Source organism: Triturus cristatus, chromosome 4_2 (assembly GCF_964204655.1).
Source record: "Triturus cristatus chromosome 4_2, aTriCri1.1, whole genome shotgun sequence".
Taxonomy (NCBI): Eukaryota; Metazoa; Chordata; class Amphibia; order Caudata; family Salamandridae; genus Triturus; species Triturus cristatus.
The window spans coordinates 252,771,651-252,915,829 of NC_140586.1; positions in this window are offsets into that span (position 1 = coordinate 252,771,651).

Consider the following 144,179-nt stretch of genomic DNA (forward strand, 5'->3'; position numbering starts at 1 on the left):
ACAGACACACACACCTACGCTTGATGAGCCTCCAGGCCTGAAGATATTTATTTCAAGCTGCTGCTTCAGGCCCGGAGGCTCACAGTCGCAGGCAGCGATTAAAGTGAAGCGTTACTTACTCTCCGCTTAATACTGTGAGCGTGCGTGCAACTGTGATCCTCCGGGCCTAAATTGACAACCAAATCCATTAAAAAACATAAAAATCCTCATTTGTGACGTCTCAACTTGTCATCCAAAATCTTGAAGAATGTGGCTGCCCGCGGCCTACGAAGGGGACTATCCTAAGTGGGCGGCCCCTTTAGTGCTACTTGGGCACCAAACCACCTCCTCTGAGAATGGGACTCGGGGAGGAGTCCCCCCCTTTGCCTGTGGTGCACTATGCGCGTCACTTCCTGGCAACACAGGGACCGGGGGGAGGGTATATATGCCTCCCCCAGCCATCCTGGCATCCTCTGTTGCGCCAGGCACGCTGTCTTGTCGCGTCTTTCGTTGGACTCGTCGTCGGTCGGGAGATCTGCTATTGCGAGGTGAGACGTCCCCCCTCCACCTCCAATCCCAATCGCTGGCCACCCAGTGACAATCTGTCCCAGCGTCAGTTACCCCCCACCCCTGGTGATCTCAGTGCGGCACCGCTGGGTGGCTAGGGCCTGTGGCCGGGGTGCAGCGGTGGAACGGCTGGGGGTTTGGGTGAGGGGGCCTAGTCACGGCTCTCGATTAGTGGGCCTGCCCTTACCGAGCTGCTGGCTCAGTTAAGTGATACTGTGGTGCCCAGAACCCAAATGCATGGGTTCGATTTTACATATGCCACGTTAGTTGTTAATTTTAAATTCTCCTGTGGCCAGCCTCACTTCTTGCCTATTTTTAGGTCTCGCTGAGCCAAAGGCTCGAAGAGACATTTTATATGTGGGAGTTTCAAAGTGCTACCCACAGTTTTGGCTGGCCTAAACCTTGAGTGCACGATCACATGCACGTGCACAGCTGCTCCCACTCCCCCCTCCCTTCTCTATAGCTTTGGCTCCTTTGTTTTTTATTACACCCTCCCTTCTCTCCCCGCTGTTTTCACACTACCCCCTCCCTTCTAATCAGTTTCCTTTCTGCTCCCTTGATCGCGTCTCCGATCACTTTAACTACTTCAAATGCAGCGCGCACCCCTGTTTTCACTTTTGCCGTGTCTCGGCGCTTTTATGTCTTATGTTTCTACAGTCACCTCACCTCTCGATCTGGGATTGAGGTACTATTTTTCCTTTTTTGGCATTTTTTTTATAGCGCTAATTCAAGCCGACCCGAAAGTATCAGTGCTTTACATGAGCACCAGTTACATTACACAAGTTCACATTTGTTGTTTTTCTTCTTTAAAGAGGAGAATAAGTGATTTGCCCAGGATCATAATGTGAAACCGACCTTGCTCGCCAGTTCCATAGTCGTCAGCTTTGTTGGCACTCTATGTGTTGTATATAAGCATAATATGCACCCGCTTTCATATTTAAAACACGGGCAACACGCTTTATTTTTGATCATGGCACCCGCGTTCCTGTATTTGCTTTTTAAATGCCTGCACATACCTATTTTAATGCACGGGCGCCATGCTTTGTTGGAGCACGGCACCCTCTTTTTTATATTTATAAAAGTGTGGGTTACACATTAAGCAATTGCTCTTAGGTTTCGTTTTGCTTGTCAGCAGGTTGGGGAGTGGGTGAGTACCATGCAGACAGAGGGTTAATGCTCGCAGCTGTAGGTAATCCGGGGCTCTCAGCCCACCTTAATCATACAATTAAACTTCCTTCCATCGCCGCGCAGCTAGCTCTCCTCAGGGACACAAGTCCAAGGTTTAAAGCCGGCATTTCTTTCCCATAGATCACAATCGCACTAGCTGTGATTTATTGGGATTCTACAAATATATTTAATTCCTATGAAAATATATGAGTGCTACAAAAGGGCTGTGGTAATATAATGGTGCCGCTGATGTGATTCCTGAATGATACCAGCCTCTTCTGCACGCAGCATGTCCATAGCGCTACCAGCCTCTTCTGCACGCAGCATGTGCATAGCGCTACCAGCCTCTTCTGCGCGCTAAAAGTGCTTGAAGTAGTCCGCACTGTTCTAGGATCACAATAGGCATCACTGTTATGTGCATGTTAGCGGAATCCCCAATACGCTAGGCCTCACTTGCTTTTCTTTGTGCGGTGAACACCCCAAGTACGGATTAATTCATCTTAACCAGTCACCCCGCCTCTCGATCTGGGATTGAGGTACTATTTTCCCTTTTTTGGCATTTTTTTAATAGCGCTAATTCAAGCCGACCCGAAAGTATATGTGCTTTACATGAGCACCAGTTACATTACACAAGTTCACATTCGTTGTTTTTCTTCTTTAAAGAGGAGAATAAGTGATTTGCCCAGGATCATAATGTTAAACCGACCTTGCTCGCCAGTTCCATAGTCGTCAGCTTTGTCGGCACTCTATGTGTTGTATATAAGCATAATTTGCACCCGCTTTCATATTTAAAACACGGGCAACACGCTTTATTTTTGATCATGGCACCCGCGTTCCTGTATTTGCTTTTTAAATGCCTGCACATAACTATTTTAATGCACGGGTGCCATGCTTTGTTGGAGCACGGCACCCGCTTTTTAATATTTATAAAAGTGTGGGTTACACATTAAGCAATTGCTCTTAGGTTTCGTTTTGCTTGTCAGCAGGTTGGGGAGTGGGTGAGTACCATGCAGACAGAGGGTTAATGCTCGCAGCTGTGGGTAGTCGGGGGCTCTCAGCCCACCTTAATCATACAACTTCCTTCCATCGCCGCGCAGCTAGCTCTCTTTAGGGACACGAGTCCAAGGTTTAAAGCCGGCATTTCTTTCCCATAGATCACAATCGCACTAGCTGTGATTTATTGGGATTCTACAAATATATTTAATTCCCTATGAAAATATATGAGTGCTACAAAAGGGCTGTGGTAATATAATGGTGCCGCTGATGTGATTCCTGAATGATTGGTGTGTGCGTTTGCCTATCTGCCGTTTGGTATTCCAGTCATAAATTTCCACTAATCTTTCACTGCATGCAGCAAATGCGAGCATGGAAGTTGCATTTCTTCGTTTTATATAAAACTAAAAGAATGTCAGATAAAACACATTTGTTAACAAGCATTTGCAATGCAATAGGTCTCGCATTTACGCGAGTTTAAGCTATTGGCATTGTAAATGACAATGCCTTTTATTTATGTTTTATAAACCAAAATATAAATAAAAGGCATTGTCATTTACAATGCCAAAGGCTCAAACTCGCGTAAATGCGAGACCTATTGCATTGCAAATGCTTGTTTATCTCTTGCTGTAACTAGGCAGGCCTTCAGCCTCCCGCCCCGATGGCGTGCTGTCAGCACTAATGTCCCTCTGCCGTTCAGCCTGGCGCGACATTTCCAGGGAGTGGGCCGAGCCTCGTGGTTAGAGCACCGAGCCTCGGCACCCTTGACATGCTCACTTTCTGGGTGCATCACACCATTCACGTTCCCTGACTGTCCCAAGGGGTGAGACTCAACCCCCCCCAGGGGTTTCCGGTCATAGGGGCGCACAGATTAGCAGCGCAGTCTGGGCGATGCAGTTCAATCCCCGGCGCTCCTGGGGGCGGGCGCGATTACAATGGTGCTCGTTTCCACGAACAATGACGCGCCACGTTATGCATACCACCACGCGACCCGGATTGAGAGTGGGGATTGCAAAATTGTGGATACCATGCCGCGTCAAGACTGCCAACCCCCCCACCACCTCTGTTTGCGCAATGCTACTCATGGCCCATGTAGCTCAAGGGTTTAAAGCAATGCGCGGGTAAACCAGGGGGTCGGTTGTCCAAATCTCGCCGGGGCTTCCTGGCAGCTAGACGGGGCTTAGAACTCGGCGTGAGGCCCCGGGTTCACCCCCCACCTGTATTTCAAATGTTGCCTCTGGCAGGGAGATTAGCTCTCCGCGCTGGCCTGCAGTGCTGTAATGCTTATGTGTTTGTGTCCAGTTGCACGTAGCAGGGTGTTTGCGAGGGCAATGGGGTAGGGAGAGCCCGCCGCCCGATTGGCCCGGGCTGGGGGGCCATGGTGATGACGGCCTGCTTGCTTGCGCCCCCCTCTCCCCCCGGTACCGGATGGGTGCCGGTGCGTCACTGACAGGGGTGCAAGGGGAGGTTTTACCGCCCACAACAGGCAGTGCAGCTGCACCGGAAGTGCGGTGTGCGATCACCGGGCTGTGGGGGGGCATGACGCTTGGTGTTGACGGATGGCTTGCGCTCCAACATAGAAATAAGCAACATTTAACATTTCCCGTGTTCCCTGCCTGAGTGCGTGAGGGGAGACCGACCTACCAGCTAGCCCACCGCGATGCTAGGGCAATGTGGCTAGGGCGCGTTTCGGAGCCTGGGGCCCACATGGGCCTATTGCTTTTGTGGGATCAACAGTACGATCCTGCAGGGGCCATGGCAGCGCAAGCTGGGGCAATGGTGGGTGTCACGGACCCTCGGGCTGGGCGGGACGCAGTGGGTGGTGATCAGTAAGCGGTCTCTTTCATTTTACCGCTTCATTGATGGGCTGTGCATATTAGGATGTTTCAATGGTCGTGGTTCCTGAACCAGAACGTGTTAATAGTATCTCTGGCCTAGGGGTTAAGGTCCTTGAATATTTCCCTGAAGATTGGGTGTTCCATCCCTGGTCTTCCTTGGGCTCCACTGCCTGCGTGGGTGTACAGGCCATTAGAGGGCATGACTACAAGGTTTCTCAAGGATACACTGTTCACAACATGTGTTTCCCAGGGTGTATGGGGGGGGACACGAAGAGTGGCGCGAATTGTGCATTAATGCCTGTTTTGCTTAACAGAGGTGTGTGCCTTTGTTTCATTTTCAGGGTAGCTTAACGGTTTACTTTTAGACAAGGGGTGCCCAACCACCTTTGTGAGTGAGCTGGTGACTTGTATATGTGTATGATGGTCTTTGTGTATTGCAGGGTTTTCTGCGCAGGTCGACTGGGCATCGTGACTGCTGCTGCGGTGGTACGGATCTTCCAGGCGGAAGGGCATCCTAGGGTCAGTCCCTGTAGGCGTGGGCACTTCGGATCATCCTGGACGGTCGTGGACGAATAGACACTGGTGAGGCAGGAGTAGTCAGACGTGGGCGCCCTTGGCACCTCTTTGGAGCTTACGGCAAGGGGCCTCAACATGAGGCAGTAGGTGAGGGAAGGGGGCCAGGTGCAGGGGGTGAGAAGCGCAGGGAGGTAGGTTGGCGCGCCGACGTAGTCTCTGGTGATGTGCACGCTGTTACTGCGAGGTGTCTTAATGTGCAATTTTGTATTACAGCAAATAATAGGCTCCGGAACGGCAGTTGAGGACTCCTCGCTCCCATAAGTGCACCCACCTCCCACGCGCAGGGACGGCTCAGCAGGTTAGGTTGTCAGGAATAAAGAAGTGAAATAAGTACCGGGGCACACGTGGGTTGGACACTCGCCGGGGATGGGGACTCAGGGCCCCTGCAGCACTGTGTGTGGCGGCACCCCCAGGAATTGGCGGGGCAAGTTTTTACATTTCTCTATTCCCTTGGGATCCGGTTATGACCGTCGGCGCAACAGGCCGGAGACATGAACAGCCAGGGAACCCCCGCACTCTTGTTTTCCCAAATCAGCTCCGTGGACGAGTCCCAGCCCAGCACGTCGCAGGAGGCAGTCTGTGCGAACTTTATGGACGTAGCAAAGGCCAAGGGAGTGGAATGGGCCGAAACATTCCTCAACTCCCAAGGGCAGGTGGACTCCAGGGTGGTGGCGAACCCCTCCCCACCGGCCGCAGGTAGGACAGGCGAAATCAGGATCTGCCAAGCTCAAACGGGTGCGCAGGCCCACTAACAAGGAATTCCCGGCGGACCCCCCCGGCACCAAAGGTCAGGGCAATGACCAGTTGGAAAGAAGCAGGGCCTGTGCCGGCACCGGCGAGCACACAGGACACTCCCGCTGTCGGCGGTGAGAACATTGATAAATGGGGTAAGGTTATGGACACCATGTTGAACCTAATGGCAAACTACCAAGCCTGTTTAGATAACCAGACAGCAGACCCCGGAAGTGCTTCCTGGGATGGTGCAAGCTGGGCCGCCATCCATTGCCCAGGTCTGGGGAGATCAGGCATGCAGCGTGAGTGTGTTAAGTGCTCCGGGGACAGCCTTCGTTGCAGGGAGCTTGGGGCCTCGACAGGGGCCTGGGGTGGGGGCAACAGCAGCACTGGTTCACAGCGGTGCAGCACCAAGTAGCACCACCCCTGTTTTCAGGGGAGAGCAGCTGGCGTTGCCAGCGTCTCAGTCAACACCCGCGCCCAGTCCCTTGGTTCCACCCACAGTTGAGTCCCTGCCGGCAGCCCCTCAGGTGGCCAGCACCCCAACCCCCCATCGAGCCGGTTAAACCAGCCACAGCAGTGACTCTGGCGTCCCTGCCACTTATTACAGGGGCACCCCTGGTGTCTGGGCAGGGCTTTCTGGCTTGGCAGGTGCCGTTGGCAGCTAAGGAGCTGATTTGGAGAAGGGAGTTCATAGATATATTCACCCTTTGATGCATGGGGTGGACGGGGTCCATACCAGGAAGATGGGGGGTAAGGAGGATGACAAACAGAGGAAATACAAGTCATGGCCAGAAAAAACTATTGGTAATTGGGGGGATGCATTCGCCATCTTATCAGCTGTAATAATGGAGAAATACCCGGAGCAGGGGTCGGCCTCCTCCAGTACTCTTGCACCATAACCAATGAGGCGGAGAAGACCGGGGGGATGGGTTAGTACAATTACGACCGGGATTTTCATAAGAGGATGGCTAACTGTCCGAAGCTTATATGGGACCAGAAGGAAATTCAGCTCTGGGTTGAGCACATGGGGAAGTTCACCCCTGAGCAAAAGGAAAGGGTGAGCAAGAGCGAGAAGGGGAGGGACAATTCCAAGGGACAGAAGCAGGCAGGGAAAACTACTTTCAAGCAACCCTTTCGAAGAGGTCAGGGAGGCGGACAAAAGCAAGGGGGAAGAGATTCAACTCAGGCATTTGTAGGTTGTACAATGCTGGGTCCTGTTCCTGGGGCAAAGCTTGCAAGTTTGTCCATAGCTGAAGCAAGTGTGGGGCCAATCACCCAGCTGTATCCTGCAACAACAAGCGGGAAGGTCCTCCACCAATGACCAGTCGGCAGGGCAGTTAGTCCGCTGGTAGCAACTAGTCCTTCCCTGATTATATCCCCCCTGGAATCACCCCCTACAGCACACAGCCTTCACAGGTGATGTCAGCCGCCAAGGAGCTCGTGGTCAAGGGTCCTTCCCCCATTGTCATTTCTAACCTCCTCCCCCTGCTCCGAGACTACCTGAACCCCAAGGACATACAACTCATAGCAGAAGGCTTTGTGGAGGGCTTTAAAATACCATACCCAGGCCCCTTAGTGGACAGGGATGCAGAGAACCTCAAGTCAGCCAGAGATTTACCAGAAGTGGTTAGGGAGAAGGTTTGGAGGGAATCAACACTGGGCAGGGTGGCAGGCCCCTTTGATCAGCCCCCTTTAAAGAATTTCTTGATCTCCCCGCTGGGGGTGGTCCCCAAGAAAGACCCTGGTTCCTTTTGGTTGATCCATCACTGCTCTTATCCGGAGGGTAACTCAGTTAATCATTGGTTGGAGGAGGGGACGTGTTTGGTCTCCTACTGCTCATTAGACATGGCAGTCGACATGGTTAGGAGAGCAGGCAGAGGGGCATGGCTGGCAAAAGCAGACATTGAGTCAGCATTCCGCCTGCTGCCCGTCCATCCGGAGAGCCAACACCTCCTGGGGTTCAGATGGGATGGGAAATTCTTCTTTGACAGATGCATGCCCATGGGTTGCGCTGTGTCCTGCGCCTACTTTGAAGCTTTTAGTTCTTTCCTCCAGTGGGCGCTCAGCTGGACATTTGATGTGCAGGCAGTGACTCACTACCTAGACGACTTTCTGTTTCTTGGGGGCAAAGGTTCACAGGAGTGCAGCAGAGGGTTTCAGAGTTTTCAAGAACTGGCAGGACACCTGGGGGTCCGCTTGGTGCCTGGTAAGATGGAAGGTCCAGGGCAGGTTCTCACATTTTTGGCATTGAGCTGGACATGATTAAGGGCGAGTCCAGGCTCCTGGCTGAGAAGGTGCAGGATTTGTGTCAGGACATTCAGGCCTTGCTAGGTAAGGACAAGGCAACCCTGGGTGCCATCCAGTGCCTATTGGGAAAACTGAACTTCACAGCGAGAGTGATCCCTGTGGGCAGGGTGTTCATCAGAAGGCTAGCAAGGGCAATGGCAATGGCAATGGCAAAGGTAAGCAAAAAGCATCACCGAGTCCGGCTTGGGAAAGGTTTGAAAGAGGATTTGGCAATGTGGCATGAGTTCCTCGTGCTATTCAATGGCTCTGTCATCTGGAGGGCACCTTGGGCAGACGCATCGGGCAGAGAGTGCTTTAGCGCAATAATGGATACCGAATAGTGTGCACAGAAGTGGCCCAACGCCTGGTGCAAGCGAAACATCACAGCAAACATCACTGTCTTAAAACATTTCTCCATCGTAATTGCCTTGCATTTATGGCCTGAAGCGCTATCAGCCAGAAAGGTCCTATTCTGGTCTGATAACATGGCGGTAGTGCACGCAATCAATGGGCAGACAGCCAGGTGCCCATTGGTGCTGTGCTTGCTAAGCGGGTTGGTCAGGGCCTGCTTGCGCTGCAATGTCGAGTTTAGGGAAAGGCATATTGAGGGGGTCAAGAATGTGGCAGCTGACGCTCGCTCTCGTTTTAAGTGGCTCCGATTCCGGGAGGCCGGCTGCGAGCGAGAGTGGAGATGACCCCCTTCCCGGAACACCTGTGGCGCATTCTACAGTAGAGCAGCATTTGAGAGCACTGGGAGAACGTTCCCTGGCACCAGGAACCTTGAAGAAATACAGAGCCCACTTGACCACTTTTTTGAAAGTTTCAAAGTGTCAGGACCATGGCACACTTCCCTTGGAACACAAAGTGCAGGCATTTGTAGTATGGGCAAAGGAACAGGGGAGGAGCTATTCCTGGATATGCGGTCATTTGGCGGCAATAAGCCTTGATGCCAAACTGAAGGGAGGTCAGGACCCTACCAAGTCCTTTCTCATCAGGGTGGCCCTCAAAGGTTGGGCCAGGGAGGAGGTCAGGGTTCCAGACAGCAGGGCGCCCATCGACTTCCCCACACTGCAGGGCATGCTAGATGTAATGGAGCAGGTCACCTACTCACAGTTTGAGGCCAGACTCTTTTCGGCAGCATTCTGTCTGGTGTTCTTTGAGCTTTCCAAATCAGTGAGCTGGTGGCCAGGTCCAAGACAGATAGGTCCGGCGACGCCTTAAGCAGACAGGACGTCACCTTGGATGGTACTTTGTCTATTCACATCAGAAAGTCAAAAATGGATCAGGCAGGGCGTGGGGCCAATGTGGTATTGAGGCCGTTAGGGGATCAGAGATACTGCCCAGTCACACAGGTAAAGGAGTATATGGCGCTGCGGCCCAACGTTCCTTGCTACTTCTTGATTCACGCTGACCAGGGGCCCTTGACCAAATTTCAGATAGAACGCATAATGAAGGATTGTTTGTCACGAGCGGGTCTTGCACATCCTGACAAAAAATACTCTAGCCACTCCTTTAGGATTGGGGCGGCCACAGCTGCGTTTAAGGCAGGCATGGAACCAGAAGGTATAAAAAGGTGGGACGTTGGGAGTCTCGATGCTACAACCGTTACATCCGCCCTTGAAGGCAATTTTGTAAATAGTAATTATGGTGTGCAGTGACTTGAGTTATTAATGATAAATCATGTGTGAATTTAATGAACATTAAAAAGCAGAGTGTAAGAATGGTGTCCTTTATTGTACCAGGATTCCAGGTATGGGTGATCGGGCACTCATTCGTCGCCAGGGTGGCTCAGTGGGCTGCGTGCCGGAATTGGATGCGGGGATTTTCACAAACGCAGTTTGTCTGGATGGGTTTCTGTGGAATGAGATGGAGCAGCCTCGTGAACAGTTTGGAACAGAGATTGGCCCAAGGGGGGGTCCCCCCCAATTTCTTAGTAATACACCTAGGGGATAACAACCTCATTGCATTGGGGAGGAGGTCTCTTTTACAAGCCATGAAAACTGACTTAGGGGAGATCAGTAAATTCATGGGGCAATGTGAGCTTTGGTGGTCTGAGATTATCCCCCGCAGAGTGTGGCACGGGGCTAAATCGGAGGAGGCTGTTGAACATTCCCGGAAAAGAGTTAATAGTTCTATGTGTAAGTTCACAGACCAGAGGGGTCTTGGTTTCATCAGACATGAGATGATTCAAGCTAATATGAAAGGGTACTTTGACAAAGATGGGGTTCATTTGTCACCAGTAGGGATGGATCTCTTACTTTTAAATTTACAGGAGGCCCTGGAGATGAGAGGTTGCAGGTAGAGTATAGCTGTTTTGGTGGGGGGGGGGGGGCTCTGGCAGCAACCAGGGGTCACCTCCAGAGCTGTGGCGGAGTTACAGGGGGATCTGGAAGCAGATGGGTACAGAGGGGTACCTCTGCGCGGCACAATAGGGGTGCCAGAACCAAATGCCAGGAGCCTCATGGCAGGTTCCTGGGCAACCGCGTCGGCGCCCCCCTTAGTCCTTCGGGCGGTTGTGGGTCGGAACAACCGGGGGCTTGCCTTGCTACGCTCTGCCCTGCCCTGAAAGGGGCGTGAGTGATAGGGACCAATGTGTCATGTGATCCGGAAAGAGTATCACCCCCATAAGGTGTAGCACTGACTGGGTTCTCCACAGTGCTTGGCTCATCAGGCGGGCATGGCAGCATAGGCTGGTCACAGCTGCCTGCCCTTGGATCACCCGTAAAATAATCCACCAGATTGCATACTTTTGTATTGAATAAACCTGCAGCAATAATGTTCCAAACAGAAGTTGTTTTGTGTTTTTATTTATTCAGCATGCATGCTCTGTTATTGTGTGGGTGGGGTGTGCTGCCAATATTGGCACTATGCCATCCGCCGTAATCCTGGACAGCACTTCAGATGCGCAGTCTGGCTCAAAGCGTGTTTTATTCCCCATGGCCCCGCTTGACCTGCAAATCCAGCAGCCCACCTTTTTTAGCCCGATTCATCCTTCACCCACATTTTTTCTGTTCAGCAAGGAAACTTTGTGAATTAAATTCTATGGACTGACAAAGCTTGAAGCACTCAAACACTAATCGACTTGATTTGAATGATCTCTCATGGCCGGGGCTCAGTTGTTCTTATGCAAAGAACACCGCTGATGCGTGTGGCCCAGAGATCATGAATTTGATACGTGGCAATCAATTATAATCTCAAATATTTACATCATTACCCCTTAAATCAATTCAGGTATGTTATTAAAATATTATAGTAGTGCTATGTTCTTACCAAGGCAGGTCACACCATTGCTAGAAGTAGGAAGAATGGGATTTCAAGGTTTAATGAAACCAAAAAGGAGAGAAGCAATAGTGATAATAGCCATTCACACCTACCTACTTATTTTTTTTATACAGGACTGGATCGACTCCAGTCACTCAACACTGCAGACGACGAGTTCTGATGACGAGTCAACTACTGTACTACTGCACGTGCACGAGGCCAGCCCAGGTGTCTCTGCTGTCTGCTCCGGACCGTCACGCCCTGAGGGGAGGGGCAGAGAGCAGGGCTGGCTGAACAGCCCATGCAGCAACTGTGTGTCTTTTGCAACAGTAGAAATGGCAGGCCAATCACTGCATGCCTTCGCAATAAGTCATCACAGTGATTGGCCGTACTATTTTAGAGCCTCTTACAACCCCCCATACCACATGTGCGCTCCGGACAGTGAGAGGCCACTGGCGCAGTGTTGCAACCACTCTCAGCCAATACAGATGCTGCTCCAGCAGCGCCAGGATTGGCTTAGCAGGGATACTTGCTGCTCATTAGGAGACCGAGAGCTGCGGCGTTGATCAACCCTCGCTCTCCCAATGTGCAGCCGCCAGCCAGAACATGTTTGGTTTAGGTCGGAGAAACTCTCCGGCCCAAACCCAACATGCTCACTTGTGCTGCTGTGCGCTCGGCTCGACCACCACACCCCCTGCTGACAATGACATGTCAGTCAGCATGACGCTGGCTGCCCTGCCCCAACCAAGACAGAGCCGCTGAGCTGAAGTCGGGCACGGTCCGGCCGGGATTAAATAAATTAAAAGCCAGGTAAAAGAACTAAACTAAAAGAAGGTAATAAATTAATGGGGCCAGAAATTACTAGTAGGTCAATGCCCCAGCACCCTAATGGATGCACCGCCACTGCTTATTGCACACAAACAATCCTGCCTACAACACAAGCACCCTTACACCATGCTGCAGAATCGGCGCCATCCCAGGGGGAAAGAATAGGAATGCACCGTATTGGATAAATATGGGTCATTCCTGTCCTTTCCCTGTGATGCAGGGCAGCGAAGCAAGGTAACTTGCTGCCCTGCGTCACAATTCCCATAAGTGTGCCCATAAGTGTCTTTCGATGGTTTCTGATGGCCAATAGTTGGCCCCAGAGAACTGCCTGAGGGCTATCCGAGGGTGTCTCAAGAGTGACAAAGTGTCTCTAAGATAGGCTGAGGACTGGCTTATCGCTGGCCTGAGTTTAGCATAGGATTCCTAGAAGTGGATGAAGGGAATAGGACATGTTACAACGCAAACTTTTACAACGCATGCCTTTACAACACGGTTTTTACATCGCAACATCCATTGCAATGCATGATTTTACAACGCATGCTATAACAATGCATTTGTAGAAACCTCACTTACAACGCATTCCATTACAACGCATACCATTACAACGCATAATACTTTTAGGGCAACAGTAGTGTAAGTGTTGGATAGTGTAGGGGTAAAAATTACTATTCCCACTCCAGTGAGTACACCAGTAGGGTAAGTGCTGGAAAGTGTAGGGTTAAAAATTACTGTTTCCCATTACTTACCTTATAATGTGTTGTAATTGCATGTATTTTAGTGGCATGCGTTGCAATGGCATGCGTTGTAGTGACATGTGTTGTAATGGCTGCGTTGTAATGGCGGCGTTGTAATTGCATGCGATGTAAAGGATGTTGCGTTGTAATAACTGCGTTGTAAAGGTAGTGCATTGTAATGACTGAATTTTAATGGTTGTTTCCCATGCCACACAAAGGGGCAATATGTACAAGGGGGTTGCCCACCAGAATGTCACTTTTCTTGACATTCCAGTGGCCAATGCCTTGGGTCATTATTTACAAAGCAGCATTAAGCCACTTTGCATGGCTTAATGCCACTTTGTAAACATGGTACCCTTTCACACTGCGTGAAAGGGGCATTCAGTGGGTGTTGCTGTGGGCATTCCACTACAACACCCATTGCTTTTTAATGCTGTCCTAGATTTACAAGGAGGTGTAAATCTGAGGCAGCGCTAAAAACTAACGCCATGCAAAAGCAGGCGTTCCATTGGTACAATGAGGAGAAATACTTTTATTTCTCCTTGTTTTTGCTCTTTCTATGTGTGCTGCATTCTGCAACACACATAGAAAGGGAAAAATTCCATTATTGATTGTTTTTTGTGCAGGACGGGAAAACTTACTGCACATAAACAATCATCCCTGCAACGCAGGCACCCTTGCACTATGGCACAAGGGTGTCTGTGTTGATGCTAAGCAGCTATTTTTAGCGTCAGTGCAAGGGAAAATACAAGGGTGCACTGTATTCTTGTAAATAAAGTGCATCCCTGTGTTTTTAAATGTCACAGCACGGCTCTGCAAAATTTGCCGCAGCACTGTGCTGCACCATTTCCTTGTACATATGTCCTAAAGTTTGTGTGGGTTCTTTTTAAACATGAAGCAATTGTCTGATGAGCAGATCAGTGCAAGTAGGGAACAGATTAGGTTGAGTGTTTGTTCTCCATTAGAATGGTTTGACTGCTGTTTGGGGAAAACGAGACAACTGTCCTTCAGGTACACTTCCCTCTCCTTCTGTTTTAGATTAAATTGGGGAAAGTTAGGGCCAACTAAGGGCCCCCAAGAGTCAGCAGAGCATCTATAATAGCTAGTACAGGTTGATCATAAAAGCCAGCTGAAGGTAGCCGAGTGATGGCTGAGGGGCTACAAGGGATGAAAGAAGCAGTTGATGGGGCTGGATGCCCTGTGGACAAACTAGGATGAATGACAGAGTTCTTCTTGGGCATCACAATGGCCCCACTGCTCAGGGATGTGTCTTAACTCCTGAGCAGGATCCTGCCCCGCCCTCACAACTTCATAAACCCATGGGACTAGGAGGACCCTAGGAAAAACCTCTGTGCCTGCAAACACTGGCAGGGACGTTCAGGCCCTCTATGTGTCCTAACAGCCAGAGCTGCTGACTTTGGAGCTGGTGAACCAGGTTCGAGTCTCAGCGTCGGCTCAACATCCTGTGATTCAGGACAAATCACATAGGGCCAGATGTAGGTAAATTCAATTTTGCGAGTCCTTAATAGCTATTTTTACTGAATCGCTATTAAGGACTCACAAAATTGAATGTAGGTAGGAATCGCAAAAATATTTGCGATTCCTTATTATTCCTTAATTGGGAATCACAAATTGAGATTCGCAATCAAGGAATCCCATCTCATTCATTCCTATGGGCCAAGAGGCCCATAGGAATGAATTGGATTTGCGACCGCAATTTGCGAGTCACCAAGAGGCACTCTCAAATTGCGGGCGCAATTTCAAGTGTGCAAGGGTTCCAAAAGGACACCCTGTTGCACCCCTGAAATGTGCATGTGTGCACATGTGGTGCACATACATGTCCTAAGGGCAGAAGTGGAGAAGTGTGGCTCAATGATTAGAGCGGCGGACCCTGATGCAGAGGTCTAGCCCGGGACAAGGGTTCAATTCCCCGCCTCGGCGGGTCTTGGGCTCAAAATTCCACGGACCTGAAAATTCTCGCCTCGGTGCCATTCCAATCATGGAGTCCCACTCTGCAACTCTGGGCAATAGCTTGCTTAATCTCCACAACGGCCCCCACAACGCTAAGGATGCCTGGCCTCCACCTTGGGGGTGCCCAGGAGTGGACGCCTCACAGGGAAAGCCAGGATGGGTTCCACAGCGGTATTCGTACAAGCGCCTTGAGACCCTTGCGGGTGAGTAGTGCGCTATACAAGTATCAATTTACATTTAAGGGCATGTATGTGTGCCACATGGCACTGTGTAAAAAGCCAAAAAGTGCTCTTTGAAATGAAATCGCAAATTCCCCCCAACTTGAAGTTGGTGGTATTTTGCGATTCCTTAAGGCAAAATCGCAATTTGCGATGCCTACCAGCATAGCATTTAGGGAATCGCAAATTGTGATTCTCTAAATGCTTGCGCAAAATAATGAATTGCAATTTTGCGATTCCTTATTTTGCGAGTAGGTTTAAACTTACCTACATTGCAAGCAGCCAAATAGCGAACGCAAATGATGAAATTCTGCGAATTTCAGCGTTTGTGCTCGCTATTTGGCTTCCTACATCTGGCCCTTCATCTCCCCATGCCTACCAAAAAATGAACGTGTCCTTGTGTAATGTAACTGGTGCTCATGTAAAGCGCTCCAGTACCTTCGGTTCGAGTTTACGCCATATGAAACCGCAAAATAATATATATCACTGCAGGGGTCAGGGTGTCCGCACCGCAGGCTCCTAACCTCACAACTGGGGTTCTGCTCCCCATGCCATGCCTTGGTCAGTCAGTGAGGTAAGCTTGCAGTGCTGCTGGCAGTGCTGTGCCTGTTTCTTGCTTGAGGGAAAGCTTGAAGTTCTCCCGACCGTGCTGTGTGCATCTTCAATGTGCCAGTGAAGCTTGCACAGCGGTTGCTGCCTTTGCTGCATGCACTGTTGGGCACGTTTTAGACTTTTATTTTTATTGAGGACGCATTTACATTTTAGGTTTGAGAGCAGAGGCTTGAGGCAGTAAAATCATGCCTGTCCTGCACAATCTTTCAGTTTAATCTCAAACAAACACAACAACACTTATCTTCTACAATGCTACGCTGGCAGAAAACATTGGGGGATTCCGATGTGTTTTTTCTGTGAAGGGGGATAAGAAATAGAAATGTTTAAAGACCATGGGGCATATTATCAAGCACGGCATTAAAATTATCGCAGCTTTAGCGGCAGAAAACTGCCGCTAAAGCGGCGATAATGGGCTTGATAATATGCCGCAGAGAATTCCAATAGAAGCCCATGTTGACACCAGAACATGGGCTTCTATTGGAATTCTCAAGAGCATATTATCAAGCCCATTATCGCCGCTTTAACGGCAGTTTTCTGCTGCTAAAGCGGCGATAATTTTAACGCCGTTTCTTGATAATATGTCCCCACTTTCTTCGGATTGAAAATGAGCGATTTCTAGGCGTAGAATTAACGGATAACACTCTCTGTCTTTTCCAAATAGCCCACCACGTATTTTTCCTGCATATCACAGGGTCTACTGCTGTAAACATGGTGTAGGGATCTTCCATATGGACGTCAATGCTTCCTTGTTTTGGAACCTAAACCCCTGCCCCCATAATCCGCGTCCTGTTTTGGCTGTGCCGAGTGACTAAGGTGAGGCCTGGCAGTGCCTGGGACTCCTTGCTGTCCTGCCTCCCATGGTTCCTCCCCAGGGCCAATTTATCACAAATATCCTTTTGACCTTGGGCTCCACACAATTGCCAAATGCCTCTCCTGCACTGATAAACCTAGATGGCAGACAAAAACCTAGGCCGTCCCACCTCTTAAGGCAAGGTTTCAGTTATTCCATTAGACATATTAACTATGTGTCTGGCGTGGAGGTCTATTGAAAGAATGATAAAATGATAATATGTTGTGTGTGCTCTCTATATCTATTAACAAGTGCAATCTTTAGACCATTGGATGCAATCTAGCACTCTCTTGTGGTCATTTGTGGTGGTGTCATAAGGCAGCTTTCTGCAGTGGCCTCAAAGCAGCACCTTCCCTGCAAGCATCTGCTACCATCTTACTGTGGTCCATCATGTGTTTAGCATGGTCCCTAGAGCGCAGATGCACTGTCTCAAATGGTGGTCAGCATTATGTAGAAATCCAGAAGGTCTTGTTTGTGTTTTTTACATCAAAGTTGGAAAAGACAAAAAACAGAAGAAAGTGGAGCTTGCAGAATGTTAAGCTTTTCCAGCACATGGGTGAGTTATGGTCCATAGCATCAGCTCTTTAGCCATGGCTATGAGTGTGGGGACCAAAAGACACACAGATGATGGACGGAATGCAGAGCAAATAAAACATCCAACCCCAGTCAAGAGATCTGGGGTAAATCAGTCGTTCTGCTCACCATGCCACCCCAGTTTAGACCAAGCTATAATCAAATCAGTCTTGACCCTGTTCCTCATGGGAACAGTCCCGCCCGAACTGCCAAGCCAGGTCCTCCCTGGACAATTAACGAGCATCCTGGGACCGGTTTCAGGGCATCACCCCTCATCAGCCAGGCTAGCTTGAATCCAGTGGCACAGTGAACCCAGGACTCACGTCTGGGCATACCCGGCGCACTTAGGGCGAGAAAGCAAAAGACACACAGATGATGGACAGAATGCAGAGCAAATCAAACAATCACCCCCAGTCAAGAGATCTGTATTAAATCCATCATTCATTTGCACACCATGCCACCCCAGTTTAGACATAGCTATATGCCTATCAGTCTTGACCCTGTTCCTTATGGGAAAATTCCAGTCCGAACTGCCAAGCCAGGTCCTCCCTGGGTCCTGTGCACTCCATGCCGCTGAAGTCAAGCTAACATGGCTGATGTGGGGTGAAACCCCGAAGCAGGTCCTAGGATGCTTGTTTCCAGTCCAGGGAGGACCTGGCCTGGCAGTTCGGGCTGGACTGTTCTGATAGGGAGCAGGGTCAAGACAGATTTGCATATGGCTGGTTTCAAACTGGGATGACATGGGGAACAAAAAAACAATGGATTTAATCCCAGATCTCTGTACTGACATTGTTCAATATTCTGTCCATCAATTTTTCTTTTTAAATTTGAGTGTGGAGAGACCGGCTCTTTATGTTTTTTCCACTGGGTCACTTATGACGAACAGCAATTCAGAACAGATGTCAGAGATGGATGGAGGAGCAGGACCAATGGAAGCAGTTTCTACACAAACTCTAGGAATTGCGTCCATGCATTATGATTTGGAAGTTTACATTCAAAGTAAATTTATATGATTTTAAAGGCCTGATTACACTACGATATGGAGGGCAGCAAATTCAGGAGTAGAATTACAAATTCTGCTTGTGCAGGAAGTGTGTGAGAGTTGGGGGCCGTGGAAGGATGGGGGTATAGGGTCAATTGGCTGACAGGGTCTGCCCAGGCCTGGGAGACGGTGGTGGAGCTAACGATCCTCCACCACAGTGTTGCTGGCTTATACATACCTGTGAAATATTTACATTTGAATTGTAAAGGCATGTGTGGTAAAGGTATATGCGTGGTAACATTTTGCATGGTAAAGTAATGCGTTGTAAAGGCTAATGCATTGTTAAGGATGCATGATAAAGCATCTGCATCTGCTTTCAATGCCATTGTCTGCCTGTGGCAGAACGAGTCAAGTTTAAAGCCCTCACCCGAGCCCATCGCGCTCTGCATGCATGCGGCCTAACCTATTTACGGAAGCGGTTCCTGTTCTACACTCCCGCCAGATATCTCCGTTCATCATCCCAGCTTCTGGTCCACATCCCTCGCTTCCGGCTTACGAGAATGGGGGGCAGTCTCTTGCAGTTATGGCTGCCACAGCTTGAACCTCGCTTCTTTTGGCTCCTTGCAGCATTCAAGACCGCCGTCTTTAAAAAAAATTGAAGAGTCATCACTTTGTTTAACTCTGGCACTCTTCCCCTCTCTAGGCTCGCGCCGGGACACTCCTTGGAGTAGCTGTGCGTGCTATAAGTTGAAATAACATAACATAACATATTGCGTAGTAACGGCCATGTTGTAAAGGCTGTTTCCTGTTTATAACATCCGGGGCAGGAATTTGTCCTGATTAAAGCTCAAGGACCCTTAGTGGCCACTCTATATGGGCTGAAATATGTTGACAGGTGAATAGGTTAATAGGGCCATTATCCCCATTCTGTACCCACCCTTTAGTTTTTAACCGTAACTGAGCCATCGCTAACAAAGTGGAAATCTGGGTTGCTTAAGATATTTTTATTCTCTATGACCCTGGCTGCTACTAATAATTAAATTACCCCTTTGAATATGACCGAGCCCATCCTCGTTTTGAAACATGCCACTACCAGAGTGGGTGAGAGTCCTATGAAAGAAATCATCATATTTCTTGAGCAGACGGTAACTAACTAGCTATGCCCGATTAATAAACTGTGGGTGAGGATGCCTTTTGTGTATATGCTTGATAGTGTTGGGAGAACGTGTCCTTTCCCTGTTAAAAATGATCTTCCCCCTCCAATGGGAGACTGATTGTTAACCTCCCTTTGTTTTTTTGATTGCCCTATAGGCCAGTCTGACCCTTGGTGTGAAGGATTTCGTTGGGATGTATACAGATGGGTTGGCTGGTGCAGAGTGACTATGGGAGCTGAGGAAAGCTTTGCGCAGTTTGATCGACGATACATGGCCTGGTTGTGATGATACCGTGTGTGTCTTTTTCAAAATTTGCATTTGAAGTTGCACAACTCTTTGACTTCCTCCTTCAAGGAGCCCAACAATCCTGATGATGCTGAGGGAGTAATGTTATTTGATGCCAGGTACGGCCCTGTAGGTACCCACGCGGCTAAGAGTGGCTTACACTGATTTGAATTAGGTTTTATACTTTCGATGCAAAAACAACTGCTCCCATGAGGCCCAGGGTCAAGACTGATTTGCATATGGCTGGGTTCAAACTGGAATGGCATGGTGAGCAAAAAAACGATGGATTTAGGCCCAAATCTCTGTACTGGGGTGAATGTATGACATTGTTCTGCATCCTGTCCATCAACTGTTGTTTTTGTATTTGTCACCCCGAGTGGGAAGGGTATGCTCAGACGTGAGTCCCCTGTGCTCTCCATGCTACTGGAATCAAGCTATCCTGGCTGAAGAGGGGTGAAACCCCGAAACCTGTCCTAGGATGCTTGTTTCTAGTCCAGGGAGGACTGTTCCCATGAGGCACAGGGTCAAGACTGATTTGCATATGGCTGGGTTCAAACTGGAATGGCATGGTGAGCAAAAAAACGATGGATTTAGGCCCAGATCTCTGTACTGGGGTGAATGTATGACATTGTTCTGCATTCTGTCCATCAACTGTTGTTTTTGCATTTATACTTTCTATGTCCATCGGTTTACACTGGGTATTTTAGTCTTGTGATGACGCATTTTCTGTTTTTGTCGTATTATTCACGTTATCATTGTTTAAAATATTGATTCTGGTATTTGTTTTGTATTTTATGTTTTTTTATAGCTGCATATTTTATTTATGAACAAAATGTTTTTCTGTATTTGGACTGATTTGTGTAAACTATTCAATGTTTATGTTCTTTTGAACAAAAAATGTAATAAAGAACTGTGATAAAAAATGGAACCCACGGGGGACTCGACCCTCGTGTTGATGCGACCCTGAGGCAGGAAGCCTCTGAGATGTTCGGCTGACAGGAAGCTGGATACAGATGTTAAACCATTGACTAGACGTGCAGAGAGGCTCCTGGGGGAGTGTAGGTCACAGGAAGGACTGCACGTGACAGTGCTTCCCTTTAGCCGCACTTCCTGGACTAAATCACCGAAAAGAATTTCACAGGTGCCCCGATGCCTAGTTGACACTCGGCCCCACAGAGCATGTGGCAGTTGTGTGGAGGGGGGTCTGGCTTGACAAACTGTCGCTGGGCTCAGGGAGTTAACAGAAAGGCCTCTGAGTCTTTTCCACTTCCATAGTTGTAGATTGGCACTTTCTAATAGTGTGTAATGGTGAATGATGGTTTCAGTTGGTATTTTTAAATTTTACTATTAGAATTTGTACTGCATATATAATCAGCCACTCTCCAAAAGCGAAATGTGGACTGTATCTGGATCAATCACGAACCAAATGCAACTGGCCAAATTGAATTTCCAGAAGGGCTTTAAGTGGGAGAAAATAGGTTGGGTCTTTTAAAGGGGGTAGCAAAAGAAACATAAATATGCATTCTTCCAAACAGACCTATGTAAGTAAAAGTGTGGCTTAAATATGAACACTAAGGGCCTCATTTGCAATATTTTGACGCACGGCAGCGCAGCAAACCTCCCTGCTGCGCTGCCGTATGTCTAAAAGAAAAGAGCAGGAATGCCAAGCCATGACTTCCCTGGACCGGAAACAAGCTTCCTAGGACCGGTTTCTGGCATTTCAGCCGTCTTCAGCCAGGCTTGCTTGAATCCAGTGGCAAAGTGAGCAAGGGACTCACGTCTGAGCATACCCTGCCAACTTATGGCGAACAAAGCGGTACTCTGCCGAAGCTTGTTTCCGGTCCAGGGAAGGCATGGCTTGGCAGTTCGGGCTGGACTGTTCCTATGAGGCACAGGGTCAGACTGATTTGCATATGGCCATGTCTGAACTGGGGTGGCAGAGTGGGCTAAAGAACGGTGATGGATCAAACCCAGATCTGTTGACTGGGTGTGAGTGTTTGATTGGTACTGATGCTCCGTCCATCACCACCCCCTTTTGTGCCGCTTTGTTCGCCATAAGTTGGCAGGGTATGCTCAGACGTGAGTCCCTTGCTCACTTTGCCACTGGATTCAAGCAAGCCTGGCTGAAGACGGCTGAAATGCCAGAAACCGGTCCTAGGAAGCTTTTTTCCGGTCCAGGCAAGTCATGGCTTTGCAGTTCGGGCTGGACTGTTCCGATGAGGCACAGGGTCAGACTGATTTGCATATGGCCATGTCTGAACTGGGGTGGCAGAGTGGGCTAAAGAACGGTGATGGATCAAACCCAGATCTGTTGACTGGGTGTAGGTGTTTGATTGGTTCTGATGCTCCGTCCATCACCACCCCCTTTTGTACCGCTTTGTTCGCCATAAGTTGGCAGGGTATGCTCAGACGTGAGTCCCTTGCTCACTTTGCCACTGGATTCAAGCAAGCCTGGCTGAAGACGGCTAAAATGCCAGAAACCGGTCCTAGGAAGCTTGTTTCCGGTCCAGGGAAGTCATGGCTTGGCAGTTCGGGCTGGACTGTTCTCATGAGGCACAGGGTCAGACTGATTTGCATATGGCCATGTCTGAACTGGGGTGGCAGAGTGGGCTAAAGAACGGTGATGGATCAAACCCAGATCTGTTGACTGGGTGTGAGTGATTGATTGGTTCTGATGCTCCGTCCATCACCACCCCCTTTTGTACCGCATATTTTAAATTTGGCATGTAGTGAAGCTCAGCATAAATGTTTACACTACACAAAAGACAAAATGATTTGCATTGAAAGCGCTTGTTTTAACCCCTTCGGTGCTCATGACGGAACGGTTCCGTCATGAGCCACGGTTGAGCTGTGCTCATGACGGAACCGTTCCGTCATGACCACGCCCGCGCAAGAAACCGTCAGCACAGCGGCGGAATTCGCGCAGCATGGAAGGGGTTAAGGCAAGATGTGAATGAAAGTGGGAACCCTTCCAAAATACGTGAGCAGAGTTTCACATATAAAACTTTTGACTTTACATGTGAAACAAACAGTTTTAAACTGGCTAGAATAAGTTTGTACAATTTTTAAATATAGCTGACAGGACACTCCATGACATATATAACACCTTCAGCCAGTTCTGACATTTCAGCCAACATCGCTTTGACATATGGGGCTTTGGATACATAAGGAAAGTGTTAAAAGCAAACCTATAAGGCCCACAATGCAACATGCTGCTGACTAAAACACCAGGGATGACTGATCATGCCAGATGTCACAGTGCCACTTGGTGAAATGCAAAATAAAATAAGTTTCTGACTTTCTACGATTTCATGTCTCGCCTATGATAGCGCACGCACTGTCTCTTGCAAAACATATTGTTAGCTTACAGTGGACTTTGAGCCCAGTGCTTGCCATGGGTGGGCTTCAAGGTCACTCTCATTTGCTTGCTTCTTATTCGTCAGCTTGTGTTGGCTTTCCTTCCTCCTATTGTGTTTGTGCATCCACTGGAGCATGGATGCCTTACTTGTGCCCTTATGCTACTCATTTTTCATGTGCTAGTTTTCTCCCTTCCATGTTCCTCTTTGTTGCAGTCCCTCATTTGCCGTTCTTGTTTCCTCCCCCACCCACCTTCCATTGCCGTTCTTGTTTCTCCCCACTCACATTCCATTGCCATCCTTGCTTCCCCACCACCCATTGTCCAATTGCTCCCCCAGCATCGCCTGCTCACCCTCTGTTGTCAACTTGCTTCCTCTGTGACTCTTGCCCACCCCCGGTGTCAGCTCGCAACTTGACCCACTCCCACCAACCCTACCATGTCAGCCCCTGCTACCAGGCCATTACGCCCAACCTCCATTGTCAGCGTGCTTCGCCAGCCACTCCTGCCCACCTCCTGTCCACCCCAGCCAAGATTCCCAGGTCCATGCATAATGTGCTGCTTCAGTTCAGATTTTTCCTTTGAAGTCTTGTAATTGTTGCCTTGTATATCCCATTATAAAACAAGACTGCAAGTCCAAGAACACAAAGTAAAAACCTTGACTGGGCCAACATTCACGCATATAACTGGGAAACGTGGCAGCTATACCTGTTGTCCATATGGTCTTACAGCCCCTGTGTCAGCTTGGCGCCCCAGCTCTTCCTCTTCACTCTCCATTGTCAGCTTTCTTCCTTAGCCCCATCTGCCCACCCTCCACTGTTAGCTTGCTTCCCCATCACGCCTGCCCACGTTACATTGTCAGCTTGCTGCCCCACCCCCCCACCCATACTTCATTGTGCGTTTGCTTCCCTAGTCGATCTGCCAACTGTCCGTTGTCTATTTGCCTCTCCAGCCCCTTTTGACCAGCCTCCATTGTCTGTGTACTTCCCCACTGTTCCTTGCATGACCGCTGCACAACCCACATCCTTCTCTACAGCCCTCCTCCCCTTCGTGTTGCCTTGTCCCTCAACCAACTTCCTGTTTGCTTATTTTTAATAAAAAAGTCTATTAGAGATGGCCGCGTTATAGAGCTTTTTCATTTTTATCATTTTTAGGTTGCAACAGTGCATGCGCTCTCGCTTGTGGGAGGTATTGCTTACAATAAAGGGCTTGGAGCCCGCCCATTTCTCACCATTTATTGGCTTCGATGTCACTTTTCTTTAGTGCATCCTAATTTGCCAGTGCAGCCCAAACATTACTGGCGTTCTTCTGTTTGGAACATGGACCAAGCACTGATTGATTCCACTTAATCTCACTGTGATTGAAGCACTATTTCGCAACATGTCCCCCCCAAACTTTTTTTTACAAAGGGAGACTTCCTCGAATGACAAATGTTTTTTGCAGTGAAACAGGCAACATTTTCACCAAAGGCACGCAAAGCAGTGGCGGCTGGCATGGCTCGGCGGTGGTAGGGTGGGGTGGTCGCGGGTGCGGGGATGTGGTGGTCGCGGAGGAGTGGGTCACACGAGGATGCGCAAAACAAAAAACAAATTTTTAAAAATTAACTTACCTTCCAGCCCAGGTCCTGCACCTCTGCTCCCGTATCCGTAAGAATCAGAAAGCATAGCCTGGCCCCACTGCTACCTGCAGCGTTGTGATTGGTAGGCACCCAGGCTCCCCTGACCAATCACTACGCTGTGATTGGATTTGAGCGTCCTGGTTTGACGCTGAACCAAGGAATGGGGGCCTGGGCATGTTCTTCATGCAGGCTGTAATGCAGCCTGCATGGAGAACAAGGAAAGTGCGCATGACTGGATTGGGGGCCCGAGAGGGCCGGTCAAACAGTCATTGCGCACTTAGGAGTGGGCAAACTACTCCTCCTCTGCCCTGCTCTTAGAGCAGAGCAGTCCCGCCCGCAAAGGAAACATAAAATGATAATAACTAAAAGGTATTATGTTATGTTTACTCATCTCGCACTGCTTGAAAGCAGTGGAGCGATGCTCCTCCCCCATGGCGGAGGAGGCCCGACTGACGCAAAGGCATATTACCGACCACACATTGTTTTTCAATTTAGATTTACAAACTTACTTTCTGTGTGTAGACCAACCTTGCCCAGTCTTTTTATTTCGCCCTGATGGAACATTGCAAGGCTGTTTGAAAATGCTTGGGCGCAGTGTGTCAAAAGATAAAAAGATATCATATATCGAGCTGGGAGAGTGACTGAAACCTTGCTTGGCTGGGAATCATAAGAATGCATGCCCCCTGACCGAGGCGCTGTGGTTGAGTGCTTGGTTTAGTCGCCCAGCTCTCTCTCTGCAGCTTCAGACAGTCTGCCTGTTGCGCTCTCCCTGGTAGTCCCCCTCTCTGCCCATTTCCTCTCCCAGCAGCTTGAGCTGCACCAACTAATTGCCATTCAAGCAGTAAGGGCTGGGAGCATTCCTTCCCCTTCGCATTTTCAGGGGATAACTAGTTTCAGAGCCAACCTTGAGTAGTTAATAACAAGCATTTGCAATGCAATAGGTCTCGCATTAGGAAAGTTTGAGCTTTTTGTATTGTAAATTGACTAATTTTTTATTTATGTGTTGGTATTGAAAATATTGAAATTACTAGCTTTCTCATGTACAATGTCAACAGTTTTAACTGTTGCAAATGTGACACCTATAGCATTTGTAATGCAATATGTGTTGTATTTACGTGACTTAGATGTATTGATATTACAAATAACAATGGCTTTTAATTTTTGCAAATAATTAATACTTAAATAAAAGTTAATGTAAATTATAATGGCAATCGTTTAAACTTTTGGTAATAACTCTTGTGAAGATTATGTTTAGTGTATTTAATTGCGCCTAAAATCCAAGAACAGAAGTTAAATATTATCATTTTTTTTGTGCCATTTGTAATAAAGCCTAAATATTGAGAGAACATATTAGAGCCAGTTGTTGTTGAATGGTTGTATAGATTGATACTGTGGTGGCGGTGAGTGATGTTGTGGTGGTGTCGAGTGATGCTGTGGCGTTAATTGATGCTTTGGTAGCGCATAGTGATGTAGTGGTGCCCTTGAGTGATGCTGTGGTGGTGCTAAGTGATGCAGTGGTGATGCGATAGATAGATAGATAGAGTGCAATAGTCCGATAGATAGATAGATAGATAGATAGATAGATAGATAGATAGATAGATAGATAGATAGATAGATAGATAGATAGATAGATAGATAGATAGATAGATAGATAGATAGATAGATAGATAGATAGAGTGTAATTATGTAGAATATAATTATGTGGCACTGAGTGGTTTTGTGTGGAGTGTATGTTGATTTTAGTGGCTTGTAATTATGTGGCATTGAGTGTTATTTTGAGTGTATCTTGCATTGTTTGCATTGTAATTAATTGGCACTGAGTGTTATTTGGAGTGCATGTGGCATTGAGTGTAGTGTAATTATGTGGTGTGTAATTATGTGGCGCTGAGTGGTATTTGAAGTGTATGTGGCATTGAGCGCTGTGTAATTATTTGGTGTGTAACTATGTGGCACTGATTGGTTTTTGGAGTGTCTGTTGTATTGAGTGCATTGTAGTTATGTGGCATGGAATTATGTGGCTCTGAGTGGCATTCGGAGTGTATGTTGCCTTGCCTTGTATTTCTATGGTTCCTTAAACCCTTAGAGGCAATACTTTTATTTTAACTAAAAGGATGGTAGTTAAATGGTGTTTACGACAGGATGGTCGTTAAATGGTGGCTACGGAGAAGCTGTGTGCTGAAAGGCAAAGAGAACACGGGCATGAAAGTGAAAGCGAGGATGAAAATGGAATGAGTGTGGCAGGATGGTCATTAAATGGTGGCTACGGAGAAGCTGTGTGCTGAAAGGCAAAGAGAACACGGGCATGAAAGTGAAAGCGAGGATGAAAATGGAATGAGTGTGGCAGGATGTTAGTTAAATGGTGGTTACGGGGAAGCTGAGTGCTGAAAGGCAAAGAGAACACGGGCCAAAGCTGGAAGAAAACACGAGATGCGAGAGGCATGTGTGTGTGGCAAACACTGGTGGGGCTCAGAGCATTCTGTTGCTGCCTTGATGCCTGTGTGTGTGAGCAGTGGGGCTGTGTGTGTGAAGTGCCTAAAGTTGCAAGAAAACATATGGTTATTTAATTCCTTAGACGCAGAATTAATGGAGCTAATGTTATCAACCTTAGAAGGATGAAAAGGGAATGAGCGTGGCATATGTTAACTTTGTAAGCCCTGAAAGCGTGCAGGGCAAACTTATTATTTTGGTTGTTTGAGACTCAGATCTGGGCAAAGCTGCAAGAAAACACAGAGGGGGAGGGCGGGGAGAGATAGGCGAGAGGCATGTGTGTGTGACAAAAACTGGTGGGGCTCAGAGCGTTCTGTTGCTGCCTTGCCTTGTATTTTTATGGTTCCTTAAACCCTTAGAGGCAATTCTTTTATTTTAACTAAAAGGATGGTAGTTAAATGGTGTTTACGGCAGGATGGTCGTTAAATGGTGGCTACGGAGAAGCTGTGTGCTGAAAGGCAAAGAGAACACGGGCATGAAAGTGAAAGCGAGGATGAAAATGGAATGAGTGTGGCAGGATGTTCGTTAAATGGTGGCTACGGAGAAGCTGTGTGCTGAAAGGCAAAGAGAACACGGGCATGAAAGTGAAAGCGAGGATGAAAATGGAATGAGTGTGGCAGGATGTTAGTTAAATGGTGGTTACCGGGAAGCTGAGTGCTGAAAGGCAAAGAGAACACGGGCCAAAGCTGGAAGAAAACACGAGATGCGAGAGGCATGTGTGTGTGGCAAACACTGGTGGGGCTCAGAGCATTCTGTTGCTGCCTTGATGCCTGTGTGTGTGAGCAGTGGGGCTGTGTGTGTGAAGTGCCTAAAGTTGCAAGAAAACATATGGTTATTTTAATCCTTAGACGCAGAATTAATGGAGCTAATGTTATCGACCTTAGAAGGATGAAAAGGGAATGAGCGTGGCATATGTTAACTTTGTAAGCGCAGAAAGCGTGCAGGGCAAACTTATTATTTTGGTTGTTTGAGACTCAGATCTGGGCAAAGCTGCAAGAAAACACGGAGGGGGAGGGCGGGCTGTGTGCTGAAAGGCAAAGAGAACACGGGCATGAAAGTGAAATCGATGGATGGCAATGCGTCCGTGAGACTAGCCCTGTGGTGGGAGAGGGACAGTTGTGAGAGGCGCCATGAGGAAACAATCTCTCGGCATGCTGTGGCGGGGGCGGGGGAGCACATTCCAGGCGGGGGAGCAGACCCTTTGAAGTATGATGCCGAGGCTGTGGCTGCACGTGCACGTGCCAGTGGGCTGAAGCGCTTCCCCAAACGGATTGCATGGCGGCACGATGCACTTGATTGTGCGCGTGCTCGCCATGCAATCCACTTTTGGGAGCACTTTGAAATGCCCCTCCTACTAGAGTCTCGCATTGCGATTGCGTAAACGCAATAGCTAGGCGAGACCTAAAAACACGACAGGATACCTTGCTCGTTTGCCATAGACTTCTTTCTCTTCAAACCGTGCCTCAAGGAGTATTCCATCTCTACAAGTTCATTTTCAACAACGCACCGCTGCTGTCTTCCTTGTTTCTTTGGGATGTGTGTGATGTTCTGTAATGATTTGGAAAGTGGTAGTACTTGTTTGTTTGTTGTGCACAAGCTGGTAAATGGTAGTATTATGGACGTTTGGGCAGCAGATAGAAATGGAAATTTTCGAAGCAACATTTAAACACCAGAGAAGCCTGCAAAGCTTAATGTCTTGAAAACGTCTTACACTTATAGCTTGAGCTACTTAGTACCTTCAGATTGCTGTGTTACACTGCCTGTCTGTGGCTTTAAGCTCCAGTTAGGCAAGAAGCAGAGCATGATGTGGGTCTGTTTTACCCATATGATAGAAGTTTGTTGCTGCATCTCATAGTTTGTACTTACGGATTTTTGGAGCAGTTCATCAAGAAGACTTAAAGTTAATTTCTCTGCGTCTTTAGATGAATTGTCTCACTTGAAGCAAAAATGTGGAAAACATTAAAAAGTATATATTTAATATCTGTGTTTGGGAAGTGTTGGAACTGGGGTTTCTAGTTGTCAGAGTGTGCAGCCTGTACAAGAAGTAACCGCCACTCTAGTCAGGGTAACCTAGATACGCACTAAAAGAGAACCTGTGCTCTACCTCTGGTAGCTTGGCACAGAGCACTCAGGTTTATCTAAAGAGGCAATGTATAAAGTATTTGTGTAACACATACGCAGAGTAACATACTGAAAACATCACAAAAATACTCCACACACAGTTAGAACACCAAAACCATAAAAATCCAATAAGTAGAACCAGAGTTATGAATTTTTAAAGAATACATCAAAAAGTAGTGCTTAGAAGCAAATAGTGCTTAGGGGTAACTTGAGGTCACACTGGTCCAGGGTACATCCAAAGTTCAGGCCGACCGGGATGGAGGGCAGGACGGCTACAGGACTCTCACAGCTTCACTGAAAAAGTACCTTGTATGGAGGAAGCATCGCCGTCGAAGTCTCGATGCATTGGTTCTGATCCACGCAGGTGATGAAAGCTTCACCGACAAACCCCTTTACGATGCAGGTGATGTGTCGTAGTCAAGCTGCGTGGTCTGTCATCATCAAGCCGCGCAGTCCTTCGAAGCAATGTCAATTAGCTCCTGCATCTGTGTCGAAGGGCAATGCGTTGGTACCGGTCAGTGCAGTCGTCACTGTGTCGACTTTGATGGTTCTGCACAGCAAAAGCTCCCTTTCAACGGCCCAGGACTGGATTGGCACCACTTGGCAGGGCAGGACTCACAGATGACACAGTCCAGGTGCTGTTGCAGGGTTGAAGAAAGTCTTTGATGGCCCTGAGACTTCCGAACAGGAGGCAAGCCAGCAAGCCCTTGAAGTCCCTCTGGGTTCAAGTGAGATGGGTCCAGTCCTTGTCCTCTGCAGGACAGACATCAGGAGGCAGCAGGGCTGCACAGCAAAGCAGAAAAGCAGTACTTCCAGAGCAGACGTCAAGCAGAGTGGCAAACCTTGTAGCACAGCAGTCTTTACTCCAGACATAGTTCTTCACAGGCCCAGTAGTGTACTGTCTTAGTGGGAGCAGAGCCCCAGTACTTATACCCTGCCATGCCTTTGAAGTGGGGGTGACTTCAAAGAAGAGTCTTCGAAGTGTATAGAGGTCCTTTCTTCCCAGCCCTGGCTCGTGACTATAAGTAGGGGGTAATCAGTTCTTTGTGTGGGAAATCAGGCACTGCCTATTCAGACCTCCCCCTCTCTTCCTTCCTAGGGAGACCTGTCAGAATGCAGATGATTTTTTTTGCTACAACTACTCTTCCTGTGTTTGTGGCTGTCTAGAGGAATTGCACAAAGTGTTGCTGTCACCCATCCCAGACGAGTATTGAAGACAGGCTTCAAGGCACACAGAGCAGCAAGAGCAGAGAAATGTTCACTTTCTATAAGTGGCATTTCTAAAATAGAAATGTTAAAGCCAACTTTACCAGTAAAGGGGATTTATCATTTCCATTTCAAAGATACGAAACATGATAGAGCTATTTCTTTCTAATCAGGAATTACAGCTTAAAAGCGTATTATGGAATTCCCAATGCTAGCCTATGAGAGAAGTTGGCCTCACAGTAGGAAAAAACAAATTTGTGTTTGTCACTACCAGGACACATGACACTTAAAAGTACATGTCCTACTATTTCACTTACACAGCACCCTGCCCTTAGGGCTACCTACGGCCTACCTTAGAGGTGACTTATTTGTAATATAAGGAGAGTTTAAGGCTTGGCAATTGGTTTTAAATAAGCCTTGCGGATTTTTGGCAACTCCGTGTTCCGCGTGAGTTACCGAAAACTCTGCGCTCCGCAGCGGAGCAGAGGTTTTTGTGTTCGTGATCTCAATAAGCGTTTTCACGCACGCGGGAGTGATTTACCGGGATGCCTGCGATCACCAACGAGATTTCCCATCTGTTCGCGAGTGCCACGAGAATTGGTAGCCGGCAGCACTTTCATGCGAGAGTGTACGATCGTGAACATGTCATTCGGGTGCGCCATCGGACTCCCGGCAGAAGTTTTGCGAAGATCACGATCCCGAACATGCAGAATTTGCAATCTGGAGAAGAATCTCTCTCAAGTAGCAACAAAACCTTCTCAAAACGGTGATTTAAAAAACTCATCAGATTGGCATTTGGCTGTACTTTTTTGTGCAAGGAGACCTTTTTCTTTTTTGACTTTTTTTTTAAGAGGAAGGAAGTGCCCCAGAGTCTCCACCTTCCTGTCCAGCTGGCTCCTCCCAGTGCTTTGTTTATCTCCTGTTAACTTTTCATTTGGATTTGGAGCTGGAAGAATCACTCTTTGTGCCTGCTGCATCATATATCATTGGATTTGAGGACTTTTAAATCTGAGGTTTCACAAGTAAGTTGGAAAATTGGTGTTGTTTGTGTGATTGGGGCATTGCACCTACATTTGTTTGGTACTTTTCATTGTTTTTTTTAATTTATTGTGGTGGGTGGCTTGTAGTTCCGTAGGAGCTATTTGTTTCTTTGTAAGTAATTTTTCATCTTTTATAAAGGAAACATGTTGCACAGTTCACTACATTTTCCCTAAATTTTGTAATTAATTAATTTGCCATATTTATGTATTTAACTAGCCCAGTAGTCTGCCAATACTATAGGCCTTTCAGCCAGTAGGGCCAGAGCTACTCATGGGTGCATCAAACAACTGTTTCTGTGGTGTCTGTTGAATGTAAACATCATTTAGGGCCTGGATGGCATTGGATTGAATAGCAAAAGGTGTTTTTTTGGGGTATTTCACTTTTTTCGTGTGTGTTCAATAAATGCCTTTGTTGGATGTGTGTGGTGTGGTTGTTGTGTAACTTGCACACCTTTTTTTAGCCCTTGGGTTTTTTCGTTTTTGCATTGCTGCATTAAAGCTGTGTTGTTTAGCATGCCTCCTTTTGTCTGGCCATATGGGGCCTGCTTGAGTTCATTGTTTTCCAGGCCTCCTGCTTGTTGACCATGTGGCTGGTGGCCATTTTATGGTGGTGGTACTTAGTGTGCTGCTTTTTCCATAGGCCTGCATGTCTTTCCTGTGTTCCTCTTGGCTTACTTCTTCTTCTGGCCATGTGGCTGGTGGCCATTTTGTGCAGGCAGCCAGTGTGATTTTGCCATAGGCCTGCATTGTCTGTCTTCCCTTTCTTGTTGTTGTGACCTGGTCATGTGACTGGTGGCCATTTTGTGAAGGCAGTTAGTGTGCTTTTGCCATAGGCCTGCATTGTCTGTCTCCCCTTTTTTGTTGTTGTGGTGGCCAGGCCATGTGGCTGGCGGCCATTTTGTGTAGGCAGCCAGTGTGCTTCTGTATTAGGCCTGCACACCTTCTTTGTGGTGCCCATGCCTTGTTGTTGATTTCCATGCAATTATTTCTTCTTTTACCCAGCAAAAAATGCATCACAGCTCACTACATTTTCTGATACATTTGCCATATTATTGATTTGAATTGATTCACTATGTAGCCTTGTCTGCCAATGGGTTTTTCAACCAATAGGCCCAGAGCTACTCATGGGTGCATGAAGCAAATGTTTTTGTGGTGTCTGTTGAATTTAAACATCATTTAGGGCATGGATAGCATTGGATTAAATTGCAAAATGTGTTTTGTTTTGGGGGAATTTCACTTTTTTTGTATGTGTTAATTAAATGCCTTTGCTGGATGTGTGTGGTGTGGTTGTTGTGTAACTTGCAAACCTTTTTTAGCCCTGTGGTTTTTCGTTTTTTGCATTGTTGCATTAAAGCTGTGTTGTTCAGCATGCCTCCTTTGTCTGGCCATATGGGGCCTGCTTGAGTTCCTTGTTTTACAGGCCTCCTGCTTGTTGTGACTGTGAGTGACCATGTGGCTGGTGGCCAATTTGTGGTGGTAGTACTAGTTAGTATGCTGCTTTTGCCATAGGCCTACATGTCTTTCCTTTGTTCCTCTTGACTTACAGCTTCCATCCCCATTGCCAGCTGCAGCTCCATGAATGCTGCATCCCACGTGATGCACAATGCCAAACAGGTTCCATTACATTTGTATTTTTTTTTTTTTCTTTCCTATCCTTCCTGACTGTACACAGTACACCATGAAAGCCCTTGTTTTCAAAGTCTCACAAATGGCTACATTGTTGTTATGTTTTTTTAATAACTAAACTGAGTTAATAAAATGTAATAATGGGGGGCGTGGCTTGGCGCCCGTGATAAATGGAGGCGTCCGGCTGAGGTGCTCCGGCGGGACGGAGAGTTTCCGCGTCCTGAGCCATTATCGGGCGAAATTAAAACCTGCATCAGACGTCGGAAGACATGCTGGTTGCCGTGCGCTATTTAGTGCTTTTAAACACAGGGAGAAAATGCTTCTCTTCTACAAGCACAACTCCTTTACAGATGTTTTTAGGCAGTTGCTCCGAGGCAATTTTGTTCAAAGTGGATGTTTTTTGCAGCATCTTTGACTGAAAGTTTTCCTTTTTAGGCAGCCATTTTGAGTATCTCCTTAAACATTTCTGGCGTAATTATCTCAAAGCACTGGAGCTTTTTATCATTTACCTCATCTATGCGCTGCACCAACTCTCAATGTTTGAGCCACACTAACTTTTTATTGCTTACGACCATCTTTTTTTTAATGTTTGGTTGCTCTGCTATGCCTCACTGATACTTTCAACTTGTTTTGAATGACATTTCTACATCTTCGGCTGCTCCTCACACAGTCCCTCTCATCCTCTTGACTTTTGCGCCTATTCTTGTTTGGTGGCTGCGTTGGTTTCACTATGGGAAGAACGAAGGGCGTTTTATCCACAAAATCGCAACAAACGCATGTTTTTATTAAAAACTCCAGGATTTTCACTGCCTAGTCTAAGCTGGAGGACTCTCAGTTGCTAACACCAAATTCCTTGGCGGCCGACATGGATCCCTTACCTACACCGTCCGGGAAGACGATTACCAAGCGCCTCAAGCATAATCCCCCATCTCCTCCTAAATCAGCCTCTCCGGTCTCCATGGAGATGCTGTTGGAAGAGATAAGAGCCCTTCGGCCCTTTATGGAGGAAACCACCTCTAAGCTTCAAATCCTTACAGATAACTGGTCTCAACTCGACACAAGAGTCACTGCTGTTGAACAAAGTATTTCCACCTTTAGTGACACATGTGCGAATGTCTCCCAGCTTCAGTCTCAAGTATCGACGCTCCAGAAGCAGATCGAGGACCTTGAAAATCGTAGTAGGAGAAATAATCTACGCATTTATGGTTTGGCGGAGAGAGTTGAAGGCTCTGATCCTCTCACCTTCTTTACTTCTTTTCTTCCCAAGGTGCTTCACTTGCCAGATGGCACATCGCTCAACATCCAAATAGAGGTCGCCCCTCCTCCAACATGTCGCCCTCACAAAGACCAAGAGGAGTAATCATATACTTTCTGGAATATACAGACCTGTTGTTAGTGCTCTCTGTGGTCAAATCGGCTCAACGCATTACTTGGTCAGGTTCAACTTTGTTCTTTGCTCAGGACTATGCCAAGGCTACTGCTTCTAGGTGAAAAGATTTTCTCAATCTGAGGCCTGCTCTCCGATCCTTAGGTGCCCGTTATGGCCTCTTTCACCCTTGCCTGTTTAAGGTTACGTATAACAATAGAACAATAACTTACGAAGATCCAGTTTGACAGCAGAGTTTTATTAATTCATGCAACCCAACTGCTCTGGACACTCAACGACCCTATTCATCGGTCAATGCTTGACTTTGTTCACTACTTACAGCTATTTAGCTCCTAGCCCCGTACGGCTTTGGTGTTGGCTGTCCTTCATGTTCTAATGTTTATTCATTGTTGGTTCTGTACGTGATATCCCCTAGTTATTTTGATTTCAATTTTTTTCTGTATGAATTTGTACATATAAGTTGTTTCCTCAGTTTACCCAGGCTTTGCTTCCTATTTTTTCCCTGAGCTGAATTTTGTTTGATTTAGCGGTTTGCTATAATTTCTTTGTTCCCTTGTAATTTTGCTCTTCTCATATTTCATTATCTTTTTCCCTTATTGCCGTCCCTTGATTTTATAGACTGTATGTTGATGGTTTTCTTTGCCTAGTTTATCAGCTCACTGTTGTTGCTTCTGTTATTGCATGTCTTAACATATCTCCTAATTGTATTTCTCTACACTCCTTCTAACCTGATTATTCATCGCCCCCACAGATTTCTAGTGCCTGTAACGTGGTCTCTCCTGGTTTCCCCCGTTCAGCTGCCCTTGACGTGCTGCCTACTCCATGTGGCTCCATCTCCCCTCACGTCTCTCTCTGGGTTTCCCTTTTTGTAGGTATGTTTTTTGTTGGTATGTTTTTTGTTGTGACCTTCGTTCCATGTTTTGTAACACATTCCTCTATCTTTTTCCTTAACTATCTAACTTATGCACAAACCTTTTCTTCAGTGACTTTTTTTTCTCTATATCCTTGGCTATGTTTTTACATCTTTTATGACTTGCAGTATTCTAAGCTCACTCTATTTTCTGTCTTCTTTCATTTTCCTTTTCATACTCCACGAAGCTTTTACATGGATTTGGATTCTTGTATCACCAATTTGGTTTCTTTCATTGTTGTTTTATCCATTGCACTGAATTAGATTATAGTTTTCAATTGCTATATGCACTTTATTTTCATCTGTTATGTCACTTAAATTGGTTTCATGGAACATTAGGGGATTAAATTCTCCTATTAAGAGGCAGGGAGTGTTAACACATTTAGCTAAGTTAAATGCTGATATTGTCTTCTTACAAGAAACGCATCTTACGGAAATTGAGTCTATGAAATTAAAAAGGGGTTGGGTGGGTGAGGTTTATTTTTCTCCCGGGGATGGTAAACGAAGTGGAGTTGCGATATTATGTCGCAAATCTCTTCCAGTCACCTTAGTGTCGCAAGAAACCGATGCTGGGGGAAGATGGCATATTGTTAAATTATTGCTAAAATGTGTCTCAGTTTCTCTCCTTAATGTTTATGCACCTACAGGTGGGGACACCTCCTTTTGGCCTGACTTATCCACACGCATTTCTAATTGCATTGAGGAAAATTTTATTATGGCTGGGGATTGCAATCAAGTGTTAGATCCTTTTGTAGACAGAAATTCGAAAGTGCCTTTTATTCCCAATAAGATACACAAATCATTCACTCAGACTATATCTCAACACAATTTACTTAATGCTTGGCGCCTTTGTAATCCAATCACCAGGGAATACTCCTTTTATTCCTCAACTCATCATACCCAATCCAGAATCGATAATGTATTTGTCTCTCATAATATGTCTCAATCCCTCATATTTGCAGATATTGGCCCCATTCTATTGTCAGATCATGCTCCCATCTCTATCGGTTTTGATATATTGCCCATGAACAATGCTCCTAGAAGATGGCGTTTCAACAACGCTCTCCTCTTAGACCCCAAATTTTCAGCGTCATTTACTTCTTTTTTTTACTGATTACTTTGAGAGGAATCACACAGAATCTTTGTCACTTGCAACTATTTGGGATGCATTTAAGGCATCAGCAAGAGACTTTATTATCAATTTCGTGGCCAAGAAACAAAAATTTGCACGTAAGACTACAATGGATCTACTCCGGGATATTAAAGCACTTGAACATTCATATTACACATCTCATTCGGAGTATTACTTACAAGCCCTTATTAAAGCCAAAATGGACTTTAATAAAAGGGCAACGGAAGATGCTTCGCTTTACTTGTTAAAATCCAGAGTGAAATTTTACGGGGGTAAAAATAGAGCAGGGAAAATTGTAGCCAACTATTTAAAGATTCGCCAAAACAAATTAAATATTGACTCTTTGACGAACATTTAGTCTTGAAGTTTAAAGATGCTGAAATATTAAACAAATTTTCTCTTTTTTATAAATCTTTATATTCCTCAGAAACTCAACCTACGGATCACTCATTAACACAATCTTTCACTGGTAGCCAAAGGCCTCAGCAGACGCCTCCGGACTTATCTCCTTTGGAGTCTGAGCTTTCCCAGCAGGAACTACTCACTGCTCTTCATAATCTTAAAAAAGACAAGGCCCCTTATACTAATTTTTCTAAGATTTTACTCCACAAGTTACATTCGCTTATAAATTCTTTTACAGCTTCTAGCAATTCCTCCAGTTTCTTTTCAGAGGCCCACATTTTCCTTATCCCTAAGGAGGACAGGGATTCCAAATATTGCAAAAACTATAGACCTATCTCGCTGGTTAATATCGACTATAAAAAAAATTCGAAAGCGTTAGCTATTCGCCTAGATTCCTATCTACCGAATTTACTAGGGAAAGAACAATCTGGCTTTGTCACGGGTCGAGTCATTACTGATAATACGCAACTCTTTTTCGATATTCTATCCAAATCGTCCCATCTTGATCATTCTTTAGCGGCAAAAGCGCAGGACGCCGAAAAGGCTTTTGATAGAGTAGATTTATTTTATACTCTAAATTGGTTTGGATTTGGTCCAAATGTTATAAATTTGGTATCTCTCCTCTACTCTAAACCGTGTGCAGCAATATGTGCTAACGGCTTAATCTCCCCTTTTTAGGTCTCGCGCCTAGTGTTACACTGCGCAGCAGTGTTCGCGCAGCGAGAGTCCTTTTGACGGGGTTTTAGAAATGGACCCTGGAAATGAACACGCTTGTGCGTGTTCATTTCCTATGGTCTTCTCTGATTGGGCTTGGAGTGCGTGTTGTTTTGTAACAGAACACGCAATAGACCATAGGCGGTGGCGTTGCTCTGCCCATGGCCTATTGGTGTCTGTTACGTGCACCAAAGCCCATATGTATTTAGCGATCGCTTTCTGTGCTGCTTGTTTTCCTCAGGTGAGTGCCTTTGTGTTTACGTATTTATTTTATCCATAAAACCGAGTCTGTGTTTCTGCAGTTAACATTGTGCCTTTACAACTGGAAGGCGCGTGAGGCTGGGTTTTGAAGGGATGCTGTGAAATTGCATGTGCTTTTTGTGCATAGGGAGACCAGAGTCAACATTGAACAGGAAAGGAGTTTGTTCTTCTTCAGATGCTAGGGGATTTTTTGTTGTTTGTTGGTTGAGTGTGCGTTCTTTCCTGATAGCACTGGAGTGCCCGGTTGGCAGCTTCTGATAAGGGCGGGGGAGAGGGAGAGGGAGGGGGGGAGGAAAGGTTTGTGTATGACGGGACACTGTTGTTGTCTCGAAGCCTGAAAAGCCCAGAAATTAGAGCGGAAGTGAAATAATCAACTCGGATCCGCTGAACTCCCCTTCTCTTCCTGTTGTAACGACAGAGGCAGCAAGATGCCAGTCGGTGGCACATTATGCTAAGCACAGATGTTTAGTTTATGTGTTTTAAGCCACACCCTTAATTACAGCGGCCACCCACCTGTTAGAGACCCCCCCAGTTATTTAATTCCTCTTAAAGCCCTGCCGGTGGTTAATGCACTTGCTGCAGAGATCTGTGTGCAGGCCAGTCATGGGTCTGCGTCATCATAAAACAGCTGAGACAGTTCATGTCCCTGCTGTAAAGCACAACGTATAATGCAGCTCACTGATTTCGACTTTATTCAGGTAGCTCAGTGGGTTACGACTTTTGTCACAGAGGTCCTTGTGTCACCCGCAGGTCATAATGTACATTCCTTGTACAGCAGCACAGTGGGTTATAAACCAACCCCAAACCACTGCACGCAAACTGCAAGAAACGCACTGTTGTTTTCTTCAATCCTTAAGTTTTTATAAGGCTTCTTTGGGTAGTGATAAATGCATACTAGCAAAGATAATCCCAAACCCTGTGGACCCCCATGCACGTTTTAAATCCTGACTTTGCGTTTCTCACATGTAATTTCTACCAGTATAGATGAATTACAGGGCCATTAGAATTATGCGGCAGGGAAAGACCAAATTATGCGCATAGAAAAGGCAAATTATGCGGCCCAAAATGCGCATTACTTTCTTATTTTGTCATTTTTACACAGGTTAACACTGCCTGAGCAAAGGTTTCACATCATAAGTACCACTTTACCACCAAAAAGGAGCGTTTAAAATAAATGAGAGAAAAATGAGTAAGTGCCATATAAATGTTTATTCGTGTAAATACTCATGCAGACAGATACATATGACATTCTTACAGGGCAAGAGCACTTCTGACAGAAAGAAGGTAGAAAAGGAAATCCCCTCCCTCCAAACCATTGTTTTTCTTCTTCCTAAGTACCTGTGAGGTCATAACAATCGGAGTGCCTTTATTTCCCTCCATCACACTGGCATCTAGGTGCGAAGCTGCAGATAGCTCCCCACCAGCATGAACAACAAGCACTTGCAAGGCAACAGGTTTCACATTTACGCGAGTTTGAACTATTGGCATATGTTTTGGTTTTTGAAACATAAATAAAACACATTGTCATTTAAAATGCCAATAGCTTCAACTCGCATGAATGCGAGACCTGTTGCATTGCAAATGCTTGTTTTAATCCAGGTAGAGGAGTGCGTCAAGGTTGTCCTCTATCGCCTTTCCTCTTTAATTTAGCCCTTGAGACATTTCTTTCTAAGTTACGCCAAAACCCTAACATCTTTGGCTTTCAAACACCGAATGCTCACATCAAACTTGCGGCTTACGCTGATGACATTTTGCTTTTCCTATCTAAACCAGAAGAGTCAATTCCTGCCTTTTTAGCGGAGGTGAGAGCCTACTCTTCTATTTCTGGGTACAAGTTGAACAATGACAAGTGCGAAATATTGCCTTTAACAAAATATACTTTTAGCTCAGACTTTCAAACCTCTAATTTTAAGTGGAGTCCGAATACCATTAAATATTTAGATTTGCACTTTACATCTTCAATCTCAGAAACAGTAACTTTATGTATGAATAAGTGTATTCAAAAGATCTCAGACTTGACTGCTAGATGACATCCTCTTTATTTATCTTGGTGGGGTCGCCCGGATACCATAAAGATGATGCTATCACCTATAGTTTTATACACCATTTCGAACATCCCGGTCCCCATTACAACTAAATTATTTAAAAAAGTCAACTCCATTTTGTCCTCTTTTCTGTGGGGCAACAAATACCTAGAATGTCCTTGCTAAAATGAATTCGCCCTAAATCAGAAGGTGAAGTAAATCTTCCGGATTTTTATGCTTACCAGAAAGCTTTCCTACTGCGTCAGGCCTCTTTATGGTTGCTTGACTCTACAGATGATTGTCCTCTTTGGACATTAGTGGAACGCCTCTTTTTAACTCCTTACTCATTCTGTGAGTACCTTTCTTTTTCACGCAAACCACAATCCATCTCTACTCCCATAATAAAGCACACTTTTAAATTACTTGAGATACCCTCTCACTTTACTCATGTCTCTAAACAATCCTTTTTAAACTCAACGATTTGGCATAATAAAAATGTATTAATCCACAACAAACCATTTTACTGGAAGACTTGGAGACAAAGAGGCTTAATATGGGTCCATCAATTATTCTCAGAATCACAATTTATACCTTTTGATACGCTCCAGCAGTTATTCCATTTACCCACCTCCTTCATCAATAAATATAATTTACTTAAAATGGCAGTGTTGGAGTCTCTTTCCCACTTTCCCATTATACTAAACACTTCTATCACGTCGGACCCCTCTACCAGTCTTCAGACCTTGTTACTGAATACACCCAAGGCCTCTGTTATTTACAAACACCTACAGGGTACTGATAACAAAATACAGAAGACAAAAACGAAAGAAGCTTTGGAACAGGATTTTGCTACGTGTTGGCCATTATCAATGTGGAAAGGTATATGGACCAAATGACGTAAAGCCTCTAGAGCAGCAAGCATTACCCAAACATTATTCTTTGTCTACAATAGATTGTTACTCACCCCAGCCACTCTATCTAAGCACTTCGCATCAATCCCAGACACATGTTGGTCATGTTCCTCCCCTAATGCTGACCTTTTTGACATGTTATTTAGTTGCTCCCAGGTACACCGCTTTTGGAAACAAGTATGGTCCCAAATTAACTTAATTTACAACACTAAGGGCCTCATGTTGGTACCTCAATACCGGTCGGTAAAGGCCGGAAATCGGTAAATATCCCGTTACCGACCGGTATTGAGGCACTTGAGATGTAGGTGGCTGATTTCTGGATTCGGTATTTACCGAATCGGAATTTTAAGAAATCGGTAAAATACCGATTCGGTAAATACCGAATCCAGAAATGCTATGTAGGAGGCACTCAAGTGAGTGCATTATTGGTGTATGGATTTGTTATTTACCACCAACTACAAGTTGATGGTAAATGACGAATACCTTACAAAAAGCATTTTTGTGCTATTTGTAAAGTGCCATGTGGCAGACATACATGCCCTTAGGGCATGTATGTGCGCCACATGTGCACACATGCACGAATCAGGGGTGCAACAGGGTGTCAATGCGACACCCTGCCACCCATGATAATGCCTCCCCTATTACCGATTCGGTATTTACCGAATCGGTAATAGTAACTGGCTTCCCATTCATTCCTATGGGCCTCCAGGCCCATAGGAATGAATGGGAAGGGATGCATTATTACTGATTCGGTAAATACCGATTCATAATTACCGATATTTACCGAATCGGTAATAATTACCGAATATTTACCTACATACTATTTACCGATTCATAAATACCGAATCGGTGGGCGCTAGAGAGCGCGCGGCCAAGATGGCTGCGTCCGAGTGAGGCTCCTGAGCAACGGAGCCGTTCTCCTGCGGTTATCCTGCCCGGAGTGTGCTGCGGGGCCGCCACGACTACCTGTCCCTGCCCGTGGGCTCCCGGCACCCGGTGGATCGAGCGGTGGCAGCGGGGGCGGCCTCAGCCTGCGTGCCGCCCCCCTTGGGGATTTGACCGACGGACAGCGCAGAGAGTCCTGGAAGCGGCGTTCGTCCGCGCGCATCACCCCACGCCTTGGCCTGCCACGAGGCGGCTGGGCCGCACGCCCTGCAGCGGACCGGCAACGAGAGGACTGGGGACCTGTGAGGGGGTCCCCCCGGGGCGACGGCGCGCTTGACACCTGCTACGCTGCCGGCGCTGTGCTGACACCCCCCACGCCGTGACTCTGCCAGTCTCAGGACATCGGGGGCCTATCGTGGTGGACGGAGGAGGACGGCATTGTGGCCGGAGGCGCTGGGAGGGGATGTGACGCCTGCACCGCCCGGTGGCCTGGTGAGTGACCTGCTACGGAGGACCCTTCTCTAGGCGTGGGGCCGGGGACGGGCCCTTGGCGAGCGCCCGACTGCTGTCCCCCGGAAGCGAGGCGGACACCTGTAATGGCGGAGGCGACCCTGGCGGCCTCGGTGTGACCCTGCTGCCCACGCCGGTGGATCGGGGCTGGGGCGAGGCTCCTAGGGGACTGACCACTGATCTGCTGCTGGACACGGGGAGGCGGCTGCTTCGAATCCGGCGGAGTGCGACCTGGCGCACTTTGACTACTGGTTGTCTGCAGTTTGCGGTGCGCTTCCCCTGCTGGCGACGCTGCCCTGCGCCCTGACACCCTTGGTGCTGGCCTGACTCGTGGCGGCGGGGCTGGGACCCCCTTTGCTAACGGCGCCTGGCAGTGATTGGAGCCCCGGCCGGCCTCGTGCATCGCAGAGCCCTCTGAATGCCATCGGCGCAGCAACTGGCCATGGGGCGACTCCGGAACAAGCAGGCCGAGAACAGACTGAGGGTGGACGGCCCTGCTGCGACGGCGGAGCGCCCTGTAGTGATCGCGGCGCCACCCGCATCGACCCTGGAGGCCAAAATGGACGCCATGTTGGCGGCGGTCGACCGCCTGAGTAACACACTGGAACAAACCCGTACCTCACTGGAGTCCCGAATCGACAAAGTCACGGTGGACTTCACCCTGCTCCACGCCGATCATCGCCGGCTGGCGGACACTGTTGCCGGCCACGGCCAGGCGCTACAAGATGTGCAGCCGATAGTGCACAATCACTCCGCCACCTTGCAGGATCTGATCGACCGCGTTAACACCCTCGAAGATCGCGCGGAGGATGCGGAGGGCCGCTCTCGGCGCCAGAACATACGCGTCGTGGGCCTGGTGGAGGGCGAGGAGGGACGGCGACCCGAGCAGTTTGTTGAGGACTGGTTACGAGGTATCCTGCCCACAGGAACGCTCTCCCCGCAGTTCGTGGTGGAAAGGGCGCACAGGGTGCCGATGCGGAGGCCTGTCCCCGGAGCCCGGCCACGTCCGTTCCTATTTCGCCTCCTCAACTACCGGGACCGGGACGTGATTCTCCGGGAGACGCGGAAGATGGGAGCCCTTTCAATAGGGGGTGGCCCGGTGATGCTGTTCCCGGACTACACTGCGACTGTCCAGAAGCGGAGGAGCAACTACATGGAGGTGAAACGCCGTCTCCGGGAGCTGCACGTCCCATACTCGCTGCTGTTCCCCTCACGCCTCCGGGTGGTCACGAAAGATGGGACGCGATTTTTCGATGCCCCGTCCGATGTCTGGGACTGGCTGGAAGAAACGGGCCAACATGGTGGCCCCCGACCCGTGGAGCCGGGGCCTACGGGGCGCAGAGAAAAGAGGCTGAGACGGCGGCGACAGAGGGACCGCCGCGGTGGGATGGGGCCGAGTCCCCCGGTTGCGCCAAGTCCGGAGAGGATGCGTGCGGAGCGGCTGGAGGCTCTGGAGGCGGTGGCCACCCTGGGGTCTGTGAGCAGCCAGGGGGACGTGGCGGCTCGCATTCACAGTGACACTGAGACTGACCTGTCCTCCTCCCCGTCCATCCTGATTCCGGAGGACCAGGTGTTGCCGGAGGTGACCCCACAGACAGCCGACCTTCTGGGGTGAACTCTTGCTGGTTTGCACTGTGTCCGCTGCAGGTACCCTGGGGGTCGGGCGGGTTGCTCTGTGCTGCTTCCCGGGGGGAGGGGGGAGGCCTGCTGCCTCTGCTGTCCCCTGGCCTGTGACTTCCGGGGCCCTGTTCATTTCTGTGAGCGGGATGGGGGTTGCGGGGATTGAGGGGTAGAGTGGGTTCCCCTACACACGGGCCGGGGACCGGGGTTTCGAGCTTCTTCTGGTTGCGGGGGAGCGGGGTGACAGCGGTCCCTACACGCACTCCCCTGGGACACGACTGGGTGAAAGGCGGCCCTGCAGACACACGAGGCCCTGACGGGGGTAACACGGGGCTCTTGCAAGCCAGGCACAACGGTATTGCTCTCTAGCCCCTCGTCAACCCAGCCCTGACTAGGCAGTTCACAGGCAATTGAGCCTTACATGTTTGGACGAATACCCGGTTCCGGGGTTCGCCCCTGTGGTTATGGAGTTCCTCTTATTTATACTGTTTTTAACTTTGTCTCTTTACACTCTGCAGTGTTCTACAGCTTTCTCACACATCATGTTCTTGCAGCAGGAGATCTGGGTGGCGGTCCCTCTGGTCTTTCTTCCCCCTCCCCTTCCCCGGCTGGCCCGCTTCGGCCAGTGAACCTAGTGTTGTCCGCGCTCTACCCCAATGGCTGACACTGCAGTAATCACCTGGAACATTAGGGGCATGCACACACCAACCCGCCGATATTCTGTTTTTGCCTATCTCCAAAGGCACAAGATAGGGGTGGCCCTTCTCCAAGAGACACATATGACCCGGCTAGAACTAGACAGACTGCGCGCTCGCTGGAGGGGACAGCTTTTCGGGACTACATACTCTGCGCATGCTCGGGGTACACTAGTTTGGGTACGGGCAGGCACACCCTTCATATGCTCCGAGACAGTGCTCGACCCTGACGGTCGAAACACTCTGGTGCGGGGGCGACTCAATGGGCACCCTGTGCTCCTGGGTTCTATCTACGCCCCGAACGTTGACCAACCGTCGTTCCTTGATCGCCTCTCGGTGGCCCTGACCCCGTATGTGGGTATCCCCTGGTTGCTGGGTGGGGACTTTAATGCCGTACTGGACACGAGCCTGGATAGATCCTATCCACCACTCCGCAGTACACAGGCGGTCTCGAATGCGAGGAGCCTCACTGATTGGCTGTCGCAGTGGGCCCTTCATGACATCTGGCGCACCTTACATCCCGCTGACCGGCTCTATTCCTATTACTCTGCGGTACATGATCTTCACGTCCGCCTTGACAGGGTGGTGAGCTCCCCGTCGCTGGACCCTTTGATAGTCCAGGCGGATTACTTGGGCCGGACTCACTCTGACCACAACCCTCTTCGACTACGTCTCCGCTGGGACCCGGGGAGACCACCCATCCCCACGTGGCGCTTGCAACCGGCTGCTCTTGAGGATGCGGAGTTCCGAGCCTCGCTCGGAACGGCGGTCAAGCAGTTCTTTGATCTCAATGAGGGCACAGCGGGGAGCGCGTTGACGGAGTGGGATGCGCACAAGGCAACCATGCGGGGACACTGTCTGGGGGCCACGGGAAATATCCGCAAGCAACTTACGTTGCTACTCACCGCTTTGGAGACCCGGCTACTGGCATGCGAACGTCATGGCGAGGGTGGTGGGCGTGACTCGATCAGGCTGGCCCGGCTTCGGGCACGCCACGCTGCGCTGTTGGAGCGGCTGCGCTGCCCCAACTACGCTGCCCATTCGGCACGGGTCCACGCCACATCGGACAGGGCAGGGCGATTGCTGGCCTGGCTGATCCGACAGGAATCGAGCCATGCGCCAATAGCCTCCCTTCGCGGACCGGACGGCACGCTGGTACACACGCAGTGGGAGATCCACCAGACGCTCACGGCACATTACAAAGACCTGTATACCTCGGCGGGACGACGGCCGGCACAGGATCTGGATCTGTTCTTGGGGGCTGCCGGCCTTCCCACAGTTCCGGACGCCCACCAGGAAACACTGGAGGGTCCCCTCACTCTGGAGGAAATAGGGGATGCAGTGGCCTCATTGGCCTCTGGCAGGGCGCCCGGACCGGATGGTCTCCCGGCAGAATACTACAAAGCATACCGGGAGTCTCTGGTGCCCCGTCTGCACGCGTTATATCTCACAGCCCTTGAGGAGGCCACCCTGCCTGCCTCCATGAGGGAAGCCTACCTGATCTCTTTCCCCAAGCCGGGGCGCGATCCCACTCATCTAGGGTCCTATCGACCCCTCGCCCTCCTCAACACCGATCCTGGCCAAGGTCCTAGCGGAACGGTTGGCCCCTACCGTGCCTATGCTGGTACACAGGGACCAGAATGGGTTTGTGCCGAAACGCAGTACCTCGCTTAATCTTCGCCGGTTCTTCCGTGTAGCCGTACACGGTGCGCAGCACTGGCCACGGGCGGGCTGTCTAGTGTTAGACCTCGAGAAAGCCTTCGATAGCTTGGAATGGGGCTACCTGGTGGCAACCCTATCACATTACGGCCTAGGCCTTGGATTTCTGCAAATGGCGGCGCTCCTCTATAGGAACCCTGTGGTCCGGGTGAGAACTGGCCCATACGTTTCTGAGGCCCTCTCGGTTGGCCGAGGTACCAGGCAGGGATGCCCCCTTTCACCCCTCCTTTTCGCGCTTGCCATCGAGCCCTTGGCAGCCACCCTGCGGAGGGTGCTGACGGATGGCATTCCAATGGGCGACGCCACCCACCAGGTTTCCCTGTACGCGGATGACCTCCTGATCTTCATGCGGGATGTGGCGAATATCTCAGGGGACCTTGAACGGGTTCTCACGGAGTTTGCAACGCTCTCCGGGTTAAGGGTGAATGCAGCCAAGTCGTGTCTCTACCCGTTCCGGGATGATACACTAGACCCCCGGTTTCAACTGGGAGGTGTGCCTGTCCGGTGGCAGCCAGACACCTTCCGTTACCTGGGCATTCAGGTGTATCGGCGATCCGCCGACTTGGTGGAGGGTAATTTGGGCAGGGCGGTGACGGCGATCAGGGCCCAGATGCGTTTCTGGGGCACCCTTCCCCTTGCGGTCACTGGTCGCATTGCACTGATCAAAATGGTGGCCCTGCCCAGACTCCTCTACTACTTTGCTAACCTGCCGACCTATATCCCGGCGTCCTTCTTCGCCGCCCTGGAGCGCTCCCTTCGGGATTTCGTGTGGGGCACCGCACGACACAGAGTGGCGCTCTCTAAGTTATACCTCCCCACGGGTCAGGGGGGACTCGCGATGCCCTGTTTTGCGCACTATTACCTAGCAGCACAGCTACAATGGGTGGCCAGGTGGCTAGCCGACCGGGAAAGGGACGACACGGCGTCCGTGGAGCCGCCGCTCCCCCTGGCGGATATCATCGCGCTGTTCCATCCGACGGCCAGAGTGACCAAGCCAGGGCCCCTTCTAGTGGCGGTGGCCTGTCGGTGCTATCGGCGAGCCCTCTACCTGACACGGTCACACACCCCATACGCCCCTGCCATGCCGATTGAGGGTTCACCCAGCGGTCGAGGGATATTGCGCTCGGCAGAACTTGCCGACTGGCACGCGGCGGATATTTGCACGCTGGGGGACCTCTACCGCGACGGTACGCTTATACCGTTCGCCCAGCTGGCGGAGGAGACGGGGTTACCGGCCGGTCAGTTCCTCCGTCACCGCTCGCAAGTCGCGACGCTGACGAGTCGGTGGGGTGCTCTTCAAGAGGAACCGGCGCAACACCTCATGATGCAGTACCTCCACGTCATGGGACGGGGCGGCCACATGATTCGCTGGTTCGCGGCCTCCCTGCGCGTGATGGCGGCGGCGGACCTGTCTCCGCTACGGGGTAAATGGGAAGTGGACTTGGACCGTCCCCTGACCGACAAGGAATGGAGGGATACGCTACGGGGGCCTACGCGGATCCCCAGGAATCTGCGGTTTCGCCAAATCCAGTACTTCATACTACACAGAGCATATCTCACTCCCGACTCCATTAATCGCTATTTCCACCGGGCGGACGCTGAATGCCCACGCTGCAGGGCTCTGGATGCTGGACTAGTGCACATGTTATGGAGCTGCCCAGCGCTCGACTCGTACTGGCGTACGGTGCATGGAGCGCTACGCACTTGCGCCGGTCCGCTGGCGCAGCGAGATTGGCCCGCCTGTCTGTTACACTTGTTTCGTAGGACTCCCCCCACGAAGGTTGCCTGTCGCTTCCTCGATCTGGGCCTGATTGTGGCGAAGTGGTTAATTACCAAGCGCTGGAAGGCGCCTGAACCCCCTCGGGTGCAGGCGTGGCGTAGTTCCTTGCTAGTGTGGGCGGGGGCGGAGGGCACAGCTCTCTTGCGGGAGGAAACGCTAGGCCTCAGACTCACACCCATAGCGAGTCAGTGGGACGTACACGTGCAGGTCCTGATGCGACTGGATGGGGATGCCCTGAGACTCTGTGGGACACATACTGCGGTGCCACTTCCTGGTGGGGAGGGGAATGGAGGTGAGCCTGGGCGACCCACTCCGGGGACTGACGGGGAGGTCCCAATCGAACCAGGGGGATGTGCGGACACCGACATTTGCCCCTCATAGTATGACCTGTCGCGGGGGATGGGGGGGCCGGGGTTTGGGGGGGGTGGGACCGGGGGGGGGGTATCCTGAGGGTCGTATGGTCTAAGATCGAACCTGCTGCTGTTGTCTCTGATGGACTGCTGTTGTTTAATCTATCTTCTTTGTTCTAAGTTTGGCTGTTACATGAATCTGTTCAACTGCGGGCGGTGGCCCTGATACCTACTTGATCGCATCAATCCACGCCTCGTAGTGGCGCTGGATCTTACGAATCACCACGTTCACAATTAGCGGATACTCCTCTGAGTACCGGACTCATTGCCTGTGGGATATTACATTCATGATGTATGTTATGTCTATATCAACAAATGCTAATAAACAGATTTCATAATAATAAATACCGAATCGGTAAAATTCGGTATTTATGAATCGGTATATAGTATGTTACCTACATGAGGCCCTAAGTTTCCTTTTTCTTTCTCTCACATCTTCTTGGGTAGTATTTCGCCCATTTGGGATGATACTCTTTTTAATGTTATTATTATTATTAGGGAGGTTTATAAAGCGCTTGGTTACGCTAGGAAGCGTGTCCCCGCGCTACAGCTGAAAGACTCAGAGCAGCAGTGAGGAGTAGGCTCGACTATCTTAAAAAAAGGTGTGTTTTTAAGTTCTTCCGGAAGCTGGATTCTGAGGGGTCTAGGCGGAGATTAAGAGGCAGGGCGTTCCAGCGCCCTGCCTCTAATGTCAAGATTATATACTTATTACTGGCGGTTGCCTTCCAACAAATTACTGTCAACTGGAAAGATTCATCGAACATTTCCTATAGAGCTTGCTGGTACACTTTTTGCCATAATCACAGGTTAGATACTGCTTTTGTATACCCACCTTCCATGGCAATCAAACGTGCTGATTTATGGTCGCCTGTCACACTCTTTATTGATACCAGTGCCAAAAAATGTTCATTACCACAACCCTCTCAACAGGAGGTTCTTAAACCACCCTAGATTCCCTAATAGTTCCATAAGTTTCTACTATGTACCTAGTTGACATATGTATTTCATATATTTTGCATTTTTCTATTTCTTTCTCTCAACATTAGTCTGATTCTTTTTTTCGATATGTAATGAGCTTGGAATCTAACGATGTACAATTTTTACTGCATATTGTGTTTGGTCACTTCAAATTCTTTTCAATAAAATTATTTTAACTTAAAAAAAAAATGTAATAATATTAATAATAACACTAACAAGTGTGACCACACACTAAGTTATATATTATTATATTTGTTTGCTTGTACTAGTAGGAATTGAACCATAACAACAAATGCCACGTTTCACTGATGTTCTTCTGGCTTCCTTGCTTTTAGGTGCACAAAAGACTGAGGAGGAGGTGTCATCATCACCCGTTGTACTGCCAGACAGAAGTCCTGCTGCACACGACTTCACGTGACGTGTGACCACAGACAGACATCTCTTCAACTTGTGCCACTGCTTGCTGCTGACATCTGAAGAAGATGGCTTCACAGAAAGGTACCAGGTCCTCCAGTACCAAGAAAGTTGCCAGTGAGAAGAAGGAACTGCCGCTTACCAAGACCGGTGTGCCGGCCAAGATGTTTTTTGGGAAAAAAAAACTGCGCCTGCAGCAGTGGTGTCCGGGGAGCAAGCTGTGAGCAGCACCCCCGCATCAGTGGACCCATCCCTTAACCCCTTCGATGCTCATGACGGAATGGTTCTGTCATGAGCATCGGTGCTCATGACGGAACCATTCCGTCATGAGGCCAGGGGCACGAAATCTCTCTGCTGCAGACAGCAGAGGGATTTCTATTTAATCCCTTTGACCTTGATAGCTGGGGAAGAGCTTCCCCAGCTCCCGAGGCCTCCTCCCTGGTTTCTGTGCAATGAAGATCAGCGCGCACGTCGCGCTGTCTTCATTGCACAGAAAACGAAACTGAAATGAGCCTTTAGGCTCATTAAAGTTTCACTTTGTATGTGCTCAGGGGGCTATCTCAGCCCCCCGGGCACGTAAAAAGACGGGAGAGGTATCATTGGAAAGGGGAGAATCTCCCCTTTCCAATGGTACCCCTCCCCAGTGGATCCCTGCTTGGGGATCACCCCAGGAGGGTGATCGCCAAGCAGGGATCCACCCACTAGACATAAGGGAGGGGGGAGCGGCCCCTTAGGCAAGGGCTTTTGCTCCCGCCAAATATTTTTAGTGTCATTTCGTCTTTTTGCCCCCCCTGGGGGGCAGATGGGGGCACTAGCCCCCAATCTGCCCCCCCGGGGGGAGCAAAAGCCCACTAGGCACCAGGGATATTTACTTTGCGCACATCATTTTTTAGGGTGGGGGCTGCCCATGAAGGGCATGTCCATGCCCCCACCCCGTATAATGTACAGCCTTTCTGCCCCCCCTGGGGGGCAGTAGCCCCTAATCTGCCCCCCCGGGGGGCAGAAAACCCACTATACGCCAGGGATTAGTTTTTTCTTATAATTTGTGGTGGGGGCTGTCCAATATGGGCATGCCCATGCCCCCACCCACCCTCTGCAAAAATGACAGCCTTTCTGCCCCCCCAGGGGGAAGATGGGGGCATTAGCCCCAAATCTGCCCCCCGCGGGGGCGCAAGAAGCCCAGTAGACACCAGGGATTTTTTAGCCAAATTTTAATTAGGGTGGGGGCATTGGCATGCCCGTTTTGGGCAGCCCCCACCCTAATTAAAATTTGCCCAAAAAACTCCCTGGTGTCTTGTGGACTTTCTGCCCCCGCTGGCGGGCAGATGGGAGCATTAGCCCCCAATCTGCCTCGCCGGGGGGCAAAAAAACCCAATAGACGCCAGGGAGTTTTTGGGGGGAAAATTTGAATTAGGGTGGGGGCTCCCAAAACGGGCATGCCCATGCCCCCACCCCCCTCCCCCGCAAAAATAACAGCCTTCCTGCTCCCCTGTGGGGCAGATGGGGCAGTAGCCCCCAATCTGCCCCCCCAGGGGGGCAAAAAGCCCATTAGACGCCAGGGATTTTTTGGGGCAAATTTTAATTAGGATGGGGGCATTGGCATACCCGTTTTGGGCAGCCCCCACCCTAATTAAAATTTGCCCCAAAAACTCCCTGGCGTCTAGTGGACTTTTTGCCTCCTCTGGGGGGCATATGGGGGCATCAGCCCCCAATCTGCCCTGTTGGAGGGGTAAACAGCCCACTAGATGCCAGAGATTATTTTGGGGCAAATTTTAATTAGGTTGGGCGTTGGCCAAAACTGACATGCCCATGCCCCCACCCCCTCCCTGCAAAAGTTACAGCCTTCCTGCCCCCCGTGGGGGAGAGATGGGGCAGTAGCCCCCAATCTGCCCCCCGGGGGGCAAAAAGCCTACTAGACGCCAGAGATTTTTCAGGGAAAATTTTAATTAGGGTGGGGGCATTGGCATGCCCGTTTTGGGCAACCCCCACCCTAATTAAAATTTACCCAAAAAACTCTCTGGCGCCTAACGGACTTTCTGCCTCCCCTGGGGGGCAGATGGGGGCATTAGCCCCCAATCTGCCCCACCGGGGGGCAAAAAGCCCACTAGACGCCAGGGAGTTTTTTGGGCAAAATTTTAATTAGGGTGGGGGTTGCCCAAAACGGGCCATGCCCATGCCCCCACCCCCTCCCCGCACAAATTACAGCCTTCCTGCCTCCCCGGGGGACAGATGGGGCAGTAGTCCCCAATCTGCGCCTCCGGGGGGCAAAAAGCCCACTAGACGCCAGGTATTTTTTTAGGCAAATTTTAATTAAGGTGGGGGCATTTGCATACCCGTTTTGGGCAGCCCCCACCCTAATTAAAATTTGCCCCAAAAACTCCCTGGTGTCTAGTGGACTTTCTGCCTCCTCTGGGGGGCAGATGGGGGCATCAGCCCACAATCTGCCCTGTTGGAGGGGTAAAAAGCCCACTAGACGCCAGGGATTACTTTGGGGCAAATTTTAATTAGTTTGGGGGTTGGCCAAAACTGACCTGCCCATGCCCCCACCCCCTCCCTGCAAAAGTTACAGCCTTCCTGCCCCCCGTGGGGTCAGATGGGGCAGTAGCCCCCAATCTGCCCCCCCGGGGGGCAAAAAGCCTACTAGACGCCAGAGATTTTTCGGGGAAAATTTTAATTAGGGTGGGGGCATTGGCATCCCCGTTTTGGGCAACCCACACCCTAATTAAAAATTACCCATAAAACTCTCTGGCGCCTAGTGGACTTTCAGCCTCCCCTGTGGGGGAAGAAGGGGGCATTAGCCCCCAATCTGCCCCACCGGGGGGGCAAAAAGCCCACTAGACGCCAGGGAGTTTTTTGGGGAAAATTTTAATTAGGGTGGGGGTTCCCCAAAACGGCCATGCCCCCACCCCCTCCCCGCAAAAATTACAGCCTTCCTGCCCCCCTGGGGGACAGATGGGTCAGTAGTCCCCAATCTGCCCCTCCGGGAGGCAAAAAGCCCACTAGATGCCAGGGATTTTTTTAGGCAAATTTTAATTAGGGTGGGGGCATTGGCATGCCCGTTTTGAACAGTCCCCACCCTAATTAAAATTTGCCCAAAAAAATCCCTGGCATCTAGTGGACTTTCTGCCCCCCCGGGGGGGGCAGATATGGGCTGTAGCCCTCAATCTGCCCCCCTTGGGGGGCAAAAAGCCCACTGGACGCCAACGATTACGCTGGCTTTTTTTATGTGTGGGGGTGGGGGCTGCCCAGAATGGGCATACCAATGCCCCCACCCCCCAAAAAATAGCCACAGCGGGGCATTTCCCTCCCCCCGGATGCCCCCCCCCCCGGGTGGCAGAAAGTCAACTAGGCACAGAGTTGTTTTTAGCAATATGCCTACCTGTCGATTTAGGGCCCTAGCGCAGCCATCACATAGGGAAACCTACCACACCCACACATTTCTAAAAACTAGACACCCGGGGGTTTCCAGGGAGGTATGGCTTGGGTGGATCCCCCAACGTTTCCTTACCCAGAATCCCCTGCAAACCTCAATTTTAGCTGAAAAAAACACTTTTTTCACATATTTTTGTGTTAGAAAGTTGTGGCATCACCGGGCTCACACAAATTTCCCACCACCCAGTGTTCCCCTAGGTTTAGCGGTAAAAATGGTGCCTCACTTGTGTGGGAGGCCCAAGTACCAGCGACACGCAAGGGCCCAAAACGTAGTGAGGCGACATCAAAATTGCCTACTTGTACTTGGGCCTCCCACACAAGTGAGGCACCATTTTTACCGGGAGACCTGGGGGAACGCTGGGTTGTGGTAAATTTGTGTGAGCCCGGTGATGCCACAACTTTCCCACACCAAAATGTGTGAAAAAAGTGATTTTTTCAGCTAATATTGAGGTTTGCAGAGGATTCTGGGTAAGGAAACGTTGGGGGATCCATGCAAGCCATACCTCTCTGGAAGCCGTCAGGTGTGTAGTTTTCAGAAATGTATGGGATTGGTAGCTTTCCCTAGATGGCCGCCGAGCACCGGGCCAAAAACCCAAGTGACCCCCTTGCAAAACCAGGTGGTTTTGCGATAGGCCATTTTGATGTCGCCTCACTACGTTTTGGGCCCTTGCCTGTCGCGGGTACTTGGGCATCCCACACAAGTGAGGCACCATTTTTACCGGGAGACCTGGGGGAACGCGGGGTGGTGGTAAATTTGTGTGAGCCCGGTGATGCCACAACTTTCCCACTCCAAAATGTGTGAAAAAAGTGATTTTTTCAGCTAAAATTGAGGTTTGCAGGGGATTCTGGGTAAGGAAACGTTGGGGGATCCACGCAAGCCATACCTCCCTGGAAGCCGCCGGGTGTCTAGTTTTCAGAAATGTATGGGTGTGGTAGGTTTCCCTAGATGGCCGCCGCGCACCGGGCCAAAAACCCAAGTGACCCCCTTTGCAAAACCAGGTGGTTTTGCGATAGGCCATTTTGATGTCGCCTCACTACGTTTTGGGCCCTTGCCTGTCGCGGTTACTAGGGCCTCCCACACGAGTGAGGCACCATTTTTATTGGGAGACCTGGGGGAACACTGGGTGGTGGGAAATTTGTGTGAGCTCATTGATGCCACAACTTTCCCACACAAAAGTATGTGAAAAAAGTGATTTTTCCAGCTAAAATTGAGGTTTGCAGGGGATTCTGGGTAAGGAAACGTTGGGGGATCCACACAAGCCATACCTCCCTGGAAGCCGCTGGGTGTCTAGTTTTCAGAAATGTATGGGTTTAGTAGGTTTCCTTAGATGGCCGCCGAGCACCGGGCCAAAAACCCAAGTGACCCCCCTTGCATTGCAAAACCAGATGGTTTTGCGATAGCCCATTTTGATGTCGCCTCACTACGTTCTGGGCCCTTGCCTGCCGCGGGTACTTGGGCCTCCCACACAAGTGAGGCACCATTTATACCGGGAGACCTGGGGGAACGCTGGGTGGTGGTAAATTTGTGTGAGCCCGGTGATGCCACGACTTTCCCACACCAAAATGTGTGAAAAAAGTGATTTTTTCAGCTAAAATTGAGGTTTGCAGGGGATTCTGGGTAAGGAAACGTTGGGGGATCCACGCAAGCCATACCTCCCTGGAAGCCCCCGTTTGTCTAGTTTTCAGAAATGTATGGGTTTGGTAGGTTTCCCTATGTGCCGGCAGAACTAGGGTTCAAAAACTACAGCTAGTCACTTTGCCAAAAAAGGGTCATTTTTCACTGCAAAATTGAGGTGTGACCACGTTGCATTTTGCGCCCTTTCCTGTCACGGGCACTAGGCCGACCTGCACAAGTGAGGTACCATTTTTCTCGTAGGACTTTGGGGAACGCGTGGTGGGTGGAAATTTGTGGATCCACGCAGATTCCAGAACTTTCATCACAGAAATGTGGGGAAAATTTGTTTTTTTTGTCAATTTTTTACGTTTGCAAGGGATTCTGGGTAACAGACCCTGGTTGGAGTCACTCAAGTCACCCCATCCTGGATTCCCCTGGGTGTCTAGTTTTCAAAAATATATAGGTTTTCTTGGTTTCCCTAGGTGCCGGCAGAGCTAGGGTTCAAAAACTACAGCTAGGCACCTTGCCAAAAAAGGGTCATTTTTCACTGCAAAACTGAGGTGTGACCACGTTGCGTTTTGCGCAGTTTCCTGTCACGGGCACTAGGCCGACCCGCACAAGTGAGGTACCATTCTTCTCGTAGGACTTTGGGGAACGCGGGGTGGGTGGAAACTTGTGGATCCACGCAGATTCCAGAACTTTCCATCACAGAAATGTGGGGAAAATGTGTTTTTTTTGTAAATTGTTTACGTTTGCAAGGGATTCTGGGTAACAGACCCTGGTGGGAGGCACTCAAGTCACCCCATCCTGGATTCCCCTGGGTGTCTAGTTTTCAAAAATATATAGGTTTGCTAGGTTGCCCTAGGTGCCGGCAGAGCTAGGGTTAAAAAACTACAGCTAGGCACTTTGCCAAAAAAGGGTCATTTTTCACTGCAAAATTGAGGTGTGACCACGTTGCGTTTTGCGCCGTTTCCTGTCGCGGGCACTAGGCCGACCCGCACAAGTGAGGTACGATTTTTCTCGTAGGACTTTGGGGAACGCGGGGTGGGTGGAAATTTGTGGATCCACGCAGATTCCAGAACTTTCCATCACAGAAATGTGGGGAAAATGTGTTTTTTTTGTCAATTCTTTACGTTTGCAAGGGATTCTTGGTAACAGACCCTGGTGGGAGGCACTCAAGTCACCACATCCTGGATTCCCCTGGGTGTCTAATTTTCAAAAATATATAGGCTTGCTAGGTTTCCCTAGGTGCCGGCAGAGCTAGGGTTAAAAAACTACAGCTAGGCACTTTGCCAAAAAAGGGTAATTTTTCACTGCAAAATTGAGGTGTGACCACGTTGCGTTTTGCGCCGTTTCCTGTCGCGGGCACTAGGCCGACCCGCACAAGTGAGGTACCATTTTTCTCATAGGACTTTGGGGAACGCGGGGTGGGTGGAAATTTGTGGATCCACGCAGATTCCAGAACTTTCCATCACAGAAATGTGGGGAAAATGTGTTTTTTTTGTCAATTCTTTACGTTTGCAAGGGATTCTGGGTAACAGACCCTGGTGGGAGGCACTCAAGTCACCACATCCTTGATTCCCCTGGGTGTCTAGTTTTCAAAAATATATAGGCTTGCTAGGTTTCCCTAGGTGCCGGCAGAGCTAGGGTTAAAAAACTACAGCTAGGCACTTTGCCAAAAAAGGGTCATTTTTCACTGCAAAATCGAGGTGTGACCACGTTGCGTTTTGCGCCGTTTCCTCGCGGGCACTAGGCCGACCCGCACAAGTGAGGTACCATTTTTCTCGTAGGACTTTGGGGAACGCGGGGTGGGTGGAAATTTGTAGATCCACGCAGATTCCAGAACTTTCCATCACAGAAATCTGGGGAAAATGTGTTTCTTGAATAATTTTTTACGTTTGCAAGGGATTCTGTGTAACAGACCCTGGTGGGAGGCACTCAAGTCACCACATCCTGGATTCCCCTGGGTGTCTAGTTTTCAAAAATATATAGGTTTGCTAGGTTTCCCTAGGTGCCGGCAGAGCTAGGGTTCAAAAACTACAGCTAGGCACTTTGCCAAAAAAGGGTAATTTTTCACTGCAAAATTGAGGTGTGACCACATTGCGTTTTGCGCCGTTTCCTGTCGCGGGCACTAGGCCGACCCACACAAGTGAGGTACCCTTTTTCTCGTAGGACTTTGGGGAACACGGGGTGGGTGGAAATTTGTGGACCAACGCAGATTCCAGAACTTTCCACCACAGAAATGTGGGGAAAATGTGTTTTTTTTGTCAATTTTTTAGGTTTGCAAGGGATTATGGGTAACAGATCATGGTGGGAGGCAGTCAAGTCATCCCATCCTGGATTCCCCTGGGTGTCTAGTTTTAAAAAATGTATAGATTTGCAAGGTTTCACAAGGTGCCGGCAGAGCTAGGGTTCAAAAACTACAGCTAGACTCTTCGCAAAAAATGTGTACATTTTCATTGTGAAAATGTGGTGTGTTCACGTTAGGTTTTGAGCCACTTCCTGTCGTGGGCACTATGCCTACCCACACAAGTGAGGTACCATTTTTATCGGGAGACTTAGGGTAGTTCAGTTTTGTAAAGCAACTGTTATTACCTATTGATTTTGATGGATTTCTCTTTTCCAAATGAAAGACATTGTGTAAAAAAAAAGTCATTTTGAAAAATGACCAATAATTCTAATGCTAGTATGAGTATTCCCAATTTCGAAAATGTACAAATATGCACTGTTTCTAAACTCTGTAATTTGTTCCCATTTCAGAAATACATAGGTGTCTTTCATACCGATTTTTCCATGTATACATTTTCCCACAATAATTGCTATATACCCGGAACTTAATAAAAAACCATTACAAAATGCTGCTCAGTTTTTTACTCTGGGTTCGTTGAGCTCTTGGTGAACCTACAAGTCCTATCTATCCCCACAACCAGGAAGGTCCAGCGGATGTAACGGTACATTGCTTTCAAACAGATGTCATAATTAGAAGAAGTTACAGGTGAAAACGTTGACACAAAAGGCTGCTTTTTTCAACTAATTTTTAATTTTTCCTATATTTAACTGGTAGTTTCTATAAAGAAACCTTGATGGATCTACACAAATGACCCCTTGCTGAATTCAGAATTTTGTCTACTTTTCAAAAGTGTATAGCTTTCCAGGATCCATTATTGCTTTTGTACCCATTTCTACCATTAACTGGAAGGAGGTTGAAAGCACAAAAAATAGCAAAAATGGGGTATGTCCCAGAAAAATGCCAAAACTGTGTAAAATATGTTGGTTTTCTGACAAAATTCTGTCATTCCCTAAAAGCTGGAGAAATGGTGACTTCAGCCCCACAAACCCTTTTTTGATACCATTTGCAGAGAAAAACCCAGACGCTTTCATTTGCAGCCCGTTTATCCCATTTTTCACAAAAAAATCACATTTTGCTGTATTTTGGCTAATTTCTGGGACCCTTCCAGGGGAATCCACAAACCCTGGGTACCTTTAGAATCCCCATGATGTTGGAAGAAAAGGACGCAAATTTGGCGTGGATACCTTATGTGGTCAAAAAGTTACAGGGGCCTAGGCGCGCACTACCCCAAATAGCCCAAAAAAGGCTTAGCACAGGGGGGGAAAGGCCTAGCAGCGAAGGGGTTAAACCTAGGCCCAAGACCATGTCAATCGCAAAGGTAGCCAGTCTAATCACGACAACGCCGATGAGCAGTGATGTTGAAATTGACTTATCGTTATCGCAAAGTAGTACCCAATCAACGCAGGAAACTCAGATAAGTGGACAACAACATCCGCAACGACCACCCACAATAGTAGTTGTACCTCCCGAAGTAGGGGCAGTTAAGGAAGAACCACTGTGTTCCAGATTCCCAGCAAGGAAAGGAGGGTTAGTCCATTGAGTTCTTCTGCAAGCCCCTCTTCTGACGATCTAGATGCCAATTGGATGACACCACCTCAGTCTGAGAGTGAGACACGCCACGAGAGAAGTCTAGGAAAAAGGAAGGTTCCAGAAAGCCTTAGAGTTATGGAGGTAGATGAAGAAGAGGAGGATGATGACGATCCAGTCATCATGGACATTAGTCCTGCCCCAGTGGAGACCGACATTATTACCCCATCCCAAATTGCTGTGAGAGATGTGGCACGGATACCACCAACTCAGATAGCACCAACACCACCAGCAGCTTCCATATTTGCATTTACAAAGGCCCGGCAGCGACCTACATCCAGCACATCCACCTCAGTAGAAGTAGGTACTGCGTCTGAGAGAGTCAAACTCCACCACTCCCACATTCCAGTTCATCCGGCATTGCAAGTGGCACCTCCAGCAGCACAGAAAGTTCACCTCCCCAGTTTGGGACTACTTTTTAGCTAGCAGTAAGGAGGAGAACGTTGCTATATGCTCTATTTGTGGACAAGGTGTTAGTCGGGGTAAGCTTGGCACAAACTATGGTACCTGAGGCCAAACAACCCATCTGAAAAAATACCACTTGATCCAGTGGGAGGCGCACCTTAAAGGCCAAAAAACTGCACGCATTGCTGTTGGTGGTGATGAAGAAGTAGAAGATACGATCGCAGTGGAAGGTGAACAAGAGGGAGACATTTTCTCTAGAACACAGAGTAGCCCTGTCCCCAGCAGTGCAGTGGTACCGCCCACATCCTCATAAGCCTCAGCAACATCTCAGTGGCGCAAGAGTAAGAGTCAGGCTGAGACACTAAGGCAAGAGAGTACCGCAATGAAAACACGTGCGGCGTTTAGCCTAAACACATCTTGCGCCAAGAAGTCACCTGCATCAGTGGCATCAGAAAAGAAAAAAAATCCAGCCTACCATTCTCAGCATGTTTCGGTCGGAGGGGCAGTACGAACGCAACCACCCAATGGCACGTTTGTACAATGCGAAGCTGGCTCCTCCATTTTTCTTTTGTGGGTTTTCTTGAATTTGTGACAGCCATCGGCCCAAAATGGAAGGTTCCCAGCCGGTCCTATTTTGCCAGAGTTGCTGTTCCAGCACTACATCATGACGTGCTAGAATTGCTTGGTCAAGCTTTGCAGCAGAGTGCTGTTCACACCATCCACCTGACAACAGACATTTTGACCAGTTGCCAAGCCACTGATAACATGTGCATCCTGCACACTGGATCTCTTTTGTGGGGTTTAGAGAAAAGATATCTGCAGGTGTTGACGCTGCTGAGATTTTTAATGCCACTCGGAAACATGCAACTGTAGCCATGTTTTGAAATCTCATACTGCTGCAAACATTTTTTGGAAGAGTTTAGCGGCAAGGTCTTCGAATGGCTGCACCCAGGAGGGCTTAACATTGGTTTTGTTGCCACGTACAATGGCAGTAATATAGTTAGGGCCATGTCCAAGAATAGCTATTTCAGGGTCCTGTATTTGGCGCACTCCGTTAACATTATTGTTCAAGACTTTCTGAAAAAAAGAAGACCGAGTCAGCAACTTACTGACCACCTGTGGAAGAATCTGCACGCATTTCAGCCATTCTTTTAAAGCCCGGAAGCAGCTGAGGATCATTCAACGTGAGCATAGAGTGCCAGTTAAAGCACTCATCCAGGAGTTGCCAACACATTGGAACTCAACTTATCACATGCTTGAACATTTGTTTGAGTAGTACAGACCAATCAATGAATATGTCATGCAAAGAAGGGATGCTACTGTGAAAGGCAGGACCTTTGAGATGGACCAATGGGGCCTAGTCAAATGCCTGACAGAAATGCTACTTCCTTTGGAGCTCTTCACACGTGAAGTCTGCAAGGAGGACTGTACTATAGTCCAAGCTATCCCGTAGCTGCACATGCTACAGGAACAGCTGAAGGGGGTGTCTGCAATGTATGCAGGTGTGGAGGGAAAAAAAGAAGCATATGAGTTGGTGGAGAAACCCTTCGCTTATCTGAAAAAATACAAGGGTGCAAAGAGAAATTGTGTCATCCAACCGTTACATTTCTACCACAATTCTGGATCCACCGTACAAAGCAGTACTAAACACTAACACATTGATTCCTTTTTCAGAAGTGGATGTTGCCAAGTAAAAAACTTGGATAGCTGCGTAAGCCAGTCAATTAGTGATAGAACGGCCGGCAATTAGAGGCCAGCTACTCCAAGCTACAACAAGAACTGCAGGGCAGCCGGGCTCAAGTTCAACTTCAGAGCGGTTGGCTCACTGCACCCAAAACCACCAACAACACCAAGAACAACATCAACAAGAACAGGAGCATCAGCCCCACCAAGATCGGCACAGGAATGGTTTCTACAGCAAGTGCTTGTTAGGTCCAGTGCTGAAGCTAAGGCAAAAGAGGCAGAGCAAAGAGGAGCACCCCTGAGCATTGAGCGGACGGTCCAGGCCTATCTGGTTGGCCCAAAAGAGGTCTACATTGATCAAAACCCATTGCTGTATTGGTATGGGAAAAGGTGCCAATGGCCAGTGCTCAGCATGCTAGCGATAAACTATCTGGCTTGCCCTGTTGCAAGTGTTTCTTCTGAGCACTTTATACTACTGGATTACACCACAGCTGAAGTAGCACAGCAAGAAGATGATGACGGCGACTTAGGTCATGGAAGTAGTGTGTTAGATGACCTACTTCTGGGTGAACCACCAGACTTTGAGGACAAGCTCTACGTCCCTGACAACTAGGCTTTTGACTTGTTACTTTCTTCCTGATTTACTTTTATTATCTGTGTGTGTCTGTCTTTCTGGTTCGAATCACAATCCATCACTACCGTCTTACTCTTTTTATTGCCATATTGGAGTTGCAACTGTGTGCATTTATTAAAGAAGTAATTCCGCTCCTCCGAGTCCTGCTGCATCCTCACTCACCTTAAATCCATTTCCCTCAAGCCAGACATTGGATGGAGAATAGTACAAGAAATGTGTGCTTGCCTCGTCGAGTCCCTCCAAAGAACATGACTATAGCTATCCTCCTTTCCGAGCCGAGAGGGACTGCCCCTTAAGAATACAGGTAATGATGAATGGAATGCATTGGACCCTGACTCTGAGTGATTGGTGTTTGCGTTGTTGTTGTGCATGACGTGTACTAGTATTATTTAATCTACACACAAAAAAGTGACTCAAACCAATGTTTCCCTTCTTGTTGCTTAATAACAAAATTGTACTTCTACTGCAGGCCGATCCATTGCATTTTTGAATATGGAATCTATTCTGGACTCGCTTGGTATACTAGAGTTGGACACCATGATGATGATGACCATACTATACTCATCGCAGTCAGTCAGTAGGATTGGAGATGATTGATGGAATAACTCAGGGTGTTTCATGAAGTGGTCTATAAGGTAAACAAGTCAACAACAACCACAGAAGACCTACATATCTGTGTAGTGGGGGAGGTGAGTGTAGTGGTATGACTGACAGCGGTGCATTGATTTAGTTACTTAATTTGGAAAATGCCATGTTGCTGTATATGTGTGCTCTGTCTGGCTCAAAATCTAAGCTAAGTGGAGGTTGGGTGGGCGCTGTGGGCCTGCTCTGTCCTGTTGTTGTAGTAGGTTAATGCTGGAAACAGAGTAGTAGACATGATTTAGCCAATGCCGCCTCTGAAAGTGTTCTTGCTGCACTCTTCCGTAATTTATGCATTTTATTTCTCCTTGATTTTTCAATATCCCTTTTGTTTTTCCATCTACACTTACAGGCTGGCCTTTACCCTATGCTATACTGGGAAAAACAACTCACACTTACCTTACCAATCCGCATCTGCCAGGCAGGCAGGGGCACCCAAGATTGACAGACGAAGCGTCCATGGAAGGGAGGAACAAGAGGAATGCCGAGATGCAACTCCCAAATTTGATCATAACATACATAGTAACTTAGTATCATTCATCATCTTTTAATTCATTTGATTAATTTTTTCTCTTCAATCATTACGACTGTGTGTTTTGTTGTTTATTATGTTTGCTGTTTGCTTCTAATTGACCCCTACAGCTATTTTTAGGTCTCGCATGGCGTGGCAGCGCATGCGCTGCTCACCTCGCGAGATTTATTGTTAACAAGGACTTTCAGAAGAGGGCTTTAAGGCCTGCCCCTCATTTCCATAGGCTGGCATCACTGTTTAAGCTAAACAGTGGCCTGTCATTGGAAATGAGGGTTTTCTGTAGACGCCCTTTCGCCTCCGAGCAGGACTCGGTGGCCTGCTTTGCATCTGTTGCAAAGCACTTTCTTATCTTTATGGGGCAATGTGTTGCTAATTTGAAACTCATGGCTCCATAAAGACAATAGATCGAGGCTTGTTATAGGATGGGCTGTGCTGCGGAAGGAAGGGGAGGGAACCTTGAATGCATTTCTAGTTAGGGCAGAGTCATTACTGACACACGAAATAGAAATAACTGAGCGGCGTCTTTCCCTGGACCCATCTATTTTTCAGAGACGATCATCAGTGTGTATTCCTTCAACTAAACCAGGGGATTCCCTACAAAGATGTCTGCCCACCACACCAACTAATGTGCCATCTACTCCCTCCCCTTCCCCTCCAGCGCCGGATTCAAACTCCCAAGGGCCTTTTCCAGCAGAAGTGCCCGGTAGATTTACTAGGACACGAGTTTCTAATAATCCTGTTGCAAGGAACGTGGCAGAACCACTGGCAAAAACGGAAAAGGGGGGTTTGCGTAAAAAACACTTGGGTGCCGATCACGATCCGGCAAAAACCGGGTACGAACCGTCGGACGGAGCATAATCTCCGTCCGACGCGTACCCGGTCGTCAATTTTTACAAACAAGGAATTACGATTCGCACGGGTACACCAGTACCGTACGAATCGTAAAAAAGCCCGACCGACCAAAAAAAACCTACCAATGCGATCCGGAAAAGCGCCGACCTGACGTCGGGACGCTCGCAGCCAGCCATTCACGACCCAGGAATCACGATTCGCACCGACGTCACCCCGCACGGTGAATATTTTGCGGCAGCTAAAAACTGCCGGGAAATCAGGACGACGCGAACAAGGACCACCAGTACGCGACGGACAGACGACGACGCGAACAAGGAGGACCAGTACGCGACGGACACACAGGACCACGCGACCAAGGAGGACCCGTACGCGACAGGACGACGCGATCAAGGAGGACCCGTACGCGACAGGACGACGCGATCAAGGAGTACCAGTACGCGACGGACAGACATGGACCCGAACCTATGAGTCATCCCTGCCCTCATAGCAGTCCACCTCCTCTACAGGTTACGACGCAGACGCCGCAGAAGGTCAGAATAACTAAGGGAGGGGGGAAAGTGGGGTGGGGTGGGGGTGGCAGGACCAGGGCAGGCCACAAAACAACCACATAAGTCACACACCACACATGGCCTGGACATACCTGACTCCCATGCCCTGGTCACCACGAGGGGGTGGGGGCGTGTCCTGATAAGCCAGCGACCGCCACAACGGAAGTCCGTCACCACGCAAACCGGCAACACAACCAGACAGGTACGTCCCGTACCCACGCCTGAAGAGCGTGGGTACGAGTCGTACCACGCCCACACACGTCACCCCAACAATGGCGGGACGGATCGCACCCACGTGGCAAAGGCCTGGGTACGGGCCGCACAAGCATCACATAGCGTGGGGACGTATATGTACGGACCCTACCCCCACCCCGTATGCAAGGAGCGCACCCCCCACCCCAACAGTGAAAGTACGACCCGTACCCCCACCCGCGTATGCATGGAGCGTACCCCCACCCCAACAGTGTAAGTACGACCCGTACCCTCACCCGCGTATGCATGGAGCGTACCCCCCACCCCAACAGTGTAAGTACGACCCGTACCCTCACCCGCGTATGCATGGAGCGTACCCCCCACCCCAACAGTGTAAGTACGACCCGTACCCCCACCCGCGTATGCATGGAGCGTACCCCCCAGCCCAACAGTGTAAGTACGACCCGTACCCCCACCCGCGTATGCATGGAGCGTACCCCCCAGCCTAACAGTGTAAGTACGACTCGAACCCTCACCCGCGGACGTACGGACCGTACCCCCACCCCCACCAGTGTAAGTACGACTCCTACCCCCACCCGCGGACTCACGGACCGTACCCCCACCCCAACAGCGTAAGTATGACCCGTACCCCCACCCGCGTATGCATGGAGCGTACCCCCCAGCCCAACAGTGTAAGTACGACCCGTACCCCCACCCGCGTATGCATGGAGCGTACCCCCCATGCCAACAGTGTAAGTACGACCCGTACCCCCACCCGCGTATGCAAGGAGCGGACCCCCCACCCCAACAGTGTAAGTATGACCCGTACCCCCACCCACGTATGCATGGAGCGCACCCCCCAGCCCAACAGTGTAAGTACGACTCCTACCCCCACCCGCGGACTCACGGACCGTACCCCCACCCCAACAGCGTAAGTATGACCCGTACCCCCACCCGCGTATGCATGGAGCGTACCCCCCATGCCAACAGTGTAAGTACGACCCGTACCCCCACCCGCGTATGCAAGGAGCGGACCCCCCACCCCAACAGTGTAAGTACGACCCGTACCCCCACCCGCGTATGCATGGAGCGCACCCCCCAGCCCAACAGTGTAAGTACGACCCGTACCCCCACCCGCGTATGCATGGAGCGTACCCCCACCCCAACAGTGTAAGTACGACCCGTACCCTCACCCGCGTATGCATGGAGTGTACCCCCCACCCCAACAGTGTAAGTACGACCCGTACCCTCACCCGCGTATGCATGGAGCGTACCCCCCACCCCAACAGTGTAAGTACGACCCGTACCCCCACCCGCGTATGCATGGAGCGTACCCCCCAGCCCAACAGTGTAAGTACGACCCGTACCCTCACCCGCGTATGCAAGGAGCGTACCCCACACCCCAACAGTGTAAGTAGACTCGTACCCTCACCTCGAATGCATTGAGCGTACCCCCACCGTGTATGTTCCAAGCGTACATATCCTGAAATCGGAGGTGTGTGTGCAGAGTCCACCCAGCAGTGCCCTGAGACAGGAGGGGTGGGTGTGGAGTCCTCCCAGCCGTGCCCTGAGACAGGAGGGGTGGGTGCCTATCACTAACAGCAGTACCCTGAGACAGGAGGGGTGGGTGTGGAGTCCTCCCAGCAGTGCCCAGAGACAGGAGGGGTGTGTGCAGAGTCCACCCAGCAGTGCCCTGAGACAGGAGGGGTGGGTGCCTATCACTCCCAGCAGTGCCCTGAGCCAGGAGGGGTGTGTGCAGAGTCCTCCCAGCAGTGCCCTGAGACAGGAGGGGTGTGTGCAGAGTCCACCCAGCAGTGCCCTGAGACAGGAGGGGTGGGTGCCTATCACTCCCAGCAGTGCCCTGAGCCAGGAGGGGTGGGTGCCTATCACTCCCAGCAGTGCCCTGAGACAGGAGGGGTGTGTGCAGAGTCCTCCCAGCAGTGCCCTGAGACAGGAGGGGTGGGTGTGGAGTCCTCCCAGCAGTGCCCTGAGCCAGGAGGGGTGTGTGCAGAGTCCTCCCAGCAGTGCCCAGAGACAGGAGGGGTGTGTGCAGAGTCCTCCCAGCAGTGCCCTGAGACAGGAGGGGTGGGTGTGGAGTCCTCCCAGCAGTGCCCTGAGACAGGAGGGGTGTGTGCAGAGCCCTCCCAGCAGTGCCCAGAGACAGGAGGGGTGTGTGCAGAGTCCTCCCAGCAGTGCCCAGAGACAGGAGGGGTGTGTGCAGAGTCCTCCCAGCAGTGCCCTGAGACAGGAGGGGTGGGTGTGGAGTCCTCCCAGCAGTGCCCTGAGACAGGAGGGGTGGGTGTGGAGTCCTCCCAGCAGTGCCCAGAGACAGGAGGGGTGTGTGCAGAGTCCACCCAGCAGTGCCCTGAGCCAGGAGGGGTGGGTGCCTATCACTCCCAGCAGTGCCCTGAGCCAGGAGGGGTGGGTGCCTATCACTCCCAGCAGTGCCCTGAGACAGGAGGGGTGTGTGCAGAGTCCTCCCAGCAGTGCCCTGAGACAGGAGGGGTGGGTGTGGAGTCCTCCCAGCAGTGCCCTGAGACAGGAGGGGTGTGTGCAGAGTCCTCCCAGCAGTGCCCTGAGACAGGAGGGGTGGGTGTGGAGTCCTCCCAGCAGTGCCCTGAGACAGGAGGGGTGGGTGTGGAGTCCTCCCAGCAGTGCCCTGAGCCAGGAGGGGTGGGTGCCTATCACTCCCAGCAGTGCCCTGAGACAGGAGGGGTGGGTGCCTATCACTCCCAGCAGTGCCCTGAGACAGGAGGGGTGTAACACATGTGTGTGAGGCCAGAATTATCCACATGCATACTGCCTACAAGGGAACATGTCCCCATGAACTCATGTCAACAGACTCCACACACAAGTACAGTGATCACCAAGGATGCCACGATTGTTGCAGGTGGAGACATGGCCCTGCATGTATGGCCAAAGTAGAAGGGCTCCGTCACACACACAGCTCATGTAGACACAGCTCTGCGCTAAACATTGGGAACACCCTGCCGGGAAGAAAGCTGGGTACACAGAGGAAGGAATACACCCTGGGACAAGTGCACCATGCAGTAACTGCTTACATGAACAAAGAAAGTTAGCCAACACCTTGTGATGGCACACAGATCCCAGGGTCCCACCAATGAGCAGTACACTACTACATATCCCACACACCCAAACCCTTAAACACCACCCAAAACCATGTAGCAGCCCCACCAACACCAATACCAGCATAGCAGTAGTGTGATAATGAAAACAAAATTAAGCTTTATTCAGCATGAGCACAATGTCCGTGGATCGCAGGCAGTTCAATATTCACAAAGCCCATAGGGCAGTCAATGATTCTCAGCTGGATGGGGGACACAGTGGGATGCGTGTCCCCTACCTTGCCTGCAAAATGGCATCGTCTTCCACACTGGTGAGGGCATCAGGGGGGGGGGAAGCAACAGGCACCGCAGGGACATCAGGGCAAAGGGGCGGCGTTGTGGGTGCAGGGATGGAGGACTCCAGCACAGGGGGTGGGTCAGTGCCAAAGGCGGAGGCCAGGATGGCACTACACACCTTTGCAAGGTCCTCCAGGGAGTCCCCTGCACCCGAAGGGACCTCAGGCCCCAAGGAGGGGGGGGGTCAGAGGGATGGGTCGCAGCGCCACCGGGGGAGGGTGGAGACAGGGGGGGAGACTCAACCACCCTGACCGGGGACCTCCTTGACCGCTTGCGTGGTGGTGTAACTGTGGGGCTCAGGGACAGAGTGGCCATGAAGGAGTCCTTGGGGGAGATGTGGCCAGGAGAGCTGAGGGGAGGGGATTTGGAGGGAGTGGACTGGGTGGAATGCGGACTCCCACTATGGCTGCGTGTCACACGTTTGCCCCCCGACCCAGTGGGTGTGCCTACCTCACCCTGTGTGTGCGTGTCAGGAGGAGTGCGGTGGACCTTCCCTGCTGGTGTGGTGCCCGTGTCCGTTGATGTGGGTGCATGCCGACGTCTGGGTGTACGTGGGACAGGCATGGGAGTGGGAAGTGTGGATGGGGCAGGGGTAGGTGGGGGGAGGTCGCGCTGCAGGAGACCCACTGCTGCAGTCAGTGTGGAGTCTATGGACCTCAGCAAGTTGCGTTGGTCAGCCTGCGATGAATGAATGCCCTCCAAGAAAGCCTCGATGTTGGTGAGGGTTTTGCCGTGGGCATGGAGGACATTAAGGATCGCAGCCTGACCAACCTGCAGTTGCCGCTGGATGTCCACAGACTCTGCATTGGCGGCAGCAGTGGAGACAGGGGCAGGGGGTGCGGTGCCTGGCAGGAAGGAGACATGCTGTGACCGGGCACGCTGGGAAGGGACACGAGCAAGTGGGAGGCGGCTGATGGGAACTGAGGGGGCGGTGCGAGGTGTTGTTCCGCTGTCAGCTGCTGGTGCAGCCACCGCCCACTCGGAGACATCCTCCTCGGACCAGTCAGCTTCGTATTCTGACGTGCCAGTCGACAGGTCCTCGGCCGCACTATCCTCCACCTCTGTCCCACTCGATGTGCCAGCCCCGATGTCACGGCTGGCACTGGTGCTCAGTCCCTCCGCCTTGCCTGTGTCCATGTCTCCCTCTGTGTCCCCCGACGATGCTGTGGGCAGGGTGGAGAGACAGAAATTAATCAGACAGCTGTACACATCAGTCACATGAGTCCAATCGACATAGGTAACACTGCATAGCCTGAAAAGGAAGATCCCTAACATCTACTAAACAAGGTACCGATGTAGGGCATGAAACACACAGTTGGTTGAGCCACCATGCCACTGAAATACCATGGAGAGCATGAGACAATAGCTAAACACAGGAAACGGAGTCTGACATAGCACCCAGGCCCTGGGGACAATCCAGCACTGCATCCGCACCACACAGCGTTGGCGAAAATACCGATGACCAGGGACCATATCCATGAACTTGAGACACATGCTGCATAGGTAATGCTGAAAACATGCCCAACATGACTCGGTCACTGCACATTGCGTGTGTGTCCAGAAACATCACACACTGCCCAGACCCAGCAAGTAGAAATCAGGATTTGACACATAGGCATTGCCCGCCCCAACAAGACCCTACACGAGGCAAATTGTTGAGACACAGGTGGCACCAACATCTCATAGACTGGGTGATACACACAGGGGCAGGCAAAATGCAAGATTGGACGCCAAACAGCCAAGGTGCGCCTGTACAAATAATGAGGTACCAGTGCCCATCCTCAGATGAGTATAACAAGACACACAGGCACTGGCAACTGTGAGTATGAAGAAGGACAATCAGGTCAGGCTGCACAGTGGACACCTGTACAAAATAGCACGTCTATATACATGGTGACAGGGGACAATGGCCCAGAGCACAACCTACGCTGTAGACACTGAGAGTGTCCACGTTCATGATGACACATACACCACTGAGGAAAAGGTGCCCCAGGGGACAGTAGTGGGCACGCAACTACGTGCTACTGAATGGTAATGACTGCAACACACGTCACCATCCCTGCACTATGTGTATCGCACACTCATGCACATCATGTCACAGGCCACTACATAGGACATGCGCGCTGTAAGGCATGACACATGAGAGACCAACTCCCATGTCTGGAGTCAGCATCAGTGCCAACTGACATGGAACCCACATGCAGTGAACTTGACAGTGCACAGGCAAGGTCCCACAACCTGTTACACACCACCCCCACACATGATGCTACAGTCATTGTTCTCGTGGACAAAGCGCCAGCCTCCATTACCTTGTGAAGGAGTGACTACACACAGACCAGGGAACACATTGCAAGGAGGGGAAGGGTGGCAGGGGCGCAGCGCTATACTGGGGCAAACAGGATCTGCACAGTACCTTTAAACCCTGCCAGTGAATTCATGCTACTGTGCCCTTACAAATGCCGGTGACACACAACAAACACACATGTACCTACCCCCTTCCGGCTGCTGCATCGCCTGTAAGCGCCTCTCCAGGTCTGGAAAGACCACCGGCAGCACACGCCTGTGGAGGTGGCTCAGACGGCGGCGGCCGCGGTTCTTGTGGCTCTCAGGTGAGTCCCCCAGCAGGAGCCGTGCAATCCTCCGCGTCCAGCACCGGATATCCTGCCAGCGTTTCCTCACCTGGGGCAGGCTCCGCCTCTGACCATCCACACCCCTCACGGCACTGACGGCGGTCAGCCAGATCTGCTCCTTGGCAGTGGCGCCTACCTGTGAGGAGGAACAAGTGACACCACATCAATACACCAGCCACATGTCACAGAGAGACATATGGGTACAAATTAGCTGGTTACAACAAGGCATGTCATGCAGTCAACGCATTGCACCTTTGTCATAGGGACATCATCCCCTGGTGAGGGAAAAAGCAGTACGTGCCACAGTGGGTACACAGGTGGAATGATGGCAATGTCACAATCAATGATCAAGGCTCACACTGTGCATCACACCCACCCCTCCTGTCTCAGGGCACTGCTGTTAGTGATAGGCCCCCACCCCTCCTGTCTCAGGGCACTGCTGTTAGTGATAGGCCCCCACCCCTCCTGTCTCAGGGCACTGCTGTTAGTGATAGGCCCCCACCCCTCCTGTCTCAGGGCACTGCTGTTAGTGATAGGCCCCCACCCCTCCTGTCTCAGGGCACTGCTGTGAGTGATAGGCCCCCAACCCTCCTGTCTCAGGGCACTGCTGTGAGTGATAGGCCCCCACCCCTCCTGTCTCAGGGCACTGCTGTGAGTGATAGGCCCCCACCCCTCCTGTCTCAGGGCACTGCTGGGAGACATCAGGCAACCCCCCCTGGGACCCCCCCGACAGTACATGGCATGTGTGTCACACCAGGACACAATGCCTGAAGTCACAGTCACAACATAGGGACAGTCTGTGGCAGTGGCCTATGCACTCACCTGATACCCTGGTCGCCCATACAGCATGGAGTACTGTGGGAGGATCACATCCAGCAGAGCCATGTTCTCCTCCAGGGTGAATGGCTGTGTCCTCTCCACAGCCCTTGACATGGTTCCAGGGAATCAGTAGCAGCAGCTGGGTCGACGAATGCAAAGATGTGCAGGCAAGTACTCCCTCATGGGACCTGGCTGCTTATATGTGTCCTTCTGCCCAGTCTCATGCACAGGAGTACAGAGTGATTGGTCACTCACATTTGCATCCTATGTTTCCACCAATCCCTTCAAACCTAGCAGTCTGTGGGTTCTCTATCGGTTTCATTCTCCTGCATGATGTCAGCCCCACAAACACATTGCAACAAAGTAGAAGAATTCCAACTGACTTCTGCTGTGCACCTTCCAGAACAATTTCGAAATTTGAACTTGGTCTCCATGACAACCAGCATGCATGTAGGCCTTAATACTTGTCCCCTATGTAATTTGGAGCATCACACACAGGTACGGTGCGTTTCGGGGCCCTAGGGCGCCCCAAATGCCTGGCAACGGCCCGTACATGCATGCCTACGTTCACTATCACTATGGGTCTGCACGCGTATGCGTACTCGTAGTGGTACGGGCCGTACACTCGCATGTACGCTCACTATCACTACGAGTACGCATACGCGTGCAGACCCATAGTGATAGTGAGCGTAGATGCGTGTGCACGGTCCGTACCACTACGGGTACGCATACGCGTGCAGACCCATAGTGATAGTGAGCGTAGATGCGTGTGTACGGTCCGTACCACTACGAGTACGCATACGCGTGCAGACCCATAGTGATAGTGAGCGTAGATGCGTGTGTACGGTCCGTACCACTACGGGTACGCATACGCGTGCAGACCCATAGTGATAGGGCCGTACACACGCATCTACGCTCACTATAACTATGGGTCTGCACGCGTATGCGTACTCGTAGTGGTACAGGCCGTACACACGCATCTACGCTCACTATCACCATGGGTCTGCACGCGTATGCGTACTCGTAGTGGTACGGACCGTACAAATGCCTGTACGCTCGCCATCACGATGGGTACACATACGGCAGCACTCCCACAGTGATTTGGGAACATACACAGGCCCTCTTAGCAGCAGTACGGCGGTTTTTACACATCACAGTGGTGATAGGCGACACACAGGTAGGAATAGGGCGGACATACTTGTCCATGGATGGACATACTTGTCCATGGATGGACATACTTGTCCAGGAATGGACATCACGGCATCGTCTGTGCATTACTACATGTGTGGGGCACAGGTGTGACAGGCTGTGATGTGGAACATGCCTCCTGAGTGGAGAAGGCACCAGATGTATGATGAGATGTGTATAGGTGTACTGTGTGACGGTGCAATGTGTGCCAGGCATGCCCTTGACTCCTTTGACATGTGTGCATGTCGGACTGCGCACATGGGGTGAGCGTCACTGGCATGGCACGGACACCAACACACGGAAGTGTCCCATGATGCCCGGTACAGGGGTCATGACACATGACTTGTCACTGCCCACAGTGCACAATGTGACTATGTCATTTATGTGTCCGGGATTTTCATCAGGTTGATTGTCATTGCACACTGTTCCGCACACCATGCCACATGTGTTATCGGATGTGCGGTGCACATGTATGCATGGGACACGGAGTAGCGTGACAAGGCCATGTCAGCATCCTCACAAGGAATGTGTGGTGAGTCATGACATGTGCACCTTCATGGCAAGGTGTGTGGGCAGGCCTAGTGTAATGTCATGTGACCTGTGGCTCCGGTGTTCCGCAACCAGTCTCTGCAATCGGCATCCCACTTCTGCTGATGTGTGGGTGTATGTCACTCCTGTCTTGCGTCGGGCTGTTCACTTGCACTGGGACACAGTTATTCCCATGGCGTGGCATGGGGAGGTTCTCAATCTCCGTGTGTAGCTGGGTCTTGGAAGGAGTGTCACCTTGCATCCATACGTGTCCTGGGCATGTAGCACATACCTGACTCCCTATGTAGCATGTGTGTATTGCCAGATTTACATGTGCTCAGTAGACATGAGTTGTTGTCGTAGTGCACTCACTCTTCCTTGTCACTTCCAAATTACTGCAGAGCGCCGCCTCTTGCCCGAGGAATTCCAGACTTGGCTGCCATGCAGGAGAATGACAGGATCCGGCTCTACCGCTTCACCCAACCGTTGATCCTGGAGCTGACGGCGAGACTGGCACCACACCTGCAACCGCAGCACAGGTATCCTACGGCACTGACACCCCAGCTGAAGGTAATGGCTGCCCTACATTTTCTTGCCACGGGTACCTTCCAAAATACCATAGCTCATGTTGGTGGCATGTCCCAGAGCATGTTCAGCGGTGTGCTGCATGATTTCTTGGAGGCCATGTTGATTCACCTGGATGACTTCATCAAGTTCCCAACCCCTGAACAGATGACTGAGGTCAAGCGTGGATTCTATGCCCTGGGAGGGATGCCCCATGTCATTGGGTCCATAGATGGGACACATGTAGCTTTGGTACCACCACACGCACGGGAGGTGGCGTACCGCAATCGGAAGCACTACCACTCCATCAATGCCCTTGTGGTGTGTCTGTCCAATATGGTGATTTCACATGTCTGTGCTCGTTTCCCAGGATCAGCACACGATGCCTACATCATGAGGCGTAGCGGGATGCCTGATATGATGATGCAGCTGCGCAACGAACGGGCATGTGTTGTTGGTGGGTACAGTCTGTCTGTCCTGTATTCTGTATAGCCGACCAGCACGACCGCTTCACCAGTTCTAACGATGTCCATGTGCTTCCCATGTAGGGGACGCTGGCTATCCCAACATGCCTTGGCTGCTGACACCTCTCCGCAACCCCATCACGCCGGCCCAGCTCCGCTATAACACCGCCCATGGCCGGACAAGGCGAGTGATAGAGAGGACGTTTGGCATGCTGAAGAGCCGATTCCGGTGCCTCCACAAGACCGGCGGTGCACTCCCTTATGCCCCGGCGAAGGTCTGCAAGATCTTCATGGTCTGCTGCATGCTGCACAACATGGCAGTTGAAAGAGCTGTGCCACTCATCCTGAATCAACATGACGAGGACCATCCACCCGTGGAGGACGAAGGGCTTGGCAATGGGGCTAGTGATGTGGAGGATGTGGAGCCGCAAGAGGACATCCGGACTCGGCTCATACGCGACTTCTTTGCTTAGTGGTGAGTACCAGGGTCTGAGTGTGCACGCATTGGTCCCCGTGTGGCATGCGTTGTGATGTGTGTCTCCACCTGCATGTATGGCACGTGGGTCAGAGGTGTGTGTGGGTGTGTCACTGGAGTGATGGTGGCAGTGATGGTAGTATTTCCCCAGTCATAATTGTGACCTAGCATGTTGTCATCCATACATGTGTCGAGTAAATGCACATGCAAGTGGCTGTGCTTTTTGTGGCTGACTTCTTGTGTGTCTCTCTTCCCCAGGTACCTGCGCATGCCGTTTGCTGGTTGCATTGTTGTGGCACTGCTATTCCTCATGGACATGACATCGTGGGCTGACTCAGCGTTACAGGCACGGACACGTTTGGAAGTCTCCATGGGGTAAGGGATGCATCTGGGGTGTATTGGGTGTGGCAGTTGTTCACGATGTGTGCACACTGCCCCTGTTGGGGTTTGGTTCCTCTGCAGCCATGTTGCCACCCCATGGGACACGACATGCAGCTGTGTACACCTGAATAGATGGTCTGCCTGGTTGACAGTCATCAGTGATGGGATAGTGGATTGTGATGATGGCATCAATGTGTGTGACACTGCCCTCGGACACATACGGTTAGCATTGGCTTGACATGGTGTGGGACTTCCACATCAGCGGATCCATGGTGTATGGCAGGCTCTCCGTGTGCAGCTGTGGGTATTTAGCTGTTAGCCGACGCTTGTGTGCCAGTACCATGGCTATCACGCATTTGTGCTGCAGAAGGGGGGTGCCAGTGTTGGACCCACATGTCACTCCACATGATGTGTTCATGTGTACTTCGAGTTGCCTCTGCAAACCCGAATACATGACTAATAAAGGTGTCCCTATGCCTCCAAGGTGCCTCTTCTCAGTCAATGCTGGTGTGTTGGCACGGTGCATCCTGCATGTCTGGCATGGTATTCCCTGATTGTGGCTATGTGTCAATGTGTCGAGTCGCAAGATGCAAGCTGTGTGTGTGGGCTGAGACTGTGTATTGGGCATGATGTCCATGACTGCGTGGGTATTGTGACATGTGCCATCCCCATGCATCCAACGTTGGCCAGGCCCCCATTCTCTGCATCCACCGGACTCAAGCTTGCAGGACATGGTTCTGCCACCTGTCTACACATACCTGGGTGCCACCCAGGACACTGGACTGGATCCCTGACCTCTGCGCATGACTGTTGGTGTACTCAATGTGTGTGTCAGCACGGTTGTTCGGCCACCCCCTCAGCTGGTTGTGCCCATCACGGGTGTGTATGGTGCTCCATGTCTGTCTTGCCTAATAAACTGTGACCCATGTGTCCTGTGCCAGACTCAGGCCCCAGGGTGTGGATGGTTGAAGAGAAAAGATGACTCAGGCATGTTTAGACTTTACAAGACACATGTTAGGTAATAATGCTACCAGCAGGCATCTACTCTTCATAGTGTGATTTATTATTGGGGGGGTGGGGGGGACAAAGTGAGGGGCTTTCCGGGATTAGGGAATCCAAAGTTCAGTAGGGGAGTTGGTGTCCTTGCCATTGGACATCCTCAGAGTCCATGCCACAGTCTTTGTCAACATTGGTCAGCCAGTGACCAGCAGGGCCATGTGGCAGAGAATGTCTCTTGATGCTGTGATGCTGTTGCTCCAGTGGGCCAGGTGCCCGGCCAGGTGTCCTGGGAGATGGTGATGTAGCAGCCACCCTCACGGTCCTTTCCGTGGACGACCCCGCCTCCTGCGGGGAACCTCACCAGCAGGCCGTGACGACGTCTGGGATGCTCCGTCGGATGTTTCCTCCTCCTCCTCCTGATCCCTCCCTGTGGGTGGTGATGTTCTCCGCCTTCTGGCACAGGGAGGGTCGGCCATGGTGTCGGCCATCCGACGGAGTGTAGCGTGAATCCCCTGGAATGCCGTCACTTGCTCAGCCTGTCTGTCCTCCATCCTCCGTTGGTGTACCAGTAGACAGGCAATTAGCTCCGCATGTTGCTGGGCCTGCTGGGCCTTGATCCCCTCGAGGACGGACACAACCTGGGCCATGCCCTTGGTGTCCTGCCGGTATGAGTCCAGGATGTTACGGACATGGGAAAATACCGGATCCCCAGCCAACTGGTCAGGCTCGCGCCTCCGCCGTCCTCCACTCCCACCACCCCTGCCCACTTGCGCCTGGCCTGCACTTGTGGGCACATGGGGTCTCCGGGACCCCTGAGGGGTGGCATTGGCGTTGTCGCCTGCCTCCTCCTGGGTGCCCGGGACACCGTGTCCCTCCTGGCGAGCCTGGCTGCATTGTGGTGTTGGGGCAGGGATCCTGGGTGTCTCCTGGGATGTGGCAGGAGTGGGGGTGGTGGTTGGCACAGTTGTACCTGACGCAGGTGCTGCAGGTGGTTGGACACCAGAGGGGCCAGGTCGGTCGGGGTCGTCCGCAGAGTGGTGAGAGTGGTCGCTGCCGGTGGGATCGGGCTCCTGCAGATCCGGGTCCTGTGAGTGTTCCCCCCCAGTGTTGGGGGGTGCACCACGACGTTGACCTGTGTGTGAGAGAGACAATGTTAATTTTGGTCCATGCAACATCCATGTTTCATCCGTTTAAAAGTTGGCACATTTCCTCTTGGAATTAGGATCTGTCTTGCATTCCACTCACAGTGCACTTGTGCATGGGTGTGTCCCTTGGCCACCACTTTGGCCCCTTTAACTATGTGTGGCACAGTCTTACTTGCTGCGTCAAGTGTGACTGCAGTCAGCAGTGGAGTGGGCAGGTGTGGCGAGCCATGCATTGGCGCCTTCCGTGTAGCACTGTACATGCGCACATGGAGGGGATCCACACACTTATATGATGCAGGTAGCTGTCCTTGTTCCCATGTACAGGTTGTGACATGGCCCTGTGTTTTGCCATGGTGAAGAGGGGGGGTTCTGGCACTGGCCACCCTTGTCTACATGCACGCAGTCCACCTGCTGACGAGCAGACATTCCCGCACACCAAAGGACTGATTTGCTATCCCTGTGTCTCCCTCCTTCTCTGTCCCCCTCTCCCTCCCTCTCTGTCCCCCTCTCCCTCCCTCTCTGTCCCCCTCTCCCTCCCTCTCTGTCCCCCTCTCCCTCCCTCTGTGTGTCAGCCTCCTCCCTCTGTCCGTCTTCCTGTGTCTCCCTCCCTCTCTGTCCCCCTCTCCCTCCCTCTCTGTCCCCCTCTCCCTCCCTCTCTGTCCCCCTCTCCCTCCCTCTGTGTGTCAGCCTCCTCCCTCTGTCCGTCTTCCTGTGTCTCCCTCCCTCTCTGTCCCCCTCTCCCTCCCTCTCTGTCCCCCTCTCCCTCCCTCTGTGTGTCAGCCTCCTCCCTCTGTCCGTCTCCCTCCCTCTCTGTCCCCCTCTCCCCCCCTCTGTCCCCCTCTCCCTCCCTCTCTGTCCCCCTCTCCCTCCCTCCGTGTGTCACCCTCTGTCACCTCGGCCCAGCTTCCTGGGCACACACTGTTAGCAGATCTTTGAGTGGCCCTTGGCTTGTTGATGTGAGTTTGTTTCTGATCTCCAGGCACCCATTGGGTGTGATGTGTGTCTGTGCGCTGCTGCTGTGGTGGTGTGTGCTGCCACTCTTTCACAATGTTGGCTGTTCATTAGCTGCTATCATGTGCAAAACAGTGCCTTCACCCCCATGTGTTGATGCAAGGCGTCCGCCATTTGCTGGCAAGTCATTCCTGTGTTGGGACACACTGTTTGTCTGGCTGTGACCTAGGCCATATGGGTAGAGTGAATTGTTGTCTGCTTCTGAGTTGCACTATGTGCTTTTTTGGGCCCAGCCTCCCGCCATCCGGGTTACCGTGTAATGTGTTGTTGTCTTCTGTGGCCTGTGACTTGACATTGTCCAGCTGGGTGCATGGGGCATGGTGGCAGCAGTGGCATGTGCGTGCTCATGGAGTGTGGTTGAGTCATGCGATGGCTTGTGGTGGTTGCGTGCCTGTTAGTGATGTTGGTTGTGGATGCCGTTCCCCCCATGTGAGGTGCGTTGTTTGTGTACTCACCCGGGTCTCGGAGTCCTTCTAATCCTTCGACTGCCTCCACCGGCAGTATGGCCATCACCCTCTCCTCCCAGGGAAGGTAGTGTACGGGTCTGCGGGAGGGCCCTCCTCCGGTGGCGTTGGCCTGGTCGTGTTCATCCTGCCTCTTGGCTCGGACCCTCCTCGGCAGATCGTACCACCTGTTCTGGCATTCCTGCCTGGTCCGTCTGGTGTCCGCAACAGCATTCACAGCATCGACGATGGTCTGCCACATGGCTGTTTTTGCTGCCTGGCTGGTGTTTCTGACCAATGTTCCAAAGATCTGTGGCTCGACTCTGAGGATTTGATCAACAAGAACCTCCAACTCTCGGTTACTGAACTTTGGATTCTTGGTAGTGGGCATGATGAGGGGTGTGGATGGTGGGGGGGGTGTGGATGGTGGGGGTGGTGTGTGGATGGTTGTGGGTGTGTGGGTGTGGTTGTGCAGGTGCGTGTGTGTGTGAATGTGATGAGGGTGTGTTTGTGAAGGTGGTTGTGTGAAGGTGTGCAAGTGTAAGGTGTAGTAAAGGTTGAGGTCTGGTGCTGTGGGTTGTCTGTGGGGTCTGGCAGCAGTGGGTCTGTTGCAAAGGCTCATGGTTTGTGTGTGTGGGCCCTTTTTATTGGTCCATTGGTGGGTGTGGCTGTGTTTGAATTGTGGGTGGGTTGGTTATAAGGAGTGGTGGTGTATTGGGCCTCTGTTTGTTTTTGGCAGTTGCAGGTCAGTGAAGGTGTTGTTTTGGTGTTTTTTGGCCATGTTTAGTGGCTTTGTGCCATTCGAATGGTGTATTGTTGTGTTGTTTTGTTTTGTCCTGGTTGTGTCCGTGCGTTTTGAGCGTGTGTACGGTGTGTACATGGGCCATTTGGTTGTACGGTGCTGTCCTTGTGTGTGGCTTGGTACGACTCGTACATGCGGTTGTGATGTTGGGGCCTGGGGTGCGCTCCGTAGTTAGGAGGTTGTGTTGGGGGTAGGACTCGAACGTACTGGGATGTACATACACGGTGGTTCGACACGTACAGGGGTGGGGGTAGGACTCGAACGTACTGTGTACACGGTGGTACGACACGTACAGGGGTGGGGGTAGGACTCGAACGTACTGGGATGTACATACACGGTGGTTCGACACGTACAGGGGTGGGGGTAGGACTCGAACGTACTGGGTACACGGTGGTACGACACGTACAGGGGTGGGGGTAGGACTCGAACGTACTGGGGTGTACATGGACGGTGGTATGACACGTACTGGGGTGGGGGTATGACTGGAACGTACTGGGGTGTAGGTACACGGGGGTATGACACGTACTGGGGTGGGGGTGGGGCTCGAACTTACTGGGGTGTAGGTACACGGTGGTACGACACGTACTGGGGTGGGGGTACGACTGGAACGTACTGGGGTGTAGGTACACGGGGGGTATGACACGTACTGGGGTGGGGGTGGGGCTCGAACGTACTGGGGTGTGGGTACACGGGGGTATGACACGTACTGGGGTGGGGGTACGACTGGAACGTACTGGGGTGTAGGTACACGGGGGGTATGACACGTACTGGGGTGGGGGTGGAGCTCGAACGTACTGGGGTGTACATAGACGGTGGTACGACACGTACTGGGGTGGGGGTACGACTGGAACGTACTGGGGTGTAGGTACACGGTGGTACGACACGTACTGGGGTGGGGGTACGACTGGAACGTACTGGGGTGTAGGTACACGGGGGGTATGACACGTACTGGGGTGGGGGTGGAGCTCGAACGTACTGGGGTGTACATAGACGGTGGTACGACACGTACTGGGGTGGGGGTACGACTGGAACGTACTGGGGTGTAGGTACACGGTGGTACGACACGTACTGGGGTGGGGGTACGACTGGAACGTACTGGGGTGTAGGTACACGGGGGGTATGACACGTACTGGGGTGGGGGTGGGGCTCGAACATACTGGGGTGTAGGTACACGGTGGTACGACACGTACTGGGGTGGGGGTACGACTGGAACGTACTGGGATGTAGGTACACGGGGGTATGACACGTACTGGGGTGGGGGTGGGGCTCGAACGTACTGGGGTGTACATAGACGGTGGTACGACACGTACTGGGGTGGGGGTACGACTTGAACGTACTGGGGTGTACCTAGACGGGTGGGGGTATACATACACGGGGGGTACGTGTCGGACGTACGGGGGCTGGGGGGAGTGTTGTGCGGCGTGCGCGTATGCGGGCACATGTCTCCATGGTTGCTATAGGAGTTCGGTGCGGACGGTGTTTTTTCCATACGGTTGTACGCTCGGACGCACGGAATGGATCGTGATTCCTCGGTCGGACTTGGCTTTTCACGTTTGTAAGGTAAATCGTCCGAGGACGTGTCGGACACATTTTCCGACCCGAGGACGTGTGGGGAATGATTCCCAGTGCGGTTCGTATGGACTTTTTACCATGCGAATCGTGATTGCCAGTTCGTACGGCACTTGTACAATTCGTACGGTAAAAAGACCCGATACGAGTCGTACGGGGACATTTATTACCGGATCGTGATCGGCACCTAAGACTTCTAAGGGATCGCAAGTGACTAATTGTGCTAATAATGTCAATGTCAATAATGTAAAGGTTGATATATTGAAATGCGTTTCTGTTGGCACACAGACTGACGCGGTCTCATTGATTTCTGCTCTAAGAGATGTTAATATTGTAGATGTTTTGACCGAAACTGATGCCACTCCTGATGATTCGATATTAGGAGTAATGCTAAACCGGGTTCATGAATTAGTTGAAAAGAATTTTGCCCTCTTATGGGAAAAATTGAATCAAGTAGATATTGCCATAAAAAACTTCAGTAGCAATAATGTGGGCAAGCAAGTGAATGGTGCATAAAGAAAAGATTTAAGAACAATGGTGGGCAGTAATCTTTCTGCAACTCAAAATGGGGAAGCTAAAAATAACTATTTAGCTGGTTTCACTCCCAACGGTACTGAAGGTATAATCCAGGATGTATTTAACAGCTCTAATGGCTTAAATTACATAGGCAGACAAGGCATGCAAGCATCACCATCGAGGAACTGCATTGAGCACCTTAACTAAGAATATAAGAGCTGACTCAATTATTAATTGCTTGAAGCCCAATGTAGATGTGTTGAACTTACGCCCAGCGTCATGCCCTTATGTTTTAATTCTGACCCGTGTTTCTGCCCTTAAGGAGGGCCAGAGAGGGACATGGGTCGATCTACATAACAAAACCATAGACTGGCTCACAAAACATAAAAGGTTCCACCCTTCACACACACAGAAGATTTTAATGGTCCGTAGAGTGGGATGGGTAGGCCAATCTGACAAGTGTACTGAGGGTGACTGTGTTGTGATTAATTTTCGTAGGCCACAGATGGTTCGCTATCTTTTAAATTATTGTGAATCAAGCCCTCATTCCAACACTAGCATCTGTGCACTCCCTTTGGGGTTCTTCTAAAAACCACAGGTTGGGCCCTCTGTAAATAGGCCTATTCCAATTTCTATGTCCAATAGATTTCAGGTACTGTCGGACTTGGATGACCAAGACTGACAACTACCTATACCACAACAAGAGACGGTGTCTGTGGAGGGAGTACAGGTTTTGACTTTTATGCTTTCCATTAACAATCAAAATGTAAGAGTTATTGTTGATAAAACGAAGGCAGGAATTGACTCCAGCACTCTAAATGATTATGCAGTAGGATTATACCTGAGGACTGGCCATCAGGGTCCAAGTTGCGGTCCTTATGACAGGAAGAGGGCTACAACATATGGTATCCCAGATGTATCGTTTATATGTTTACCTGAGGTAAATGGGGCAACAGCCGAGGCTATTCATCTATTGCAGAATAATGGAAGGGACATTGTTAATTATAATTCCAATTCTAATCTTGTTTTGAATCCCAGGAAATTCCAGGATTAGGAAAAGGGAAAGAAGGAATATTTAATCAACCAATTATGGATGAATGTCAAACAGAGATAAGATTGACCTCTTGGAACATTACAGGGCTGAAAAGAAAACAGGGGGATGAAGTGTGGCAGGAATACATTGGACAAAATGAAATAATTCAACTACAAGAAACTTGGGCATTGGAAATACCCAACAAGTAGGATATAAAACATATAGTGCTGCTGCTACCCCTTCGGTTAGAGGGAGGACCTCAGGAGGTCTTGTAATTTGGGTAAAAGTTACTCTAGGTATTGATATAAAACAGTTGGAATTTCCAACTGAGGATATTGTGGGAGTTAAGTTCCTAACAAATGGTAAAAATGAATTGTACATAGTAAATATTTACAGTAGACCAGGTCTTGCGAGTAGGGAATCTGTGCTTATTGAACAGTTAGACCAGTTTTTAGCTTCGGTTAACCCTAGAGCAGTGGTAATTGTGGGGAGGGATTTCAATCGTAAATTTGAACCAGTGGCAGGAATTGAAAATATCTTCAAAGAAGAAGATATGGCTAACAATATCTCTATGTTAGAAAGCAGCCCGGTAGTATCCTGCACATCTGCCGTTGCGCAGCTTATAAGACTGATCTTGGGACATGGCCTTCGAGCCTGTAACGGCAGACTGCCTTCTGACAGTCCGAATGCGCCCACATTTAGTAGGGGCAATTCCAAGAGCTGTATAGATTATATATTGGTATCTATTGCCTTGTGGCCAATTCTACATGACTTGATAGTCGATGAGAGATCTGAGAGCGACCACTATCCCCTTTGTTTGACACTTGCTGCCCACTTTTTTCAGCCAGCTATTTTGAGGGCTGGAGACATCGATGGTAGTGGGACAGAGCCACTATTAAGTAACAACCGCAGAGCTCTAATGTGGCCTTCCATAGGGGGTAATGAGGTGGCTATGAAGCAGATTTATGATACCTTCCCAGAGATTGTTTCCCCGTATGGAGATCCACTTGCTACAGAGATCCCAATTATGAATATACATCATGAATTGGTAGAAGCCCTGATACCTATATTAAGTAGGATCTCCAAAGAACGCAAAATGGTGTTAATGGATGTGAGTAATTTGGACAACTCCTGGTACAACAAAGAATGCAGTGAGGCAAAAAAAGAACTTATTCTGGCAACTGCAGTCAAAAACGTAGTAGCCTTAAGGGAAAAAAGGAATAAGTATAAGAAATTACTAATACAAACCAAGAAAAATTGGGATGATAACATTTAGACTGAGCTAATCAGTGCAGCCGGTAAATAGACATAATATCGAAAAAAAAATATCGAATGGACATAATATAGAGTATAAAATATAGAATGGACACAATATAGAATGGACATAATATAGTCGTTAAAAATATCGAATTGCAGGTAAGTAATATCGAATGTCATAATATAGGCATGAAAAAATATTGAATTTTTATTAATATCGATTTTTTAAAGTGTTTTGCATGTTAGTATATGTGTTAAAAGTGTATATTATTTTTAGTAATGTATGTTTAATTTTTTTAAAGTAATGAATTTTATGTTAATAAATTCTTGCGTAGTTTAATTCCGTAGCGGGTTGTGGGTTTATAGGGGAATAGGGTGGGAAGTAATTTAATAATAATTAAGTAAATATTTATTTTTATTTATTGGTATTGATAATTAATTTACTGTTAATTAATTATTAATTTGCATTTTTTTAAATTAATTTTTGGTATTGAAAATTAATTGGTTGTTTATAAATTATTAATTGGTAATTAATTTTTATTAATTGGTAATTGGTTGTTGATGAATTATTAATTGGTAATTAATTTGTATTAATTGGTAATTAATTTTTATTAATTGTTTAATTGAGAATTATGTTTATTGTTTTAATTTATTATTTGTAGTGGGTTGTGGGTTTATAGGGGAATATGGTGAGAAGTAATTTAATTTTAAATAATTAACTATTGAAATTATTTTGTACATTGATAATTAATGTAATATTAATTGGTATTATTTGTATTTATTCATTTTTGGTATTGAAAATTAATTGTTTGTTAATTAATTATTAATAAGTAATTAATTAAATAAATAATATTTATGGGTATTTATAGTTATTTGATTATTAAATATGTTGTTATTGGTAATTAATTTTAATAATTTTTGAATTGGTAATAATTAAATTATGTTAATAAAAATATTTAATTATTATTTTCCCTACTACTGCACTCACTGGAGTGGGAATAGTAAATTTTACCCGTACGCTATCCAACGCTTTCCCTACTGTTGCACTCTTTGGAGTGGGAATAGTAATTTTTACCCTTGCGCTATTCAACGCATTCCCTATTGTTGCACTCACTGGAGTGGGAATAGTAAATTTTACCCTCCCGCTATCCAACGTTTTCCCTACTGTTGCACTCTTTGGAGTGGGAATAGTAATTTTTACCCCTACGCCATCCAACGCTTTCCCTATTGTTGCTCTTACTGGAGTGGGAATAGTAAATTTTACCCTCCCGCTATCCAACGCTTTCCCTACTGTTGCACTCTTTGGAGTGGGAATAGTAATTTTTACACATACGCTATCCAACGCTTTCCCTATTGTTGCGCTCACTGGAGTGGGAATAGTAATTTTTACCCCTACGCTATCCAACGCTATCCTTACTGTTGCATTCTTTGGAGTGAGAATAGTAATTTTTACCCATACGCTATCCAACGCTTTCCCTATTGTTGCACTCACTGGAGTGGGAATAGTAAATTTTACCCTCCCACTATCCAAAGCTTTCCCTACTGTTGCACTCTTTGGATTGTGAATAGTAATTTTTACCCGTACGCTATCCAACGTTTTCCCTATTGTTGCACTCACTGGAGTGGGAATAGTAAATTTTACCCTCCTGCTATCCAACGCTTTCCCTACTGTTTCACTCTTTGGAGTGGTAATAGTCAATTTTACTCTCCCGCTATCCAACGCTTTCCCTACTGTTGCACTCTTTGGAGTGGGAATAGTAATTTTTACCCATACGCTATCCAACGCTTTCCCTATTGTTGCACTCACTGGAGTGGGAATAGTAAATTTTACCCTCCCGCTATCCAATGTTTTCCCTGCTGTTGCACTCTTTGGAGTGGGAATAATAAATTTTACCCCTACGCTATCCAACGTTTTCCCTACTGTTGCACTCTTTGGAGTGGGTATAGTAATTTTTACCCCTACGCTATCTGACGCTTTCCCTATTGTTGCACTCACTGGAGTGGGAATAGTAAATTTTACCCTTCCGCTATCCAACGCTTTCACTACTGTTGCACTCTTTGGAATGGGCATAGTAGTTTTTACCCATACGCTATCCAACGCTTTCCCTATTGTTGCACTCAGTCGAGTGGGAATAGTAAATTTTACCCTCCCGCTATCCAACGCTTTCCCTACTGTTGCATTCTTTGGAGTGGGAATAGTAATTTTTACCCCTACGCTATCCAACGTTTTCCCTACTGTTGCACTCTTTGGAGTGGGTATAGTAATTTTTACCCCTACGCTATCTGCGCTTTCCGTATTGTTGCACTCACTGGAGTGGGAATAGTAAATTTTACCCTCCCGCTATCCAACGCTTTCCCGACTGTTGCACTCTTTGGAATGGGAATAGTAATTTTTACCCATACGCTATCCAACGTTTTCCCTATTGTTGCACTCACTGGAGTGGGAATAGTAAATTTTACCCTCCCGCTACCCAACGCTTTCCCTACTGTTGCACTCTTTGGAGTGGGAATAGTTATTTTTACCTCTACGCTATCTGACGCTTTCCCTACTGTTGCACTCACTGGAGTGGTAATGGTACATTTTACACAGCCGATATCCTACGGTAAAAATATTAATTATTTTGTATTAATATTACGTTTATATATATGTATTAAAAAAAATGTACGTTTATTTTTGGGAAGTTACATTAATTCTTTATTATTTTTAAGGTTATTTAAGCATTTTTAAATGTGTTTTAGTTGATTATATGTATTATTTCATTATTTTTACATTACTTTTATTACATTTAAAAAAATTCGATATTTTGACTGACTATATTTTTTACAACGATATGTTAGACCCGATATTTTTGTACTTACCTGTTTGTAGATAGGAATTCGATTTTTTGGCATTCGATATTTTTGTAGGTCTATATTTTGGTAGTCGATATTATGTCAGTGATCCGTGCAGCCAAAGCCAAAGAACATCTAGGCTTTTGGTGCCTAATATCTAAAGGCAACAAGAAGGGAAGATGTAGCAAAGATCTCTTCCTAGATGCAAAAACCTGGGTAAGCCACTTTTCTCGCCTTTACTCAATAGCAGTGAGTGACATAGAGTTCAGTCCACAAGATTATGTAAGGTTCCCAATCATAGCTTCATTGCATTTTAATTTGAATGAAACACTGGCAGCAATAGACACAGTAAAACCAGGGAAGGCACCAGGACCAGATAAGATACCAGGTGATTTATGGAAACATGATAAGGAGGTTTGGGCCCCCTATATTAACTCTATGGTGCCGATCACGATCCGGTAAAAACCGGGTACGAACCGTCGGACGGAGCATAATCTCCGTCCGACGCGTACCCGGTCGTCAATTTTTACAAACAAGGAATCACGATTCGCACGGGTACACCATTACCGTACGAATCGTAAAAAAGCCCGACCGAACCAAAAAACACCAACCAATGCGATCCGGGAAAGCGCCGACCTGACGTCGGGACGCTCGCAGCCAGCCATTCACGACCCAGGAATCACGATTCGCACCGACGTCACCCCGCACGGTGAATATTTTGCGGCAGCCAAAAACTGCCGGGAAATCAGGACGACGCGAACAAGGACCACCAGTACGCGACGGACAGACGACGACGCGAACAAGGAGGACCAGTACGTGACGGACACACAGGACGACGCCACCAAGGAGGACCCGTACGCGACAGTACGACGCGATCAAGGAGGACCCGTACGCGACAGGACGACGCGAGCAAGGAGTACCAGTACGCGACGGACAGACATGGACCCGAACCTACGAGTCATCCCTGCCCTCATAGCAGTCCACCTCCTCTACAGGTTACGACGCAGACGCCGCAGAAGGTCAGAATAACTAAGGGAGGGGGGAAAGTGGGGTGGGGTGGGGGTGGCAGGACCAGGGCAGGCCACAAAACAACCACATAAGTCACACACCACACATGGCCTGGACATACCTGACTCCCATGCCCTGGTCACCACGAGGGGGTGGGGGCGTGTCCTGATAAGCCAGCGACCGCCACAACGGAAGTCCGTCACCACGCGAACCGGCAACACAACCAGACAGGTACGTCCCGTACCCACGCCTGAAGAGCGTGGGTACGAGTCGGACCACGCCCACACACGTCACCCCAACAATGGCGGGACGGATCGCACCCACTTGGCAAAGGCCTGGGTACGGGCCGCACAAGCATCACATAGCGTGGGCACGGATATGTACGGACCCTACCCCCACCCCGTATGCAAGGAGCGTACCCCCCACCCCAACAGTGAAAGTACGACCCGTACCCCCACCCGCGTATGCATGGAGCGCACCCCCATGCCAACAGTGTAAGTACGACTCGCACCCTCACCCGCGTATGCAAGGAGCGTACCCCCCAGCCCAACAGTGTAAGTACGACTCGAACCCTCACCCGCGTATGCAAGGAGCGTACCCCCCAGCCCAACAGTGTAAGTACGACCCGTACCCCCACCCGCGTATGCATGGAGCGTACCCCCCACCCCAACAATGTAAGTTCGACCCGTACCCTCACCCGCGTATGCATGGAGCGTACCCCCACCACACCAGTGTAAGTAGACTCGTACCCTCACCTCCAATGCATTGAGCGTACCCCCACCGTGTATGTTCCAAGCGTACATATCCTGAAATCGGAGGTGTGTGTGCAGAGTCCACCCAGCAGTGCCCTGAGACAGGAGGGGTGGGTGCCTATCACTCCCAGCATTGCCCTGAGACAGGAGTGGTGTGTGCAGAGTCCTCCCAGCAGTGCCCTGAGACAGGAGGGGTGGGTGTGGAGTCCTCCCAGCAGTGCCCTGAGACAGGAGGGGTGGGTGCAGAGTCCTCCCAGCAGTGCCCTGAGACAGGAGGGGTGGGTGCCTATCACTCCCAGCAGTGCCCTGAGACAGGAGGGGTGGGTGCAGAGTCCTCCCAGCAGTGCCCTGAGACAGGAGGGGTGGGTGCCTATCACTCCCAGCAGTGCCCTGAGACAGGAGGGGTGGGTGTGGAGTCCTCCCAGCAGTGCCCTGAGACAGGAGGGGTGGGTGTGGAGTCCTCCCAGCAGTGCCCTGAGACAGGAGGGGTGGGTGCAGAGTCCTCCCAGCAGTGCCCTGAGACAGGAGGGGTGGGTGCCTATCACTCCCAGCAGTGCCCTGAGACAGGAGGGGTGGGTGTGGAGTCCTCCCAGCAGTGCCCTGAGACAGGAGGGGTGGGTGTGGAGTCCTCCCAGCAGTGCCCTGAGACAGGAGGGGTGGGTGCCTATCACTCCCAGCAGTGCCCTGAGACAGGAGGGGTGGGTGTGGAGTCCTCCCAGCAGTGCCCTGAGACAGGAGGGGTGGGTGCCTATCACTAACAGCAGTGCCCTGAGACAGGAGGGGTGTAACACATGTGTGTGAGGCCAGAATTATCCACATGCATACTGGCTACAAGGGAACATGTCCCCATGAACTCATGTCAACAGACTCCACACACAAGTACAGTGATCACCAAGGATGCCACGATTGTTGCAGGTGGAGACATGGCCCTGCATGCATGGCCAAAGTAGAAGGGCTCCGTCACACACACAGCTCATGTAGACACAGCTCTGCGCTAAACATTGGGAACACCCTGCAGGGAAGAAAGCTGGGTACACAGAGGAAGGAATACACCCTGGGACAAGTGCACCATGCAGTAACTGCTTACATGAACAAAGAAAGTTAGCCAACACCTTGTGATGGCACACAGATCACAGGGTCCCACCAATGAGCAGTACACTACTACATATCCCACACACCCAAACCCTTACACACCACCCAAAACCATGTAGCAGCCCCACCAACACCAACACCAGCATAGCAGTAGTGTGATAATGAAAACAAAATTAAGCTTTATTCAGCATGAGCACAATGTCCGTGGATCGCAGGCAGTTCAATCTTCACAAAGCCCATAGGGCAGTCAATGATTCTCAGCTGGATGGGGGACACAGTGGGATGCGTGTCCCCTACCTTGCCTGCACAGTCAAATGGCATCGTCTTCCACACTGGTGAGGGCATCAGGGGGGGGGGGAAGCAACAGGCACCGCAGGGACATCAGGGCAAAGGGGCGGCGTTGTGGGTGCAGGGATGGAGGACTCCACCACAGGGGGTGGGTCAGTGCCAAAGGCGGAGGCCAGGATGGCACTACACACCTTTGCAAGGTCCTCCAGGGAGTCCCCTGCACCCGAAGGGACCTCAGGCCCCAAGGAGGGGGGGGGGGTCAGAGGGATGGGTCGCAGCGCCACCGGGGGAGGGTGGAGACAGGGGGGGAGACTCAATCACCCTGACCGGGGACCTCCTTGACCGCTTGCGTGGTGGTGTAACTGTGGGGCTCAAGGACAGAGCGGCCATGAAGGAGTCCTTGGGGGAGATGTGGCCAGGAGAGCTGAGGGGAGGGGATTTGGAGGGAGTGGACTGGGTGGAATGCAGACTCCCACTATGGCTGCGTGTCACACGTTTGCCCCCCGACCCAGTGGGTGTGCCTACCTCACCCTGTGTGTGCGTGTCAGGAGGAGTGCGGTGGACCTTCCCTGCTGGTGTGGTGCCCGTGTCCGTTGATGTGGGTGCATGCCGACGTCTGGGTGTACGTGGGACAGGCATGGGAGTGGGAAGTGTGGATGGGGCAGGGGTAGGTGGGGGGAGGTCGCGCTGCAGGAGACCCACTGCTGCAGTCAGTGTGGAGTCTATGGACCTCAGCAAGTTGCGTTGGTCAGCCTGCGATGAATGAATGCCCTCCAAGAAAGCCTCGATGTTGGTGAGGGTTTTGCCGTGGGCATGGAGGACATTAAGGATCGCAGCCTGACCAACCTGCAGTTGCCGCTGGATGTCCACAGACTCTGCATTGGCGGCAGCAATGGAGACAGGGGCAGGGGGTGCGGTGCCTGGCAGGAAGGAGACATGCTGTGACCGGGCACGCTGGGAAGGGACACGAGCAAGTGGGAGGCGGCTGGTGGAAACTGAGGGGGCGGTGCGAGGTGTTGTTCCGCTGTCAGCTGCTGGTGCAGCCTCCGCCCACTCGGAGACATCCTCCTCGGACCTGTCAGCTTCGTAGTCTGATGTGCCAGTCGACAGGTCCTCGGCCACACTCTCCTCCGCCTCTGTCCCACTCGATGTGCCAGACCCGATGTCACGGCTGGCACTGGTGCTCGGTCCCTCCGCCTGGTCTGTGTCCATGTCTCCCTCTGTGTCCCCCGACGATGCTGTGGGCAGGTTGGAGAGACAGAAATTAATCAGACACCTGTACACATCTGTCACATGAGTCCAATCTACATAGGTAACATTGCATGGCCTGAAAAGGAAGATCCCTAACATCTACTGAACAGGGTACCGATGTAGGGCATGAAACACACAGTTGGTTGAGCCACCATGCCACTGAAATACCATGGAGAGCATGAGACAATAGCTAAACACAGGAAACGGAGTCTGACATAGCACCCAGGCCCTGGGGACAATCCAGCACTGCATCTGCACCACACAGCGTTGGCGAAAATACCGATGACCAGGGAGCATATCCATGAACTTGAGACACATGCTGCATAGGTAATGCTGAAAACATGCACAACATGACTCGGTCACTGCACATTGCGTGTGTGTCCAGACACATCACACACTGCCCAGACCCAGCAAGTGGAAATCAGGAGTTAACACATAGGCATTGCCCGCCCCAACAAGACCCTACACGAGGCAAATTGTTGTGACACAGGTGGCACCAACATCTCATAGTCTGGGTGATACACACAGGGGCAGGCAAAAAGCAAGATTGGACGCCAAACAGCCAAGGTGCGCCTGTACAAATAATGAGGTACCAGTGCCCATCCTCAGATGAGTATAAAAAGACACACAGGCACTGGCAACTGTGAGTATGAAGAAGGACAATCATGTCAGGCTGCACAGTGGACACCTGTACAAAATAGCACGTCTATATACATGGTGACAGGGGACAATGGCACAGAGCACAACCTACGCTGTGGACACTGAGATTGGCCACGTTTATGATGACACATACACCACTGAGGAAAAGGTGCCCCAGGGGACAGTAGTGGGCACGCAACTACATGCTACTGAATGGTAATGACTGCAACACACGTCACCATCCCTGCACTATGTGTATCGCACACTCATGCACATCATGTCACAGGCCACTACATAGGACATGCGCGCTGTAAGGCATGACACATGAGAGACCAACTCCCATGTCTGGAGTCAGCATCAGTGCCAACTGACATGGAACCCACATGCAGTGAACTTGACAGTGCACAGGCAAGGTCCCACAACCTGTTACACACCACCCCCACACATGATGCTACAGTCATTGTTCTCGTGGACAAAGCGCCAGCCTACATTACCTTGTGAAGGAGTGACTACACACAGACCAGGGAACACATTGCAAGGAGGGGAAGGGTGGCAGGGGCACAGCGCTATACTGGGGCAAACAGGATCTGCACAGCACCTTTAAACCCTGCCAGTGAATTCATGCTACTGTGCCCTTACAAATGCCGGTGACACACAACAAACACACATGTACCTACCCCCTTCCGGCTGCTGCATCGCCTGTAAGCGCCTCTCCAGGTCTGGAAAGACCACCGGCAGCACACGCCTGTGGAGGTGGCTCAGACGGCGGCGGCCGCGGTTCTTGTGGCTCTCAGGTGAGTCCCCCAGCAGGAGCCGTGCAATCCTCCGCGTCCAGCACCGGATATCCTGCCAGCGTTTCCTCACCTGGGGCAGGCTCCGCCTCCGACCATCCACACCCCTCACGGCACTGACGGCGGTCAGCCAGATCTGCTCCTTGGCAGTGGCGCCTACCTGTGAGGAGGAACAAGTGACACCACATCAATACACCAGCCACATGTCACAGAGAGACATATGGGTACAAATTAGCTGGTTACAACAAGGCATGTCATGCATCCAACGCATTGCACCTTTGTCATAGGGACATCATCCCCTGGTGAGGGCAAAAGCAGTACGTGCCACAGTGAGTACACAGGTGGAATGATGGCAATGTCACAATCAATGATCAAGGCTCACACTGTGCATCACACCCACCCCTCCTGTCTCAGGGCACTGCTGTTAGTGATAGGCCCCCACCCCTCCTGTCTCAGGGCACTGCTGTTAGTGATAGGCCCCCACCCCTCCTGTCTCAGGGCACTGCTGTTAGTGATAGGCCCCCACCCCTCCTGTCTCAGGGCACTGCTGTTAGTGATAGGCCCCCACCCCTCCTGTCTCAGGGCACTGCTGTGAGTGATAGGCCCCCACCCCTCCTGTCTCAGGGCACTGCTGTGAGTGATAGGCCCCCACCCCTCCTGTCTCAGGGCACTGCTGGGAGGACTCTGCACACACCCCTCCTGTCTCAGGGCACTGCTGGGAGACATCAGGCACCCCCCCCCCCGGGACCCCCCCGACAGTACATGGCATGTGTGTTACACCTGGACGCAATGGCAGAAGTCACAGTCACAACATAGGGACAGTCTGTGGCAGTGGCCTATGCACTCACCTGATACCCTGGTCGCCCATACAGCATGGAGTACTGTGGGAGGATCACATCCAGCAGAGCCATGTTCTCCTCCAGGGTGAATGGCTGTGTCCTCTCCACAGCCCTTGACATGGTTCCAGGGAATCAGTAGCAGCAGCTGGGTCGACGAATGCAAAGATGTGCAGGCAAGTGCTCCCTCATGGGACCTGGCTGCCTTATATGTGCCCTTCTGCCCAGTCTCATGCACAGGAGTACAGAGTGATTGGTCACTCACATTTGCATCCTATGTTTCCACCAATCCCTTCAAACCTAGCAGTCTGTGGGTTCTCTATCGGTTTCATTCTCCTGCATGATGTCAGCCCCACAAACACATTGCAACAAAGTAGAAGAATTCCAACTGACATCTGCTGTGCACCTTCCAGAACAATTTCGAAATTTGAACTTGGTCTCCATGACAACCAGCATGCATGTAGGCCTTAATACTTGTCCCCTATGTAATTTGGAGCATCACACACAGGTACGGTGCGTTTCGGGGCCCTAGGGCACCCCAAATGCATGGCAACGGCCCGTACATGCATGCCTACGTTCACTATCACTATGGGTCTGCACGCGTATGCATACTCGTAGTGGTACGGACCGTACACACGCATCTACGCTCACTATCACTATGGGTCTGCACGCGTATGCGTACCCGTAGTGGTATGGACCGTACACTCGCATCTACGCTCACTATCACTACGAGTACGCATACGCGTGCCGATCCATAGTGATAGTGAGCGTAGATGCGTGTGTACGGTCCGTACCACTACGAGTACGCATACGCGTGCAGACCCATAGTGATAGTGAGCGTAGATGCGTGTGTACGGTCCGTACCACTACGGGTACGCATACGCGTGCAGACCCATAGTGATAGTGAGCGTAGATGCGAGTGTACGGTCCGTACCACTACGGGTACGCATACGCGTGCAGACCCATAGTGATAGTGAGCGTACATGCGAGTGTACGGTCCGTACCACTATGGGTCTGCACGCGTATGCGTACTCGTAGTGCTACGGACCGTACAAATGCCTGTACGCTCGCCATCACGATGGGTACACATACGGCAGCACTCCCACAGTGATTTGGGAACATGCACAGGCCCTCTCAGCAGCAGTACGGCGGTTTTTACACATCACTGTGGTGATAGGCGACACACAGGTAGGAATAGGGCGGACATACTTGTCCATGGATGGACATACTTGTCCAGGAATGGACATCAAGGCATCGTCTGTGCATTACTACATGTGTGGGGCACAGGTGTCACAGGCTGTGATGTGGAACATGCCTCCTGAGTGGAGAAGGCACCAGATGTATGATGAGATGTGTACAGGTGTACTGTGTGAGGGTGCAATGTGTGCCAGGCATGCCCTTGACTCCTTTGACATGTGTGCATGTGGGACTGCGCACTTGGGGTGAGCGTCACTGGCATGGCACGGACACCAACACACGGAAGTGTCCCCTGATGCCCGGTACATGGGTCATGACACATGACTTGTCACTACCCACAGTGCACAATGTGACTATGTCATATATGTGTCCGGGATTTACATCAGGTTGATGTTGTAGCACCCTCAAAAGCTGCAGCCGTTGCAGCAACCAACATGTGGCTGTGTGTAGATTGTCATTGCACACTGTTCCGCACACCATGCCACATGTGTTATCGGATGTGAGGTGCACATGTATGCATGGGACACGGAGTAGCGTGACAAGGCCATGTCAGCATCCTCACAAGGAATGTGTGGTGAGTCATGACATGTGCACCTTCATGGCAAGGTGTGTGGGCTGGACTAGTGTAATGTCATGTGACCTGTGGCTCCAGTGTTCCGCTACCAGTCTCTGCAATCGGCATCCCACTTCTGCTGATGTGTGGGTGTATGTCACTCCTGTCTTGCGTCGGGCTGTGCACTTGCACTGGGACACAGCTATGTCCATGGCGTGGCATGGGGAGGTTCTCAATCACCGTGTGTAGCTGGGTCTTGGAAGGAGTGTCACCTTGCATCCATACGTGTCCTGGGCATGTAGCACATACCTGACTCTCTATGTAGCATGTGTGTAATGCCAGATTTACATGTGCTCAGTAGACATGAGTTGTTCTCGTAGTGCACTCACTCTTCCTTGTCACTTCCAAATTACTGCAGAGCGCCGCCTCTTGCCCGAAGAATTCCAGACTTGGCTACCATGCAGGAGAATGACAGGATCCGGCTCTACCGCTTCACCCAACCGTTGATTCTGGAGGTGACGGCGAGACTGGCACCACACCTGCAACCGCAGCACAGGTATCCTACGGCACTGACACCCCAGCTGAAGGTAATGGCTGCCCTACATTTTCTTGCCACGGGTACCTTCCAAAATACCATAGCTCATGTTGGTGGCATGTCCCAGAGCATGTTCAGCGGTGTGCTGCATGATTTCTTGGAGGCCATGTTGATTCACCTGGATGACTTCATCAAGTTCCCAACCCCTGAACAGATGACTGAGGTCAAGCGTGGATTCTATGCCCTGGGAGGGATGCCCCATGTCATTGGGTCCATAGATGGGACACATGTAGGTTTGGTACCACCACACGCACGGGAGGTGGCGTACCGCAATCGGAAGCACTACCACTCCATCAATGCCCTTGTGGTGTGTCTGTCCAATATGGTGATTTCACATGTCTGTGCTCGTTTCCCAGGGTCAGCACACGATGCCTACATCATGAGGCGTAGCGGGATGCATGATATGATGATGCAGCTGCGCAACGAACGGGCATGTGTTGTTGGTGGGTACAGTCTGTCTGTCCTGTATTCTGTATAGCCGACCAGCACGACCGCTTCACCAGTTCTAACGGTGTCCATGTGCTTCCCATGTAGGGGACGCTGGCTATCCCAACATGCCTTGGCTGCTGACACCTCTCCGCAACCCCATCACGCCGGCCCAGCTCCGCTATAACACCGCCCATGGCCGGACAAGGCGAGTGATAGAGAGGACGTTTGGCATGCTGAAGAGCCGATTCCGGTGCCTCCACAAGACCGGCGGTGCACTCCCTTATGCCCCGGCGAAGGTCTGCAAGATCTTCATGGTCTGCTGCATGCTGCACAACATGGCAGTTGAAAGAGCTGTGCCACTCATCCTGAATCAACATGACGAGGACCATCCACCCGTGGAGGACGAAGGGCTTGGCAATGGGGCTAGTGATGTGGAGGATGTGGAGCCGCAAGAGGACATCCGGACTCGGCTCATACGCGACTTCTTTGCTTAGTGGTGAGTACCAGGGTCTGAGTGTGCACGCATTGGTCCCCGTGTGGCATGCGTTGTGATGTGTGTCTCCACCTGCATGTATGGCACGTGGGTCAGAGGTGTGTGTGGGTGTGTCACTGGAGTGATGGTGGCAGTGATGGTAGTATTTCCCCAGTCATAATTGTGACCTAGCATGTTGTCATCCATACATGTGTCGAGTAAATGCACATGCAAGTGGCTGTGCTTTTTGTGGCTGACTTCTTGTGTGTCTCTCTTCCCCAGGTACCTGCGCATGCCGTTTGCTGGTTGCATTGTTGTGGCACTGCTATTCCTCATGGACATGACATCATGGGCTGACTCAGCGTTACAGGCACGGACACGTTTGGAAGTCTCCATGGGGTAAGGGATGCATCTGGGGTGTATTGGGTGTGGCAGTTGTTCACGATGTGTGCACACTGCCCCGGTCGGGGTTTGGTTCCTCTGCAGTCATGTGGCATCCCCATGGGACACGACATGCAGCTGGGTACACCTGAATAGATGGGCTGCCTGGTTGTCAGTCATCAGTGATGGGATAGTGGATTGTGATGATGGCATCAATGTGTGTGACACTGCCCTCGGACACATACGGTTAACATTGTCTTGACATGGCGTGGGACTTCCACATCAGCGGATCTATGGTGTATGTCAGGCTCTCCGTGTGCAGCTGTGGGTTTTAGCTGTTAGCCGACACTTGTGTGCCAGTTCCATGGCTATCACGCATTTGTGCTGCAGAAGGGGGGTGCCAGTGTTGGACCCACATGTTACTCCACATGATGTGTTCATGTGTACTTCAAGTTGCCTCTGCAATCCCACAAACATGACTAATAAAGGTGTCCCTATGCCTCCAAGGTGCCTCTTCTCAGTCAATGCTGGTGTGTTGGCACGGTGCATCCTGCATGTCTGGCATGGTATTCCCTGATTGTGGCTATGTGTCAATGTGTCGAGTGGCAAGATGCAAGCTGTGTGTGTGTGCTGAGACTGTGTATTGGGCATGATGTCCATGACTGTGTGGGTATTGTGACATGTGCCATCCCCATGCATCCAACGTTGTCCATGACCCCATTCTCTGCATCCACCGGACTCAAGCTTGCAGGACATGGTTCTGCCACCTGTCTACACATACCTGGGTGCCCCCCAGGACACTGGCCAGGATCCCTGACCTCTGCGCATGACTGTTGCTGTACTCAATGTGTCTGTCAGCACGGTTGTTCGGCCACCCCCTCAGCTGGTTCTGCCCATCACGGGTGTGTATGGTGCTCCATGTCTGTCTTGCCTAATAAACTGTGACCCATGTGTCCTGTGCCAGACTCAGGCCCCAGGGTGTGGATGGTTGAAGTGAACAGATGACTCAGGCATGTTTAGACTGTACAAGACACATGTTAGGTAATAATGCTACCAGCAGGCATCTACTCTTAATAGTGTGATTTATTATTGGGGGGGGGGGGGACAAAGTGAGGGGCTTTCCGGGATTAGGGAATCCAAAGTTCAGTAGGGGAGTTGGTGTCCTTGCCATTGGAAATCCTCAGAGTCCATGCCACAGTCTTTGTCAACATTGGTCAGCCAGTGACCAGCAGGGCCATGTGGCAGAGAATGTCTCTTGATGCTGTGATGCTGTTGCTCCAGTGGGCCAGGTGCCAGGCCAGGTGTCCTGGGAGATGGTGATGTAGCAGCCACCCTCACGGTCCTTTCCGTGGACGACCCGGCTTCCTGCGGGGAACCTCAGCAGCAGGCCGTGACGACGTCTGGGATGCTCCGTCGGATGTTTCCTCCTCCTCCTCCTGATCCCTCCCTGTGGGTGGTGATGTTCTCCGCCTTCTGGCACAGGGAGGGTCGGCCATGGTGTCGGCCATCCGACGGAGTGTAGCGTGAATCCCCTGGAACGCCGTCACTTGCTCAGCCTGTCTGTCCTCCATCCTCCGTTGGTGTACCTGTAGACAGGCTATTAGCTCCGCATGTTGCTGGGCCTGCTGGACCTTGATCCCCTCGAGGACGGACACGACCTGGGCCATGCCCGTGGTGTCCTGCCGGTATGAGTCCAGGATGTTACGGACATGGGAAAATACCGGATCCCCAGCCAACTGGTCAGGCTCGCGCCTCCGCCGTCCTCCACTCCCACCACCCCTGCCCACTTGCGTCTGGCCTGCACTTGTGGGCACATCGGGTCTCCGGGACCCCTGAGGGGTGGCATTGGCGTTGTCGCCTGCCTCCTCCTGGGTGCCCGGGACACCGTGTCCCTCCTGGCGAGCCTGGCTGCATTGTGGTGTTGGGGCAGGGATCCTGGGTGTCTCCTGGGATGTGGCAGGAGTGGGGGTGGTGGTTGGCACGGTTGTACCTGATGCAGGTGCTGCAGGTGGTTGGACACCAGAGGGGCCAGGTCGGTCGGGGTCGTCCGCAGAGTGGTGAGAGTGGTCGCTGCCGGTGGGATCGGTCTCCTGCAGATCCGGGTCCTGTGAGTGTTCCCCCCCAGTGTTGGGGGGTGCAGCACGACGTTGACCTGTGTGTGAGAGAGAAAATGTTAATTTTGGTCCATGCAACATCCATGTTTCATCCGTTTCAAAGTTGGCACATTTCCTCTTGGAATTAGGATCTGTCTTGCATTCCACTCACAGTGCACTTGTGCATGGGTGTGTCCCTTGGGCACCAATTTGGCCCCTTTAACTATGTGTGGCACAGTCTTACTTGCTGCGTCAAGTGTGACTGCAGTCAGCAGTGGAGTGTGCAGGTGTGGCGAGCCATGCATTTGCGCCTTCCTTGTAGCACTGTACATGTGCACATGGAGTGGATCCACACACTTATATGATGCAGGTGGCTGTCCTTGTGCTCGTGTACAGGTTGTGACATGGCCCTGAGTTTTGCCATGATGAAGAGGGGGGGTTCTGGCACTGGCCACCCTTGTCTACATGCACGCAGTCCACCTGCTGACGAGCAGACATTCCCGCACACCAAAGGACTGATTTGCTATCCCTGTGTCTCCCTCCTTCTCTGTCCCCCTCTCCCTCCCTCTCTGTCCCCCTCTCCCTCCCTCTCTGTCCCCCTCTCCCTCCCTCTCTGTCCCCCTCTCCCTCCCTCTGTGTGTCAGCCTCCTCCCTCTGTCCGTCTTCCTGTGTCTCCCTCCCTCTCTGTCCCCCTCTCCCTCCCTCTCTGTCCCCCTCTCCCTCCCTCTCTGTCCCCCTCTCCCTCCCTCTGTGTGTCAGCCTCCTCCCTCTGTCCGTCTTCCTGTGTCTCCCTCCCTCTCTGTCCCCCTCTCCCTCCCTCTCTGTCCCCCTCTCCCTCCCTCTGTGTGTCAGCCTCCTCCCTCTGTCCGTCTTCCTGTGTCTCCCTCCCTCTCAGTCCCCCTCTCCCTCCCTCTGTGTCCCCCTCTCCCTCCCTCCGTGTGTCACCCTCTGTCACCTTGGCCCAGCTTCCTGGGCACACACTGTTAGCAGATCTTTGAGTGGCCCTTGGCCTGTTGATGTGAGTTTGTTTCTGATCTCCAGGCACCCATTTTGTCTGCTGTGTGTCTGTGCGCTGCTGCTGTGGTGGTGTGTGCTGCCACTCTTTCACAATGTTGGCTGTTCATTAGCTGCTGTCATGTGCAAAACAGTGCCTTCACCCCCATGTGTTGATGCAAGGCGTCCGCCATTTGCTGGCAAGTCATTCCTGTGTTGGGACACAGTGTTTGTCTGGCTGTGACCTAGGCCATATGGGCAGAGGGCATTGTTGTCTGCTTTGGAGTCGCACTATGTGATTTTTGGTGCCCAGCCTCCCGCCATCCGGGTTACCGTGTCATGTGTTGTTGTCTTCTGTGGCCTGTGACTTGCCATTGTCCAGCTGGGTGCATGGGGCATGGTGGCAGCAGTGGCATGTGCCTGCTCATGGAGTGTGGTTGAGTCATGCGATGGCTTGTGGTGGTTGCGTGCCTGTTAGTAATTTTGGTTGTGGTTGCAGTTCCCCCCATGTGAGGTGCGTTGTTTGTGTACTCACCCGGGTCTCGGAGTCCTTCTACTCCTTCAACTGCCTCCACCGGCAGTATGGCCATCACCCTCTCCTCCCAGGGATGGTACTGTACGGCTCTGCGGGAGGGCCCTCCTCCGGTGGCGTTGGCCTGGTCGTGTTCCTCCTGCCTCTTGGCTCTGACCCTCCTCCGCAGATCGTACCACCTGTTCTGGCAATCCTGCTTGGTCCTCCTGGTGTCCGCAACAGCATTCACAGCATCGACGATGGTCTGCCACATGGCTGTTTTGGCTGCCTGGCTGGTGCTTCTGACCAATGTTCCAAAGATCTGTGGCTCGACTCTGAGGATTTGATCAACAAGGACCTCCAACTCTCGGTGACTGAACTTTGGATTCTTGGTAGTGGGCATGGTGAGGGGTGTGGGTGGGGATGGTGTGGGTGTGTGGGGTGTGTGGATGTTGGGGGGGGGTGTGGATGGTTGTGTGTGTGTGTGAATGTGATGAGAGGGTGTTTGTGAGGGTGGTCGTGTGAAGGTGTGCAAGTGTAAGGTGTGGTGTAGCTTGTAGTCTGGTTCTGTGGTGTCTGGCAGCAGTGAGTCTGTTGCAAAGGCTCATGGTTTGTGTGTGTGGGCCCTTTTTATTGGTCCATGGGTGGGTGTGGCAGTCTTTGAATTTTGGGTGGGTGTGTTATAAGGAGTGGTGGTGTATTGGGCCTCTGTTTGTTTTTGGCAGTTGCAGGTCAGTGATTGTGTTATTTTAGTGGTTGTTGGCCATGTTTAGTGGCTGTGTGCCTTTCGAATGGTGTATTCTTGTGTTGTTTTATTTTGTCCTGGTTGTGTACGTGCGTTTTGAGCGTGTGTACGGTGTGTACATGGGCCATTTGGTTGTACGATTATGTCCTTGTGTGTGGCTTTGTACGACTCGTACATGCGGTTGTGATGTTGGGGCATGGGGTGCGCTCCGTACTTAGGAGGTTGTGTTGGGGGTGCGCCAGGAACTACTGGGGTGTAGGTTCACGGTGGTACGACACGTACTGGGGTGGGGGTAGGACTGGAACGTACTGGGGTGTAGGTACACGGGGGGTATGACACGTACTGGGGTGGGGGTGGGGCTCGAACATACTGGGGTGTACATAGACGGTGGTACGACACGTACAGGGGTGGGGGGGTGTACATTGACGTTGGTACGACACGTACTGGGGTGGGGGTAGGACTGGAACGTACTGGGGTGTAGGTACACGGGGGGTATGACACGTACTGGGGTGGGGGTGGGGCTCGAACGTACTGGGGTGTACATAGACGGTGGTACGACACGTACAGGGGTGGGGGGGTGTACATTGACGTTGGTACGACACGTACTGGGGTGGGGGTAGGACTGGAACGTACTGGGGTGTAGGTACACGGGGGTATGACACGTACTGGGATGGGGGTGGGGCTCGAACATACTGGGGTGTACATAGACGGTGGTACGACACGTACAGGGGTGGGGGGGTGTACATTGACGGTGGTACGACACGTACAGGGGTGGGGGGGTGTACATTGACGGTGGTACGACACGTACAGGGGTGGGGGGGTGTACATTGACGGTGGTGCGACACGTACTGGGGTGGGGGTACGACTGGAACGTACTGGGGTGTAGGTACACGGGGGGTATGACACGTACTGGGGTGGGGGTGGGGCTCGAACGTACTGGGGTGTACATAGACGGTGGTACGACACGTACAGGGGTGGGGGGGTGTACATTGACGGTGGTACGACACGTACAGGGGTGGGGGGGTGTACATTGACGGTGGTACGACACGTACAGGGGGGGGTGTACATTGACGGTGGTACGACACGTACTGGGGTGGGGGTACGACTGGAACGTACTGGGGTGTAGGTACACGGGGGGTATGACACGTACTGGGGTGGGGGTGGGGCTCGAACGTACTGGGGTGTACATAGACGGTGGTACGACACGTACAGGGGTGGGGGGGTGTACATTGACGGTGGTACGACACGTAAAGGGGTGGGGGGGTGTACATTGACGGTGGTACGACACGTACTGGGGTGGGGGTACGACTGGAACGTACTGGGGTGTAGGTACACGGGGGTATGACATGTACTGGGGTGGGGGTACGACTGGAACGTACTGGGGTGTACATGGACGGTGGTACGACACGTACTGGGGTGGGGGTACGACTGGAACGTACTGGGGTGTACCTAGACGGGTGGGGGTATACATATACGGGGGGTACGTGTCGGACGTACGGGGGCTGGGGGGAGTGTTGGGCGCGTATGCGGGCACATGTCTCCATGGTTGCTATAGGTGTTCGGTGCGGACGGTGTTTTTTCCATGCGGTTGTAGGCTCGGACGCACGGGATGGATCGTGATTCCTCGGTCGGACTTGGATTTTTACGTTTGTACGGTAAATCGTCCGAGGACGTGTCGGACACATTTTCCGACCCGAGGACGTGTGGGGAATGATTCCCAGTGCGGTTCGTATGGACTTTTTACCATGCGAATCGTGATTGCCAGTTCGTACGGCACTTGTACGATTCGTACGGTAAAAAGACCCGATACGAGTCGTACGGGGACATTTTTTACCGGATCGTGATCGGCACCTATATGTAACTCAGTCGCTTCAGGTGCACCCATACCTGAATCATGGAAAGGGGCTGAGATTACAACTATTTTAAAAAAAGGTAACCGACAAGACCCTTCACATTATCGACCGACTAGTTTAATAGATGTTTTACAGAAAATATATGCACGGAAAGTTTTTAAAAAACTGAATGATTGGATTGAGGAGAGCAGCATTTTATCAAAGTATCAGGCTGGTTTCAGAGCTAAAACAAGTACAATTGACTAGATCTTCAGATTCCTCTGCATGAGCTGGATATACACATTATTTAAGAAGGGTCATCTGTATATCGCCTTTGTTGACCTAAAGGCGGCCTTCAACCTCATGCCTAGAAATCTCCTCTGGAAATCCGTAAAAAAGCAAGGGGTACGGGGAAAATACTCTTGCAGATTATAAGATTGCATGAGGACAATTTTGCAAGGGTTAGATTGGGTCCGGGGGGTGAGCTTACTGAACCTATTCAGGTTAACTGGGGCGTAAGGCAGCGATGTGTGCTGGCACCCACCCTATTTTCATTATATGTAAATGATATTCCTGAATATCTATTGGGTTGCGATCATGATTCTCCCACATTAGGGGGGTGCCAGTACCAGCACTTTTATTTGCAGATGAAACCATCTTAATATCCCAAACCCCTAAAGGCTTACAAAAGTTTAATAGATACTTTTGGGGTTTACTGCGAGACTAAGGGTCTGGACATACATTCTAGCAAAACTAAGTATATGGCACTTAATCCACATAAATCTTTTTAAAATAATTTAACTGTCAAAAATCAGAAGCTAGAATATGTCCATCATTTTAACTATTTAGGTATTACTTTGGATTCCGAAATCACTTGGAAACCGCAATTGGAGAAAAGCAAGACTATTTTATACCAAAACTCTCTACCAATAGTAAAAAAACATGAGAGAAGTACGACTAAAGCGGTATTCCCTGCCCTTGAAGTATACAAATATAGGGCACAATCGGCATCCTTATATGGGGCAGAACTGTGGGGCCCCTCAAGTAATAATACTTTCACGGTGGGTGAAAATACGTTTTTTAGGAAGTTTCTAATCCTTCCAATGCGCACACCGCTAATACCCATTGTAATGGACCTAAATTTACGCCGTACAGACTACCAGGCAATTTTACGACCACTATTGTTCTGGGTGCATCTGTGGTCCACAGCTGAACTCATCCATTATAAAGAAGGATTAGAAGAAATCCTGAAGCTCAAAAATGGTATAGGTTTACCATGGCTGAAACATGTTTATGGTTGGTTTCATAAACTATCTACGGCTTCAAAAAAGATATTAAAGCGAACCTTTTGGGCTTATATTCAAGATAGTTTGTCCTACAGCTCAGCTATAGGTACACTAACTACATGGTTCCTCTCAATGAAACCAACCTGGAGTTTTGAGCCATTTTTGGATGAAGTCCAGCCAAATCTGGCAAAATCCTTATATCTGAAATTCCAATATGGTGTATTACAGATAAATTCGAACACTTCAAAATAGGCCCATAAATTTGAGAATGGAAGTACTGAGGGTTGTGCTTTATACCATACGGGTGCAAAAGAAAATGAACTACATCTACTATTCTTCTGCCCAGCTTATACAAAGTATAGAAGGAAATGGATTAAACCCATTTGCCGGCTACTGGGTTTAAGATCCTGCTATGAGGCAGAAAGAATACTGAGAACAGACACATCACAAGCAGTAGTTTTCAGTGTTAGTAGGTACCTGTTTGGCATGAGTTTAATTAGAAAAAAGGAAGGCTTGAAATTTTAGCTTAGTATACGTGAAGTATTCTGGTTTTGCATTTGCACTTTATTTTGGTACATATGGAATCTATTATTAACACTACACGTGTAATGTATTGTACTAAAGAAAATGTGTTCCTGCTGTACAGTGTACCTTGTATATATTTTGTATTTTGACTATTTTTAAAATTCCCTTTATAGTTGTCAACCAAGAAGTTAATCTTAAGGATTCCAGAAATGAAATGAAATGGTAGTCCTGCTAATCCACAAATGAGATTTGATGCAACTCCTTAATGTCGCTTAACATTTTAAAATCTCGTAATTTTAACTATCTTTATATTTTTTTAATTGTTAAGAAAGGTCTTGTATTGGGATTAGGATTCCTAATAAGTATGCATTGGTCTAGCGGTACCTTTTTGGATGGTCATTATTATATGATCTGTTTTATTGTGATGTGGATGTATATCTTTTATGGTTTTTATAAACCGAAATAAAGAATAATTAAATTGAATTGAATTGAAACAGCTAATTCAGATCTAAGGGAAACAAGCATTGAAAATGCAATAGGTCTCGCCTTTGATTAAGTTAAAGCCATTTGCTTTGCTAATGGTATTGTAAACCAAAGCAAATGGCTTTAACTTAATGAAAGGTGAGACCTATTGTATTTTCAATGTTTGTTTAATTTTCTTTGCTAGCTTTAAAAGGAAGCCCGGTACAACAAAACATAAAATGTCTGTAATTTGGTTCTCTCTGAGGGCAGACAGGCAAGGAAATCGGATAATAATAATAATATACTGCTGTCCTGTACTACTAGTCAAGTCATCATCATGCATGCATTTCCTTTTTCTCCCTTAACAGATTTATGATGGTCATCTGCCAAGACTGTGTGTTGTCCATGTCTAGTGTTTGTCTTTGTCAAACCTTTCCCTCAAATACCCCTTCCCAACCATTCATCAAACCCTAACCCTCTTCCCCCGGGTTGTGTGATTTGTATTGAGGTGTAACTAAAATAAGTTTACACCAATAATTGATCACGCACTTGCTGGGGCGGATGTGGTGAAAGCAACACTAACTCAAGGCAGGGCAAGGATCTTCTTCTTCTGCTCTAAGTATATATATATATATATATCAGCCAAACTCAAACTGGCAATGCTCATCCATGCTCAGTAGTATTCGCTATTCTCTTTTTTTCCTGAGGAACATAATTATTAACCCATTATTAATTAATTGCCGGCATCAATTTATCATCCTTCCAGCACTAAAGGTTACGCTTGTCCACTTCAAGGTCGAGTCAACTACTTCAGTTTGTTGTAACTTGTAGTAGGCTATCCCTGCCACCATTATGTTTTATTTTACTTTGGCATTGCTTATCAATATCATTCATCATCACTTTCTTCTTGTTTGGCAGTCTTTTTCTTGTGTACTTACTACTCCCTGTACTTCTACTACTCGTTCTCTAGTCTCCCTCAGGTGACTGACTGTCTCATTTTTTTGTTTTTGCAAATGCAACTGTCTACTACTGCTACCACCACCCACCATGGCACCTTAGGAAACCAAACCATCACCATGCAGCCATTGCGTCCCCTAAATATCAATTACAGGTAAGAGAAGAAGTGTGGGGGAGTCAATAATGTATATACTATGGAAAATAATGAATCTACACACCCACATTCTTCCCAGTACATTACATACTACAAAGGGGTTTTAGTTGCAGAATGCATGGACTAGGAGGAGAGACTGACAGTAGTAGGACAAGTGAGGGTACTGTACTGCATCTATCTGTCGGTGTGTTACACTACTGGCAGATTTCAAAAACTGGCTGTGGCCCTGCAGCAAAAGGAGGAAACAAACAAGGGTACGTAAAAGAGTAACCCCCCCAGGAAAGATTTGCAACATATGTATTGGAAAACTATAAATGTATTACCCCAACAAATATAAACTAGAAGAAAAACCCACAACACCTCACTCACCGCTCTCCCTAACCCCAACCAATGTCCAGTAATAGATAAATATCTGTCAAAGTTGAAGAAAAAGTAAACACCAAGATTCGCCAACTAGTCGCAACATACCACCCACCACCCAAAAAAATATTTTAAAAAGGGGCAAGAGTCAAAGACTGAGCGGTGACGTCTAGCGGTGGGGGTGCCAGCTAGTTCGCTTCCGGAGGACCTCCTCCAGCTTGGCCTCCAGACACGCCACCCTGAGGAGCACGTGGCGCCAAAAGTTCCTACAGGAACAACAGAGGTGGGCAGCAGTAGATGATGATGTTGATGGGAGGCGGGTGGGTGCCAGAACACAGCGCAGTACCACCGGAGGCACGAGGGGCTGGCTGGGCCCTGGGGAAATGGAGGAGGAAGCTGCAGCTGCCGCCTCCTCCTCCACCAGGGCAACCAGACGGCGATATTCATCTCAAATGCCCTCCAGCTCCCTTTGCCGGGCTCTAGCCGCCAACACCTGCCTAGTGGGCTGGAAAGGAGTAGCTATATCAAGAAAGGAAAAAAAGACAATTGTAATCAATGCTCTTAGCAAAACAGTAACACTAAATTAAATTACACACATGAAAATTATAGTGGCACAGTAGTAGCACTAGCAGTTGTGGTATCCTCGCCTCCTCACTTCACTTACTCTGCCCCTAAGATTTGGATGTGATGATTATACTTTCAGGCACTATGGAGTAGTAGAGTAGAAGTATTATTTTTTTCTCTCTTGTTTAGCACAATTAATCTTGTAGGCATGCCAGCTCAGTCAGCTTGTGCCCTAGACAGACATACTCGTGTCGCAGACTCATGTTACTTTACTACTGTCTGCATGTGGGGCAGCTGTACTACACAATTATTTATTTCCATTACAGCCATACTCTGTTAAATCTCAATGGCAAATGCTCAGACAATTTCACTTTCACCCTGACTACTGCAATAAGGCACATGATGATGGTTAATGATGACATGCTTATGAATGATATATACGGCGGCATGACATCATGTCACTCATGGGATGTGATGATGATGACATACTGAGTGATTTGTAAGTACTAGTTACCATGCAGCCGATAGGCTACCCTTGGCTGACACAGTCAAAAATGACATGGGTGGGTACTGAAGGGGAAGTAGGCCTCGGAGGGAGGCGATTAATGATGGGTGGGTGGGGTAAATAATAGTCATGCACAATATATTTCTGTTGTGCTTGCAAACTACTGTGAGTCAAGGGAGTATTCCATTCTGAAACAGAAGTACAACCTCAAACCTTTGAATCAAAAACATTGTAAAAAGCAGTCCTTGTTCTTCCCAGGGCTTTTTTCATTTATCAGTGCATTGCTTTTCTAGCATTATTATTATTTTATTCTTAATCTTCACCCTTGGCTTTGGTACTCTGGCACGGTTTAATTTTCTTTTTTAAATTCTCTTCATCCAATCTGACTCTGTTTTCACCTACTATCTATGATACCATCCAGGCATCCATCCATCCAAGCATGGCTATCATACACCGGCTTTCACTGAAAACATACATTTGTCATAGATATAAACAACCACCACCCATGCCATGCATCCTTGCTTGCCTTAGAGTTAGACCCCTCATATCCCCCGGAGGATTCCTTTCACCCATACAGTTTCACCCACCCAGACAGGCATCCATTCCCCTTTCACCAATCCTTCAACTACCCATGCATTCTATCATCTTCATCTGCCACCTATATGGATCCCGGTGCCCCTTCCTTCACCCATGCTTTCTTCTCTGCCAGTCATACATGTCATCTGACTGTTTGTCTTCGTCATAAAACTGTCTCTGCTGAGTTGAAGATAGAATAGAATAGGCCATTAGTTACTCAACCTCCGCCGCTAATGCCAATGTTAAGTAAAGGCTGTCTTCTTCAACTGTTCAGTGTTCACTACAACTTAGTCTCAGCAGTACAGTGTAGTAGACTAGTACTGAGTGTACACTCTTTCAGCGAGTGTATTCATCATTCTCAATAAGTAAGGAATATAACTTACCACCTCCCACCACTGCTGCTGGCTCACCCCCCTGTGGCTGCCGCATCTGCTCCCTTTGGGTCGGTACACCTGGAAAAAACATTTCACATTTGTTTAGATGCCATATACGCCTCCCCTATTTATTCTTTTCATTAGCAAGATTGAAAATACATAATTGATAATGTCATATACACACTGCACTACTATCTACAATTCGGATACAAGAGTAGAGTAGACAGTATGTCCTATCAAAAATAACAAAATAATATCCGGTTGGGCATATTGTTGGTGGCAATTTTTTGGAAAGCCTCTCAAGAAGAGGACAACCCAAAGGACTGGACTCAGTGACTAGAGCTATTGGTGCAACTCATTTTTTGAAAAGAAGAAAGAGTGGTTAACTGGGCGAACATGAGGTCTCTCTAAGTTGGAAAATAATGGTTCCGTCCTCCTACTGCTCATACTTTCTTCCAGCCATGTTTCACGGTAACAGTTGTTCAGTGTTCACCATCAATTGCTGCTACTAAAAAAAGTACTAGGCCTGGATTAGAAAAAGTAAAATACACCAATTTGGGGTGTCCAACGTGAGTGACCACCATTACTGATTGTTTAACAAAACAACAATGTCTCAACTGGAAATCATTCAGAGGCAATTTTAAGAACAATAATGAAATCGCAAGGGAAAGGAAGGGAGACCACCAAGAAATTAGAAAAAAGGATTTTGTATTGCAGGTAGTTATAGCAGCACTACGGTACAATAAAGGTACAAATGACCAAAAACACAAATGTGAGCACTGGGCGTGCTAGTGATAGTGAACGGCGCAGTGAGCACAATAAGTGAAGACAGCGTGAACGGCGATAAAATGATAATGACAATGTGATCAAAATATGATTATGTACAAACAAATTTAAACAAATTTGTAAATGACCACAGAAAAAAGCCAAAGTTCTTTGCTGGGGGTTGTCGACGGCGTTTCAGCCTGATTGATTCCAGGCCATCATCAGGACAATGGTCATAGATAAACGTGTGCTGGGCGTAAATTTCGTACACGAATTCCAAGGGTAGAAATAGTCCAAGTCGTGAAACAATCGTAATTTCAAGTTGTCAATGAATGTTGGACATCAAGGAGCAATGAGGCCAGGGAATAACCGGAAATCGGAAGCCTGGCATGGGCATCAAATCAAGCCTCCGGTGAAGTGACAAGGGACTTAATCGCTGGGGATCGCGTGAATCGGAGGACAGGAACAAATCCTATGGACGGACGAATCAAACGTCCACCATTACTGATTGAGCATGATGAGAAAGTAAAAGAAACTAAAGCCTTCTCATCTCACAAACCTGCGGATAATAGCTTACTTGGGCATGCAATCTGCACAGCAGATTAGTGCTTCTAGTACTAGTGAGGAGTCCTTACTAGTACTAGTAGTAGCCTAGGACCAATGGGTTCTCTGAGTCTTACAGTACCACTACTAGGCAATCCACATATAACTAAGGGGAGAGGGAAAGCTGAGTGAAACCCAGAAGAAAGCAAGCTACAGACAGACTAATACAGAGTAAGAGCAGAGGTTAGTCAGATGCAGTTTGATTTGACATAAAAAAAATGACACTAGAAACAATGTTAGCAGTAGTACTAGTACTTAGTAGTAGGTAATGGAGCAAAACAAGAATTTAGGAACAGATAGATTGAAGAGGATTTTGGAAAATTTATAATTAGGAATTGGAAATAATAGAGCGGTTAAAGTTAGTGAAATATTCATATATAACAACACCAGGAGGACTTACTGGGGCCAGCAGCAAAGCATCTGCGCCTGAGGCCGCTTCCTGCTGCTCCTGGGAGGCCCCTCCAGCTCCCGCACCTGCTGCACTGCCATCTGACCCAGTCTTCTTCTTGCCCCTGGATGCTGATCATGTAAGACATAATTAAAGAGACAAAAAATTATTTGTGTTAAATAAATAAATATAATTGCTCTAAAAATATTTGTTGACAGTAAACAGCAATTGCAATAACATTGACCTATCCTAAATCAATCAGATTGACATATTCGACTAGTAGTAGTCGACTAGTATGTATCGCAGTCAAGTTTGAGTACCATCCGATCATTATTATTCCACAGTTCAATTCCGATTCCTGAATCCTAAACATACCTAGCCCGCCTATTCACGACTTTGGAATGAATTGCAAAAATGTTTTATTTGCTTCTAAGTTCCGATTTCATTCCCAATCATCTCTCAGTCTCAACTCCAACAACCCCCTTTGACGGACCAATAATTACTAAGTCTGCATTTATTCTTCTTAATGCATAGATGGACGCATGCATATTGCATACACCAAATTGGTTGGTTGCTATTCACTCACTATAAGAACTGCAAAAGGTTCTACTAGGACTGAAGTCATGTGAGAGGATGCGTCAAGCAGGCCGATAAATTACCAAATAATACTAACTACTACCGCTATCTTAGTGACAGGAGACAGGACAGCCTGACAGGACTGGAGTCTTTCCTATCTGGTTTACCTACCTAACTTAAATTCTCTAACCTCTCTTACATAACCAGCCCAAGTGAGCGCAAAGTTGCAAACAAGTACGATTAGTTAGTAGCGCCGAGCACCTGTCTGGAAGTAACAATCAGATAAGATTTTTAAACATAAGTTACCTGCATGTAAGCAGCAGCAGCATGTTAGCTATTTGCAAAAAAAATAATATTTGCAATAACACAGAACAGAAGAACACACTAGTAATATAAATAGCTACTCACCAAGCCCCAGGACCTCAACAACTAGCAGGTCCAGCAGGTCTTGCTCCTGGTCCAGGATATCGGACCACCGGTGCGTCAATTGGTCATGGGTGCGCTGGACCACAGAGCAGCAAAACATTGCCCAGCGCACCCTCGGCCACGGCCATTGACGCTCCCAGAGCCCGTACCCAGACCCAGGCCTGTCGCTTGCTGCCAGGGTTAAGGGGAGGTGGCGCTGGATAAAAAAAAACAGTGCAGCGACCTCCGCCTCTGTGAATAAGGCCCGTGGCTGCACCCCTTGTGGGCGCCGCCTTCCACAAGGAAGGCGGTTGTGGCTCACACTCCTCTTCCCCTGGCCCTTGCTCTTTGCCATGGTTCTGGGTAGGCGGGGGCGGAAAAGAAAAGGTAGGAAGTAAGAAAGTAAGGAGATATTAAATGGAAAAAGCAAGTAATAGAAAAAGAGTGAAAAACACACTAAAAACACACAAAAACTAGGAAAACGCTAAATATACAATTAGGGATAGAGAGGGATAGATAATAAATAAAAAAAGATTTAAAAAAAGTTTCTAGAAACAAAGGATTGAAAAGATATAGGGAGGTTAGAAAAACAGGCCCAGAACCATAGCAAAAAGTGAAAAACAAGATGGCCTTGCCCATTGGCGACTGCGTGGTGAAGTTTGTGCAATATTTCACCCCGAGCACGCAAAAAGCTTCCCCGAACATGCAATACGCATTCTCGAACAGGAAAAACACATCGCGAACGGGCGCAACTCCGTGTGCTCGCGGAATTTCGTATGTATGTATCCTTCGTACTGTATGTAAATGTCAATGGGTGTTAATAAAAAGATTTTAAAAAAAGAAACCCTGGGGCATATTTACAAGCCCCTATCGCCACCACAGTGTCACTTTCAGTGATGCTGTGATGGCTATAGGGGCCTTGCCTTATTTACAGGGCAGCGTAAAGTCTCTTAAAGTAGCTTCACACCACCTTGTAAATAAGGCACCCTTTCATGCTGCATTTAGCATGAAAGCGGAGGGCAATGGGTGTTGTGGTGGGCGTTCCACTGCAACCCCCATTGATTTTGACGCTGCCTGCTATTTACAAAGGCCGCGTAAATAGGAGGCAACGCCAAAATTAAGACCAGGGAAAACCTGGTCTTATACAGGCTAAGCAAAAAGAAATACTTTATTTCTCCTAATTATTGCTGTTTCCATGTGTGCTGCCTTGTGCAGCACACATAGAAACAGCAAATTGCCTATGATTGTTAATGTGCAGGAAGGTACCACTTCCTGCACACAAACAATAATTAAAAAAAAATGCTGTTTTGCAACTTCTATGTGTGCTGCATCAAGCATGCCATATAGAAGTTACAAAATGGCATTTAAAGATTGTTTATGTGCAGGAAGGGAGACCTTCCTGCACATAAACAATCTTCCCCTCAACACAGACACCCTTGCCCTATGGTGCAAGGGTGCCTGCGTTGGCGCTAGGCAGCTTAATATTGCGCCAGTGCAGGTGGAGACGCAAGGCTGCACCATATTCTAGTAAATTGTGAATAAGCTCCCCTGTCTGTTACAAATGTGCCTTGAACCACCAAATGAGAGCCTGATGATGCTCCTTTAAATAAATGTCTGGCTTGCATGAAATCTAAAGTAAGCCTAGGTCTTAATTGTTCTCATGACGCAAAGTTTGTTTTGAGCATCTGTATCCCTGACGGTGATCAACAAACAGACCACATTCTAATTGAATGCAGATAAAGCAATCTCCCAGCATTCCTGAGTACGAGCCAAAACATACCGTGTGCAGTTTCAGCCTTGAGCATACTCGCATGAATCTCAAAGTGGACTTCTGTCATACACTGTCAATTTCCATCCCTTCAGTTATAACCCAGCCTTTGTGTTTACGTTTAATTTACTTTTATGCTTTTGTAATTTGCATGCGTTCACTTACGTAGATCATTATTTGTTTTTTTCTTTTTCTCCTTAAAGCAATAGGTTTTTTATATTTTGATGCAAATGCAAAAAAGGGATACTTGTTTAAAGTATGTTTAATAAAAACGTAATGGAATAAAACATGTATTTAAGTTGTCCTTGGAACCATAGAAGACAAGTACTGTGAGCTCACTGTATTGCCAAGTAACTCCTCTTTGGGCTTTGACTTTCAGGGGGAAGCTAGGACGTATAGTAAAAACTTAGGACCGGATTCAGAGGTTCGCAGAGGGGTACTCCGTCACAAACGAAACAGACATTCTGCCCACCTTCTTACAAGTGCATTAGGATATAATGGACTTATACTCAGGGCCGGACTGGCTGCAGCTGGCTCTGACCGTTTTCCTAATGGGCCCCAGGGTGGAAGCCAGTTTTGGACCCGAGGGACTGTTTTTGTTACTGGGGGCGGTTGTATCGGCCCCCTGTAACAAAAGCAGCTGCAGTGTTTTCCACGTGCACCCCACACTGCTGGTCCATCTCTTTTGCCAAGGCCGGTTTATGTTCCCAGTCCGGCCGTACTTATAAGGCAGCCAGGATATTTGCCACGTCTGTGACAGAGTACCCATCTGCCAAATTCAAAATCAGGCCCTTGGGTTTAGCCTGTGGTGAGAGTTAGAACACCTTAGGGCATATTTACTCGAAAATGATGCAGTGTAGCGCAGCAAGCCATCTTGCTGTGCCGACCTGCATCATTAGGAAAGTGGAGGGATGTGTCGTATTTAAAGCAGTATGCTGCATCCCTGTGCTTTCCTCTGCGCTGGTGCACAATTGGCTGCTTAGCACCAACACAGGCCCCATGGCGCAAGGATGCCTGCGTTGCAGGAATAATTGTTTTTGTGCAGGAAGGGACACCTTCCTGCACAAAAACAATCCTTGATGGCGTTTTCCTCCTTCTATGAGGACTGCAGAATCCATTGGCATACCCACAGCCACACCCATGGAACGCCCCTTTCACGTAGAGTAATGCGTCAAAGGGGGGCATATTTACAAGGCCATGAAAAGCCATGCAGGGTAGCTTTGCGTGGCCTTGTAAATATGGCTCTGCATTGTCCACCACCAGAGCGTCAAAAAAAGTGACGCTCCAGTGGCGCAGGGTCCTTGCAAACATGACCCCTAGTTCAGCAAACCTAACTACCACTCACAATAGTATGTTCAAGGAGAGTTATTCCTTTCTGTAAAAAGAATAAGGGGCTATTTACAAGCCCCGGTGCGTCACTTTTTATCACATAAAAAGTCAAGCACCGCGGCGGCGCAAGGAGCTTGTAAATAAGCCCCCAAAACTTTATTTTAATTAAGGAAATATGCTTAGTAACTTCAGCAAGTCTTGTGGCATTGATCTCAAGGGTAATGTTGCAGTTATTATATACCTACTTCTGTGCCTTTTCTGAACCTGGGTACACTGGAGACAGGGAGCCAGTTGCACATATATGAGAAAGATTGCAACCAAAGTGCAGTGTCAGATTCTGCGGGTGGCAGTCAAACAGTATGATATCTTACTCAGTTAGCTGAGTAAGGGAGTGCATACCGTTCCTTGCAGATCACAACTCAGGACTGTTTTGCTCAGAATACACCTCATTTTGTCAGCAGTCACTTTTGTTCTTCTATACAGACTCAAGAAAAGATGGCTGCCATCCAGACTGTGGAAAACAGGCAGCAGCTGGATCAAGGAACATGCACCCCATGCCGTGTTTGAAACTCATAATGGAGAGCTGGAGTCATAGCTACTGTGATGAGGGACACAGACACATGGGCATCCCTCCAGGAGTAGCATAAACAATGAGGGGTGCAGAAGCACTGAGTCCTCGTGCCCTTTGACACCTTCCGGCACAAAAACAATCATTGATGGCATTTTCCTCCTTTTATGGGTGCTGCAGAATCCATTGGTATTGTGTGAGAACACCCACAGTAACACCCATGGAACACCCCTTTCATGCAGAGTAGTGCGTGAAAGGGGGCCTTATTTACAAGGTCATGAAAAGAAACACGGAGTCACTTTGCATGGCCTTGTAAATATGGCTCAGTATTGTGTGACCCCAGTGTCAAAAAAAGTGATGCTCCGGTGGCACAGGGGCCTTGTAAATATGCCCCTCAGTCTCAAAGCTGCTCAAGCTTTTGAGTTAAGCCAAACAATAGAAAGTGTATTTATTTCAGGTGTGCCCCAGGTCTCTGCCAAGCAGCCAGCAGGGGAACTGTCACTTTCAAGTTGTGGATTATAAACCAGAAGACCTCTGTCCAGTCAGGTGCAGTTACTGAGTCCTGGTTTCTCTGGCAGAAGAGGATTTCTGATAGAGGTGATGGGAAGATAGCCCCTCTCTTGGTATATGGTGTGCGGTATTATGCATGCCCTTGGCCACGGTCTTTGTTCAAGTGTTGATAATCTGCTAGCAGTGTTTAAGAGACGGCTAATAGAAAAGCATCTGCTTGATCCATTCAGTGGATGTGGTTTCTATCCAGTTACATGCACTTGGCCACTATCTGCAAGGAAGGGAGGGGTGAAGACAGAGCAGTGTAGGAGGTAAAATAAGGAAGCAGAGAAAACGGCACTGACTACTACTAAACTCTGAACAGCACCCTACAACCATACGAGCTACATACTTAAAGGGGGACCTAACATAGTTTATCACCTCTCATGTGCTCAAGAACCTCATAAACCGCAGATACATTCTGGGAGAATCACTAGCCAGTCATTACATGCTACAACTATTTAACTGGGAGAAACATTAAGCAGACTCTTTAATTAGGTACCACCAACCATTAGTCATGCCATGGCTTAGTTAAGGAGTTGGTAGTCACCATGTTAAAAGATGTACCACTTTCGGTGGACCGTATTACCTTTGTGTTGCGCTATATGCATCAGTGACAAACAAAATAATGAACAGTACGTCATGAAGCAAGTCTTCTACACCAGAAAATATAATGATCAGATCTGAAAGCGAAAATATAATACTTGATGCCACATGAACATAGCTGTTGGGACTTTCGACCATACAGCTATTTTCCATCAAACTGCGCACACTCCAGTTGCTGGAGGTGCCAGTTCCCAGTTACGAACTGAGAATATATTGCATCTAAAACTAAATTTAAGCAAGAGTTTGCCAGAGCTCTGCCCTGGATCTCATTCAAAGCAAAGAGACGTAAATAACTTGCTTGCATTTATGGCTGATGACTCCTTAATGGCAGAGTTTGCTGGCACGCCCCTTTGCATTGCGGAACATGGAGTCCATCCACGCACTCCAAAATCATGAAGGAACGGCACTACGTGGTCCTGAAGTGTATTCGCATTCTAAATCACGTGGGAACAGCATCACACGGTCTGCATGGGTGTGGCCATCTTGTTTTTCTGCTTTCTGTTATGATGCTGGGCCTAATTTTTAATCTCTTATTAATCTCGGTCATCCTCCTCCTTTATTACTTTTTTACCCCTCATTTTTACTTTTTACAATAGTGTGCGTCTTTGTGTTTGTGTATTTTACGTCTTTTAAAAAAAAAATCATGTTTTGTGACTTTTTTTTACTTAGTTTATTTCTCCTTCTTTCTTTCTTCTTTACTTTCCCTTCCTTTCCCTTCTTAGTTTATTATTTCCCAATCCAGTGCCATGGCAGAGGGCCAGCTTCCATGAGGGTGGCGCCGCCGCCCAGGTGCCAGGTGTGCAGCCCCCGGGCGATTTTTGGAGAGGAGGAGGTGGCATCACTTGTTCTTTTTGTGCAGTACCACCTCTCCTCTATGCTGGCAGCAGGCGGCAGACCCGGTAGGGGTTACTCCTTGCGGGATCGTCGGCGGTGCAGGGGTACGGTGTACCTGTGAGTGCGGCGCACCAGCGAGGTTTGGCACACCGCCCAGCAGCTGAGGCACTGCTGGGCCGACATTCTCGACCGGGAGCAGGACCTGCTCGACTCGCTAGGCGTCGAGATTTCAGGGCTCTGTGAGCATTAATTATTTATTGTGTTTGTGTTCTACAATGGTAAAAAAAAAAATCAGAATAGCATGCTGCTCACACGCAGAGGTAAGTTATATTTAGTAAAGTTTACGCTGATATATTATTGTGTGATTCAGTTTCTGGTTTCTGCTAGGCAGGTGCCGCTATCTTAATCACATTCATCAGGCACTCTCTTTGACTGATTAAAAAGCCATTGCAGACTGTTTCTTCTGTCACTACAGTGAATCACTGAGTAGCGCGTTCTCTCTGTGACTTTTTTATGTAGCTAGTACAGTTCCAGGTTATTTAATTGAATTCACAGGGATGATGTGTAGTATGCATTGCAAAAAAGGGAGACTGAGTTGGCTCATCAAGGGTGTTGAGAAATAGGAATAGAATAAAATCAAAGATCCTTAACTGCAATACATTAGTCTCAAACATAGTTTTTGTTAAGGAGATTTGGAATATGGATTTAACGAGAGTCGATAGACTCGAGTCGAAAGAAACTAGTAGTACTATAGGTGATCTGTTTTAGCGACTGCATTTGCTTTTCATAAAAACATTTTGTGGAGATTATTAACAGAATCACTAATCTATTTTTATTTATCTTCTTAATTTCTTTCATCAGCACCAAAGGGAAATAAGAGGCACGAATCCGAGGTTCTGGGGCAAGCTGGTAGCCGGCGCCGACGGCCAGCTCCGCTGTTGAGGGCTCTAGAGATCCTAGTATGTCCTTTTATGATTGTTGTGGAAATCTTAGTGTAGAACCATAGACCTTTGGGGTATTTATTTGTCTATTGGAATGTTTTTGCTATCTATCATGATCCTTGAAGATTCAGATAGCAGGCCCAAGTAAGCTGGTATTTTAAATGAAAAAAATTACCATGTCTGTTTGTTCAGAAGTCCTTCCTCTCCCTGCTTATGCCTAACTCTAATACAGTTTAGTTCACAAGACAGCGGCCATGGTCATCATGGACTCCCCCCCCCCCAGTGTAGTGTTCTGCAGAACGGTTCATTTATCGTTACAGTACACCACCAATTTCCCATATGACAGTGTAGCAAGGCTGGAAAAAAAGTATGAGGTCCCACTCGCATTGGCCACCCAACACCATAGGATTTTAATTGACCGTTATTCCACCCCTGGCTTGTCTAACTTAGTGAACCAACCAGTCAAATGCCCAGAGTGACATTTGAAAGATACCTGCTAAACGAGCTGTAGTTAAACATTGCTGTAGTATTTGGTGTTGCGTATCTGGGATCTAAATTATGTTTATATTCTAGCCACACAGAACATCAGTGATGCCGGCTACAGTGCTGCTGCAGGAGGAGACAATGACGGCTCAGTTGCAGGGGGAGAAGCGGTAGCAGGGACGGGCACTAGTAAGTCACATATTTCTTACAGTTACTATGCTCACTAGCTATTGTCATGGCATCTCGGGTCATCATTATCAAAAAATACTGTGAGGTGAACCCTTCCTCAGCCTTACCAGCCACAGCAGTGGTTGAGTTATTACTTATTACGGACTCTTCTATCTGAAATGCAGCAAAATCTCACACAATGAGCGTTGATGGCTTGAGGGAGACATGAAAGAACGGAAGGAATCTTAAAAGAAAGGAAATGGTATATGAGTGAAAGGGTGGGTGGGCCATTCTTGGCATGTGCCACATTTAAACATGCAATACCCATGTGAAGTGATTCCAGAACACATGTCATGGTTTCCCATAACAGATGAATTTACATTTGTTCAGATATTTCACTTTTGAATTGAACCATGACTGAATAAGCCAAAGATGATGAATCGATGATCAGTGTAGTGGCCCCTCTAATATATGAAAAAAAGCTCTACCCTACCTGTCTAATCCCTCTACCCTACCCCCTGCAGTAGAGAAAATCAAGCTTCCTTTACTTGGTTCTTGCCCAGCAAATGAATTTGTTGGAAAATGTGGTGGCTGGCGAGGCCACAGAGTAAAGTAGGAGTAAGTACATGATTTGATATCAAGTTTGGCATATGGGGTACACAATGAAAAATGTGCCAAATAAAATCTATATAATCCGTTCTTTTACCTGTAGTGTAGTCCATTAGATTAATTTTCCTCAACGTCTACTTACGGCAGAAAGTATAATATATTAATATCTGCATTTCATACATGAGGAGGGTGACTGACGTAGTATCTTATTTATTATTCATCAGCCTCTTTGGAGACAGGACAGAAAGAGAAATGCATTTGGCAAAAAGCAGGACCAATGGAATTAGATAATTGTCAACTGCAGCTGCAGCCAGTAGCAAACTAGCAGAGGCGCTGACTAGCAATGAGCATAGCTTCATTATTTTAGCACCATGCGTACTTATCAATGAGAAATCATTTATTTTTCAGCTCAAAGTGTCTAACTCTGTTTATAGTCACTTGAAAAACCTTTAGAAGAAAAAAAATCCAATCACTGCTTTTTTATTCCTGTGATGTTATTCTCTGCCAGTCTGCCTGTTACTTTTCTGCCACACAGACTTTTTTATGTTCGGCAACATATGTGGGTAAAAGAAAACATAAAATTGGCCTTGTGATTCTCCTAAACATCAGTGGCGGCTCCTCCATAGGGGCGTTTGGGCGTCGCTCCACTGCTTTCTCGCAGTGCGAGAAGCAGAAACATAAAATGGTAAAAACTACCATTTTATGTTTCTGCTTCTCGCACTGCGAGAAAGCAGAAGTGCCTGATTGGGGGTGGGAGGGTGGGCGGTAGCGCTCGAGGGCAGGGGGAGAGTGGCTTACCTACTGTTGTGAGTACTGACTGTTTGGTCGGCCCCTGGAGCCGACCAAACAGTCAGTACCCACAAAAGTGGGTAAGCCACTCCCCGCCTGCCCTCGAGCACGACCGCCCATTCTCCCTTTTTAGGTCTCGGCTCGAAGGCTGCGCTTGCGCAGTCTCGCTCCGAGATTTAATGACTTGGAGAAGAGGGGCTTGAACCCGCCCCTCTTCTCCCCTCTTCTCCATTGGCTGGCCTCTTGAATGCTGGCCAGCCATTGGAGAAGAGCTTCGTCACTCCGAACAGGCCCCGTTCTTTTCGGATTCGGGGGCGTGTTTTTTTCAACTTTTCTGATTATCTCCTCCAGCCAATGGCAAGAGGAGAACACGCCCCCGAATCCGAAACCGCCGCTGCCTTGTGTGGTGGGGTGCCATAATTAGCTGCAAGCTACCACGTTAAAATAACTGCCTATTACGGGATGCTAATATAGATAATACACAGAGACGCCACCTCTAAGAATTCTGCCACTAAAACGGGTGAAAGACGTTTGCAGCATATTTTGCGAAGAGTTGTTTTCGGGGAGTCACAGTGGCGGGTTGCACCGCGCTAGCCTCAGACGTGCGCCTGGCAGTTTCCGGGACACTGGTTCCCATCTGAGCGGAGGTCGAGAGGCTTCCGGTCCTGGGAGTTAGTGACATAACCCTTCTCTCTGGCCTCAAGAGAAAAGATGGCCCTTTAAACAGTTCTCAAAATGTGTCCGGAGAGATACCGGACCTCAGAATACCGCTAGGGTTATCACAACCCATAACTCCTGGAAGACGCAGGCTAGTAAGCACTATAACAGTGTCTTATGACCAGATATCCAACGCATCAAACGTGTGCAGGTAAGGAGGTCCCGTGATATTGCACAGAGCCAGGCAAGGAAATGCCTGATCACTTCTTTAACCGGTTAAACCACCTGCTCCATACATCTATCTATGTGAACCTTGCAGCCACAAGTTCCAGTCCCACCCAATATGACAGTAGCAGGTGCCTAGCCCCTGCGAGCTGAGTTTGCCACTGTAACCTGCAGGTCACACATGTGAACCTAACGTAGCTCACAAGACCAACGCACTTCTGCTTAACTCAGGCAGATCAGAGAGTCGTATCCCTGTCAAAGAGCTCGACACTTTTACGCATCTACTATTGTTTACACTGCGGGTCATGACTGGACCCTCCCAGTCAACCATTCACTGTGCCAGCTAACCATAACACCTCAATCAAAGAGCCAAGAAGCAATGCGGATTCTGGGTGTGCGCTAAAGAAATTGTAACTATTCCACAAAAACCCACTTCATCTTACTGCGCCCTATTCGATCAGACACAACAGGAAAATAATTGACTGCAGACCTGACCACATTCCCACAATAAACTGTTGCACGTATAACAACCCTTTTAACGTGAAAAGAGCTCAGTAAAGGGCCGACCCGGCAGCAGGAGGCTTAGCCGGGGCCTCGCCACTTTCTACCGGCCGGACAAACTGACCTTGCTCAGCCAGCATGACATCTGCCTCAGCGAGGCATTGCTGGCGGAGCCCATGCACGCCGAGCTGCGGGAGAAGCTGTCGGACTATGGAGCGGCCAAGGAGCAGCTGCTACACAAGGCCACTGCCTTACAGGTGAGCGAGGGGTGGACCTACTGTTGCATCTCTGTGACCGCAGCCTTACCTGTGTTTCACCTGCATTTATGTAGCGCTTACTACCAAAGACGAGGCGTTAGGCGTATTATTGGTACCAACTGGGACTCGGGTACCCTGCCCTGACATTATGTGTTGTTGAATGGGGGGTTTTGTCAAGTGACCAATGTGAATAATTGGAACTTAAAGACTTGTTCTCATCTCTGCGCCACTTGCCTTCTGGCATCATCACAAGTCAGGTTTTTCATCTCACTTAAAGCCTTGGCTAAATGTATTATTCTGTCTTGCTCCCATCTATTACAGAATGAGGCAGGTATGCCTCCATAGACACAATCCCAGCATACTTTGGCATAATAAAGTCACCCCCTTATCTTGTCCTGTTAATACCAAGGCATAAGATGTCACTTTACCAGTTGCCCCAGAATGGACTGGGTGGGAAGAAGGGAAATGGATGAAAGTGAGGAAGCAGGGCTCGGCGTAAATAAATTACCAGTAAGTAATTGAGGCATTACCACCTCGTGCTTCCCTCCATGACAAAATGAGATATAGGAAAGCAAGAATACAGGAAGCTTAAGGTTGCATGTTGAAATTCTTTATTACAAAGCATGACTGGGTGAACAACTTTATTGATTCAGTTGTTTAAAATCGTTACACTTATTGGATGCCACACAATAAAAATAAGACTGTCCTTAATACTTGGTAGAGGCAAGAACATTGGGACCAAAAACATCTTTAAGTTCCAAATCCTGTATTATCCTGTACATGTTAATAAAGCTACATGGCGTATACAAGGTGGCTGCCCTGCATATTTCTGCAATTGATGCCCTCTGGACTTCTTTCATATAAGGAGACATCCCCTTGTGGAGCTACCTTGCACCCCAAAAGCCTCCTCGTAAATCGTTGCCCTGTATGCTAATGATAGTAGATATCTTTATTTTTTTTGTATTCTTTTTATTGAAGAGCTTGCAATAATAGCACAAAGAGCCCCATAACTGGCTCAGTGTGTGTGGGTGGGAGGCTCTGTGTGTGTGGCTCTGTGTGGGTGGCTCTGTGTGGGGGTAACTCTGTGTGTAGGTTGCTCTATGTGAGTGGCTCTATGTGTGCAGGCGGCTCTGTGTGTGTAGGTGGCTCTGTGTGTGTAGGTGGCTCTGTGTGTGTGGGTGGCTCTGTGTGTGTGTGTGTGGGTGGCTCTGTCTGTGTGGGTGGCTCTGTGTGTGTGGGTGGCTCTGTGTGGGTGGCTCTGTGTGTGGGTGGCTCTGTGTGTGGGTGCAAATGCAATAGGTCTCGCATTGGAGAGTGATTAAGCTATTGACATTGTAAATAACAATGCCGTTTCTTTAAATGTTTTAAAAACAAAAACATACAAGAATGTCATGAGCAATGCCAACAGCTCTAACTTTAACAATGCCGAGACCGTTGCATTGTAAATGCTTGTTCTCTATGCAAGAGAAAATGGCACGGCTGGGGCGGTCTCCTGCTGCGTCTACCAATCGCAACGCTGCCATTTACAGCGTTGTGATTGGCGGAGAGGAGGGAGGGAGGCTGCCTTTCCAGATGACGAGGAGAGCTGGCGGAATGGCGGAAGACGGCGAAAGTCGGACCCATCCCCATCCAGAAGGTGAGTAAGTTTAATTTTTTATTTTTATTTAATTAAACCCATCCCCCCCTTCCCGCGACGACCGCATTTCCAATGACCCCCCCACCCGCCAGTAATGCCGGACGCGATTGGTACTAGGGCACTGAACGCTCATTTGGGGCTGGCGGAAATGGTACACGTGGGTTTGTTGAATTATTGAGCACACGGGCCTGGTTTTCTAAAGCTTTGCGCAGGTATTTGCGGGGTACAAAAAAAGGGCATGGATTTACTTGCCATTTTAAAACCCTGTGGGTGCACCCAGCGCTAAACTCGGGGGTGTCCTGTGCACACTCTGGTGAACGAGGGCCGGGACCTTTCCCTCTAATTCCGAGTAATGCGGAAAAACTGAATTGAATGGCCTGGTGCTAAGCACAGCCAAAAACATGCTAGAAAACATTCACTACAGCGGGTGCCGTAACCACACATTTGATTTGTATTACATATTCTGTGCACTCGGGCCTGATGAGGAGTGATCCGGAGGGGTGGTCAGAATTTATCGCACATCATAAAATCTGACAACTCTTGGTTTGGATTTATCTATAATAAAATTTCCCTATTGAATGTGGAATAAGGCGCATTTTGGTGCAGTGCGCATGCCGCAGTAAAAAACAGGCCTTTTCCTCCTGCTAAATTCCAGCAGGTTCCAACTGCCAAAGTTGGGACTGAATACAGACTTTATCGCACCCAGTAATTAACGATAAACGCCGAACAATTCGAAATTTTAAACATTAGAGGCCTGACTTTTCTGGCACACTTGTAATCAGACTCCGTAAATTCTGAGGTAATATAGCGCCTCTTAAATATATCACCCCCGGATTTAGAGCTGAACTCTAAAGGAGTGTAGTGTACAATGTGCTAATCCGCATGGACACTCACTCCATCACCGTCCATTGCCCATGCCGGCGCTCCACAAATTTAGATGGGTCCATTAACGAAGCCGTGATTGCAGCGCCGCAAAGCCGCCAGCCTACTAATTAGCGCGCCCTCTGGCACCACGGATTGAATAACCTTCGCAAAATCATTTATTTAGAAGATGTTTTCATTGTAGAACAAGATAAAAACACTACACTTTAAAGTACAACGGCCGCTTGGTGGTCTGTTCTTTCAGACAGTAAAGGTTACAATGAGTTAGAAAAAACAAGTTATATTACAATTCTCACTATATAAATCTGCAATCCAAGTTATTTGGAATGTTGATTTATATAGCAAGAATTGTAAGATCACTTGTTTATTCCGCTTACTCCTCGTCATTATCGTATGATTTTCGGTTGTTTACGGATGAACTTTCCACTCCTGGAGCTTTCATAAAATCCTTCGCTTCGTCATCCAGAAAAGAAAAAAAAAGCGCTGCAACGTGGAGCTTTAAGAAGGGAGCAAGTTGGTGAATACGGCAGGACTTGAAAACTTATATTTAAACAGCAGAGAAATGGGCTCCTGCGACCAGGCGAGGGTGTGAAGCAGGTTTCAGTGACCGTGTCGTGAAGTGTGTTCTGCCTGCATGGTGTTGTGCTGAGTGCAGACATGCAGTGTGCTTGTATTCTGTAAATCTTTAAGGTGGCTTGGCAGCCTCTCCTAATTTGTCGTGCAGGCGCAAAGATGTAGTTATTGCTCACTTCCTCGTTTACTTTATGCCCCCAGGCAGTCGGCAGAGTGGGCAGACTAAGTGGTTTACAAAACAGTTCTGTAATGTGATGTCAATTTTTGATTTTTGTGTGCATGTAACGCGGCATGAATGTGACCGTGGCAGTGTGACACATGGCGTGTAGCCTGGATAAAACTGTTGTTTGCAGAAGACTGGTACTTCTTAGTTCTGCTTTGATTGCAGCTTGTTCCAACCTCTTTCAAAATGCAGGCAGTGTCAATGAAAACCATTTGTCAGAACAAACAAAGCCAGGTAACTGATGGCTGCATTTGAGCGTGGGTGGTGGTAATGATGACATGACATATAGGCTCCGGCAATGAACTTTGGAGATGCCCGCCTTGCCTTGGTGCATGCTGCTCTTGTGACCACGGGGTAAGCAGGTGTGCAGCTTCGATTCTGGCCTGTTGAACATATTTAAAGCAGTAAGATATGGGGAAGTTTTGAATTTGTTTAAAATTTTAATGACTACATGTTGACAATATCTTTATAAACCGTCTTGCTTTTTCAAATTTGTTTTAAAATACACCATTTGCACAATCTTCTTGGGAAACCCCCTCAAACCACTCTTATGTCAGTCAGGCTTGCTTGCTTTTGACGTAACACATACCCAACTTTTACGCCCCACCACTTTGAAATGTCAAAAGCCACCACTGCTAAACATAATCATAACATCAAATAAATTCCAATGGCCCAAGGGGACCAGCAATGTACTGCTACTGTGCCACACTGTTATTTAAAACAATTGTTTGCACAGACCATTATTTACAATTTGCATTTTTTGTTTTTCTCAATATAGCTGCTCCTTCTGGTCCAGCCGGACCACACAACAGGCAGGAAAGAGCAGCCCATTTGTGGCGGCAGAGGTTGGAGCATATCCAGCAGGAATACCGGCGGCTGGTGGTCATGGAAGAGGAGGAGAAGGAAATCAATGCACAGCTCCCGGGCCCCAGTGCAGCCAGTCCCCCTCAGCCTCTAGGCCATCCGATCACCGGTGCCACCGTCATCCAACTGCTGCCACCCCCCACCCAGAATGGCAACAGGCCATTGCTGGGCCGCATCCTGGGGCAGCTGGACACTGTCGAGGGCAGGCTCACCTCGATGGAACAGAGAATGGAACAGCTCTGGACCGACTTCCATAATGCCCTCTTTTAACCCTTGTTTTGGTGGGAGGGATTTGTTGTTGGGGCTGGGTGGAGAGAGTGGGAAGGGAGTTGGGAGTAGGATCCGAGCTACTTTTATGAACATTTTGAGTTTTGGGGCATGGGTCCGTTTTGTTTGGGAGAGGGGTGGGTATGTTGTTTGGGTGTAGAGGATGGGTTGCTTTGTAAATAAATAAAGGGGGAAACTATTTTTTATAAACCAAATTTATGCCTGAAGTAGTTTATTTTACTTTTACTTTGCACTGCTGGCTTCAAGTAGTTTTACGCAGCCTGTTTATGTGCTTGTAACTTAAGACTAGAGATAGCGTAGAACTTATTTATAGATTCTAGGCTTATACTTCTCTAACTATTTTGACCATTATGGGGAATGCTGCCATGATGAGATGGCCTAGGCTATATTATGTTGAGGGTCTACACTATCTAGATAGAAAACAGTAGCAATTAATGTATTTCTTACTAAGTTAAATTACATTCATACGAGTTGTCTTACCACAATATAGGTGCAGCGATAACAGGGGAGGCATCACAACTTCACAAGTGAGGTCCCACTTCCAGTCCCACCCAGGTGAGCTCCAACTGTAGGCTTGATCTGAATGATTGATTGTTGATTATCCATCGTATGCAACTAAATGGAAGTAGAAAGACTAAGTAAGTGGGTTATATATTTATCAAATATTTACAAACAATTTACACCATCTGAGTACTATGTGATGATGATGACACAATGAGAATGCCTGATTGTGCTAAAATAGAAGAAATAGTAATACTGGTAGGGTTTGGCTAATGTGGAGCTTGCAGTAATATCTATAAAATCCACAAGTTATCAAAAATGAACTCAAAGTCTGGAGTCGACAAGCTTAGGTTAGGCGTTTACGGTTAGGCAACTCAAAGCCTTAACGATGATGATGCTGATGACTGATGTTTTTCATTCTATTTCTAAAAACTATGGATCATTTTTAATGCACGAGTTGGTAATGGGCTGGTGTGGGCTACTGCTTCAAAGATTCTACAGTAAGTTGGTGTTGCTTTAACCACATCAGCCCCACCAAGTGAGTGATCCATTGATGGTGTAATTTTAGCCACACCTCAATAAATCACCTAGCTCGGGAGAAGGAGGTTAGGGGTTTGAGGACTAGATGGATAATGGGATTTGGGAAAAGATTTGACAAACACAAAGACTACAACACAAAGCTAACATTCTTCTGGACAATTAGCAGCAGCACATCATTCGCCATCAACCTGTTGTTAGAAGGAAACAAAGGAATGAGTGTGACAGAGTACAGATACATGCATTGCAAAAAGTCTTTCTGTCCTCGAGACCCAATTTATCATATATCTAAATGTTTGGTAAAAGAAAAAGGATACTCTATTGCAAAATTGGGTGGTGCGTCTGAATTCTCCTCGAGAATGTCCACTCTTTGTGACCTCTCTGCACTGGTTTGGTAGGTAAGCAGGAGTGTTGTTGAGCTCAGCTACCTTTCGCCTTTCATTCATGAAGGAGACTAGAAGAAGGCCTGCAGATTGTAAAAGAGAAACTGAATTTTGGAGTCTAGGAGAAGGACAGAAGGAAGGTAAGCTTCATGAGCAGTGTATCAAGTTAAGAAGACTCAGAGGCAGAGCAAAAAAACAAGAGGGAGACTCAGAGTTTCACTTTTGCCACAAGTCCAACACACACACACAGAGCAGCATTTCACAAACACACCTCTCTCTATTCCAAATAGCTGAGTAGTACTGGGCCTCATACACTTGGTTTATCTTGAAATTGAAGTGGATACACAATAACTTCTTGCTGCTGTTGATGCGGTAGTCCTGCAGCTCTCATGATACTCCTCCAGTCCTGAGTGACTCTGAGTTACCCCGTTCCAGACCTGTCATCATCATCATAAATCACGAGGACCCGAGCAAAATAGACATGGAGCGCAGTGCACTGCTGTTGAAGAACAAGGAGAGAATGAAACAGAATTGAAGTATTTTTTTTTAAGTAGGTTTTTGTTTGATAACTAAAGTGACTTTTCTGGTGTCTGAAGAACCAGAAAAAAAAGAACACACCTGCAATTAATTAAATCTGGCTAAGAGTGAAAGGACTGATTATCATCTACAGGGAAACAAATAAGCGCCCATTACTCAAGCCCCAAGCAATGCAGATCAATAATCATCTCAAGAAATTTCAAATATTACAGTTCAACACACACCCTCCCTGAGTGTCTGCCACCACATGAATCATCAATCAACTTAAATCATCACTCATGCAATCAGTCACTCACCGTTACCATAGTTGAAGTTACCTCATCCAATCCAAGGCAAGCACGGGCAGTTCAGGTATTGGGTATTCAACCATCTTTGATGCAGGCAACACATTGGAATTTGGTATTGGCAGGCAGTCCTGTACATAACAAATTACTTTATGGGGCTGCTGTTCTAATACTAAGTGATGCAAAAAGGGATAGGCATTAGGCAATAGGCATGCGAGGGGTCAGGCATTGTTCCCAATGTCATGAAGGAATTGTAGAGGCTTCTTCAATGAGCACTGGTCCAACTGCAATCCGGCAATATATATGTGACTAATAAAAAAAATGCGGGGCAGCATAAATCTGACACAAAAATAATAATGTTCCTCTAGCTATTTTTTTATTTTTTTGCAAAGACAGAACTAAGTTTAACAAGAACATTTTCAAAGTTCTATGAGGGCACAGGCATACTTAGTCCGAGAAGTAGAGTTCGTCCTCAAACTCAGGTGGTTCACCCAGAAGTTGGGCAGCTAACATATTTGATTCAATTTCAGACCAATCACCCTCTTCCTCCTCCTGTTCTGCTGTTTCAGGAATTGTGTGGTATAAAATGTTGGTACATTTTGATCATAGTCTATCTCTCCACATTTTGAGGCGAGAGACTGATCCTTCTCACTGTCACGACCGTACCAGCTGCACTGAACACATGTTCAGCAGACACACTGGTGACAGGACAAGCCAGATACTTTATTGCCAGCCTGCTGAGCTCTGCCCATTGGTGCATCTTCTCATACCAATACATCAATGGATTGTGATCCACCTAACCCTCTTTTGGATCCTCCAGATACTCCTGGAACATCCTGTGGATAGTCGTTGTCTCTACCTGTTTTGCTATCGCCTCTGTACTGGACTTGAGCCCTGCCAATTGAAACCAATACAATACAAAGGATAGGTTGGAAGAAGAATGGCTGGAACTTCGAGTCCTACCCCACAGTTCTGGGGTGCCACCTTCTCGAAGTTCCAGCCATTCTTCTTCCAAGTCTCTGGCTTGCTCTACAATCCACCTCTTGTATTTTAAAACATCCCCTTCAGAAAAAGGGATGAAAGTGGGCAGAATGTTTTTGTACCGTGGATCAAGGAGTGGGGCACATATGTACTCTTTGGACTCGATGATTTCATGTTGCAGTCTTATATTAGAAGCCAAGCGCAGAACTAAGCTCTCAACCAAGGCAGGTGCATCTGTGTTTTCATTCACACCCGCAGGGACGGACCTTTCAGACGCCTTCTTTACCTGGTCTTGTACGAGATGCAGCAATGGGATAGCTTGGTCCATCGTACTGTCCTCCTTGCTACCTTCCCGTGTGAAAACCTCAAAAGGGAGTAACATCTGTGTCAGGAATTTGGCTAGGCCCCATTTGTCTGTATCCATGGTCATAGCATTCCCAACTGCATCCCCTCCTCTTTGAATGACATAGTCATTGATCTGTTTGTACTGCTCAAACAGACATTGCAGCATATAAAAGGTGGAGTCCCAATGTGTTGGCACCTCCTGTAACAGGGCTATAACTGGTGCTCTATTATTACACTGAATAATTTGCAGCTGCTTCTGGGCTTTAAAAGAATGACTTTAATGCAGGCAGATTCTTCTGCAGGTGGGCAGTATGTTGCTGACTTTGTCTTCCTTTTTGAGGAAGTCTTGCACCATCTTTTTGATGCAATAGTTTAAAAACACAGGACCCCGATATAGCCTCCGTCTAACATGGCCTTGACTATGTTACTGCCATTGTCTGTGGCAACAAATCGAATTCAGAGACCTCTGGGTCGCAGCCATTCATACACCTTGCTGTTAAATTCCTCCAAGTTGTTTACAGTTTGCATGCCGCCGAACGCTCTTTAAACTTTCTTCAGGGCCAAGAACTGAAGATATCTTTTGCTTTACCCCTGAAAAAGAGATCCTGTGTGCAGTGATGAACATGTCATCAGGTGCCTGACAACTGGTTCACATGTCTGTCATCAGGTGGATGGTGTGACCAACACTTTGCTGCAAAGCATGTTCAACCAACTGCAGCACATCATGATGCCAAGCTGGATCAGCCACTCAGGCAAAATAGGTCCTACTTGGTACTTTTGGGCGGATGGTTGCCGAAAATTCTAAAACTCCCACTCCTTCCACAAATGAAAAAGGGACGAGGTCCAGAGCTAACATTTGTGCCAGCTTCCCATTGTACAAACGTGAGGTTGTGCGATTTCGCTCGTAGGGCGCCTCCTGCCTAAACATGCCTGGAATAGTAGTCTGGATTTTCTTACTTTCTTGTGGCACTGACACAGGCGTCTTTTGAGAAATAGATGCTAGTGGTAGACTCAATGTGCATCATGGTGGTGTGTCAGTCACTGTATGCCGCGGTGTCTCCATCATCTCACTCTGAGTCTTCTTATGGCATTGTGAAGTTACTGAGGTGGGTGAACCTGCTAGCACGCTGCAGAGGACAGGGCTGCTTTGTATGAAGAAGATGTTACCCTCTTGTGTGAAGAAGATGCCCCCGCTGCATGTTCAGTTGCTCGGGGGCATCTGTTGTTCTTCATGTTTGGCTTTGGGCTGTGCTCCCTTGGCTGCTGCCGGTTGTCGTCCGACTTTACACCAGGTCAGAGCAGGTGGTGATTTCCTGCTGCTAACACGCATTATCGCATGTTTCGTGGAATTTTCGCGGATGTGGCTGGTTGTTGAGAATGTGGAGGAGTGATGTTGTCGTGGCTTTTGGCACGGGAACGCCTACTCTACATCTCATTAGTGATAGTTGCCGGGGCCATCTGTGGCGATGTTTTTAGCGGCTGCTATCGCGGATAAACTGGTGTTATGGGCTGTTGACACCAGCTTGTGAATGGGGTGATAAATTTATCGCAACTTTGGCTGCGATAAAGTGCTGTTAACTTGGCGATAGCTCCTTGAGAATATGGCCCACTGCCTGAAGACGAACTAGAGGTAGGTGGGCATGTCGTTGATTGCCTCTCTGCTTCTCCTGATGCAGGGATTGGTGCTGGTCTCAGCTGGGGCGTTGCAAATATTGGAGCCGGTGGTGGTGCTACCTGTGCCACATCCCTCGGAGCTGGTTGAACAACAATGTCAGATTCCTCTGCCACCTTCCATCGTGACTATCTCATCATCGTCATCCTCCTCTTCATTCCCTTCCATAAGTCTGTGTCTTTCTGGAACTTTTCTTTTCCTTTGCCTCTCCTATTGTCTCCTGGTCTCTGTCAGGATCCACTCCATGTCCCTAGCATCATCATCAGAAGTGTGCTTGGATAAGATGATGCTGTAGTATCCTTCCTTTTCCTTGCTGGAGATGTGGGAGCCAATGATTCTAAAAGAGGAGGTTCAAGAAGTTAATAAAAAAATAAAAATAAATGTTTATACAGAAATAGTGAGAGAAAAGATACTAATGGACCTGATTCACCTACAGACAATATAGGTACATAGGTCTGCAAGGTGAATGAAAAACATTTGAGCAAGAGAAGCTGGTACCTTCACAGATTTTGATGGAATTCATACCCCACCCAAACGTCCACACAGACTATACAGGAGGGGACCTGGATATAGATGGAGAGATGACAAAGACAACTCCCGCTCAAAGGCACAGCGGAAAAACAAACAGAGATGGATAAAGGTGAAAGGCAGAAAGACACTGAGAATGGATCCCAGATAGTTATAGGATAGCATTCTCCCATCGTAAAATTTCATTAAGACCTTTTTTCTTTAGTGTTGAGGGTAAAAATCCAAAACACTTCTCTTTTTCTGTGGATAGCCGCGGCGTCTGTTCCTATTTGTGGTAGAACTTTTTACAAAATAGACCACCTGAGGTCTCCCTCAGTGTGATTAGCCTCTCTCCAGTGGTTAACTAAAGGCACAGAATGTTTGGACAACCTGATGTTGGATTTGTGCTCACCAATTATTTTCCTGCATTCTCATCCGGTCTCACCTACATAGGCCAGATTGCAGGGACAAATAATGATGTACACAATATTCGAAGACTGACAGTTAGTCATTTCCTTAAGAAACACCGTTCTCTCATTTATTCGAATATTGTCACTCACAATTGCATTAGGGCATGCTTGGCAGGTGCCACATTTGTGGTTTCCTTTGACAGGCTCACCTCCCGTGATGGACTTTTGGCAAAAGTTGTTGCGATTGGGCCTCTTAGCCCTCACTAACAGGTTCCTGAGGTTTTTGTTCCTCTTGAACGCAAAGAGGGGTCTAGGCAATTTTTGTTCGTGCTCGTCTATATGTAAGAGGTGCCATTGTGAGTTGACAATTTGGCGCACCTTATTGTCAAAATTGGAGTGCTTGGTCACACACACAAGTTTGTCCAGTTGTTCTTTATTTTTTGGTCTGAACATCACATCACGGTCATAATATCTAGCTCTCTTGAGAGAGTCTTTGATCAGTTTGATAGGGTATCCCCTCCTGATGAGTTTATCCTTAAGGATTTCAGCTTGTTTCATAAAATCCTTGATGTTGGTGCAATTTCTTCGAATTTGAAGAAATTGACTAAACGGAATGCCGTCCTTCTGTCATCGGGGGTGGAAACTACTAAAATGTAGTAGAGTGTTTCTTGCCGTGGATTTGGTGTAAAGCGAAACCGACAGATGGGAGTTATGGTGTTCAATCCACGCGTCAATAAATTCCACCCTTCCATTACTGGTGTGAGCCATAAATTTCAGGTTGGGGTCAACCGCATTGATCCATGATGTAAATTCATCCAAGGTGTCCTGATCGCCTCTCCAAATCAAGAAAATGTCGTCGATAAAACGCGACCAATTGAGGACATTTTCAAAGAATGGGGCCATGTTGTTATAGATATGATGGGTCTCAAAATGTCCCATGTATAGACAAGCTACACTAGGGGCACCCATGCTGACCCCCTGTATTTGTTGAAAAAAGATGTTGTTGAACTCAAAAAGGTTTTCACCAAGGATAATCTCAAGACATTGGAGAATAAATGGAGAGTTGGTGACCGAAGGATCAGATTCCAATATTTCCCCTATGACTCTCATGGCCTCCCATTGGGGGATGTTAGTATACAAGGCCTCCAGGTCCATAGTAAATAAAATATCCCTTTGATCATCGTATGGTAGGCCTTCTATCTTAGAGATAAAATGGCCAGTATCCTTCACATATGAAGGTAGATTACAAACGAGAGGCTTGAGGAACAGGTCAACATATTTTGATAGGAGTTCTGTGACAGCCCCAATGGTAGAGTGGATCGGCCTTAGTGGGGGATTCTTCTCATCCTTATGGGTTTTTGGAGCCCCGTAGATAATAGGTATACGGGTGTTAGAAGGAGTGAGAAATTCTGCCTCTTTTTGGCAGATATATCCGCTTTCGACATCTGTTTCCACTAGCATGAGAATCCTGCGTTTAAAATTGGGTTCAGGGTTGTTGGTAATCATTTTGTAATGTCTCTGTGATCCAAGTAAGCTGCACATCTTCTCCACATACTGTGTGGTATCGAAGATGACAATTCCGCCCCCCTTGTCACCGGCTTTGATGGTAAGATTCTGCTTGTCCTTGAGGGAAAGGAGGGCTGCATTTTCCTCCCTAGATATGTTAAATGGGGGTTTTGGTACATATTTCGTAGCTTTTATGGATTTTGGACATAACAGCTTTTTCAAAGATTTCTACATCGGGCCCCAGCATGTCTAGGCTAGGGGTAAAGTCAGATGGGGGTTTTAAGCCCAAAATGTTGTCTTCAATACTGTTGGGGGATCTGGTCTGAAAAAACGTTTTGAGTCTAACCCTAAGGAAAAACAGAATAGAGATCTTTGGTGAGCTCAAACTTAGTGGCGGTTGAAACATAAGATAATCCTCTAGAGAGGAGGGCCTCAGTGTTGGAGTGAATATTGTCAGAAGACAAATTAAAAACTGGAATGGAATTTACGTTCTCCAGTATTTTTGATTGCGAGTTTGGATGTATTTCTGCGGTTGCTCCTGTTCTTGGTAGACCCTCTCTGTTTCTGATTCCAGAATCTGGGGCGGAAATTGCCCTTCGGTTCCCTAAAAAACTATTGTTGACCGGGGGCCTATCAAATTGTTCTTGTCTCGGTTGGTAATTAGGGTTGTGGTACGATGGACCCTCACTGTCTGGGTCAGTGGTGTCAGAGAACATCGTCACGCGTCTATTTCCCCAGTTAGAAGTTCCTGAGCCTGATGTATTCTCACTGTTAGGAGTATAACAGTTCTCAGTGAGGTATGGATATGTGCATTCCTGGGAGAAAACGCAGATATCTTTCCTGAGTTTTTCCGTTTTCCTTTTTGGTAAATATTCACGAAAGGAATCCAGCTCAAAAGTAATCTCCTCTAACTTCTTTTTCCCTTCGTCTACGCTGTTGCTTTGTTTGAGTTTCTCTTCAAGGTCCTGAATTTCTTTATTTAATATGGAGACCACTTCTTTAGCGGTTTCAATAATGAGAATCATCCAGTCTCTGGAGCATCTGTTGGAAATGAGAGCCCATTTCTCCAGGAACTGTCTGATCTCAATGAATAACCCTGGGATGTTTCTGACCCTCAGGCCAATGGGGATGGTGCCAGCCTTGAGATACTCTAACATAAAGTTAGCGTGGCCCTCAGATAGAGTAAAGGGTCGATCGCTACCCGGTGTTTGACCTATGAGGCGAGCAAAATCTTTGTTTGAGAAGCTGAAGGTTTTAATGCTCTCCATAGATGGAGGATGAGTGGGAAACAGAAGACAACACTGCTCGGATAGAAAGAAGATGAAATGACAAGAACAAACACAAGAGGTACAAGAGAATCCCAGAATGTAACAAAGATAGAGTCCTCAACAAAACCTACCAAGAGGATCAATAGTGATACAAAATCAAAACAAAATAACATAAATAGGAAATAGTAGATGTGTGCACGGAACTCCATGGGGAAACACACCGTAACCCCCACAGCTCAAGACTGGGAAAGAACAACCACTCACACAGAAGGGGGCCCCTGAAATTAATGACAGGAAGAGGAAAACAGGGGAAACTCAGGAATACAATCAAGACAAAATTTCCCTGCCTGTGAACAAATACCTAGCTTCACAACAAGCGAGTAGCCCCTCCCAATCCTTACTTTGCCCCTGGGAGCCCCATTCTCGGGGTCAGTTCTAGTAAAAATGGGAGAGGGGCTGTGTTTCCACCCTCTCCAAGCCTTAAAAGAGCCTGGGTACCCTATTCCCTGGGGCCAAATACAAATTAGCCATGTGGCCTCCCAGCCGAGCATTCTTGGGTGCCGGGGAACCCTCCCTCAGGGCCAAAATCTAAGGGGACCGGGGCGTGCAGCCTCCCCTCCCTGAGCCCTGACTGCATCACCTGGGTCCAAATACAATAATAAAGGGGAGGCCACATGGTCCCCCTCCCCAAACCCTAATAGTCCCCGGGGAAACCCATCTTCGGCACCAAATATAATAAAAAGGAGGGGGTGTCGCATTGCCCCCCTCCCAAGCCTCATTAGGCCCCAGGGACCGCATCCCCTCGGGCCAAATTACATTATAAAGGGGAGGGCGGCAGCGTGGCCCCCTCCCGAGCCTTATTAGGGCCCAGGGACCCCATCCCCAAGAGCTGAGAAATTATTAAAGGGGGGAGCCACATCACACTCCCTAAGCCTAATTAGGCCCCAGGGACCCCATCTCCGGGGGTCAAAATTAATATAAAATTAGAGGGGATGTGTGGCCCTCTCACTGAGCCTTATGAGGCCTTTGGGAACCCGTCCCTCAAGGCTGTTTTTATTTTAAGGTGCAGTGGGGGGATGTGGCCCTCCTCCATGAGCCTATTATGGCCCTGGGAACCCCATCCCCCAGGCCTGATTTTAATATAGGTGGTTACCCCGGTACCCACCTGGGGCACCCACAAACACGTTGGGGACCTCAGGAGGAGTTCCAGAACCCCTGCAGCCCCAGCTGGCTCCTCGCATGGTATGGGAGATGGCATTGCTCGCACCCAGAGGGAGCAACTATTTATGCTGCTCCCTCCTGACTGGAGCAATATCTTTTTCTTTTTCCCTGCCCGCATCAGTGAGGGCAGGGAAATAAAATACAAGTCTGCTCCCAGCTGGCGGGAGCATTTTTAAAGTTAATGGTGGTCACTGTGATGTAATATACTCCTTCAAATAAGAGTCTTCTTTGTTTTTTGTGCTTGTTTGGTAGAGGTGTTCATTATTCGGGTCCATGTAGGATGCATTTAAGTGTCTTGATGAGATCTGGAAGGGTGCTCCAGGCAATTTACCTGTGAAGTCAAGCAGAGTGATGGAAGGTATATCTGCATTGGGATCAGTGACAGAATATCGACCACACAAATATCGTGACACAGCAATAGTGTGTCAAAAATATCGTTGACACAAAGATCGTTTTCCTATAATTATAAATATAAGAGCAGAAATATTGAGTAAAAAATATTGTTTACACTAATTTTATTAAAAATATTACAAAAATATTGTTTTTCAATAAATCCACAGTTTAAGATAGTAAAACTTTAATATTTTAATACATAACTATAATATAATGACTATTACATAAATGTAAATAACATTTAGGGGCTGATTACGATGTTGGTGGGTCCGACACCTAAAGCACATTGGTGTTGGACTCACCGACATCTGCTGCTGTGGTCCACATGCCACATTACGATGTGGCAGACGGAGGCATCAGGCAGAGGGCCCGTCAACGGCGCATCCAACTGGCTCCTTGAGCCAGTTGGTGTGTCAGAAAGACACCATAATCCCCTAATGATGGAAGCTTCGCAGTCGAGGCTAATGATGTCTTTTTCCAACAGCCTCTGCATGCTTTCCTTTCCGACATGGAAAGGCTGTTGGAAAATGTCTTTGGGGGCCCATAGCAGAGCCCCCTTTCCCCTGGCTCTCCACTACTGGGCCTGGGGGGCCCCTATGGTGCTCCCCTAAACATCCCTGCACCGTGTGCTGCCCGCCACATGGTGCAGGGCTGTTTTCATACATACATTTTATTGTGGCAGCTTGTGCTGCGGGCCTTTTCCGCCCGCTGTACAAGCTGCCATAATGAAATGGATGTTTCTGACTGCCCTATGAGGCGGTCGCATCCAAACTGCTAGGGTTGGAACCATTGACCACTGGTTGGGTGGTTCTAGACTGATACGACATCGTGATCAGCCCCTTCATATTAGAAATAAATATATACTTATGTAAATATACACACATAAAAACACATTTGTGTATGTTTAAATATACATAGCTATAAAAAAACTAGTATTTAATCTATATATTTTACATTATGTAAAATTGTTGTGCCTTTTTAATTTACTATTATAAAAAATATATACACATATACATAAATACATAAAAAATTAAGAATTTAAAAAATGAAAACAAATAAAAACATTGAAAAACACTTATAGTAAAATTATTAATAACAAAATAAAAAGTGATACACATATATATATATATATATATATATATATATATATATATATATATATATATATATTTTTTTTTTTTTTCAATCAAACCCGCTATCTTCACAGTGCAGAGCTTGCACCAGCAACACGGGATCTGGCTAAAGTGTTTAATTAGGCAAGAATAGTCGTAGGACGGCGCATTTCGGTAGACACAGCCACCTTTATCACATAGCGCAGCCGCCATTATAATAGCCTTTAAATTCCACTTGTAAATGCATGACAGGTAGTGGCCACAGAAGACATACTGAAATGAATGCAGTAATAGAAAGTGAAAAGCGCAAACGTTACATTATGGAATTCAAAACGTGCAACATTGTAACACATTAATTCATCACAATTGTAACATGAAAATCGGAAACACTAAAAAATAAACAAATAAGTATTTAAAAAGTAAAGGAACACGGTCCGTGAAACTTTACTGAAGCCAAGGCAGAACCATACAATTAAATTGCAATATTGCCTTACATTCAGACAAAAGCATAGTCTGCCTGGATCAAACATGAAAATTAATGAATGAACTCGTGGTGTGGCATGGCCCCAGCTGTAGAGTGGAATACAATCCGGGGACGGGAACAGGACATAATGCTACCAGCTGAGATCACAGCGGACATTGGGTGCAATCAAAATCCTGCTACAATACACTGAGTGAGCCAAAAGAGCTGGATAAGCATGAGTGGCTAATACGATAGTGCATGTGTAGATCCCAAGTGGGCATATACTAGACAGCAGGTTGAGATGAAAAGTGCTACCATGATCTAAAACATGGAATGTTGGACAAGTGTCCCATTCGTCCCTCAGCAATCTAGACATGGAAGAAATGCTACTCTGGCCAAGCCACACTTGCCACAAAGCGTTAACTATGTGATTACTATTGGTCAAAAGTAAACAAACACAAATGAAAATGAGTGTTCAACAAATATAGTGACACTCAACCCACCCAAGTGAAAAAAACTTAACAAAGAGAATAAAGGACAGTAAAAAGTTCTGCATGCAGCTGAAAGCGCTAGAACTAGGCTGAAGAAGAGTGAGGTGCATACCCAATGTTGCGTGAAAACAAAAATATTACAAATGAATGTACAATTCCTAATCCGAGTTCAGACCATTGGGGATCTTGCTATTAAGCAAAATAATATAGCGGGACTGGAGTCTACACAATTTGAGCTCCCTATTGCCACCCCTAATGTCACTAGGGACTGAATCAATGACAAAGTACACCAGATCTCCACTGTTGCCCCCATGTATATCATTGATGTGTTGTGCTACAGGGTACATCTTGTCATCTTTCGCAATAGCTCGTAAATGTTGAAGGATTCTTATGTAAACCATGTTTTTGGTGCTGCCCACATATTGTTTAGGACACATACATGCACAGATAATATAAAATTTTTAAAAAAAACACATAATCAATCAACTAATCATTTATATAGCACAGTGCTATCACTCCTAGGGGTATCTGGGCACTGAAGGTGCTGTGTCTCGAAGTACCAGGTCTTCAGTACCTTTCTGAAGTCCGACTGAGAGGGTGCCTTTCGGAGGTGGAGTGGCAACTCGTTTCAGGTCTTGGTAGTGATGTAGGAGAAGGAGCGGCACCCACTGCGACGGATGCAGGGTGTGTGTGCTAAGGCAAGGAAGGAGGAGCGTAGGTGTCTTGTGGGTAGATGGAAGCTCAGTTGATGGTTTATGTAGGATGGTCCTCGATCATGTAGAGCTTTTTAGGCATGTGTTAGGATCTTATACTGGCATTTTTCGGGATGGGTAGCCAGTGGCGGTTTGTGAGATCGGGGGTGATGTGGGTCCGTTTGGGTAAGTCCAGGATGAGTCTGGCTGCAGCACTCTGTATGGTCTGGAGTCTTCTGAAAAGCTGGGTGGAAATGCCGGCGTAGAGAGTGTAGCCATAGTCAAGGCGGCTGGAGATGCTCTTTTTGGTATTCACTGGGATCCATCTGAAGATTCTGCGGAGCCTGTGCAAAAGTAGGGAAAACTTTGGATGCCAGAGGGGTAACAATTACTATTCCCACTCCAGTCTGTGCAACAGAAGAGAAACCGTTGGAAGCCAAAGGGGTATTATTTACTATTCCCACCAGTCTGTGCAACAGTGGGAAAAGCATTGAACACCGGAGAGGTAAAATGTACTATTTTTACTCCAGTCTGTGTAACAGTAGGGAAAGCGTTGGACACCGGAGGGGTAAAATGTACTATTTCCACTCCAGTTTGTGCAACAGTAGGGAAAGCTTGGGACACTGGAGGGGTAAAATTTACTATTTCCACTCCACTCTGTGTAACAGTAGGGAAAGCGTTGGACACCAGAGGGGTAGCATTTACTATTCCCACTCCAGTCTGTACAACAGTAAAACATAATAATTTTTATTTTTAAAAAATATTTTTATTAAGTGCATGAATACGATGCTGCGAGTAGCGCTTTGATTTTCAAAACAGTTTACGAGTAAATCGGTACAAACAAAAATCATACATATATGAATTCAACAAATACAAAGTTACACGTATCTAGAGAGCAGTTACCCTTTTGTAAAAGGAGAATTATATTGAGTCAGCAACATTTCCTCATGCATAATTTTTATGTTTTTTTACAACCTCTCCCACCCCTCCCACCCCGGGGTTGGACAAACACTTAAATACAATTAATGTCGAAAGTACCGGGCCGAAGACCACTTTGATTCTCGCTGTACCTCTCGAGCCATCTGGTCAGTGGTTCCCAGATTTTTAAGCCTTTCACACAGGACCGAGGCCCTCTTTTTTCATAGATGGCTTTTTCAAAATTATAATTCGCCACCAATCGTGTTAGCCATTGATGATAACCTGGGGGGGATAGATCTAGCCAGGCTGAGGCTAGGGAGAGTCGATATATCGCCATACTTATAAAAAATAGTTGCTCTCCCGGCTTCCCTTGAGTCTCCTGGTCCACCCCAAGACAGATCAGGGCAGGCGAAAGACTAACATCTCTCCCTAACATCTCTTTTAAAAATATAGCAATCTCTAGTTTTTAGATATTTAACGAATCGCAAGAGGAAGCATGTGATTAAGATCCGCCTGGTACAGAGAACATCGGGGGCATAAAGTCTCTTTCCCTTTCCCCCATTTCGCAATCTTTTTCGGAGTATAATAGAGCGAAAAGCAGGTCTTATAATACTGAGCTTGGAGCCGTGCCGGGATTAACAGCTTTTGTGCTAGTTCAGTTGAGTGGAAAAATAAATCTTCAGAAATATCAATTTCCGCTTTCCACTTCTAAGCCCGTTTTTCCAAATCATCCGGCATTAATGAATTAAAAGAATTATACATGACTCCGATAGATGGATGATTTTTCCTCAGGTTGTCTATAATAGAGTTATTAGTAAATCCTATTGTGCCGCCACATTTTTTACTTAAGAAGTCACGTACTTGCAGATACTTATAGAAATCCCTCCAGTCTAATTCATATGTTTCTTTGAGATTTTCAAAAGATACTATATCGGATAGGGAATAAAAATCGCCGAATTTGGACAGGCCTTTGTCTTGCCATTTCTTGATTATTGAGTCTTTAAACATTTCAGGCAAATTAGAGTTGTTATAAATCGGTGTGTAGTAACTCAAACGACCCAATCCTAACATTTTACGGACCGCTTTCTTAGTTGTATAACCAGCAGCCAACGTTTTAAAGCATACTTTCTTATGAGAATCATTCAGAAACCTCCAGGTCCACCCCCAAGCATCTTCGCCCATTATGAGTTCAATAGGTGTAGGTATGTTTTCCAAAAGGTTATCTATTGGCTTATCAGAAAAATGCGTGAAGTTATACAAAAGAGTGGTTGCCCAATAATAAAGTCTTATATTTGGAAGAGCCAGCCCACCCCTTTCCTTTGGTAGAGATACTTGTATGCTCTTCTGGGTTTTTCATAGGCCCAAATGAATTGAGAAAACAGATCTTCGATCCTTTTTAAACAAATTATACTAAATTCTAACGGATAGCTCTTATAAGGTACAAACATTTAGGGAAAAAAGCATTTTAATTATATTGCATCTGCCAATTATCGAAAGATGCAAATTGTGTAGTCGGACTAATTCAGGTTTGATTTTATCTATCAAGGGGTCAATATTGTAATCAACTATCTTTTCAACACTAGCCATAATATCTACTACCAGATATGTAGCCCTTTCTACCTGTCTCGTGTCGTCACCCATACTGACATTCTTACAAATAATCTGGGTTTTAGATCTATTAAGGGAGTATCCAGATAAAAGTCCATATCTAGCCGCCTCTGCTTCTACCTCAGCCATAGATGTTTCAGGATTAGAGGTTACCAGAGCAATGTCGTCGGCATAGGCTAGTACCTTTGTTTCCCAGCCCTGAGAAATAATAGGGCTAAGCCTTCGATTAGCTTCCAAGACTCATAAAAAGGGGTCTATATATAGGGCAAATAGGAGGGGTGAACTCGGGCATCCCTGGCGGGTTTCTCTAGTTATTTTAAACGTAGCAGTAAGTGCACCATTTAAAAATAATTTGGGTTGAAAATATAACATCTTAAATGCCTGTATAAATCCCTGGCCTATCCTGACCCTTGACAGGGACTCCCATAAAAAAGGGCAGGAGACCCTGACAAAGGCCTTCTCGGCATCAAGCAGGATAGGTGCTATTGGAGCTCTGTAAATGTGAGCAGCATCGAAGAGTGAAATAGTTCTCCTAATATGATCAATGGTACCACGTCCGGCGATGAATCCATGTTGCCTAGGTGATATTACTTTATGTATTACCCCTGCTAATCGAACCGCTAGAATTTTAGAGTAGATTTTGCTGTCCGCATTTATCAGAGTGATAGGGCGAGATCTAGAGCTGATTTATGCTTCTTCAAGAAAACAATAATTTTTGCTTGCGACCATGATTCTCGTGGTCTCCCTCCCTTAAAAACATGTACGACTAAGGGTAGCATGATCTATTTTATTTCAGTAGAAAACTTTTTATAATATTCAGCTGGAATGTTGTCTAAGCCGGTGGCTTTACCATTAGGAAGGCTATTGATACAAAGCAGAGCGTCTACCCATTGAGGGGGCTCTTCCAGTTGAGCCTGGTCGTCTTGAGATATTTGCTCTGCTTGAGTTTGACTCGTGATATCATTTAAATAAGCCTTGGTAGTTTCGTGATATAAATCTTGATAATAGGCAAGAAACTCTTTACGAATACCATCTGGATCTGAAATTATGGCTTGTGTGGAGTCTTTAACAGCGGTAATAATGTTCCTTGTAGCTTTCTGTCTTGCCCTAATTGCGAGGTGATGTCCGACCTGCTCGCTACATTCATACGCTTCCTTCCTCCAAATCGCTAATCTATCTGGAGCCCTTTTGGCTAGTAGCTCCATGACCGCTGATTTGGCTGACATTATTTTTGCGAGCGCATCTGCAGGGTCGTCGCCGTCCCTGAGAGCAGTAATTAAGTTTTCTTCTGCAACAGCCAATCGGGTTTGCAGATTATCCAGCATTTGGCGTTTTTCCCTATTTGAAGAAAGCGAAAAACTCGGTGTATCACCTCTTTTTGCTGCTTTTAATGCATCCCAAACCACTTCGATCCTCGTGCTTCCTATATTTTCCTTTATAAATTGAGGGATGCAGTGCCTCATGTGTTTACAATATTCCTCATTTAAAAGTAGAGATCGTTCAAAAGTCCAACTAGCCATATCTCTATTAACCATTGTTACCCCTCTTATTTCCACCACTAAGGGATTATGATCTGCCACAATGCGTGAAGTCTTTTCCGTTGAGCACGAATGAAGAATAGAGTATGATGCGAAGATAAAATCTAATTTCGCAAGCCTGTTATGTGGAAAAGAATAAAAGGTATGACCAGAATCGGTGGGGTGCTGTAAGTGCCAGATATCAATAAGTGCCTGTTCACGACATAAAGTCCTCAGGGCTTTGAAGACCTTTGGTTTCCGACCACTGTAACTCCAATTTGTATCCAAAGTTATATTTTTATTAGCGGGCAGATTTATATTAAAATCGCCGCAGATGATTATAGGTAACGGCCACTCAGCCAGTTCATTATTCATAAAATCAAAGATTACAAGGTCATCTGCGGTACTACCATATAAACTGTGAGTGAATCTCCATTAGCCCTATTATCTCTCAGGGCTGTGAAACAAAGGTACTAGCCTATGCCAACGACATTGCTCTGGTAACCTCTAATCCTGAAACATCTCCATTTTCCCTCCGACATTCGGTAATAACCCACCTCCCATTTTGATCCGCTGATGTACGAATAAATTGAAGTGAGCGTTTAGCTGATAATATTGCCACCCCCGTGTCCTGGCATTTTGTGTCGTGGCCCCTACCACTGTAAAGCCAATTGAGTCTAAAAGGTGAATCTGTGTTCTTTCTATATGTGTTTCCTGCAAACATAAGATATCCGCTTTAAGTAGTCGGAGTGCAACAGCCGTAT